The sequence below is a fragment of the Cavia porcellus genome, unplaced genomic scaffold (genome assembly GCF_034190915.1).
Source record: "Cavia porcellus strain 051 isolate PalLab524CR breed Dunkin Hartley unplaced genomic scaffold, mCavPor4.1 scaffold_14, whole genome shotgun sequence".
Taxonomy (NCBI): domain Eukaryota; kingdom Metazoa; phylum Chordata; class Mammalia; order Rodentia; family Caviidae; genus Cavia; species Cavia porcellus.
In genome coordinates this window covers 65,439,214-65,580,967 of record NW_026947497.1, presented here as the reverse complement: position 1 = coordinate 65,580,967, position 141,754 = coordinate 65,439,214, and the positions used below count along the sequence as shown (strand labels likewise).

Sequence of the window (141,754 nt, the reverse complement as noted above, 5' to 3'; positions counted from 1 at the left end):
ATTCACCCCAGAGGTGTTCAGGCCCTAGTGAGCACCTTCCTTCACGTAGTCCCTGCTCAGGGAGTGCCCCAAGCCAACTTTCCCTCCCTCCAGGCAGTCCCCTCCTGGGCTGAGCCTGAAGTTTGCCCTTTTGGCTTGCTCTTCCTCCTATCTCTCTTGGTGGAATGCTGTATCTGCCTTCATTCTGCCCCCAAATTTTTCTATTTTTAGCTTCCAGCTCAGGGACTCTTTGGAGTAAACAGACAGGCACTAGGCCATTTGTGACATTACTAGTCTCCATTATCTTTTCATGAGTTATCGCTTGCTTTACAAAGAAGAAATTAATAGCCTAAAAAAAGTCACCGACTTCCTGATTTAATGATGTTCTACACCATTTGTAGAAAACTTCTGAAAGGGCAGAGGAAGTTTCTTATCACCTACAATCTTCTGATGCAAAATAGCTACAGTTAATACTGTATTTCTGAACTTTAATTTTATATCTGTTAGTAGTATACTTATGTCTACTTATATACACTGCTGCATATCTGAGTTAACATTTACATGCAAAATAAAGTCATGTGACAGTATTTAATAGGTCGCTTTCTCTGGCCTATCTAGATCTGTTGCTTCTTGCCGGTCCTGGTGGCACTGTCTGCAGCTTAGAACCAGCTTCCTGTGAAAGCCACAGTAAAGACTCTGCCCATCGTCTCCCCTTCTGCCCTCTGACTCCTGAGCCAGCCGGGTGGCTCCCCTGTTCCCCTGCAGAGCACAGTGGGACCATGTTTCTTGGGAACTGTGATAACAGACTCTTTTCAAGGGCAGTCTGTTTCAAGGAACTGTGATAACAGACTCTTTTCAAGGGCAGGTTGGCTTCGCCATACCTGAATAATAATAAAATCTACCTTTTCTTACTTTTGTTTCCATGCTGGGGATCAATCAAATTCAGGGCCTCACACATGGTAGGCAAGTGCTCTATCATTGAGATATATCCCCAACCCGAAACCTAGATTTTAAAATAAGGTGTTAAGCTTGACAAGGACTGAGATGGTGGTGGCTGAAACACTGTGAGGATGTAGAGGAGCAGTAGGGCTGCAAATGTAAGTGACAGTGACAGTGGCATGAACTAGTATGGTGTTGTGATTCCCAGTACAGCATGATGATTATGATAATTTGTTGCAATAATAATCTTATAAGCTCAAGGCTTTATTGCTTCTCAGAACACTTTTACAAGTGTTACATAATTTGCTTCTTATAGCACGTACCTTTAGTTATTATTATTCTGTGTGATTACAGAATAGCCCAGGCCTTTGGGTGAGTTCATAGGACCAGAAATAAAATACAGCTCATGAGATCCAATCTCATTATACAATTGAGGAAATAAGCCCCAGAGCCTCTCCTGAGAACCCACTCTATTTCTTTGAGTGTCCACTTGTAAAATTCTCCCTGGTAAAGTTCTGTATGACTCCTTTTGAGGCTTATGTCCTAGAAATTCTTTTTCTGTGATGAAAGTCAGTGAACCTGCCTCCTGCGCTGTGGATGGGGTCAACCGAGGTTCTCCATGTGTGCTTTGGGGACCACCTCAGACCTTCTCAAGTGACAAACCCCTAACTGGGAATCCAAGGACATTCCTGTAGCTGCTGGGAACACTTTGGAATTTGAGAATTCTCCCTTATTTCCTGATAATACTGTCACCTGCTTCTAACCCTTTTATTGGTAAAAAGGGAATCTGTTGTTTAAGAGGTGATGGGCCTGGTTCCCCCACTGGTGAGTGCACCACTCTGGGGATTTTTTTTTTTTTTTTTTTTGGTATCAGGGATTGAACTCACAACTTCACACTTGCCAGGCAGGCATTTACACCACTGAGTGTGCCCTAGGGGGTCTACTTTCTACTGATCAGACCTTTTCTTAGGCCACTGATAGTGCTCTTTGGATGGCAGCAGGGTCTCTGTGCCATCCAGAACCTGCAGACTGTAACTGCCAGGACTCTGGTGAAGAGGCTGTTGGAGCTGCTGCTTCTCCACCACATGAAAATACTTGGGAGTAACTTTGTCAGGATAGTGGCCATTTCCGAGTTGGTGAAAGCATGGGGAAGAAAAGAGCCTTCTGGACCCTCTCACTATGCAGTTAGGCGGATCATGCTGGCCAAAGCATCTAGCTTGCCTTTGCCTCTGCTCTGACTACCTTTGATGGTCTGTGTGCCAATCCAACTCAAGACAGCGAGACAGCGAGGCAGACCCTGTGGCACCTCAAGGCCCTTGAGATTAGGGGCTGGGTTAAAGCAGGAGGGAGTGGGATGGTAAGTGGCAGGGCAGAATAGAAATTTAAAAGTTACATATTCTTCGTTTAGAGACAAGTGGCTTCTCCAAACTTCCTCAGGCCTCGGACATAAACAGCCACTCTCACCTCTCCTCAGCCCAGATTAACGGACAGAAATGCAGATGTCAGCACCAGGCCAGGGTCTTGTTTTATTTCCACAGGGAAGGCAGGGAGAAGTCTGGAGTCAGGAAGGGTTGAAACAAGCCTGAATGAGTCTACTGTCCCCTTGAAGTCCCCTCTCTGACTATTTATTTTTTAATTTTAAAGAGAAAACAACCCAGAAAAATCAAGAAACAGACAAACAAAAAACAAAAGCAAAATGACAACATCAATACCAACAACAAAAACAATGGCTTTCAAAACAAGGATGATAGGATTCAAAACAAGATGACAGGAATTTAACGATGGCTGGTGTATTGCATGCTGTTATCCGCAAAGTAATTGCTCAGGCTACCAGATACAGGCATGCAAGGTTGATCAAACAATGTAATTTCCCTTTGAGCAGTTTCTTTCCCTTTCACTGTATGTAGTATAACTTTTGGACCTTATTTACTCTCCCCCACTACTCTTTGTAAAAGACCCTAACACACCTGTACATGGTGAGATGATGATCTGGATGGTGAGGTCTCCATTTTTTGGAGTAGGCTTTGAATAAATCCTTTTTCTTTTTTTTCTACCCTCCCCAAAGGAAATGAAGCGCAATGGGGGGAAGTGGGTCTGGTTTGGTTTGACCCTTTCTTTCCCACCTCTTTTCATTCATTCTCTGTTAAATGCAACCTGATTAGTAGCCCTCTGGGAACCTGGCAGGAGATATGAAAGAGTCCCATTTGCTGCTGGATTCCAGATCAGCTACTCAGTCTTCCTGCCCTTGAGGTCTGGCCAATATTCCAGGTCCCCCTCAGCTTTGAGGCAGGGCTGAGCAAAAACCCCAGGTTGGATCCTTTTATTTTGTAACACTTTACAATGACATAGCTATCCCAGCCCCCATTAATATAGACAGTGCAATTAGGGGCCATGGGACCACTCACCTACACTCACTGGAACCTGGGCAATACCCTAGGGCCAATGCCTCCCCCACTGGCCTTTGTCCTTAGGCCCATTACCTAGAGGCAGAGATAAAAATAAAAAAGATCTCTGGAAATTTCCAAAATTTCAAACCAGCGGGCAAGAACTGCAGTGACCTTTCTTCACTTGGAGATTCTTAAATTTCATGCCTATGGACTGCATCTCATGGATCCAATTGTATCAAGTGAATTAAAGGAAAGGATATCCACAGTGGATATTACCGACATGACTCAGCACCCTGTCAATCATGTTGTCAGTCCTAAGACCTAAGGGCAGGTGCCCTGGACCTGGTGCACCATTTCACAGTTTTAAACCTAAGGCCTTCAGCACTTGTGCCATTTTCCTTTCTGCTGGCCCAGGATTGCTAACTTGGAGTATACCTTTACCCTTTAGACTTCATTAAACTTAGCTGCTTTTGCCTTCCTGCCACGTCTCATTCTTCGTTGTGCATGAGAACCTGGAAACCTGCCCAGGACCCCATCACCATGGTAACACCCTTGTTATGGAGTTTTGGGGGGCTTGTCCCTTGGTTTCAAAGAACTGCACAAGACAAGCAAAATGGCAGCAAAGTTATTTGAAAAGTGAAGATAAGGGAGAAACGGGCTCTTCAGAGTAGGCTTAGGCTGAAAGGAAGAAGGAAGAAAGTCCACCCTGAGGAATAGAGGCGGGACACAGTGAAGGAAGCCATGATACTGAGCTCTTCCTGGTTCTGTGCACACTTCTTGGAAACATGAAAACTTCTTTCTATACAGGACCTGTGAGGCAGTGCTGCACAGACTCAGCATCATGCCTCTCTGCCCAGTCTAGGCCATTCCCCATCTCCTATCTGACCATGACAGTGACCGAGGTAACTGCCTTCCTGTCCTGGGATCCTAGGCTGGTGTGATAATGGGGATCAAGGTGGTCTGGAGTTTCCACACAAGTACTTACTGTTAGCTATTCTCATTTGATTACCCAGATCAGAGTGGAACTGAACATAAATTAGCACTACGGAAGCCTGAAATATTGATCCGAGTACCTCAAATTGCTTAGGAATGAAATTTGTCTGGAACCTAAAGTTAGGACGAATTGGTAGGTTGGAGGTTGGAGGCAACGTTTAAAACTCTGCAGGGCAGGAATTAAAGCTTGTTTAATATGTACTCGGGTTTTATTTAAGAACCACTTGGGAGCTGAGACATTTGAAGTATATGACTGATGGATCTGACACAGCTCAGAATTAGTTTTCCTTTGAGAGAAAATTTATTTATTTATTTATTTATTTATTTATTTTTGAGACAGGGTCTGTCTATGTAGTTCAACTGGCCTTAAATTCACTAAATAGCTTGGGCTGGCTGGCTGTGATCCTCCTGCTTCAGCCTGCTAGGATTACAGGTGCGCACTACCATGCCCTGAAGGAGATAAAATTTAAAGGTAACAACAAAGCTTGATGGGATAAGTGGAGAAGGGTCAAGTGCAGTCAGAAAAATAGAAGCAGCAAATCTAGAAAGGCTCAAACTGTCTGAGCTGGATTTGGCAGCTTAACTATAGCTGAGACTGACTCACACAGCTCCTGATGCCACCACTGGAAATAAAGCCTAACTGCCTCCCCTGGACTGTCACCTTCACCAGCAAAACACTCTGCTTATGCATACTGAGGGCAGGAATGACTGTCGGTTGCAAGGGTGCTGGTGAGGTGAGACCTCCAGTCTCAAAGTGGCATAAGTGACTAGCAGGGGTGGGGCCAAGGGAGTGGAGGACGATAGAGGAAGCCAAGGCCTGGGTCACAGACAGGTCCAGACAGGCCCTGGTTGAGCTGTAGACAGGAAGATGTTCCGAATCAGTAAACAATCAGAGGGAAGCCAGATTCTCTGGTTTACAAAGAGGTCGTGAGCCAGAGACGTAGAGAGGCAGAAATAGAGGCTGGGGGAGCTGAGATCCAGGAAATCTCTTCAAATTTCCCTGTGAGGAGATCACAGCTCTGTGGCCTGAGACCTGGGGTGGCCCTCATTTTAAGAAGCATTAAGCTAAAACCAGGTGTGATCCCACGGGCCTGGAATCCTAGTAGTCAGGAAGCCAAAGAAAGAGGATCAAAAGTTTGGGCAAATGAGTGATACAGAGACCCTGTCTCAATAAATAAATAAGACTGGGGCTGGGACTAAGTATCGAGGCCTTGGTTTCAATTGTTTCAATCTCCAGAACCACAAAAAAGAAATTTTAAAAACAGTCAAATTGAATCAAATTTTACGTAGCTAAGCCTTTAAGGGACGCAGCCTTCTTCCTTGCTTCCCCTAGGGCCTTGTGGCAGATGACAGCTGTCCTTGGGCAGGGGTGATTCAGTCGAGCCTCTGAGACCTCTGAATTCTCCCACCAGGATCCTCCTTCCCAATTCCTGGGACAGTCTCAGGGGTAGTAGAACAATTTAGAAAGCAGCATGAAGAATTAGCAGAAGCCACCCACAGCTCTACTTGCCAGGACCACCCCTGTGCTGCTTCATCTGTGGAATGGGCCTGACTGTTTTAACAGGATCATTGTACTGGATGAGAGAAGATACTGAGACATTTGGTAGATTCCCTTCGGTCCATTTCATTAAGCATTGAACCCAGGATTGGAATCACAATGAACGCAGAATTTTTATTGCCCCCTAATGTGTCATTACTAATGTAGCCACAAAAATTGTACATGTGTGAAATAAAAATTTATCACAAAACAGATGGTGCCCCGAATTTGGTCTGCAGGTGGCAGCTTTGCTGACTGGGGGAGATCCCTGCCTTGGTGCACAGCAAGCGACAGACAGCCTCTGAGGAAATCATCAACAGCAGTGAAAACCAGGCTGCTGTCCTGCTCTGGGATACAGAGATGCACTAGTCGCATGTCTGTCCACCCGCAACTCTTGACATGGGCCATGCAGGGTGCCAGGGGTAAACAGGCAGAAGGCAAGATTTAAACAGAACTGCCTTTCATTTAGATCTGCTGAGCAGCCTTGACTCTGCGGTTCTCTGGATCAGTACTTAATCCCTAGCACAGCCAGGTAAATCCTCTGAGAGAGGAGAGCTAGGATTTTAACTCCAACTGAGGTTTTCCAGGAAGCCCAGAAGTAGCTAATTTTTGCCTATCCTGGCCCTGTGTCTCATCATTATTTGGTTAAAATACTGCAAAGAACATCTTGGTACTTAAATCTTTCTCTTAAATTTAGACTGTTTTGTGAATATTAGATGGGTGAGAAACTGTTTTAACATTTTATTTTTTTTTGTTTTGTTTTGTTTTAACATTTTAAAAAAAGTTTTTATTTAAGGAGAAAAAGAAAAAAAAACAGAAAAAGGGTACAAGTTATACAGAATTTCAGAAAAAATAAACAGTATGAAATCACTAGTTGATAGATTACATATTGTCATCTTAGAAATAGTTGTTCATGTTACAAAATTAAAGCATATAAAGTAGACATTCAAACAGTGAGACTGCAAACAGTTCTGTTTAATGATCCAACAAAAACTCAGTAATATGGTTATCTATCTTATACATTTAAATATATGTGCAGTTATATCCTTTAGAGCACTTTCTTTTCCTCTCTTTTGTACAATGACAATTACACATTTTGGGTTTTATTACTTCCACAGTTTTTATTACTTTTTTTGAAGAGAGTAAAACCAAATGTGACATAACAAAACAGAGTCAAATCAAAAGGATGGGCATAATACATAATGTAAAAACAAAATACAAGGTGATCAACAATGGTTACCATAATACCTCTTGCTATCTTAAAAAGAATTACTTATATTATCAGTTATAATAAAATTGAACAAAACAGTAAAGAACAAAAGCAATAAAACCAAAACATTGGAGACATTTCAGGACTTCAAAAGAAGATAATAGTCAACCAGAATGGGCATCATAATGAATCTTACTGTCTTCACAGTTGTTGCCTATACTTTCAAACTTGGTACTATCAAGCAAAACAGAATAGAGGAAAATCAGTCAAAACAAGATGGTGAGAGCAATACAGGGTTTCAAATCAAGTTAATAGGAAATCAAAGTGGGTTACTATAATATATCCTGCTATTTTTATTTATTTTTCCCTTAATTAAAAAGATAAAAATAAAAAAGTAAATAATAAAAAAAGGAGATTGAGATAAAAGAGGGCATAACAACAAAACAGCGCAGGTCAAAACATAACCATTTAAGCAATATAGTGTTTCACCACAAGATATCCCAACATAAAAGTAGTTACCATAGTGTCTCTTTCCTTGAAATCTTTGAGTATAACTTTGTGTACTGTAGCATCAAACCTATCAAGACAATGTAAAACCATTCAAGACTGATCCAGCCCGCGGATCGGTCCGTAGGTCTCGCCTGGAGAGGGGACGGAGATGGGGGGCTGGGCAAGAGAAAAGAGAGATGGAGACAGGATGAGATTCCAATCGAGTCTTGTTTATTCAGGAAGTGTACATGGCTTATATAGAATCAAAGGGGACGTGGCCTTACAGGATGGGCCAGCTTGGATCTTCTCATATGCCGTGAGCCTATCAGACTAGCAGGAAGTCATACGTAGGCCCCCAGGTAAGCAGACGTGATGTCAACAAGAGGGGATTATGGGAGATGTAGGCTGAAGCGGGAAGGTGCTTACATCATGCGCATTGTAGGCAAGGGGAGGATCATACAGAGATGCACTGGTTGCATGTCTGTCCACCCACAACTCATGACATGGGCCACACACAAAATGCCCTCAGGTGGGAGGGGCAGGACAGTGGCACCCATTCTGAGCCGCTCCCTACACAAGACAATGACAGGATTACAGGGTATTTAGGATCAACTAACAGAAAATAAACAATGGTTTTTGTATAATCTCCTTGTCTATAAAAGTTTTTGTTTATATTATCACATATAATAAAATCCAATAAGATACAACATGTTAAGACCAATGGAGACAGAAGAGCAAAAGTTTGATGGGACTTCAAAACAAGATGATATTAAATTAGCATTAGCTATTATGATGTCTTGTTTTCTCCAAAATAGCTGTTCCTACCATCCAACCTTCTCTGCCTCATTTCTGTTGAGCTCTTTTTTTGTCATTAGTTGTCAGTTTGTCTTCTTCAATTCGCTTTCTGCTCCATTCATTGTGGCCTCTCTGCCACTGTTTCTGGAATCTTGGTATTTTTCTTTTTTAGAATATCCCTGCAGTATTCTTTGTAGAGTTGAATTGGTGGTTCCAAATTCCCCTAGTTCCTCTTTATCCTTCCTCCAAGGAAGCACCTTGTTTTTCCATCAATTTCTAGGGACAGTTGTGCAGGATATATCAGTCTTGGCTGGAGGTTATTATCTTTCAAAGCTTGAATTATTTCCCCCCATGCTCTTCGAGATTTGATGGTTTATGTCGAGAAGTCTGCTGTAATTCTGATGGGTGTTCCCTTGTAAGTGATCTGTTTCTTGTATCTGATGGCTTTTAATATTCTGTTCTTATATTGGATTTCTGGAATTTTGATTATCATATGCCTGGGTGTAGCTCTGTTTGGGTTGTAGGTGACTGGGGTCCTGTATGCCTCGTACATCTGAGTATCTTTACCTTTTGCTAAATTAGGGAAATTCTCCTGGATTACTTCTCTGAATAGCTTTTGTAGTTCATTTGTTTGTGTCCCTACTTCTTCTTTTACATTCTTAATTCTTAAGTTATAGATACTCTTATCATCTTCTAGCCTTTGTATTATTGCTGTTTGTTTCTTTGTTATTTTTAAGAAGTTTTTCATTTCGTGCTCCCACTTTACAAATCTGTCCTCCAGTTCAGCTAATCTATCCTTAGTTTCTTTCAAGCTGTTATGCCAGCTTTCAATAGAGTTTTTAGTTTCCCGGTAATCTCTTTGAACCTGCTTCACGTATTCTGTGTTTTCTCTATTTTCTCCATCAAATAATTCTCCCCTTTTTTTCTGTTCTTCCATTCTACCATCTGTTTTTTCTTGGGCAGTGCTTAGCATTTCTCTAACTATTCTACTTATATATCTTGCTTTATTTCATTAAATACTTCATTTTTGAACTCGTCTATGAGGCTCCGGAGATACCGCTTTATGTCTATTGGTGCCGTGTCTGATATTGCATGTTTTCTGTCTTCATTCTCTTTTGCATTTACCTTTCCTGGATCAGTGTTCTCAGGATTGGGGACTGAGGACCCTTTCTTGTTGCTCCCTCTTCCCATACTTTTTGTTCCTTCCATACAAGCATATATTGAAGGCCCAGTTTCTTTCTTTGTTGGTTAGAGTTTGTTTGAATCTGCTGGCTAGGTGTTCTCACCCACTACAGTGTACTAGGGAGACACAGACCTGGGCAGCCTCTGCTGGCCCACCCCTCCAGGTCAACCTACTGAAGGCTTCACTGCTAGGGTGTACCACCAGATGCTGGGACCTGGTTTGGGCTAGCCTACTGGGTCTTAGTCCACAGCTTCACCCAGGTCAGGTGCTCCCCACCAATCCCGCTTGAGAGGGGAATATGCGACTAAAGTCACTGCAGCATCCTGTTCTTGGCTAGTCTGCCTGGTCCCAGAATGTCCTCTGTTGGAGCCTCCTACTCTATGGAAGGGTCCCTGTTCCTCTCACTCACCGCAGGTCCATGCAGGGCTCCCCGCCAGTCCTGCTCTCAACTCCGTTAGCTGATTTCCGCTCTCAGAGCTTTTGCGGGTCTCTCTCCCTGCTATGCCGATTCAGATGCAGCAGCAGCAGCAGGAGATTCAAATCGTGGTTTCCAGAGGTGCCGGGTTCCAGCTTCCATGCTGAGATTTTATCTGTTCCAGTTATAGCACTAGGATTGCATTTCCAGTTTGTTTCTCTCACCTTAGTTTGTTCCTAGGTTGGTAGGGTATATCTCCCCTTGCTTAGGACTCCTCACACCACACCATTCCTGGATTCTATGCTGGCTGTCTCAGAGAGCCTCTGTAGCTACTGTTATCTATCCTCCATATTCTCCCAGAAGTCCTCCTGTTTTAACATTTTAACACAGGGCTTTTTTTTTTTTTGAGTACTTTGGAATTATACTTTAGAGTACAATTGGAAGCATTCTGTTTATGTAATATTTATCCTGCTTTTTTCCCTTTAATATTTCATGACTGTTCTCATGGTCACATTTTGTTATACGGATGAATTCAGGGCAGAATCTGAAAGTGTATTTAAAGCTCTTACTACGCATTATCAAATGCGTCTCGGCCTAATGGACATTTGTTTCCCATAAGCCTCCAGTGCTGACCCTAGACTGTGATTAGGGTTTAGTGAGAATTTTTCAGCTGAGAAGGCCCTGAGCAGCTGAGCAGAAGTGCTGGGCCTCTTGCTGTCACCTACTGTCATCTCTGCCAAGGAGAAGACATCAGAGAGGAGGGAATATGGTGAGAGACGGAATTTCCTTTCTTTACTCTAGTTGGTTCACCTAGTGGTCCCAGTCCATGTTTCAATTTTATCCTGATCTCTCTCTCTCTCTTTTTTTTGCTTGTCTTTTATTCATATATATTAAAGCTGCCCTCGAGGTTCTGAAGGACACTAGGCCTGAGACAGATGTGCAAAAATGGAACACACCGAGCTATTAGTTCACTTACCTCAATCTTTTTTTTTTTTTTTTTTTTTTTGTCTTTTTCATTTTTATCAGTACCGGGGATTGAACTCGCGACTGCCTGCTTGCAAGGCAGGTGCTTATGCCACTGAGCTAAATCCCCAGCCCTGTTGACTTAGCTCAAATCCAACATAGTTTTCTCTCTTGAACTAGATCTTCCTATTAACTTGAAGTACTACTCACTAGTAAGCATCCTCTCACTTAAGGATTTAAGAAGAAAGGCAGCAGATCCGGTCTTCAAACTGGTTACTAAAGGCCAACGCATTAGCTAGAGGTGAGAGAGAAAAAACAAATTCTCTTCCAACAATAAATAAATGCATGACCTCCTCTAACACAGAAAGCAGGTCCTTACACTTTTAGCTTCTTTTCAAGAAATAGTTACCGCCTTGCTGAGAGTGGGATGGGTACCCTCCTGCCACCCCCACAGGGGAACGATGCCACCCAAACCATTATTAGTGCTGCTTTTCACCATGTGGCATACAAGGGTTGTGTTGCTGCTTTTACATTTATAGAGCTTACATTGCTTGGCCTATAAAGAGCACTTGTAAGAGTATAGCTGCTGGGGCTGGGGATTTAGCTCAGCGGCATAAGCGCCTGCCTTGCAAGCAGGCAGTCGTGAGTTCGATCCCTGGTACCGATAAAAACGAAAAAGACAAAAAAAAAAAAAAACAGTATAGCTGCTGAATTAAAGAGAATATACAGGAAGGCCCAGGCAGGAGGCTCACAAATTCAAGGCCAGCCTGGACATCTTAGTGATGCCTAATTCCAAAATAAAATGTAAAAAAAGGTCTGGGGATTTAATTTAGTGGCAGGAATACTTGCTCAGTATGTGTAAGGCCCTGGGTTCCATATCCATTAAGCCCTCACTGAATATTTACATGACTCTGCCATGCACACAGAGCTTTTTAATATAAAAAAAAAAATCTCATCACTCAGGAGACTGAGGCAGGAGGCTCACTATGAGTTCGAGGTCAGCCTGGGCTGCAAAGTAAGTTCAAGCCCAGTCTGAACTATATAGTGAAACTTTGTCTCTAAAAGACAAAAACAAAAACAAAAACAAAAACACACACAAAAAAATCGTAGGCAATATAAACCTGACAACCTAAACTTTTTGACCACCTAAACTTATAACCCTAACTAAAATACAAGCAATCAGAGATGCTGTATCTCCTTCTCTAACAAAATTTAGTGGTGTTAAAATATAACAAACTTTTTATAGTTCAGTGATATAAAAATATTACTTTTAAATATGAACTGTCGGGTGGGGTACATGGGTCAGCGGCACAGTGCCTGCCTGGTAAGCCTGAGGTTGTGAGTTTGAGCCCCAGTACCAAAAAAAAAAGTGTATAAAATACTAACTGTCAGTGGGTACATTAATACTTCCACCAAGAAATTAGGAATATACTTAGGGCTGTGAACCACATACAGTGATACTCTAGAGCTAATACAGTGCAGTTGCCTGGCTAACAGGAATGGAGAAGGGACAGATTAGCTCTGCACCGCAGGGTGTACCAGGTGAGCCAGTGTAGCATGACTGCCTGCATACAAGAGTGCTCGCCAGCGCTGCCTGTCACAACAAGACAGACCATGCGGGACTTTAGCCAGTCAAATGTACATAAACGGCAAATTATTTATATAAAGATGCCTGGAGCTCTCTGTGTTCTAAAATCAGCAACCTGGTTCAATCACCTTGAGAGAGCTTCTTGGGTATTCTCTTGAGGATCAGAGACCAAAGCAGCTATGCAGAACTGTAATGCTCCGATAGGTACCTGCCCAGGAGAGTGAGGGAGAGGAATGACTCATTTAAATGTTCATCAGACACTCTACACCGCAGCTGGCTTCTCATTTACAAGGGCAAAGCGAGCACTTTAAACTTTGTTCAGCAAATTTCCTATAGAATAAAAGAGGAGGTAGCCAGGCATGCTGGGGCACATCTATAATCCCAGCATTCCTGGAGGCTGAAGCAGGGTGATCAGAAGTTTGAGCCCAGCCTGGGCAGTTTAGTGACTTTATGAGGTCCTGTCTCAAATAAAATTTTAAAAAAGGGTTAGGGCTGCAGCTCTGTGCAAAAACTCTGAGTTTGATCCTCACTATGGGAAACAAAAAGATAATTATTTTCATGGCCAGTGACTAAGTTTTAAACAATCTCCATATTTCTAAGTTAAGAAATAATGTAAGCGTTTTTAGGTTTTTTTTTTTTCCTTCCATTTTGTCCTTTTTCCTTCCTGGATTGAGTTGTTCTCTCGCCAAACTGGAAGGCAAGGAGTGCCACAGTAAGACTAGAAATTTCTGTACAGTGAGTGTATCTCTATGGCTAGAATTGAAGGATTGATTGAACAAGAAAATATTCTCCTGCTGAATCAGAGAGGGAGGAACGCCAAGAACCATGATCCTCACCATGGAACCGCAGAAACCTGTTCACTTCCAGGTTCTGAGGTGTCCACTGCCTGAAACAGGAATCTGGGAGTAGGCATGCATGGCTTCCCTGCAAATTTTTCATGGTTATTAGGGGCATTCAGCTGCGACCTGCCCTTGGGAGCATATTTTCTTGCTCTAACGTTATTGAGGAGCTGCCAGAGCAGGACTTTTCCCCCTGTGCGGTGGAAACAGTGACGAACTCGAGATTTTCCTCTCCACCTAGTAGCCCAGGATCCTTTCGCTTACTGGAGACTGCAGTGGTGAGGTTACCATGGTTTCTACTGGAGTGACATCTTCTGAAAACTTGATAGGCTGCAGCTGGGGTTGAAATGCAGATCTCCTGAGGACTGGCAGGTGTACTAGTTCCTTTTCAGGCATGATTTTTTTTTCTGGACATGACTCTGAACTTAGACTAGTAAAGGGTCACATTCCCATACAAACAGAGTTTGACATTTCAATGTGAGTGATTTTCTCACAGTCTCTGTGTCTACTTCCTTAGAATTTGCAGGGAAGACAGTATAGACTTCAGCTGACTTTCCTCATCCACGGAAGATGGATACCGTGATACCAGACTAAGCCAAGAATCCATGGAATCCTGAATACGCTGCTCTGGTTTCAAGTCTGACAAACTTGGCAGGGGATCTTTGTGCTCCTGGATTTTTTTTTTTTTTTTTTTTATCGGTACTGGGGGTTGAACTCAGGACCGCCTGCTTGCAAGGCAGGTTCTTATGCCGCTGAGCTAAATCCCCAGCCCCCTGTGCTCCTGGATTTGATCATTATTAGTATTAGTATTATTATTATCCCGAAGCCCCAGGGTCCAGCTCCAATTACTGAAGCCTTGCAGAATACCCAGTCCGTTTTGTGAGGGTGACCATTGCCTTATAGATTGGTTCTTTTTCCTTGCAAGGCTTTGGTTGTTTTGCTTTAGCTTGGTATCCCAACAAAAAGGCCTTGTACTTCTGTAGCTCTGTAGCTTGCCGGTGCTGCATGTCATACGTTATCTGGTTCCCATCAACACCAATGGCTTCCCACAGGGTCACTGTGTTTTTGTAGGCAGACTCAGGGCAGCCGAGAACAGGTAGCTAGCCTTCATCTGTCACCTTGTCCTCCTGGAATCATTTCACATTCAAGGCAGCAGAAGGTTTTTAGGTGCCACTGGCAGGCAACTCTTAGCTTCTGTGCACTCAGCTACAAAATTATCTCATCACATGCTGAGCACCATGGTTTGAGCCGTTCGGCTCAGTGCCCACCACAGTGACTTTTTCCATCCCGACAAAAATAGATGAGGTAGACCAGCAGCTTCTGACACGTGAGCCAGACAAAGCAGAGTGGGCACCAGCATCCACCGTCCACCACCATCCAGGGCCCACTTGAGAGGCAAACACTGCAATTTTACCTTGGTTTCTCTTCATTCCGCACTGTTCACATGTGACTTATGTTATTTCTGGGGACAAAAGTATAATCATTTCTCTTTCAAGTGCTTCTTTCCTCTGCATAGGCTTTGGACACTTGCAATTCTTTTTTTCTCCTCTTCAGTCAAAGATTAACAATACTACCCCTCATTATCACGTGGTGGCAACCAACTTTAAAAAAAGAAAAAAGCCATAAATCCGATACTTATTTCAGGGTTGTTAATAAAAATTTTTTTTCCTCAAAAACAAAACAATGAACAATCTGTTCTCATCTAAGGCTCATGGGGATCCAGAGACACTGCTGTGACCAGCCACAGTCAGCCAGGATCACCTTCTGGCATGGAGTTTCTTTACAAAGGTAGTTGGCTCATTTTGGTGTCCACCTCTGAAGGCATAATAAATAAAGTTGAAAAGCTGTCAAACAGTGGCTGCCCCATCTACCCATTTATTGCCTGGAGCCTTAGTTAGGGAACCTCTGAGGGGTCCTAACCTCTTTTAACCTTGAACTTTTTTTCTGGAAGCAGTGGGCTGGTGTAGATAAGTCACCAGGTTCTGGCATCAGTGACTATTGGGCTCAAATTCCAGTTCTGATCTTACTACCGGAGGCAAGTCAGGCAAGTTCTGTGACCTCAATTTCCATATCTCTGAGATGGGCATGATAATAGGAATATACACAGGATTAGATAAGAGAAACAAGGTGAAGCATAGAGCCTGGTGTAGGCTACATGTTTACAAATGATTGTCCCCTCCTTTTTTTTTTTTTTTTTTTTTTTTGTTACCTGGGGACTAAACTGGCCCTGACGTTCCTATTCAGATGAAGCACTGAGATCACCGTTTTCATGAATGGGGTATGATTTGGGGGAGAGGGATGCCACATTTTTTCCAGGCCTTTGTGTTGTTTCCCAGCCTAGAATGGCAACTCTAACTTTGCCATGTATCGGAATCACTATGCAAATTTGCTAAAACAGATACTGCTGCCGCCCACACCTAGCACTTTTGACTCTAACTCTGGGAAAGAGTCTGAGAATTTGCATTTCTAACAAGTTCTACGTTGATGCTGATGTCCTTGGAACTACATTTGAAGAACCATTTGAAGGCCTAGAATATTTTATCATTTGTTTTCTGTCCTCGTGGCTAGCTCTTACTCATCTTGCGTCTCAGCCTTGATTTCATTTCCTCCAGAAAGTATTCTTAAGCTCAAAGTCCAAATTATGCATTTATCCTCTGTACTTTCAAAGTTCCCTGGACTTGTTTACTCGTATAAGTTCTCACAGCACTCTATAATTATCTTGCTACTCGTCTGTATGCTGCACTAGACAGTTATCTACTTTGGAAAAGGGACCATTATCTGCCCTCCTGACGGCTGTATCTTCAGCCTCTAGCCCGGTGCCTGATACATAGTGGATATTCACTAATTGCTTGCTGAATTAATTGGTGAGCCAGACCTTGGGCAGCTGGGACCTGAGCCTAGAGACTCATGGAGATGGGGTAGGTAAAGGAAGTAATTTTGAGCAATGGCAGTGGCTGGGCATATCTGGGTTTCAGTGCCAGGGACATTAGCAGAAAGTATGAAGAATTTCAAGAGTAAGGAAGGACTCAGACTTCGATGTTGAATCCAGCCTCTGGAAGGACTTGGGTCATGAGAGAAGGGAAGAGACCAGTGTCCTAGGAACTGAGGAGAAAACTGAGACTCGATTTCTGATTAAGATTCTTGACCTCCCAACTCCCAGAAAACCTAGTTTAAAACATTAGTGGGTCCCTTTTTATTTCAGACTTCAATACATGGTCTAATTTGGTGACTATTTCATGTAAACTTGAAGAGGAGATATCTTCTATTTGTGTGATATGGCCTATCAATACCAGTTAGTCAAATTAGTCAATAGATTTCAAATTGTGGATATTCTTAGTGATTTTGTATTTATTGTCAAAATTTGAGTGAAAAGTGTTTATAACTCCAAATGTAATTATGAATTTTTATTTCTCCTTTTAGTTCAATCAGTTTGCTTCATGTATTTTGCAGTTGTGTTATTAGGTACACGTACATTAAGGATTCTATTTTTGATGAGTTAATCACTTTATCATTATGGAATCTTTATCCTTTTCTAATATTCTGAAGTCTCACTCTGATACTAATAGCCATTCCAATTTTTTAAAAAATAAAAGCAATTTTATTAAGATACAGCTTACAAACCAAACAATTCACCCATTTAAATTGTATAATTCTCAGATGGGCATGGCGGTATATACCTGTAATCCCAGTACTTGAAAGGCTGAAACAGGAAGATTGCTCTAAGTTCAAGGCCAGCCTGGACTGTATACATAGCAAGACTGTCTCAAAACAACAACAATGACCACCACACACACACAAACAACAAAAAAAACCTCAAAAAGCTAAAATGTGTAATACAACGGTTTTCAGTATGTTTAGATTGTGCCACAATCATGACTAATTTTAGAACATTTTATGATTCAGCTTTCTCTTGGTCTTGCATATTTTTATCATTTTGTTAAAAATATCTTTATTGAATTAAATGTTACTCCTAACTGGTCCCTATCTTTATACACTATTTAACATGAGTTTATTACATGCAGCACAGTTACATCTTGCTTTTTAATCAAATATGATCTCTGTGTTTTGAGTGTACTGTTAGATCATTTATACTTAATGTAATTTTTGGCTTGGTTGTGTTTTAATCTACCAGTATATCACTGGGTACCCATTTGTTCCATCTGCTTTGTTTATTTTTTTTACCTGACTTCTTTTTGGATTGAGTATTTTATCTCCATAATTGGTTTATTATCTATATTTCTTTCGTCTTCTTAGTGGTTGTTCTAAAACTTACAATAATTAATTTTAGTCTATTTTAAAATAATGTACTGTTCCATATGTAATATAAAGCATTTATCACAGTACGCAGCCATGTGTCACCTAACAAGGACATGTTCTGAGAAATGCAATGTGAGGCAATTCGTCATTGTGCAAACATCAGAGTGAGCTGGGTGTGGTGGCACATGCCTATAATCCTAGTACTTGGGAGACTGAGGCAGGAGGATCACTGTGAGTGCAAGGCCAGCCTGGACTACATAGTGAGACCTTGTCTTAGAACAAACCAAAACCACCTACCATAGAATGCAGTATAATTTATGTGCTATCTTTTTATATGATCAGTAGTTTAGTAGGTTTATTTGTATCTGTATCATCACAAACTTGTGAGTAATGCATTACATTACAACATTTTGATGAGTATGACATCATTAGGCAACAGGATAATTTTCAGCCATTCTAGTCCTTTGGGTTTACTGCCATGTATATGGTCCATCATTGACAGGACTGTAATTAGGTTGTATATAACTGTACTACCTGCTAATCTATTCATTTATTAAAATTCACTCTAGAGTTTTATTATGAAGAATCTTACGGCATTTTGTTATCTCTTGCAATCTATACCTACATTTACTTTTTAAAAAAAATCCATTTTATTCAAACATAAAAAGAAAGGAAAAAAAAGAAGAAGAAAACTACAATAAAATTCAAAGCACATCAATCAGGGAGTAATAACGGTAGACACATTGCACATTGTCATCCCCAAACCATTCACCCTAAATTTACTTTTGTTTATATTCATGTTTTAATTTTTTTCTATGTAGCGAAACAATATGCTTTTAAAAGTAAGAAAAATGTGACCTGAAGGATCTGGAAAGGTAAAAGGAAACATGAAAGGTGGCTCCTTGGCTCAGATTTAGTGAAAATAGGCAGAGAAGTGTGGGTCATCATCCGACTGGTTTCTGTACAATCTTTCCTTTAGGTGAGGACTGGAACATTTTACTCTTCCTGCTACAACTCTGAACCACAGAAGATTCTGTGGTGGATTAACTAACTTATAACACTCAGCTGAAATGAATCAGGGTGGTGCTGGCTGTGGAAGGCCCACCTGAGGACTGCAGAGAACTGGAGGGGAAGATGGTGTGCTATTGATTTTCCTGGAGAAGCTTGTCATGCTAGTTTTCCTGATACAAATTCAGCTGTTCTCATCTTCAGAGGACTCAGGAGATTCATTCCTCTGTTGCAAAGGATGGCTGTGGTTCTTTTCAGGGGAGCTCTGGTGACTTTTGAGTGTCACTTCCTGGCTCCAGTACAGATCCTTCACCCAGCTGTTGCAGACTTTGTAGCTTCCACCACTGGCCTTTGGGCTTTCCGAGCCAGATCATAGATCCTTGATACAGACTTGCATGAGTCACTGTCATGGGCTCTAGGCCTCCAGTTGGACTTGTGGAGGACACTGCAATAGGATCCAGGCCCTCAGTTGGATTCTTTGGGTCTCTAGTGAGTGGATAGATTTCCCACACCCTTTTGCATTTGACTCTTTGGGTGAATATTATAAAATAATCTATAAATTATATGTCCTGTATTAAATCTTTTCCATTGTAAACTATGACTGCAGCAGACTTGCCTAGCCAGGGATGCTTGGTACAATGTAAGTAATTTGCTTGGATTTGCTAAATACAAAATAGTTTCACCTTGATATATTTTTCTTTTATTTTGTTGTCCTAATATCAAATGTCATCATTTTTAATGGTGTTTTTAAATGAGTGGTTGGAAAGTATTGCTGTTTGACTTTTACTTTTAACTGACATGAATTGATTTTACTTCAGGACATAATGGAATAGTAGGAACTGAATTTACCATCCTGTTTCAATAGCTAAAACTCTAGAAAAAAATAACAACTGTTCTTGGAATCTGGGTAGCATGTATAATGAACTGTGATTTCTGAGAGAAGGGAAGCAAATGAGATGAGTTCTACAATGGACCTAACAGACTACCTAGATGGAAACTCCAGGATTCAATGAAGAAATAAGGAACACAGAATCCAGAAATCTGAGTTAAAAACATAAATCAGAACTTAGGGTGATTACTGTAGCTAGGACTTCACAACAGGAAGTTGTGACACAGTAATCTGTGTATCTACAGAGAGCTCTACAGGTCTTTGATTAAGCAATCTGCAGGTAAGTGAGAAGAAACTACCAAGGCAATGGGAAGGATCATCACAAAACAATAAGGTGAATAATGTCCAGAGCTCACACAAGCCTGGGAGAGCTCATCCTCCACAGTCAGAGGGGAAAGATCTCACGAGGAATCTGGTCATCCAGTAGATTTTTCAGAAGAGTATCTCCTTAGTGGTAGGGAGTCATTAACCTACAGAAGATCACTTGCCTGTGTTTCCAAGACAGCTTTGAAACAAACAAATCGGTTCCAAACAAATGCACACCAGAGCAAAATCCAACACTAATTCGTGAAATGTGACAAAATCCAGCATCCAAAAATGTAAAATGAACAACTACAGACATCAAATAAAAAAAATCAGTAGGTATGCAAAAAGGAAAAAAAGGTGGGAAAAAATGACTTACAGCAAGAGAAAAACCAATCAATAGAAACAGACCCCGACATGACAGAAATGATAGAAGACAAAGATGTTAAAACAGCTTCTACAAATACATTCGACATACTCAAAAAGATAAAGGAAAATACAAGGGAGAAACAGAAGACACAAAATAAAATCAAAAGGAACTTTTACAGAACAAAAAATGTGATACATAAAATCCAGCAGTCCTTAATCTTTTTGGCATCAGGGACTGGCTTTGTGGAAGCCAATTTTTCCAAAGACTGGAGTATGTGTGTGTGGGGGGAGTTATTTTAAAAATTTCTGTGTTTTAGTATTTTTCTCACTAAATGTTTGCGATGTCTAATAATTACATTCCCCACCCAAATCATTGGGCCTTAGATTCTCACTAGGAGCACACATCCCAGATCTCTCACATTTGCAGATCACAGTAGGGGTCACGCTCCAGTGAGAATGCAGGGCTGCTACTGATTAGACAGGAGACAGAGTCAGGATACTGGGGCACGGCTAGAAACATAGACGAATCTTTGTGGGCTCACCAGCCACTCACCTCCTGCCGTGCTGCTGGTTGTTGGCCCAGGGCTCAAGACCTCTGTATAAAACGAAAAAAATATACTGGGTAAGCCTGATAGGAGATTAGACAACGCAGCTGAAAAGCCCTGGTGCACTAGCAGACTATTTACAACGAGGCCTAGAGACCTCAATGCTCTGCTAACCAGCCAGCTCTGCTGTCCAGAATGCAGATGCACTGTGTCTGTGGCTGGCCTGGGAGCCGCCGTGGCTCCTTGAACAGGACTGCAGAGCAGATAGAGCCATTGCTTCAGCTGGAATGGAAGGAAATGAGAGTTGATACAAGGGCCTGAAGCAGCTCAGGACAAAGAAGCGCTGGAGACTTGTCCGGGATCCGAGCTTGGAGCCGCCATTGGCAGCCGAGACGCTGGGACCCTTTCGCGCATGCGCAGAAGGAGGACTGGCGTTGGTGGAACAGGACTGGCCTCACCCACTTACGTGGCCTGGTCGCTGTGGGCAAGTAGAGGGTGTCCTGCTCTGCCAGGGCCTCGTATCGGCTGTTGCCCACTACTGGTCTTGGAGGGTCAGTAGTTACAGGTCACGCATCAAACCAGATTGAAAACAAGGTGCATGTTGAAGATCCACTCATGAAGGTGACCCTGAGTACAAATGTGCACGCCTCCCTCCAGTGGAATTGTAGGCCTCAGAATGCAGAAATATATGTGGTATCTGGAGAGACTGCGGTGCCATTTTACAAAGCTAAGGATCCTACTATCGTCTTTTTTTATTTTTTATTTTTATTTTTTGGTACCAGGAATGGAACTCAGGGCCTTGTGCTTGCCAAGCTTGTGCTGGTGAGCTAAATCCCTGGCCCCCTAAAGCTAAGGATTCTACTGATAAACCAATAATTAGAATTTCTACATCTAGGATTGTACTATTTGAAGCTGGACAGTATTTTAGTGAAACACTATGCTTCTGTTTTGAAAAACAAGACTTAATCCCCAAAGAAGTAGATATGCCAGTGTTTTTCTACACTGATCCTTAATTTGCAGAAGATCCAAGAATGAGGAATGTGGATCTTGTCACTTTCTTTGAAGTAAAAGAAGGGCCCAAGATGCCAGTTCCAAATTATAACTGAAGTAACATCCAAGTTGTTTCAGATTTGTGACTTTTGAAAAATCACGGATCTCGAGTTCTCGAAGAAATATTCCACCGTGTGAACTGAAACCTATTGTGAGCGGTTCTCCTTTTTTTTTTTCTCTCTCTCTCTAGTGAATTTACCTCACTCAAAATTGAGAGAACAGATATTGGAATTTAGGTGCTGGGAAAGGAAGCAACCCACTTGCCTCCCTGGTAAGCAGCCATGAGCCTACCCTCCCCTAGGCTGAGAATCAAACATCCCACCCACCACACCACCCACCCCCTTAGCAAATGGGAGCCAGAGGTCTGAGCATCTCTTGGGAGGTTGACAGTATGCAATATAGCAAACAGGGGGGACTTCCTGCTATCATCTCTTTGAAGGCAAATATTGTTATCACTTTTTTGCTCTGTTCTGATTAATTGTATTGGTCTAGTCACTACTCTGTTTTGATAGGTTTTATGATATTCTGTATTAGGTTTGATTTTGCTATACCTGATTGAAAGAACAACTACTGTGAAGATAATGAGATACACCCTGGTACCTATTATTGTTATCCCGGTAACCTTCTGTTAAGTTCTGTACCAATTTCACTGCATTGTCTTAATTGGCTTTGTTCTGTTTTGTTCTGTTGTATTTTACTGCCTTCAAAATAATAAAATCAAAATGGAAAAAATAAATTTACAAATATATAAACACTCAAAAAATAAAAAAATTGAGAGAACAGATTCAGCTTTTATCTTAAGAAACCCGTAAGCCTCTATAAAGTATGTGATTGTCCAATAACATACTTAGGACTTGGATGGTTTGAAAGAAAGCAAATCTGGTGAAAACTGGAAAAAGAAAATGAGGCCCAGAGATAAAATAATACTGAAAATAAATGAACAGACATGTAGTATGATAGGAGTCATTGTAATTGAAGCAAAAAGAGGTGAAGGGATGAAAACAAGGAAACAGTGGCTAAGTTTTTATATATTTGATGAAAACTATAAATTGATACACAGTGAGCCTCAAGTAGAACAAAGGTAAAAAAAAAAAACACACACTTTGGCATGTTATAGTAAAATCATTGAAAACCAGTCATCAAAAGAACAATCCTAAGGCATCTAGAAGAAAAAATGAATACTTTGTTCAGAGGAATAAAAATAAGACTGAAAATAAACTATGCATTAGAAACTATGCAAAGTGATGTCTATGTAAGTACTTTTCAATTTCCTATTGGTTACTCAGTTGCATAAAATATAAGGCATTCCTGACCAGGATGCGGTAGGAAAAAAAAAAAAAAAAAAAAAAAATATATATATATATATATATATATATATATATGGCATAGTTCTTCCCAAGTTAGAAAAACATTGTTGTGTTTTTCATTTGTAATTTATTTTTTATAAATTTCAGCCAATGGTTGATGAATTTTGAAAGTATTTCATAAAATTAAATAATACATCTATAGCTTTAAATTCTATCTTTTTAGCTTTAAGTTTTTTTACATATTTTATTTTGACGTGTTTAATTTTAGCTTATAAAAATAGTTGAAACCTTGATTTAATACACTTACAGTCTTGCTATATAGTTGAGGCTGGCCTTGAACTCACAGTGTATCTCAGGCAGGCCTCAAACTCATGTTCGCTTCCTGCCTCAGCTTCATGAATGCTGGGATTATAGGCATGGGCCACCACACCCTGTTTACACTTGAATTTTTAATTTCTTCTTTTGACATCAATATAAGCATTCCTGGGCTTGTCATTTTTCCTTATATTGCTTTCATTTATGCATGTGATTACTTCAACAAATATTTGTTGGGTCAGATACTGCAGCACTGCTGGGCATGGTGGTGCATACTTGTACTCCTGCACTTGGGAGGCAGAAGCCAGAGGATTGCCATGGTTTCTGGGCCTACCTGGGCTACATAGTGAGATTCTGCCTCAAAAAAAGAAGGTACTGGGATACTGGTACTGGAATTTTAAATCAAATATAGTATATGATTCATTCTTTGCATTCATGTATACCAATGTATGTATCAGCTGGGTCATGACACAAATCGTATTTCTTACTGTGTGTTGTCAGAGATATTTTGAGAGCATTATTTAGTCTGTACACACTTAATTACAAAGAAGTGAACTCCTGAAAAGTGACCTAAGAACTCACAGACCATGCATGGTACAGATCTAATAATGTTGCCACTTGTTGTCCTCCAGAATCTAAAATTTCCCAAGGCCTCCAGGTCACCTTAGGAAAGATTTGATTCCACGTTACAGAGACTCATTTAAACTTGTTTATGCTAAAAAGAGACACACACATATGACAGTGTTTCATAGACTGTAAGGGCGAGACTCAGCCTCAGGAACTGCAAACAGGAGCAGAAAACTCAAAACCGACCCATCTCTCCCTCCTTTATTTCTCTTTGTGGGGCTCCATGGTCTTATTTTTTTTTTTTTCTCTCTCTGAGACTACATCATTCTTTCTGTTTTGTTTATTTGTTTGCTTTTTGTTTTTTAAGGCAAAGTCCTCACTATAGGTTCAGGCTGGCCTTGAATATAATATGTAGCCCAGGATAGCCTCAAATTTGAGGCCTCCGAAGTGCTGGGATTATAGGTGTGCACCACCACTCACAGCTTCACTTCCTTATTTTTAGGAAAGACAGACTTTTTTGGTATCTGTAGGGTTACTGTTATTTTGTGATTTGCATTTTCCTGCCCCCACTTCCTCTCCCTTCCCTTCTTTTCCTTTCCTTTCCCTTCCCTTCCCCTCTTTCTTTCTTTCCCTTCCTTCCTTCCTTCTTTCCTTTCTTTTCCCTCTTTTTTTCTTTGAGACAAAGTCTCACTATATTTTTCAGGCTGTCTTGCCTCAGCTTCCTAAGTAGCTGGGTCCACAGGCATGTTCTGCTATACTCAGCTCTTTGGCCCATTTTTGAACTCGATGTTCATCTTTGTAAAAAAATTGTTTGAACTTTTTCATGTATGAACACTTAGTCTTTGATACATGTTGCAAATGTTCCTGAAAGAGTTTTGGCCCAGACAGGACACTGTAGCTGGTGAAGCCTTAGAGGTGGAACCAAGGAGCTCTATCTCCCCCACCCTTAGGAATTTTCCTGTGACTCCATCTTCCCCACCCCTAGGAATTTTTTTTTTTTTTTTTTTTTTTTTTTTGGTCTTTTTTTCGTTTTTATCGGTACCAGGGATCGAACTCACGACTGCCTGCTTGCAAGGCAGGCGCTTATGCCGCTGAGCTAAATCCCCAGCCCCTCACCCCTAGGAATTTACCTATGGCGCCAAACAAAGACCAATGGGCTACCTGTGCATTCTTAATGTCCCCTCAGGATCCACCCCAAACCGAGGCTACATATGCCTCCACTCCACGTGTTCCAGGGAGAGATCGATGACTGGGCTGGGTGGGGGTGATGCCATGCTCCAGGGGATCAGGGGTGTCTCTTCCCGCATTCTCAAAATAAAGGTCATTTATATTTCATACTTCTTATCTTTTCAGCTGCCGCCAGTCTCTCACAGTTCTATCAGTTCCCACTCTGTCTGAGACCTTTATTCTGTTTATCATGTATGTGTTTGGGTATTCGTGCTGTCAGATTTGCCACGCTCTGTATTGATGACTTTTACTACGTAAGAGGAGCAGTGGACATTTCTTTTCCAATTCAGTTTTAACTTCTATCTTCGTAGGAATTGGGGCAAACCTTTTCTTCCATATTACCAATCCTTTTCCTGGCCACTGTTTAGGATATCTGCCTTCAACTTGGGAAGACCACACAGGTCCAGATGTTAGGAGGGGTGCTGTCTACAAAAATGGGTGGTGGTTATTTTGGGGAGGTGGAGGCAGTGGCTAGGAGGTATCACCAAGCAGACAGATTTAAGTGTCACTATCGTGTGCCTGTCTTATTCTGAGCAAGAATTGGGCTAGCTAAATTTTAAAGTATGAAATAAGCTCAGGTATAGACTTTCATATAATATGCTTGGAAGATAAATTTAGTGTTCAAATGCTTTAATACAAAGTTTGCAAAAATTTCAGCTGGGAGTTGGTGGCATCTCCTTGTAGTCTCAGCACTCTGGGAGGCTAAGACAAGAGGATTCTAAGTCCAAACACAACTTTAGCACCTTGGTAACAGCCAGGGCCTGTCTCAAAAAAAAAAAAAAAAAAAAAAAAAAAAGAAAAGAAAGAGAGAAGAGCAGGAGATGTAGTTCAGTGTGAAAGTTCTGACTTTAAATCCCAATATTAAAAATTTCAAGCATAGCTCAGTAGGTTGGATTATTGTCTCAAGTAGAAAAATCGGATTTTCAGTGTTTTCAGGTGAAATGCAAGGATTTTAAAAAAGTGAAAATTTGGGATTTTTTTCTTTTCTTTTTGCAATTGGTATTTTAGGCAAAAATTCCATTAAGAAGAAAATGTGGTAAAACAAGAAGTATTAAATCAATTTGAATGTAACCAATAGAGGGAACTGGTTTTAGATATTTAAAATATTTTAGTCATTGTAATGTTAATGAATTGTTGAAATTTCATAAGGAAATGAAACTCAGTTGCCTGCTGCTTACAGGTGTTTCTCTATGATTTAGACAACTGTGTCCTGTACCATGGGTGTTAAATGCTTTAATCTAAATATCTTCTTGTGTTACTACTAAATGAAGGGGGGAAATGAAATGCGGAACAGATCATAATTCTGGACAGGAAGCAATAGAAAGGCAAATCTATGTTGTTCTTGACTTGGTCCTTTTGCATTATTACTGTACTTTTACTGGAAATGCTTCACAGAAAATGCCCTTTTAGATCACCACTTAGTTGTTCAGTAAACCAATTGTCTTCTACAGTTCAAGCCCCCTTGGGGACAGAATATGTCTGTTTCCCTGGGGACAGACCCTGTACCTTGAGTTACTTTGCCTATGACTTCAGATGGCTGAGAAGGGGACAGATCTGTGGCTCAGAGCTCAGACTTCTTACCTTGGTGAAGAAGGGTTCCTGTCCTAGCAAACACAGCTGTATACCCTTTAGTGCAGTATCCTTGGGAGAGAATATTAAGGTCACATTTGATATGGAATTCAGGACCAGATCAATTAGAGACAGGGGAACTTTACAAGGCAGCTTTGTTACGCTAGTGGGCTGGTGGGAATCTCAGTTCCAGGTCATCAGTCCCAACAGGAATTTTCCAATCATTTATATGTTTCTCTTGCACAAGGCAGCAGGTAACATAATATCCCATGGTTGGTTACATATCCCTTTGTCATTAATTGCTAGGCAGAATTTATTCTCAAAGAAACAGCAACTAAACGAAGTTACTATGGTACAACATAGAGGGAGAATCCATCATTGTCTGAGACCGGGCAGAGATGTCCTTGCAGTGATCACTCTCTGGGACTTGGAAGCAAGAGAAACATTTCTTCTGGGCTGAAGTACACTTATCTTGCATGGCACCCTGAGTGTGTCATTAAGTTTGTAGTTTTCTAACCATGGGAACAGGCTGTGTCTCCCTGTCTCACCCTTGAACAGTGTTAGAAATATGCTTGGTGTTAGACATGCAAGTTTTATTTTATTTCTATTTGTTTTGGTACCAGGGATCGAACTCACAACATCGTAGACATATAAACTTTAAAATTTCCTCTACATTAAAGCAGCCTCTACATTTACTCTCTTTTGTTTGACATGGAAAACTCATTGCCCTCAGGCTGGTAGGAGGAAGTAGTCTAGGAGAGAGGTTGCTGGTGTATGCCTTTAACTTGTTTAGACTGAAACTGGGTCAGAAATTGAATCATATGTGGGTCTGCAAGCATATTTGTCAGGATGGCCACTGTTGGCCCAAACAATGCTCCTGTCCAAGAAAGACAAAAATCCAGGGAAGAAACTCCTATGTTCCAGCACTTTTAAAGCTGATGGGAGTTTTTTCTCATTGCACCAGTGTGTCCTCTATCATTGGGAGAGAATATTGGGGGAGCTATAACTGATGACAGACTTCCCAAGGTGTCTCTTGGATGACAAGCCAGTAAATGCGACATGGCCCCTTGGATAGCCTGTATTTCTTTGTGAGAAGTGACAATTTCTACGATTGGGGTGTTTTTGAGAAGAATCCCAAGAAAATCAAAAGCTGAGTTCCTGTGAGCCTAACCGAAGCAGAAGTTGGCCTAAAGAGCCAACCCCTGCTGGGTGAAAGAGTTTTGCCCTAGAATGAATCACAGGACGTTATGGTGGTGGAGGGCCAATTGGGGATGTTTACTCTGAGGTCACTTCCTCCTTCCCCTATTACAACTTCCTTGTTCCTTTGCCAGTGTGTGTGAAGAAAATTCCAATCAGCTCCTCGAGGGGCATCAATGCCCGCCCTAAGCACCACTCCTGGTCGAAGGTTACATATACCCACACCCCATATCCCGGCAGAGGAAAAACCCAACCCTCTCTGGGTTACGGGCTCCTCTCCACATCCTTGGAATAAAGGCTACTTTTATTTTTATATTCTGCTCCCTTATTGTGCTAAAAAGACTCATAACAGTCTGGTGCTGAAACCCGGGAGCTGGCAGAGTGCATTGGCTCCTGGGAGTCACTCCCATTTTGAGCTCCCTTGCTGAACTAGGGACCATTTCTAGGACGCATTTCTCGGAATAATTTCTCCTTTCAACAGAAGCTGTTTGTCACCATTAGTCTGCATAAAACACCGGCTTATCTCATTTATCACAGGTGAGCCATTTTCCATCAGTAGTTTTCTGTTTCCATGGGCCCGGCCCATGCCAGATTACCCATTGCCATCCCTGGACAAAGATAGCCATTCTCACGTTCCTTGGACTGTCTAGGGCAGAGCTGTTGCTCTTGTCCTCTGGGATCCTGACTTGTGCTTTTTGGTGACGGCTGATAAGATCTGGTTGGAACCTTTCTTAACACGCTTCCAAAATAGGTGAGGACTTCTTTTGATAAGCGTGATCCAGGAAAACTTTCACATTCCTGGAGGGGGGGGCGGGGAGCTAAAGCTCTTAGATCCTGAAGCAAAGTTGTTCTTTTGGCTCACTTTTAATTCAGTCATGGTGAATACTATTTCCTGTCCCCTGAAAAACACACCTCTGGGGTGCCTGGTTCATAACCTTGGTGCTCTTAGCCTAAAGAAGGCTATAAAAATTTAAAAACTAATCTTCTACTGCCAGGTGGTATGGCCGACCTACAAGCTTAATGGCAGCCCATGGCCTAAAGAGGGCCTGTATTCTTCAAAGTTTATATAACTTTTGTTACACTGAAGGAAAGTTAGCAGAAATCTCATATGTACAGGCCTTCCTTCCATAAGGAAGTGCTCTTCTCTCATTCAGTCATGTACGGCAGCCCAAACATTTCTAGCTAACTCTACATACTAGAACCCTCCCTTCTTCCCCACCAGACCCTTAGATGATGTGCCTCCTGTCTTTACTCCCCCTCCTCCATATCTCCAAGATCAAACCCCTCTTGATCCTTCTTGGCCAAAGGCTCCTGTGCCCCCTGTGCTGTCCTCTCCCCCTTCCTCACCCACAATGGCCTCTAATCCTTTCCTTAGTTTTTCTTCCAGTCTCTAACTTCTCAATCCCCTCCACCTGAGCTACCTATTCTGTTGGATGGCTCTTCTTTGTTCCCTGCCCCTGTGTCATCATTTTCTCTACCAGCTCACCATACTTGATCTAGGGTTCCAAGGTTTGATCTACCTCAGTGTATTCAGTCAGATAATGGTCCAGCCTTTATTTCTCAGATCACTCAACAGGTATCTCAAGCTTACACAACACCTGGTGCCTATACATCCCATACCATCCACAATCCTCAGGGAAAATAGAAAAGGCAAATGGTCTCATAAAAACACACCTTATAAAGCTCATTTTAGAACTACACCAAACTTGGCCTCAACTTCTGCCCCTATCCTTAGCCAAGCTCAGGGTATTTCCCTGGGCTCCTACATTTTTAGGCACTTTGGAACTCATGTGTGGCCACCCATTCCTACTCCACATTTTCCTACCCCCTACCAAAGTCTCCCTCCTCTCGCTGACTACATCCCAATCCTCTCCTTCCTTGGACACCTATTATGACAACATGCTGATCTCTGCCTTCCCAACACTCGGGGCCAAACCAGATTCCCCCATATCCCCAGAAGATCTAATTTATCTCAAATCTTCTAAATCCACAGGACTACACTACAAGGTGGAACGGCCCCTATCTGGTCTTCCTGGAAACCCCAATAGTGGTCAAAGTCACTGGACTGCCATCCTGGCTCCACATCACTCAAGCTAAGCAGTGCCCTCCCAACCCTGAATCTAGCCATCCTGAGTGGCCATCTCATTTTCTGTCTCCTACCCGTCTCCGTCTCACAAGGCCTCACAGGCACACCTCTCAGGCTAAGTCATGTTTTGTTATCCTGTTTGGTTCCTGATCCCTTATATTCTATTATTTAATTTTTCACTATAACTATCTTAGTTCTCTCCACCCTCAGCTGTTTAGTGAAACATGAGATTCCTGTGGGTCTAGGCTCTTAGCTCCCTTATAGTGACACAGCCACAGCACTCCCCACCCCCTACTCTGTAATTTCCCAAACATGATTCAACCATCATGCCTTGTATTTCTTGTGCTTCTTATTCTTTCCAGCTCAACTCCTGGACCAGTCACAAGCCCTACATGCCTACACTTTTAACTCTTTCAGATGGGGGAATAATCTCTCATAACTTCCCACTCCTCCTAACCTACACTTATTTTTCAGATTCTACCTCCCCATGGCCCTGATGAAACTACATATTAGATCAAGGGCACCTTTCCTTCTACCTTGCCTGGATCCTTAAATACTATAGTGACCTGCCTCCTCATAGCACCTTGTCTCTTTGTTTTTCTAACCTAGGATGCAGGCATTCACCAATGATAAAGTTGTCCTGGCTGAAACACCTGGTACCAGCTTCTACATGGGCATCAACCATCATCCCGTCAACCTTCCTGAACCCCAATATGGTGCCCCCCCCTTCAGCAGAAGTAGTAAGAGAGAGACTTTGCCATTTTTCTAACAATACAAAGATGGGAATGAAAGAGTTTTGCCCTAGAACAAACTACAGGACATGGTGGTGGTGGAAGGCCAAATTGGGGATGTTTACCTTGAGATCACTTCCTCCTTCTCCTATTACAACTTCCTTGTTCCTTTCCCAGTGCACTCAAAGAAAATTCCAATCAGCTCCTTGTGTGTCATCAATGCCCACTGTAAGCACCACCCCAGTCAAAGGTTACATATGCCCCACACCCCATATCTAGGCAGAGGAAAATCCAGACCACTACTATGGGCTCCTCTCCATGTCCTTGGAATAAAGGCCACTTTTACTTTTATATTCTGCTCCTTTATTGCTCCAAAAAACTAACACTGGGAAAGCCGGGGCCTCCTCTCTGGCCACAGAAATAGCTCAGAGCTGACTGGCGGGGTTTCACCAATGGTACCCATGCTCACAGTCGTGGGCACCACAACGAGAACCACAGCTGTCCCCTGTGTGGGCATCAGCGGGGTCTCAGGGAGATCACAGGAGAAGCTTTGAATGTTGAGAGGTGGCAGGAAGATGTGTGTTGCTGCAGCTGTACCTTCCTCTCTATTAAATTATTTAAAAATTTTCTTTGATATTTTGATACAGGTTGTCACTATCTAGTTCATATAGCTAAGCGGCCTTAAACTCGCTATTGTAACCCAGCCTGGCCTTGAACTCACAGTGATCTTCCTGCCTCAGCCTCCCACATACTGGGACTACAGGCATGCATTTCCATGCCTAGTTTACTGCATCATGCCTATCTCCTTACGAACTGGCCAGTAATGTGTGAGATATGATCAGAAAACATGATTAATGTTTGAGTTTTTGAACTTCCCACTCCTGTGTCACAGTAAAAGATACATTAATTCCCCTCGAAATATGCCCCTTCACTTAAATAAACTTATTCGTCATTCTTGCCACTTGCTGAAGCAGTTCTGGAATTTCTGTTTTGTTTTGTTTGAGACAGAATCTTGTAATGCGGTTCAGGTTAGTCTCAAACCCACTATGTAGCCCAGGCTGACCTCAGATTCATAGCGATCCTCCTGCTTCAGGCTCTCAAAGTCTTGGAGGGCAGACATGTGCCACCATGCCCACCTGAAAGTCCTCTTGTGAATGTCTTTAGTTGTGCCATGGTGGCTGCTTTCATGTACTGAATTCAAAATGTTTACTTTTCGTGATCCTTTTGGCTTTGGAGTAGAGCCGGAAGACACACAGGGCCAGGGCAGACGGGAAAGATGGGTGGGGTCGCGCAGGATGCTTCTGTGAGCCTGGCTGGGGTAGCACTCAGCAGCTTCCCACCGCCCCGGCTGTAAGGACATTCACGAAAGCGGACTTCCAGAGCCAGGCGTCACACAAGGAGGTGACAGTAGGAAAAAGAAAAAGTTGTTTCCTCCTTGTGTCTCTTTTAATGGAAAGAGGCATGGCCACACAAAACGTTGAGTACACACCCAGGCTCCCCCCATCTCTCACCTTCTTGGACCGAGTTGTACCACGTGCCTGATCCTGAACCAATCATTGCAGGAGGAGAGTAGATCCTCGTGACTGCTGTGAGCCAATCAGAGTTTCCACTGCGGCCAGTGGGAGAGGCTTTTGTTTGCAAGGAAAAGGAGGTGAACCGACTCGGTTGTGTATCTAACATTTTGATCTCACTGTTGATGGAAAATGGAACTGCACAAAGCATCAAACCCCATGAATTTTGTTTGTCTTCATTCCTTGCAGCTCAGCACCCTTAGCTCCCCCTCTGTCTCGCTGGGCTAGATTTCCGGTTTCCTCTTGTCTGGGTTGCATACAGGAGTGGTTTATTAGCGCACATTTGCAGGGTGTGCAGCTTACAGTCACCTTGGGGAGTGGGGTACATGAACATAATGGACACAACGCAGCTTGGTTCTTTGGTTATTCCCTTTCTCCTTCCCTCCTGCCTGCCTCTCCTCCTCTAAATCCCTTTCCCCATTTTCATTCTTGTTGACTTTATTACTCTTATCTCGTATTTCTGACCTGAAATGCTTACACCTATTGAGTTTATTAGGTTCCTGTGCATGGCGTATCTTTGTTTTGTTTCCTACCCACCCATCTCTCGCCCATGTTCTTTTGGACTCTTTCCCATTTGCAAGAGATGCGCCCCCTTCTGTCCTTCCGGTTGTCCTTATTATGCCCTTTGTACTTCGCCTTACTCAAATGAGTGATACAGGAGGGTCTTTAAGCTTGTGTGTCTGGCTTATTTCACTCGGTATTGTATTTTCTAGTGGCACTCGTTTTGCTACAAATATCCTGTTGGAATAACAAGGGGGACAATATTTAAAGTAGTCCACTCTTTAATGGCCGGATTAAGGGCAGCTCCTTCAGGCAGAGGACCTGGGGGTCAGGGCACTTGCCTAATCTGGGCCCCTGAAGACCTCTTGGGACTGAAAATGTCTGGCATACATTCAATCAACAGAAGACTCAAGGTGACTTGGACGGGTCCCTGTGAGCCACAGAAGTGATAACAAATGCCAGGACAGTGCCCTGTGTTGTCACTTCCCTTCTTTCTTCCGCAAGGAAATTCAGATGACAGACAGCAATAGATGACAGGGGCTTATCCCAGTACATGACGGTGGAAAACGTGGACTTCTGGGTCAGAAACATTTATATTTAAACTCTGTCTGTGTCAGTGATTTACCTAATGTTCTTGGGCGAGATGTTTTGCCTTCTGGGAACTTAATCTTCTCTGTAGAATAATCACCTTTGGGAATTTGCTGAGATTTGAGGGTTTTGATACATGGAAATGGCCCCAGTGCAGTGTTGTATGATCTTTAAGGTTGGGCATTTTTGGCTTGTAATTCTACAAAATGTGAAAACACTTCTTTCTTTGGCAAAGTCTGTCATTCCTTTCTCTCTATAAACCTGGGAGTATCTGAGCCTTGTTGAGAAGCCTAGTGGTTTAGAGAAAGAAGTTGATTTCATGTGAAATTGAGTCATGGTTAGATCCAACATGCCTATTTGGGCTGGTTTTGCTGCTCTTAATAGCAAATATCTTAACTCATACAGTATAGAACATAGTGTTTGATACAAAGTGGTCACTGGTATTATTACTACTGCTATCCTGGGTACAGTTCGTGCAGGTCATACCCTAGCCTTGTTGGTGTCATTACTGAATTGGTCAAATGTATGTGTGTGTGTGGGTGTGGGTGTGCGTGTGCATAACCGGGAATTGAAACCAGGGTTTTCACCCTGAATTACATCTCCAGCCCTTTTGTATATTTTATTTTGAGACAGAGTCTGGCCAAGTCTCTAAATTGCCCAGGTGGGACTTTAACTTGTACTTCTCCTGCCTCAGCCTCCCTCAGTGCTGGGATTACCCATGTGTACTATTGTGCTTGACTGTCAAACTGTTAACTAGGTCTTTGCTGCTAGTTCTATCCCTAGAATATTTCTTTCTCTCTCTCTTTTTTTTTTTGTCTTTTTCATTTTTTATTGGTACAAAGGATTGAACTCACGACCACCTGCTTGCAAGGCAGGTGCTTATGCCGCTGAGCTAGCCTCCCAGCCCCCTTTCTTTCTCTCTTATTCATCCATTCCATAGTTCTCAAACCAGGAAAATGAGTGTTTTGTTACTTAATCATCTAATAGCAGATGTGGATTCTTCAGGCTCCCCAGGAAACCTCTATCAGAAGACATCTGGGACCAAAGGACTGAGTCTGGTGGTGGCACTACAGAAGGAGGACATTATAGCCCTGCTGGCCAGACCTTAGGTGGACCATTCCTGTCTGCTGGGCATTTTAAAATCCTGTCGTGTTCCATGTCTTGCCTGACCCTGGCTGACTGTCACAGCAGCCTCCTGGCCACGCTGTTCTCTGCCTGGCTTTAATTACCCTGGAACAGCTGCTGTGTCCTTTCTTGGTGCAGCCCCAGCCCAGGGCTGGCTTCCAGCTGGCTTTGGGAGAGCAGAGACCCAAAAGGCTGCAGATCTCTGCAGAGGGATGTTATCCTTGAGACCATGTCTGCTTTGAGCTGCAGAGTCACTTTTCTGTTGTCTCTGCCAATAGCAGGAGAGTTTTCTGCTATTTGAACTCACAGTTGACAAAGTCAACTGTGGGGCAGGGTAAGGGGAGCAGGACCTCTCACACAAGGAATGTGTCCTTGGGTGCAGATCGCTTTCATCAGGCAGGAAACCAAGAACATCACTCATTCTGCCTCTCCCGAGAACCAGAGGCATGCAGTTACGCATTTCATGGAGAGGCAAGCTAAGCAGCTGCAGTAACCCGCCAGGAAAAATGCCCTGCACCAGCAGCAGGGCAGAGGGCATGCTGGGTCAGTGCTGGCGTGGGTCTGTTCTCAGGGCTCTGCAGCAGCCTTGAGGGTACTGGAGTGCTGGCAGTGCTTCTGTGGTTCCCAGGGAATGGGATCAAGGGGCTACGGAAGAGTGAATGCTCCTGGGATCAGGACTATGGGTTCCTGGTGGCCCTGGAGAGAGTTCTACTTGGAAGCGGGGAGGTTCGCAGTCAAGTCAGCTGGGAGAAGGCTGTTTGCTCAAAGCAGCCGGAGCCCTAGTGGCAAAGGGTGGGGAACCAAAATCATCCCCAAAACAAGCATGTAAGTGGAATGGAATAAAGTCTGAGCAATGCGCCAAGGGCACTGGTTCAAAGCAGAGGCCACTAAGGGCATCTGTGAGGGAACCTGGGGATTACAGAGGCGTGGATGGATGCTGCGAGCAGCCGTCGGAGAGACAGACAAGTTCCTAGGGCTCACAGAAGTGTGGGGGTGACCTTGGTACCAATAGAGCTGGCTTCCCTGGCAGAGGAACTTTGGCTGATATGGTCTGCAGAATGTTTTTTCATTTCAATTATCCATGATTAGGAAATCAGGATGTTTTCCCATGTATGCATCTAGGAAATTTGAAACCGACCGTGTTTTGTAATCTTGCTCCTCAGGTCCCAGAGGGAGGCTTGTATCTTCTGATTTGTTCTAAGACGCAGGCTTGATGGTTGGAACCAATCTCTGTCCCCCGAGTCTGTGTTAGCCATGATACTTGCAGTGGCACAAGCCACAAACTGAGTGGCAAGGATTTTTAAGTGTCTTCCGTCTTTTCTTTGTGGCTGCTCCACGATGTCTTTTTTTAGTTTTAGCTTTTTGGAGTTTTTTTTTGCATATCATCTGATCATTTTGTTCTCTGAAACTCTTAAACGTTTTTAAATTTCATTTTTTTTTTTAAAAAACAGGCAAGTCATAGAGAGCTGTGATAAACTTGAGAAAGATGGTAGAACTCTGACAGAGATCTATCCTTGGCTAGATCTGAAGAATAAAAATATAATGGCCACAAAGGGTCTGGCAGGAAGGAAGCCTGGCCTGTGCCCTTCTGAGTCCCAGTTAACAGCTGATCTCCAAATCCACTGTGCCCCTCCAGGCCTCTTCTGTCTGGTGAGATTGTACTGCTGCAATTGGGACCTCTGTGCAGACCGCCTTGAAGCAGATTCTGAGGCGGGAGGTGGTGGGTAGGTCCCCAGACTCTGCGTCCGGAAGTACCTTGGGGCCTCCTGGGGGTGTGCCCAGCCTGCATCCAAAATACAGGCGCCAAGGTTCTGCCTCCAGAGAAGAGGGTACGATGGTCTGGGATAAAGCCTGGATATATCAGTCTTTCTAGAAAACCTTTTTATTTTTAAAAATTTTATGGAAAAAATAAAATTTCCTAATAAAATTATAGGAGAATAATCATAGCTAACACTTGCGTATTGTTATCTTCAAAGTAGTCACTCAGAGTACAAAGTATGAACCTAAAAATTCTCCGAACGATTTTAGCACAAACCTTTCTCTTCAATTATAGAAGAGAAACTAGCAATATAATGATCTTGTATTTTTTTCTTCCTTTCCCTCTTCTCCACCTGGTTCCTCTTTCCTTTTAAACTATTTCTTCCTATTATTTCTACCTATTGTACATTTGGGTTCCTATTTACTCTTTCAGTTTCTCACACCAGGGAGAAATGCAGTGTTTACATATCAGAGTCTGATTTATTTCAGTTATGAGTATGGTCTCTTGTTGCATCCATTTACCTTGAAATGTCTCATTTATCCTTCTTTATGGCTGAGTAGTACTCCATTGTATAAAAATATCACTTTTTAAAATCCATTTCTTTGTTGATAGGCATTTGGGTTGTATTTAAGATTTCACCATTACAAATTGCTACTGTAAACATAGGAGCACATATATTGCTGTGATATGATGTTTTTAATTCTTCTGGAAGATACTCAGCAAGGGAATAGCTGGGTCAAATGGAACCTTTAGTCCTAGGTTTTTGAGGAATCTCAACACTGATTTCCATGGTGGTTGGACTAGTCTATACTCCTACCAATAGTGGAAAAGGGTTCCTTTTTCCCCACAGCCCCTTCAGCATTTGTTAGTGGTTGATTTTTTGATGATGGTCATTCTTTCTGGAGTGAAATGGAATCTCAGTTGTTTTAATTTGCATCTCTCAAATGACCAATGATATTGAACATTTTTCATATATTTATTTGCCATTTTTATTTTTTTATCTGAGAAGTACATGTTCATTGCAGATGCCCATTTTTGGATTGGGTCTTTGAATTTGTGTGTGGGGCTCTGACTTTTTAAAAATTCTTTATGTGTTGTAGATGTAAGTCCTTTGAGGGACAATTGGCTATAGTTTTTCCCACTCTGTGTGTTGTCTTTTCATTCTGTTGGTAAATTCCTTTGTGGTGCAAAAGCTTTTTAATAAGATGAGATTCTTTGTAGTAATTCCTGTGTGATCTGGGTTTTGTTTATAAAGTCTCTGCCTACATCTATGGGTTCAGGATTTCTACAAATTTTCTCTTGCAACAGATTTAGTGTTTCTGTTTTAATATTTAAATCTCTGATCCATTTTAATTTTAGTTTACTGCACAATGTTAGCTATGGGTCTAATTTTAGTCTTCGGCATGTGGAAAGGCAGTTTTTCTAGCACCATTTATCAAAAAGGCTCTCTTTCTTGCAGTGAACATATTTGGCCCTTTTGTCAAAGATAAAATGGCTGAATGTTGTTGGAATTGTGTCTTCTAATCTGTTCCACTAATCTTCCAGTCTTTTTGTTTGTTTGTTTTTTTGCTAGTACCATGTTAAATTTATCACTTTGTAGTATAATTTCAAGTCAGAGATTGTAATGCCCCTGCCTTGCCTTTGTTATTGAAAATTGTTTTTGCTATTCTAGGTCTCTTCTACTTCCAAAAGTATTTTAGGAATGTTTCCTCTAGTTCTGTGAGATATGCTAATGGTATTTTGATTGGGATTGCATTAAATCTGTGTATCAATTTTGGCAGTATGGTCATTTACTATGTTGGTTCTTCCTATCTATAAGCAAGAGATATATTTCCATTTTTCTGATACCCTCTTCAGTCTCCTTCTATGAATTTTTCACTTTCTTTGTTAGATTGATTCCTAATTTTTTTTTTTTGGATGCTGTTGGGAAGGATGTGGTTTCCTGAATTTTTCTCTCAGTGAGTTCATTGTTTGTGTACAGGAATGTTATTGACTTGGGGGTGGGTACCAGGAATTGAACTCAGGACCTCAGGCTTGCCAGGCAGCCCTTGTGCCACTGAGCTAAATCCATGGCCCTCTGCAACTGATTTCTGAGTGTTGACTTTGTAGCTTAGCTACATTACTGAATTTGGTTATTAAGTCTCCAAGTCTTTTGGTGGAGGATTTGCGGTCTTCTATGTAGAGTGTCATATCCTCTATAAATAATGATAATTTAATTTTATTCTTCCCTATCCTTATTCCTTTCATTTCTTTCTCCTATCTAGTTACTTTGGCTAATGTTTCCGGAACTATATTGAACAAGGTGTGGTGATAGTGGGCATCTTTGTCTTGTTCCTGATTTTAGGGTAACAGTGTATCAGTTTTTGAAGATTTAATATGATGTTAGTTGTTAGCTGTTGGTTTGTCATAGATGGTTTTTATCAGATTGAGATAAAGACCCTGTATTTCAGTTCTCTTTATGGTTTTTATCATGAATGGATATTGAAATTTGTCAAATGCTTTTTCTGCATCTATTGAGATGATCATGTGATTTTTGCTTTGACTCTGTTAATATGGTGTATTACATTTATTGATTTGCTGAGGTTGAACTATCCCTATGCTTCTGGGATGAATCTTACTTAGTCATGGTGTATAATGTTCTAGATGATTTGCTGCATGCTGTTGAAGATTTTTGCATCTATGTTCATTAGGAAGAGTGACCTATAGTTTTCCTTTCTGGTTAGGTTCTTCTCTAATTTGGATATCAGAGTAATACTTGCTTGCAGAAATTATTTTGGAAGTATTGCTTCCCTTTCTATTTCCTTAAAGAGTTTTAGCATTAGTGGCATTAGCTATTCTGTAAATTTCTTGTAAAATTCAACAGTGACCCCATCAGGACCTGGGCTTTTGGGCTTTGTTGGTAAGTTTTAAATTACATTTTTTATGTTATTGACTGATTTTGGGTTATTTAGAATTTTTAAAACCTCTTTTATTCAGTTTTGGCAGTTCATATGTGTCTAGGAATCTGTCCACTAATTCTGTGTTTTCCATCTTATTAGAGTACAGGTTCTTGAAGTAGGTATCGATGATCTGGATTTCTGCAGGCTCTGTTACGATTTTTCTCCTTTTCATTCTTAATAGCTTGAATTTGAGTCTTTTCTTTCCTCTTTTTGATGAGCTTGGCTAGGGGCTTATCAATTTTATTTAATCTTTCAAAGAAAGATTCTTTGAAAATGTGATTCTTTGAAATGTGATTCATTTCTTCTTTGTATTGTTTTCTTAGTTTCAAATGCATTGATTTCTGCTCTTATCTTTATAATTTCTTCTCTCATATGAAATTTAGATTTTATTGTTCTTTTTCTAGAAGTTTGAGGTTTAATACTAGGTTGTTTGAGCTCATTCTGTTTTCCTGATGTGAGAATTCATTGCCAGACATTCCCCTCCTAGGACTGCTTTCATTGCATTCCTTAAGTTTCAGCGTACAAGCACTATTGGTTAATTGTAGATACTGTTTAATTTCTTCTTTGATTTTCTCTGTGACCCATTGGTTGTTCAGGAGAGTTTTGTTTAATTTCCATGTGTTTTGGTAGTTTTTGTGGTTTCTTTTGTTGTTGATTTCTAATTTTATTGCACTATGTTCAGATAATATGCACAAAATGATTTAAATTCCTTCGCATTTACTTAAGCATGTTTTATGGGCTAATATGTGATCTATTTGGGAAAACGTTCTGTGAGCAGCTGAGAAGAATGTGTATTCTGAAGTTGTGGGGTAGAACACTCTGTAGATTTCTGCTAAGTCCATTTGTTCATAGTTTTGGTTTAATTCTGATATTTCTTTGTTGATTTTGTGTCTATTTGATCTATCTAATTGTAACAGTGGGGTATTAAGAACCTCCATTACAATTATGTTAGTGCTTGATTTTTCAGTTTTGTTAATATTTGTTTTATGTAGTTGGGTGCACTGGTTTTGGTGCATATATGTTTATGATCATTATCTCTTTTCTTGGAGTTTTCCTTTAACAAGCATGTAGCCAGCTTCTTTGTCTCTTTTGAGCAGTCTTGGCTTGAAATTTCCATTGTCTAAAAATAGAACGTCTACCTCTGCTTTTTTCTTGGTTTCTGTGGCATGGAGTATCATTTTCCATTCTTTGACTTCTGGTCTATGAATTTCTTTTTCAGTTAAATGTGTTTCTTGAATGCAGCAAATTGTTGGATCTTACTTCTTGATCTATTCTAACAATCTAATTCTTTTGATTGGTGAGTTGAGACCATTTACACTGATGGTTATAACTGATATGTTCTTTTCATGTTATTTTCCTGCTGTTAGTTCTCTTTTTCCTGTTTGTTTGCCTGGCTTAATGGCATCTTTTTATTGGTGTTGTTGCACTTGTGGTCTTTGCTTTCTCTTTCTAATTTATACTTCAGAGCATTCTGAAGCTGATTTGGTGGTCATGAATTTCTTCAGTTGTTCTTTGTCATGGAAGTATCTTATTTCTCCATTGATTTTGAAAGATAGTTTTGTGGGGTACATCAATCTGGTTTGGAGGTTGTTTTCTTTTAGTGCTTGAAATACCTTGCTCTAAGCTCTCCTTGATTTGAAGGTTTGTACTGAGAAGTCTGTTGTAGTCAGATGGGCTTTCCTTTATAGGTGATTTGTTTCTTTTCTCTAACCATTTTTAATATTCTATTCCTGATATCTTTTTTTTAATTTGTGTGTGTGTGTGTGTGTGTGTGTGTGTGTACTGGGAATTCAACTCATGACCTGTGCTTGCCAGGCAGGCACTGTGCTGCTAAGCTCTATCCTTGGCCCTGGGCTGAATTTCTGGAATCTTGATTATTATATGCCTTTGTATAGATTTACCCTGGTTATGGCTATTTGGGTTCTATATGCCTCATTTATTTGCATGTCAAATTCTTTACCCATGTGTCGGAAGTTTTCTGTCATTATTTCTGTGAAGAGGATTTGTATGGCTTTTGCTCTGTCTCCAGCTTTCTCACTGACTCCAATCATCTGACATTGTTCTTGGCTTCGTCTTGTAGCCTTTGGATTGATTTTTTATGGTTTGTTCTATTTTTGAGATATCTTTCTTTTCATGGTCGCTAGCCACAATCCTGTATCCTAGATCTGATATTCCATTCTTGCCTTCATTCAACCTTTGCATATACATTCAAGGGAGTTTTTTACTCTCCTGGATATCTGCTTGAATCTGTTTTATGGATTCTGTTTCCTTCCTGTGTTGGGCATTCATGGCTTCCATCATTTTCCTGAGCTCTTCTATTTTTAAAAAATCTGTTTCTGCTTTAATGTCTTTCTTTCTTTCTTTCTTTCTTTCTTTCTTTTTTTAATGCAGCCGCACTGAGAATGAGGCCCATGTGGTTGGTGCACACTGACGCACGCACTGCCTATGTCCCTATGACAGCTGAATGTCTTTCATTTTGATCACCATTTCTTTTTGCACTTTATAGATTATATTTTCTATAGAATTTTCCATTTGTTCATTCACTTCTGTTGCTCTCATTTCAGAAAGTTCCAGTGGCTGGCTTCTGATTTCTTCCCTCTTGTTGTGCTCTGGACTCGTCTTGGGTGGGCTCAGGTCTGTGGTTGCATTTTCCTTCTTCATCTTGTCATTTTTTATTTTCTACTTTATTTTATTTCATTTTCTATGTTGATGCTTGTAGATTTCTTGTGGCAGATAGCTTTAGCCCTAGGATTGAGCCTTCTCTAGAAAATGTCTATTCCTCAGGGATGTCTTCTAGAGGTAGATGGTTCTTGGTCTTTGAGGATGAGAAGTTGCTATCTGTTTGGCTCAGCACACAGTCTGGCACAATCATAGTGTTGTTATACAATCACAGTGTTGTCACACAAGAAAGACAAACTGATTATAAGAGGTATGACGTCCTGACTGCAGTAGTAGTTAGCAACAGCAATAGTCTCAAGCACAGTCTTGCTACTGACAAACCACGGTAACTATAAACCTGATACTTTTAACCATAGGAACAAATTCTACAGTTACATAACAAAATCCAACATATATGAAGAACTTGTGTGTAATGATTTTCCCCCTATGGGAGTAATTTTACTCTGTTGCAGGCTAGTTGCGGTGGTGTTTAAGAGGAGATAGAGGACAAGATAGAGAGATAAATGAGGTCAAATATAGTAGGAGCAAAAGGGAGGGCAAAGGATGATCACCTAAGTTTTGGGAAATGGAGGACATAGGACGAAAAGAAGTAAAGAGGAAAGCATAAAAAGGAAAGCTAATCAAATGGAGAAAAATAAAAGAAGCAAAATTCCTCTGCTGTCTCCAGTTCTGTGTTAGGTCCAAGTCGGATCCCAGTAATTTGGACTCCAGCCAAGTTTGCAGTGGGGTTTGTGCTGGGTGTGGGGTTGACTTTGGCTTCTGGCTGTCAGGCTGGGACTGGTCTTCTGTCACTGCCTTTTGATGAATAAATGGTGGTCCCACTTGCCCATTCTAATGCACACTGCCGGTTCACCGAATTTACCAGTGCCCGGCTTGGATTCTCACTGCTGCTTCAGACTGCACTGCCCTGGTCGCACCCACCCCAGAGTGTGTATCCCTGCTAGGGCTTTGTTGGGTCTCCTAAAAAAACCTTTAGGGTGAACATTACTGTAATGAGCTCTAGCAGTCTGAAGAAATGAACACATACAATTATATGCACACATGTATACACATACTACACATGTACACATGTGTGAATGTGTATATACATTCCTTTTTTTTCCAGAGGCTGTAGAAAATTAGAATCTGTTCCCTTTCTGGTTCTGATGGTTGAGTAAGGAGAGCAGTAAGGTGGCCAGAGCTTCACAAGCCTGAGATCGACTCTCCAACAGAGAGCTTGGCATGAAAAGGGGGTTGTCAGGCTAAGACCCTGTTTTCAGCCCAAAGTACTTAGCACTGTGACCCAGTGGGGCCAAACCACCTGCCAGTCTGTAGTTTCGGAACTGCAGCTTGGAAAAGCTGAGCACATGTCCATCAGCCACCACCTGCAGTACACGAGGGCGGGGAAGGCTTCTGCTGTTTATTCAGGCCGAAGAAAGAGGTCCTTGTGCCTGGTTTCCACTGCCCCATCCAGGAGACAAGCAGAAGCAAAGAGAGAACGGCTCTTTGACACAGCAGCTGTTTGCTGCTGGGAGGGCGTTTGCAAGGAGGGAGAATGTCGTTAAAGGAAACCAAGGAGGAAGCCATGGTTCTGCTGAAGCAGTACATGGCCAATTTGTGGGCCAAGTCCCTCGAGGCAACCCTTGACGGTTGCCAACGCCTGCAGGGGGGCCTGGGTGACTTGCAAAGGAGGAGCCATGTGGCTCATCTGAAATCATCAGAGTGTGGACCTGGAGTTAGTGGTGACTCAATGTTGGGAGAAGAAAAGAGAGGAGGCACAGACAAAGCTGGGGTGCCCCTGGGCAGGTGGGGTGGGGAGATTCACTGCTCTCGGGGCCCCAAAGTTACCTCCCTCTGAGCTGGTGCAGGGCAGCCCTGTGATGCCGCCCCGCTGTGGCTTAGTGGCTTCTAGGCATCACCAGTGAGAGGGCTGCTGCCATGTGCAAGACACCAAGGCCAAGACCAAAGAGCTGAACCACCCCAAAGGGCTGCGCAGAGTGCTGAAATTAGTGGAAGCCGAGAGTCAGAGCTGAGGAAGCTGAGGACGGGACTTTGTGCCTTCTGCTCTTGCAGGACTCTCAGGGGGAGCCCCGACTTTCCACAGGACACAGGCTTTGAATTGGCATCTTTCTCATGTGGATCCTAAAGAACAGGCCAGGGTTCCCGCAGCGGACCAGAGGGGCACATTTCTGATCAGGCTTATTAAATACAGAAGTGGAGGAAATGATGAATTTTCCTTGTGTCTGCGCACTGACCCATTACCAGTTCACACGTGTTAGGAAGCAGTTGAACACGAGGAGCATAGAGGGAGGCTCGTTTTAACATAAATGAGTGACTTGTAGACCTGCTTCCTGAAAGAACGCTTTACTGGGGAGCTAAGCTCTGCAGGACTCAGCGGCCCCTGGACTGCGTTTCATCAGCGATACGACTTTGGCAAGTAGTCGGAATGCTGACCTTGATACTTGTCCAGGGAGAGGCGGGGCCTCAGTCCCAATCCCATAACTGCTGACTGCTCTCATTTTCCATATCTGAAGTGCTCAGAGCTTGGTGCAGTCACCGGTTTCAGAGTGTTATGAGTTATTTAATAAGTTGCAATCTTGGGAGGTGTTTGATGAGTTTGAATCCTACGCTAAGTCCCTTGGCTGCTGGGGGAATTTTAGGAAACACTGTTTGGTGACTCACCAGGGAAACTGGCTGGCGTGTTTATGAGTGTTGATTTAAAGCATCTGTGATGTAAATGCACGGTGCATTTCTGCACCCGGTGCGTATGGACAAGGGAGGTGGTCATAGGGCCTCAGCAAAGTGGCTCGCTGAGGGGACACATTGGGGTTGGAATCCTGCCCAAATGCCAGTCTCCAAACTGTGCCTTCCACTAGGAAGAAATACCTTCTTCTGGTGCTCTGCTCAGAGGAGCAGCATTCCTAAATTCACGAGGGTGGCGTGAAACCAGGTCATGGAAAGGCCTTAGCAAATGATGCCGCAGGAGGATGGACATTGTCATCCCCTTTTGACTGTCCTGGGATGACCCTCTGTAGGTACCCAGATGGAAGAAGGTCATGGGAAACTTCACTGTGCTTCATTATGAATCCTTCTGGATTCATCAGTGCTCAGTGGCCCTAGGAGAAGTAAACACTTCAGCAGACTTGGTTTTGAACTCAGATGGCAGGCTTCTAGATGCTTCTAGGGTCTGATTTGGCATTTTGGCATGGGCTTGATTTATCAGTGTATTGTACATTCAACGGTAAAAATGTGTTGTCCCATGAGGCAGTCTCAGCATCTTTGGGAGTAATGGAGGTGAGCAGGACAGTAGATTAGAAGCTCTGTGAGGGCCTGGATCTCTCATGCTCAATGCTCTATACCTTGTTGAAGTCAATAAATATAGGGCTATGTACTCAATAAATACTGTTTGAATTGAAATATATGTAAATGGGACCCTAGGGAACAAGATTTTTAAAAATAAAAGGAAGAAAGAAAAGGCAAACTTCATACAGTGGTTGGCCAGGGAGAAAGTCACATTTATTTGGGACACATATAAAAGTTCTTAACAAAGATTTTCAGGGCCTGGGTTAGTGTTACCATGGAACTAAACATCAATAAGATTTTATACAACTGCATGTTTATATGCAAATAAGTGTCTCTATTGATGTTAGAGTGGCTTGAGAAGCACATCTAGGATATTTGCTACTTTCCATATTTTATTGAGCAGCTATTGTGTGCCAGAAACTCTCACTGATGAATACAAATGCTCCAGATACCCAGTGGTTTCTGCTTTCACACTGCACAAAGGTGTCATGGAGAAATGATGACTTGAACAGATATTTCCTGTGTCAAGTGCTCTGACAAAGAATTTCTATGGGACCAGTGAGAAGCAACCTAACCTAGCCTGAATGCAGTGAGGCACTGAATGCAGGCTTCTCGGAGGAAGTGACCTTGAATCTCTCTCAGCAGATCTGCTTTCCCCGGGCTGCGTGGGCTGTGGTTCTCCTAGTCTCTCTGCCTCCCAAGGTGCCATCCCTTTCCAGACTCTTTTCAGCCCTCCACATTCCTGCTTCCATGGAAAGCAGCTCCCGCCTGGGCAGAGCCTATACCTGAAAAAGCTTCACTCCTCCTCCCCCAGAGCCACTCCTTGACCCACCGAGACAAGAATGCAATTTTACTTAAGTCTCTGCCAGGGCAAAGTTCATGCAAAAGAACCACAAGGGGGTAGGAGTGGGGTGCGGGTGCGGGTGGAGTGGGGATGTCTGAATTTAAAACACTCACTGAGATGGTCTAGCTGTGCTGTTTTCTGCTTCTAACCTTGCCATGGCTTCAGGTTACAGAGTCTGATTCCGTGTCACGGACCTTAGAATTTTCCTTTGGAGAATAAAAATTCAAATACTTCATATTCCATTTTTTTGGTGTTCAGTTTTATGAAGAATAATGACAGGTTTTGGGGTTCATCCCCCAAAAGCAGGACTCTCTATCCTGGTTAGGGATAGAGTAATAAATGACAAAAATTCAGTTTGGGTTTAGAAAGTGTTTTATCAACAGAGGACCAGCTGTCTTATTTTAAGTGGAGTTTCGAGTATGTCTGTTGGTATACCCACATCCTCTTCTCACTTAGGATTAATTTTGGAGGAGGGCAGATTTAAATTTATCAGTTACTCACATAAGAGGCTAATAATAGTTTAGATAGCAAGTGGTATTTAAAGTAGTACTTACTGGTTGGTTTATAAATTTATGTATTTGGTTTCTTGAGACAAGGGTCTTCCCCTTTGTAGTTTAGACTGAACTTGAAACTTGACCCTCACTATGTAGCCCAGGCTGGCCTCGAACTTCTGGCCCTCCTGCCTGAGCCTCCTGAGTGCTGGGATCACAGATGGGCACGCCACCACCACACGGTCCTCACTGCTTGATTTATACCAAGCTCAGCAGTGTGAAGAGCTGGGGGTGTCGTCACCCTTAGAAGTAGGAAAGTGAGACATGTGACGTTTTCTTGGTCTGTACCAGAGACTAGGGCGTTTATAAAGAAGATAAATTTATTTCTTCCATTTCTGGAGACTGAGAAATTCGATAGGCAGGGGATGAATCTGACAAGGATCCCCTTGCTGCTGGGGATGTTACATGGCTGACGGGAGCAGAACGGGTTTCTAGTTCTTGTGCACCAGTTGCCCAGACTAGAGATGTGGGCATCTCCTTGATTCCTCTGTTTCATCCCTGCCTTGTCCCTGACCGCCCATGTCTGGTCACTCGCCGAGTCCGGTTGATTCTGCCCTTTACATAGTTCTTACATGGGTTCACTTTTTCTTCTTCCTTGGCCACTTCCCTGTTTCACCTTGCACTTGGCTGGCCGACAGAAAGCAGCGTTCTGGTTTCCTCACCTCCTGTCTTACCTCACTCGGAGCTGTCTTTCTTGTGGCATCCGGAACTGACCTCACGTGTGCATCTGATAGCTCTCTGGACCTGCGCTAAGTCCCCCAGTGTCCCCTCCCCCAGGTTACCGTCCGGTTCTGTGTTCACAAACCCCCTCAGGCACAGAGCCTGGGGACCCCTCCCGCAGAAGCTGTTGCCAGCTGGTAGCTTCCTTCAGTTCTTTGAATGCTAAGTGCTCTCATTTGCCTCTAGGCCCCCCCCCCCAACTTGGGTCCTTTGGTTTAGTGTGTTTGCCAATGTCATACTTGACATTTCAGCTTTCAACTTGGATATGACTTCCGCCAGGAAAGCTTTCCCTGACTGCCTCAAGAAGCTGAGGTCAGGTTTGCTCAGCATAGGAAAACGTCTGGTATGGCCCCTGAGGTCCCTGCTTGCCCAAGTCCTCAGGGTCCCATGAGGCCCTTGAAGGTAGAGCTGGGTTAGTCCAGTGTTATAGCTCCAAAACTACCACATGGCTGCTACTCTAAATGTTTGTCTATAGTTGCTGAGAGGCCAAGGACAGGTTAGGGCTGGGGTTAGACCTCAACCCGGTCCTCAGATTTTTCATTTTCTTCAGAAATATGTGATGGCAACTGGGTGTGGTGGTGCAGTCCTGTAATTCCAGTACTTAGGAGGCTGAGGCAGGAGGATTGTTGTGGTTAGAGACCAGCCTGAGCTACAAAGTGAGCTCAAGGCAGCCTGAATTGCATAGTGAGACCTTGTTTCAAAAAGACACCCACCCACCCACCCACACACACACACACACACAAAAAAAAAAAAAAAAGGAGAAAAAAAAGAGAGAAAGAAAAGAGAAAAAAAGAAATGTATGATGCCAAATGGATAACAAAAATTTTATTTACTTATGTTTTTCTGCTTAAGCAATAAAAGTTTACTGAGAATTCCTGTGATGGTGGTTATCTCTTCCCATCTGGAGGGAGGGAAAAGCACTGCAAGAAATCACGAGAACACAGGGAGGAGAACATCATTTCTTGTTTCAAGATAGAGGTGCAGGGGAGACCATCACAGGGTTTGGGGTGGGGTGGGGGTGTGTTGTTCCACAGGAGGGCAGCCATTTGTTGTCTGGGTGGCATTCTCTCTTGGCTACCAGGCTCCTTTCTGGCCCTTGAGGAGACTGTCACTTCTGCAGGTAAAACTTTCCACCTGGAGCTCAGCACAAGGCTGTCAGCTGTGAGACAGAGGGGATTTCGTGGGAAGCTTGATGTACCCTTGTTTCTTGCTCAGTGCTTCTCTAAGGTGAGCAGGGCGGGGTTCAGACTAAGCCCCAACTCTGACCCATCTTTGCCTCCCCTTGCCAGTCCCCTGGGCCGGCAGAGTCACTCTCGCGCTCACCTGACTTCTGCAGGAGAAGCTGGGTGCAGCAGGGTAGAAGTTTCCAAATGGAATTTCCCACAACCTTATCTCTCTGTCTCTTTTATTTTTTTGTCTTTTTGAGACAGGGTCTCCGTATGCAGTTCAGGCTGGCCTTGAGCTCCTTGTAGCCCAGGCTGCTTTTGAGTTCGTAACAGTCCTTCTGCCTCAGCTTCCTGAGTGCCGGGATTGCAGATATGGGCCACCACACCTGGTTTTTTTCAGTTTTAACTCAAAATGCTGAGATGTTTTGACAATGAATACACATGATACGGTAGCCAGGAAGGATAGAAATAGGTCCAGATCTGGAATTTTCACAATGACCACCATTTGCCGAGGGCTTGCTCTAAACCAGGCTGTTGCATCAGCATATTACGTACATTAACACGGTTAGTCCTCCTAGCAGCTCTGTGCTGTGGGGACTGTTGTATTCATCTGGAAGATGGGGAAGTTGAGGCACAGAGAATCAGATCTTGGTTGAAATCTCTGTCATTTACTTGCTATGTAATTCGGGCATATGCCTTTTCCAACTGAACTTTCGTTTCTTGAACTATAAAGTGATATGCCACGTGCAAATCAGTGACTTCCAGTGTTTCTGTTTTCTTACATGCCACAGGTATTAAACACACGCATTACACACTGACCTTAGGAAGTCAGTTTTGAAGCCACTACTGTGTATTAGTGGGCAAATGGCCCGGGACACAGAGAGTGACGTGGCAGCCTGCCAGCCATGCACACAGCAGGAGTGCTAATACGTTTGATCAGTTATCTAATATTTACTGTACCTTCCCTCCCTCTATGATAAAAATGCATAGAAAACAAAAGACCTGATGACACAAGGAGCTAGAACAACTATTGGGCACTATGCCAACTACTGTTTTCTCTGGTATTTGATTCTGATATTTTCTCAACGGAAAACTTGTGTTTTCTCAACAGAAACCTATTGTCTTACTCTTCTGTGTTTGACTGTGTGTGGCAGGGCTGGGACTCTGCAAATCACTGCCTCCTTGGTGCCTTTCTTCCAGCTGGGCACTGTTAGGAACTGGTGTTCAGGCTAACAGAGAAGAGGCAGCTTCGCGGTGTGTTTCTGGCTGCTTTCTTGTGCTGCCGCCTCTTTAGCTGTAACTTCTCTCCTGCAAGGCAGCTCAGCACAGAGTTAGATCGACCCCCTTTGCAGTTTTACCAGGGTGCAAATAAGCCACCTTCATGGTGCCTTCAGAGAGACACCAGCGTAGCTGGCCGGGACCTTCTCTTAGCGGTCTGTGTCTCAGTCCCATGCTGGGGACTGTCCCCCAGAGGTCTCAGTTTTAAAAATTCCAACTCCTTGCTCTGTCTCCCAGCTCTATGAATTGCTTTCTGACATGATTACCTCTGCAATAGCTGATTAGTGCTCTCTTGTTGCCTTTTCAGCTATTCAGCTGACATTTCTTTACGACCTGAACACTCTGCATTGATTCTCTCTGTTAACGTAACTGATCTGATTTCCAGCTCCTGCTTGGACCTTAACTGACCTAAGTACTATCAACTCAGTTCTAATAAAAACCCTAAGAAACAAATTAATATAAGAATTACTTTTATCCACTTATCACCCAGTATAGGGAGTGGAACCCAGGGCCTTTGCACTGAGCTACACCCCCAGCCTTCTTAATTCTTCATTTTGAGGTAGCATCTCATTAACTCACTATGTTGCCTAAGCTGGGCTTATGTGTGCGATCCTCCTGCCTCAGCCTTCCAGAGTGCTGGGTTTACAGGTGTGTATTACCATCCCTGGCTTATTATTGTTGTTGTTGTTGTTGTTTTTGTTGTTATTTAGAGGCAGGAGATTGAGGGATAGAAAAGTTAAGAGACTTACTAAAGTTTACACAGATGGCAGCAGAGCTTGAACTTGTTCCCTTGGAGGCTAATTTCAGGGATTTTGTTCCTAAACATTGGGCCTAAGTTTTTGTGAGGATCAGGACCACCAGGATAGTTCATTAAAACCGGAGTTCTCAGTTCATATCAGAATTTCTGACTGCATGGGGTCGGGGGAGGGCCTTAGAATCTACATTTCTAATAAATTCTCAGGAGTGGTTCATCCTAAGACCACAATATGGGGATAGCTATGGATTTAACTGTCTATGGATGTCAGAACTTAATGCAAAAAAAACCCTTAATGTAATTAAGACAAATTCAGAAACAAGCAGGCTTGGAGTTGTGACATGTCCATCCTCCACGAACTGCTCACTGGACTTCCACTTGTCAAGTGAGTGTTATAAAGAAAAAAATCACTTCATGGAGGGGTTGTTAGCCCTATGAGGCAGGTACAAACAACATCAGTCCTATCTTACTGAGGTGGAGACAAGGACACACAGGGCTTAGCTAACCTGCCCAAGGTCACAGAGCTGCTCATGACAGAGACTGGCGTGAGCACAGGCAGCCCAACTCTAAGAACATTCTGTGAGCTGCTGTGCTCTCCTGAGAATCTTTGGGGGAAAGCACAGTGCAACCCACAGCAGCAGGGTCTTGCTGGAACAGGTTGTGTCTCCCTCTTGGACCAGTGTCACCAGTAGAGTCCATCAGTGTGACCTCCATGGAGGCCTTCCAGGTAGCCCAAACCTGCACCCTCTGTACAGCGTGCCCATAGCTGGGAGCGCCCATTTGCTGAGTGTTAAGGAAAAGCATTAAGCTGCAGAATAAGAAACCATGATTAAAGATTGTGTCAAAAAAGCCTCCATATAATTTAGGGACCCCCCCCTCCATTACAACTGGCATGTTCCCCATTCTATTTAGATTTGTTCTGTCCAAATGTTGGTCTTAACAGGCTGGAGGCTTTTAGCAGGCAAGGCTAGGGGACAGTATTTATTCTCTTCTGTGTCCCCTACTGTCCAGCATTGTGGCTGGCACACACGCATGCTTGATAAATATTGGTTCAACTTAAATTTTGGGAAAAGGCCTGTTTGAAAGCCCTCTTTGTCGGCATCCTCCCGGACATGGTGGAGACTCAGAACACAGCCAAGCGAGGAAGAGAAAGGGCACCCTGGTGAGAACGGTGTACCTTGTCCAATTTAGACATAGACATGATTTTCCGTTAATGGGTTATTTTGAGAGTTAGACATGATTTACATGTCAATCAGCCAGCAGCCAGAATGGTTCTTATTATGTGTAGAGGGGATTTATGTCTCTGCTCTTCTTTGCGTAGGGTTTGAAACTTTCATTCTTTAATAGTAGCTATTTGTTTAGGGCATCTTGGTGTCAGGTGCAGGGCTAAGGACTTTCCATTGTGATCTGTCTTTTTTTTTTGTCTTTTTGAGACAGGGTCTCACGATGCAGCTCAGGCTGGCTTGGGCTCACTTTGTAGCCCAGGCTGGTCTCCAACTCGTAATGATCCTCCTACCTCAGCCTCTCACCACACTCAGCAGATGCCCTGTCATTTAATAGCAGTGCTATGAGGTGGACTGTCCATTTTATAGATCAAAAACCTGAGAATTCAGAAACTTGAGCAATGTACCCAAGGCCAGACTCTAGTACATGCAGCAAGGGGGAATTAAATCCAGTTCTGCCTGACTCTAGAGCCTGTGCTCTTCCCAAAGGCCTTTTGCTGCTTACTTCCTCAGGCTGGGCCCCCAGGCCCCTAAAATGGGTGCTGGATTCTCCTCTCCCCTCTCCACTTCCTTCTCCTCTCTCTCTAACCAGAACCTGAAGTTCTGGGCTCACTGTCAGAATTTCTGACTGTGTGGGGCTGGGGCAGGATCTCAGAATCTGCATTTCTAACAAATTCTGGGGAGTTGCTCATCCTAAGACCACAATACAAGGATTGTTACAATGGGCTACAAATGTTAGAATTTAATGCAATTAAGAGAAATTCAGAAACAAGTAGGCCTGGAGTTGTGACCCGTCAGCCCCTCCCCTCCCCATCCCTGTCTCTGTTCCTGTCCACACCATGATTCTTTTCCCTGCTACAAACACTCAAAATCCCTCTGAGATCAGGACAGCTAAAAGTTCCAGTCCCCAGTTTTCTTTGACGAATACCCCCTCACCTTCCCACACACCACGTGGAAAGAACAATTTGGGAAGTATCCCTGAGGTATTCAGTTTTTCTTTTAAGCCCCACCTCCTCAACTTTTCTTGCCACATGTGAACCTAGGAGGATTTGTGACACAGTTAACTATGTTACTGGTGTGATGTGTTAGCTATGAGGGCAACTTTTAGTAATGTCTCCTCTTTTCATCTGTGCACCTGCACAATGCAGAGCAGCAGTGCTGTCTATCTAAACTGGGTCTTGTCTAAAAATCCTTCTAAAATGCCTTTGGAATGTATTCAAAGGTTTCTACATGCTTTTTTAAAAAATCACAAAGATCAGAGCTACTGAATTGTATTTATTGTATCAGGTGTATGATAATAAGACTATACAATTTTAATTAGTTCAGGATATCTAAGTAAAGTAGTTGATACTTCCATGGATAAGTTTAAAAACCTATCCATGGAGATATAAAAAGCAGATTTTATTAACCTAAGAAGTTCAGGCCAGGTGTGGTGGAGCATACCTGTAATCCCAGCATTTGAGAGGCTGAGGCAGGAGAACTGCTGTGAGTTCGAGGTCAGCCTGAGCTACACAATGAGTTCAAGGCCAGTCTGAACTACAATAGTGAGACCCTTGTCTCAAAAAACAAGACAAAACAAAGAAAAGAAATAGAGATTTAGCAGCTTGAGATTCAGACAGATCTGGTCACAGTGCTTCACACTGAATGAAGCATCTAGAAGGTGGAAATCCCACCTGGATCTTTCAGAATAAGATTGCTCAGAAGTTCCCATCCCTAAATCCATACCCCCTGTTCTCCCTTGGTCTTATCAGCTCTGCTGACAGGTTCAGGACATTAATTCTCACGCTGTACCTGGAAGTGACGGCTTGTAGGGGATTTGTCTACTCAGTTGGAGCCAAGGCTGAGTCTCTGGGGAGTCAGTGGTGGTGAGCACAGTTAGCAGTGGCACCCAGCGCCCTGTACTAGCAGTGCCAGTGGCCCAGGAGGCAGTGTCTAACACTCAGGGCAATGACAGTGGCCTCCTCACTGGGCCCGAGAGCCCGCTGCTGGAATCTGCTCGAGTCCGATGAGGGTTTCGCGGCAGAGGACTCACAGTGCAAGTGCATGCAAGAGCCTCGAGCAGTGTGTATGGCAGGGAGATTCGGGGGAGGGGCCAGGCCCATTAGGATACCCGACTGGAGAACACACTCCCTCGCTCGAGGGTGTTAAAGGGTTAGGGTTAATCCTGCGGGAGACTGAGTCACTCCGCACTAGGTTCTGCCTCTTAGATATCCCACAGCCTCTGCCGCACTGCTCTGCTGGGGACCAAGCTTCTAGCACAAGCAGGCCAGCCCTGGCTCGGTGGTATCTGGTCCTCATCTCTTTAAATTTCTCAGCCATTTCCGTTTCATCTCCAGGACAAGAGGGGAAAGGAAGTGGTTTATTGGGCTCCTTAGACACCTGCTTTGGGCCCCCACCTATTGCACAGATTTGCTCAGGACACCAAAGTAGAGTTTAAAAGACAGACCGTGTAGACCCTAATGAAAAAGATATTGGGGTCACACTGATAAGGGGCGTGCCCGTTGAGGTCACCATTTCCAGCTATGAGGAGTAGAACGCTCCCTCTCTCTAGGCCCAGGGAGATTTTTATTCTTTTCTTTTTAGACTTGGTCAGACCTCAGAAAACCACCCCCAAGGAGGGGTGCTCTGAGCAGCCCTAGAACCCTCCTGGGAATCCAGGCCCCTCTGACCTTCTTTTGTGTTCCCGAAGGTGCGGGGAGAGACTTTTTGCAATCTTCCCCATCTGCCTGAAGTTCTGGGCACCAAAGAGGACACAACCTCTTTTGGTTCCTTTCCTGAGCTCTCCTTAACTGACCTGATATCCCAAGAAGAGTCGGAAGTCAGTCAACACACCTGGAGAGATGTTTGTCACAGGCCATTGTCTGTCTCATGGAGACAGCTTTACAAACCCTGGCCCATTCTGTGGGCCCAGCAGACTTTGCTTCAGCATGTTGTGCATTCTCTAACCTGATTAAACTCATCTACAAAATATTTATCATTCCCCTGACATTCTTTATGCTCCCCTTTCCCAGAGAAAAAGGGCTGTGAGTTTCTTGAGCGATTTTGGGCTGGTGAGTACTCGTACCCCTGCGACCTCCCACTGCATGGGGATGGCTTCCATATGAATGTGTTTGTGTGCCTGTTCCCCTCGGAAAACTGTCCTTGTCAGTTCACTACAGAGACCCTTCAGAGGATGAAAGGCAAATTCTTCCTGCACCTACAACTCTTATTCAGTGAAAAGAAATATTGTGCATTGTTGAAAAGTTGAAAAAGAAACACAAAAGTACAGAGAATGAAACAAAAGCCACCCTGAGGCTCAGTGTGTGGAAGTAACCACGGTGAAAGTTTTGGTGCGGGAATCCACGGCTCCAACTCCGTGTGCTCACTGACCCTCCTGAGAGTATATCTGGGGTGCAGCCTGTCTTCACGCTCTGTGTGACGGGGCGTAAAGTCATGCTCTGTTCTCCCTGAGTTTTCTATCCCAGCTTTCTCCAGTGCAGAGAGCTGGGCCTGCACCTGTGTGCTTAGAGCCCAGTACATTGTTGAAAATTCCCTTTCCTTTCCTTTCCTTCCCTTCCCTTCCCTTTCCTCTTCCTGTCCCGTCTCGTTCCGTCCTGTCCTGTCCCTCTCTGCCACCCGACCCATCCCAGATCCTGTGATTTTTGACTTTAGGCTGTCACTTACATCCAGCTGCTTGTCCTGTGCCCTGCACTACTTCCCAGCCTGAGCTGCCATTTGGGTCACTGTGATGCAGACCAACAGTTCCTTTTTCTCTCTGACATCTTTGCTGTCCTCTAATGATTGGTTCTCCATGCTGAAACAGATACTTGCTTTCCTTTTTTTTTTTTACCGGTACCAGGGATCGAACTCACGACCACATGCTTGCAAGGCAGGTGCTTATGCCACTGAGCTAAATCCCCAGCCCGATACTTGCTTTTCTTTTCTTTCTTTCTTTGTTTTCTTTTTTTAGTGAAGGTCTCACTATGTAGCATAGGTTGGCCTTGAAGTCACTATGTAGCTCAGGTTGGCCTTGAACTCGAAGTGCTCCTCCTGCCTCAGCCTCCTGAATGCTGAGATTACAGGTGCGCACCATCACATCTGGCTAGATATTTTCATCTTTAAAAGATTTTTAAAAAAATTAACTGATGAAATATTTATGGCATACAAAATGAACTATTATATGCATTACATATATATATATATATTAAAACATATATACTACAGAATGGCTAAATTTCTACAATATTCCCTCATCTTGTCAAAGTCTATAGCTATTTATACTTGAACTGTCTCACAAAATTATCATTATTTCCAGGAATGTAGCTCGGTGGCACATTGCCTGCCTGGCAAGCATGAGGTCATTAATTCAATTTCTGGTACAAAAAAATTATTATTATTAAGAACAGATAAAATCTATTCTTTCAGTTTTCAAGAACATAATACATTGTTATTATAATTGTTATTATAAAGTCACTATGGTTTTTTGGTTTTGTTTGTTTGGTGTTTTTTTTGGTACCGGGGATCAAACTCATGACTTCACGCCTGCCAGGCAGGTGGTTATGCCGCTGAGCTAAATACCTGGCCCCTTACGGTCACTATGTTGTACAATAGGTCTCTTGAACTTATTTCCCCTATTTAACTAAAATATTGTATCCTTTAACCAACATCTTTCCTGATATCCCTAACCCAAAACCCATTGCCTCAGCCCCTGCTTATTTTAGTCTCTGCTTCTAGAAGATCAAATTTTAAGGGGCTGGGATTTAGCTCAGTAGCATCAGCACTTGCCTGGCAAGCTCAAGGTTGCGAGTTCAATCCCCAGTACCAAAAAAAAAAAAAGGTTAAATTTTAAGATTCTCTATATGAGTGAGACCATGCAGTGTTTGTGTTTATTTCTCTTAATATGATGTCCTATAATTTCAATCACATTGTCACAAATGACAGGATTTCCTTCTTTTATAAGGCTGAATAATATTTCATTGTGTAGATATACAACATATTTTCTTTATCTGTTCTAACTTTAAGTTGATAGACACTGAGGTCGATCCCATATCTTGACTTTTGTGAATAGTCTTGCATTGAACATGGGACTGTAGATGTTTCTTCAAAATATTGACTTCATTTTGCTGTGGTTACATATCCAGAAGTGAGTTTGCTGGGTCATACGGTAGTTCTGGTTTTAATTCTTTGAGGACAGTCTGTGCCGTCTCCCACGGTGCTTGTAGTAATTTATTCTCCCCCTCATCTGTGTAAGGGCCCCCTTTTCCCCATGCCCCCAGGGACACTTGTTATCTTTGTCTTTTTGATAACAGTCTTCCTAACAGGGGTAAGTGGTACCTCATTGAGCATTTTCCCTTTTTAGAAATGAGCTTTATTTTTCAATGCCTTTGCATTCAAAAAGTTGACAAACTTACTGTTTCCTCCCTCCAGGTTTACCTTTAAGGCAGGATTTCAAAAACCAAAACAAACCAAACCGCGTAGGACTTGGACCCTGAGCATCAATGTTTCATTTTTACACTGAAACCAGGACTTTAAAAAAAAAAAATCTGCTGGACCAAGGTTTGTTCTTCCTAGATTAAGACTCAGTTGTTCTTCAGCCTTGAAATCATCTGCCTGAAAAGCCAATTCAGAAATCTACTCTGCGGAACATGGTGCCAATATCACACATCAGTTATACCACCACTCTCATCTGAGCACTGTATGTTGAATGGCCCCAAAGTTTACTGAGTTTTTTTTTTTTTTGTCTTTTTCCTTTTTATTGGTACCGTGGATCGAACTCATGACTGTCTGCTTGCAAGGCAGGTGCTTATGCAGCTGAGCTAAATCCCCAGCCCCCCCCCAAAGTTAACTTTACTGTCAAACGGGTCCAAGCCAGAGCATGTTTTCTCTTGACTTCCCGTCTGCCACTGGCAACTGGTTCCATGATCCTCTTCGGCAGAAATCAGTAGTAGTTCACCGAAGCCCGTGACAATGACCTGCTCCTTAAAGTCCTGTGGGAGGCCTCAGCCATGGGAAGGGGCCAGGCAGACCCACTACTGGGATGGGGAAGAATCCAGGAGCAGTCGCAGGGGCTGGACAAGAACCCCTTCCCACTCAGGGAGCAGCACTGAACTCTGGTTGTTTGGACATGCTGTCTGACAGAGCTCACTACTAATTTAACAACCGACCTTTCTGCTCAGGTCCTTAGATTAAAGTGATTTTTTAAAAACTGGGTGTGGTGGTGCATGCCTATAATCCCAACACTCTGGAGGCTAAAACAGGGGGATCACTGTGAGTTTGAGACCAGCCTGGGCTACAATGTGAGTTCAAGGCCAGCCTGAACTGCATAGTAAGACCCAGACTCAAAAAAAAAAAGAGTAAAAAAATCTGAACCATCTGAACTGAAAGGAGGTTTGCTAAAAATCAACCAAGAGATGTCCAGAGCCAGGCTTCTTGAGAAAGCTTAGCAGAGGAAGGGCGTCACTCCGATGGGGAGCTCCGTTGGGTTCTTTCATCCGTGGTTGAAGTCAGTTCATAACTCTGTGAAGGCCTCATGAAACCCCCTGAGTAAGTAACATGCTGGCTCAGAGACCCAAGTGAACCTGGCTGCCAACAACCATGTGGCTGGGAAAGCATGTATGTCTTGGTGAGCGTTTTTCCACCCATTGTGACGCTGGGGTTTCTGGGAAGGTCTCTGGCAGTCATCAGGAAGGGAGCATGGCAGATTCCACATCCTGGAAGGTGAGGCGCAGATATTCCATCTGCAGGCGTCTGTTCAGGCAGAGCATCACGATGGGATCCACAGGGTGATGGAGATTCAGTAGCTGAGGCTCACAAGAATCCTCAGAGATTGTCCCCTGTGTGGGTGCTGCTGGTTGGAAGTCCCATGGAAGTTTCCAGGTGCTCAGTGTCCTGATCAAAGAACTGGTCAAGACCCAGAGGAGGCAGCCAGGGTGCACACTAAAGGTGGGGAAGAGGTGGCTTCTCAGGGAGAGAGAGAGACTGGCCAGTGAAAAGGCTCCTGGTGGCTCAAACATAAGGCCAAAGGGCCTTGTGTATCAGAATTCCTCAGGTGAATAAGGTATTGGGCTGTTTGTCCTATCAAAAACTCCTTGACCTCACAGTAGACGTAAACTATCCTCCTGAAAAATTCACTTGGCTTCTTCTAGCCTGTAAATGACAGATCAGGAACGTGTCTTGATTGGCTGTGCCCACATGTAAATGAAGACTTGAAAATAGCATCTTCTGATTGGTTCTGTGAACAGAGCCAGGTTCACTTTTCTGACTGGTCTGTGGCATTCTGGACTTGCAAGTGTGATATTTTAGGCCGTGTGTTCTGTGCACATCTACGCTTCACTTGTTAGCTGTGGGCTGTTATGGCCTTTGACACATTCCGCCCAGTTAACTGTCCGGTTTGCCCCAGCCCTAATCTCCTGCCTCTGAGGTGCTCTGTACACTATCATCTATGTTGTTTTTAAACTGCCTTTCTATTTTGTGTTTCTTTGGGAACGGTCTCCTGGATAGACAAATTCCTTTACGAATTGTTACGACCCTGGATAGAATATTTCTCATACAAAGGGTGGGGCGATGGGAAAGTTTACTTCCCGGGGGAGGTGGCCCATGCACCCTTCAACCCTGAGTATGTGGAGATGATCCAGGATGACGTGGGAGCAGCAGGCAGCCTGTTGATTCTGGCGCAGGTCATTGTACTGAAGGAGTTTCGGTCTGAGGCCAGCAGCCAGGATCGGAATAAACGCACACTGCTGTTCTCCGGAAAGGTCTGAATAAGAGGAGCAAACGCTTACAGCATGCCTTATGTACGCAGACATTGCTGTAGAGGCTTCACGTGTGGGAACTCATGTCATCCTTTTCACAACTCACTGAGGTGGCTACTAATGTTACCTTTAATTTATAGGCAAAGAAATGGAGACACTGACCTGGTTTTAAAAAAATGTTATTAATACACACTTGCAGAATGTTTGTTTCCATTCCTTGTGTGGGGTTGGTGCAGGTAACACAGCACAGGTCCTCTTTCATCGCCTTTCCTGCTCTTTCTTCCCTCTCCCTCAATCTTTGGGTCCCCTTCCCATTCTAGAAAGATCTCTCTCTCTCTACTTCCTATTCTCTGTATTTTATTTTGCTCTTTATTTATACCTGGGGTTTTTTTGGTAAGAGTTTTGTCCTTCTTTATGATAGAATATTCTATTATGTATAAATACCATGTTATCTTTATCTGTTCAACTGTTTCTGGGCAAACAGACCACTTCCAAGGTTTAGCTGTTATGAATTGAGCTGCTCTAAACATGAGTGTGCATATGTCACTGAAACACTTGTTTAACTCTTTTGGGAAGATCCCTAGAAGGTGAATATCAGGGCCAAGTGGAATTTCTAGTTTCAGTTTTTTGTTTTTTTTTTTTTTGTCTTTTTCCTTTTTATCGGTACCGGGGATCAAACTCACGACTGCCTACTTGCAAGGCAGGTGCTTATGCCGCTGAGCTAAATCCCCAGCCCCTAATTTCAGTTTTTTGGGGGATTCTTCATACTGATTGCCACATTGTACTAGTTTCCATTCTCACCAATGATGAAGAAAGGTTCTTTTTGTTTTGTTTTGTTTTTTTGGAAAGAGTATCTCACTATGTAGCCCAGGCTGGCCTCAAATTTGTGCCTCAGCCTCCTGAGTGCCAAGATGACAGGCACACACCAGCATCCGTGGCTTCTATAAGGGTTCCTTTTTCCTCTGCAGCCCCATCAGCATTTGTTATTACTTGATTTTTTTAATGATGGCCATTCTTTCTGGGGTGAGATAGAATCTCGGTATTGCTTTAATTTGTGTATCTCTGATGGTCAGAGGTGTTGAGCATATTGTTATGTATTTATTGTCATTTGTACTACTTCTGCAAAGTGACAATTCATTTCAGTTGTCCATTTTTTGATTTGGTCTTTTTATTTTTGAAGGTCTAGTTTTATTTATTTATTATTTATTTATTGGAGACTTGAACTGGACATGAACTCACTATGTAGTCCAGGCTGGCCTCAAACTCATGGCAATCCTCCTGCTTCAGCCTCCCAAGTTCAGGGATTACAGGTGTATGCCATCATGCCTGGTAATTTTATTTTACAGTTTCTTTATATATTCTATTTTTTTGTGCTAGTCCATTTACTCTTTAATGTGTTAGACATTCTCCAAAGTAAAAGTTAAACTATAAAAAAGGTAAATGGGTGCTGAGGCTGGTGGTGGCACAAATCTGTAATCCCAGCACTTGGGAGGCTGAGGCAGGAGGATCTTTGCACATTCACGGTCAGCTTGGGCTACATAGTGAGTTCAAGACCGGTAAGAACTATCTGGTGAGACCTTGTCTCCAAAAAAGAGGTAAAATAGAATATACAAATACAATAGTGGTGTGTTTAAAGAGTAGTATTGCTACCTTCATTTTTGTGCACATAATATATATATATATAATGAAAGTGACAGCTAGACAGAGCATGAGCTAGTGTCGTGGTTTAGCACAGTGGATCTCATGCTCTAGGGTCTATTAGGTCTCCCTGGAAGACTTGTTCAACACAGATTGCTAGGACCTATTTTCACAGAGCTCTGACATGGAGTTGGAGGTGAAGCCTGGGAATCTGCATTTCTAACACATTCCTAGGTGTCACCGACATTGCTTACCCGAAGGTCATGTTTTGAGAATTAGAATTATTAGGGTGAGAATTTGGCTTACAGTGACAGACAAATCCAAGTACATATTCTGGTTTTGGTGCACTGAGGAGTTATTTTGTGGGCTCCTGGAAAGTCACTTCTGCCGTTTCAGTTTCTTCATCTGTCAAGTGAGCATAATCCTTTCTTTTAGGGTGGTCATGTGATTCAGTGGAATGATGAAGGGGTACCACTTGGCACAGAGCCCCGGGATTTATTGGCCATTTGTATTTCTACTCATGCCTGAAATAAAATAAAATCTCAAAGTTGTTTAAATTTACATTTTTTTTTTTTGAGACAGGGTCTCACTCTGCAGTCCAGGCTGGGCTTGACCTCACTTTGTAGCCCAGGCTGTTCTTGAACTCACAGTGATCCTCCTGCCTCAGCCTCCCAAGTGCTGGGATTACAGGAGGGCACCACCATGCTGGGCTAAATTTACATTTCTGTAGTGAGTGAAGATGAACATTTTTTTGCAAGTCTTCATTGGCCCCTTGCAGTTCTTCTTTGTTGAAATATCTAATAAGTTCATGTCTCCACTTTGTAAGGGGGCCGTTTGTTTTGGGGGTTGATTGTTTATGAGTCATTTGTATATTCTTCTTAGCAGTTCAGCGTCAGAAGAGAAGCTGGCAGAACACTTTTCCCAGGTAGTAGGCTGTGTCTTCGCACTGGCGACTGTTTCCGTTGCTGTGCAGAAGCTGTGGACGTGGATGCAATCCCATCTGTGGGTTCTTGGGCTTACCTTTCGCGCTGCTGGAATTCTTTTCCGGAAGTCTTGGCCTGGAGCTGGTTTCAAGCATTTCCCTTATGCTATCTTCCATCCATTTCAAAGTTTGTCTTTTTTATGTCTAGGATTTTGATCTGTTTCGGTTTGATTTTAGTGGGAGAGATGAGTCCAGTTTGCTCTTCTGCGTGTAGAGGACCAGTTTGTCCAGCATTGTTTGTGTCTGAACGTGTGTGGGGTTGCTGCTGCATCTTCTATTCCATTGGCCTCCATGTCTGGGGCTTTAGGTAAGGTGTGGGCCCCGCAGGACCCTGACCTCTTCTCCACTGTCCATCTTGCATCTGGGTTTTCCCAGGTACGCACGCCTGATGGTGGCCCCTGGTTTTCTTGAACGCAGCTCATCGTGTGACTTCTGGAAGCCGGTCTTGGCCCCTCTGCCAAATCTCTCTTTAAATTTGAAACTATTATCCTTGAAAGGGCTGAGAAGGGAAAGGAAGCTCAGACCACAAAGATAAAAATCTTCCCTGCCATTTGTCAGTACAGGAAAACACATATAACATAAAAAAAAAAAGACACATACACAAAATGCAATGAAAAAAAAGCAATTTCTCCAAACAATTGCATTCAACTATAAACTGGGATAAGGATGTCCTTCTATGAGTGATTGCTGCTTGTACTCATGACGAAACCTCGTTTTCTAAAAACCATGGAATATCAGAAACTTTGCATGTGAAGAATGAGAACTAGACTTAAGCAGAGGATCTAAGCCACTTCTACACTACACGGAGAAGCACTTTTGATTTCCAGCTCAGCATGGATCTCCAGATAAGGGGTCCTGCCTCCAACATTCCACATTAATTTATCATTGTAGTTTTAAAGGAGAAAAGACTCTAGGTTCACTGTGAGATCTACACCTGATGCTTTTCCCTTTACACATAGTGCTGGGCTAGGCTCATTTGAGCCAATCCTGATACTGTGCATTTAAATTTAACCTAAAATGTAATCCCAGCACTCAGGAGGCTGAGGCAGGATGAGTGCCATGAGTTCAAGGCCAGTTTGTACTACACAGTGAGTTCAAGGACAGTCGAGTTACATAGCAAGACCTTGTCTCAAAAAACCAACCCCCCACATTAATAATAATAGTAAAATAAATAAATAAATTTAACCTAAACTCAAATTTTCTTACAATTTTTTTTAGCCTATAAATCCTGTTTTTTTGGTACAAGGGATTGAACTTCCAAACTTATACTTGCCAGCCAGGTGCTTGTGCCACTGAGCTAAACCCCTGGCCCTAGCCTATAAATGCATTTGGAAAGAAATGCACTTTTTCTTTCAATATCTTCCCATATCGGCAATCCTGATTCACGTATTCAAGTTTTCTATTAAATCTCTTAATAAAGTTTGCTAATTTCCTTTACATTAAGATTATTCCCAGCCATTTGCATGTTTTATTATCATTGTGAATGGCATTATAATTCCATTACATTTCCTCGTAGACTGTTGCTAATATACTAGAAAACTGTTAATTTGTATTTTTATCTTGTATCCAGTCACTTTATATATACTTTATATACTCTGAAGAATTGATATCTTTTTGCTCCCTCATCCAGACTGTGGATAAGGAAAGAGCCTTCCATGTAGGGAGTAAATGATTTCTTTTGGCCACTCCATACACATTAACCCCTTATGCAGAGGTAGCTCTCATACAGCATCACGGAAAGGCAAAAACTCAGAGATTCTGTGAGCTGAGCCTTTGGCGCCTCTCTGCTAATGTCACAAAGGAGCGGGTAAACCACCCTTTCTGGGAGACAGTAGCAGAGGCGCTGGTGGCACTTGTGTCAGTGTGGCCTTGGAAAATGACAGGCAGGAGCCCAGAGGTACAGCAGAGCCTGCTTGTGATGTCTGCTGCCTCTGCAGCTGTGTGCATCTGTGTCCCTCAAAGGTGAGCGTGGTCTTGGGGGGCTTTGTGAACCCACAGTGTCAGTGATGGGTTTGGCCCTTGCACATCGGAGTGAGGCAGCAGAGAAGAACCAGGATGGGCTGGACATTGGCTGTGTTGACTGAGGAGACCTTTAAGTCTAGGAGGGTCTGAATCCCCTGACTGTGATGGAACATGGTCCTAGGTACTTTGAAATATGTCCAGGAAAGCTTTTGCTTGGGATTGGGATTCCATTAATGTCTGTAGGGAGCAGTGGAAAGTAGAACACATGGACTTTATGATTTTTCTAGACTTGAATTCAAATCTTAGCCCTACCACTTAGTTTCTATGTGCCTTATTTTTTCCAAAGCAGAATGTAAGTCAATTAGTTGAGTACACATAATTTATTTGGGAAGCACAGTGCCAGGGTGGGAAAATGCAATGAAACCAGGGGAAGGAAGCCCTTCAAGGACGAGTAAGTTACATTACAGACAATTAGAGTTCAGTACTTTGGGGGTCTGAACTCATTTAATATGAATATCATACAGCTGATTAACCTAGCAAGATATTAGATTATTTTCTCAGGAGTTTTCTTAACTACTTTTCTTTTTGCTGGGACAAAATACCCACCATGCACAAGTTGAAGGAGGAAAGGTCTATTTTAGCTCAGTTTGTGGAAGTCTCAGTTCGTAGTTGACTGGCTTCAAGGCCGCATGGCACTGCAGAGGAGAAACAGCTGCTGGCATGGAAGTGGAAAGCAAAGAGCGATCAAGGGAAGAGGAGGGCTCACCGGGCTTCCACTCACATCACACCCAGCAAACCATCAGTGAACCAATCCGGTGATGAGGATCAGACTCCCATGCCCCAGTTACCTCTCAGAAGCCTCACCTGCGAGCATTTGGAGTTTTGGAGCTGCATTTAGGCCCCAGCCCACAACAGTGGTAAAGCCTTGGCAATGGTTTGTGTACTTTGTTGCCTTATAGGAAAATAAAGCTTCTACAGGACAGATCTATACAGAATATTTATTCAGCTCAGGCTAAGTCTCAGAACATAGCTGTGTTGACAGATGCCGAACTGATGGTGGATTTTTTAAAAAAAAACTTTAATCTAATCATAGATATTTTTATTACTGGCTTTAGGGTTTTGAAGAAACTTTGTCCAGGTTCTTGGTGTTGCAAACAAAGCATTGGACAAGACACACACAGAAGAGGAAGTGGAGATTGACACTTACTAAAGGAGGAGGAGAGGAATATGTCTGGAGTGTGAAGGTGGCTGGGTGAAAGGTTCACAGTACCCTCAGGACCATGGAGGGTTCTTCAGTATCCTCGGCCCTTGAGTGCATCTCTCGTGTGTAAATAAGGCACGTGGGATGGCTGTTTTATCAGAAGCCCCCTGGCCTGGCGTCACATTTTAGGGGTCCTATGGAAGGCTCACTTGATTCCGTGCCATATGTAAATGAAAAGTTAAAGATGATACTTTTCTGCCAGGTCCCATGACAATATTCAGAAATTGCAGCCATCTGAGGTCCTGGGTCCTGTGCATGTGCCCTGGGTCTCTGCTGATGGCTATGTCCACTTGCTTGAGTGCCTTTGCCCCACCTTAATCCATCTCACCATCACGCCTGTGGTCTCAGTCTGTGTGTCCTTACCTGCTAGAAAAATGGAGAGGGGGCAACCGATAACTGCTCAGATTGGTGGGTTAGCAGGTCAGAGAGTATGAAAAATCATAAGGCAATGTGGTGAAAGGATCTGTCACATGTGAGGCATTGAGCTGGAGTCTTGGTTATGTTTTATGGAGCGAAGAGCGCTGACTTTGGCCAGGGCTGCTGAATATTTGAGTGGCTCCTGGAGGGAGGGTGACAGGAGAGGAACTGACTTCCGTGTTGTCTTCAGCTACAGGAGGTTAGTTAGAGTCATGCAGGTAAGAGGTGGGATAGAGGAAACAGAAACGAGGCAGAAAGGAAACAAAGAAAATCATACTTTTTATTTTGGGGGGGGGCATCGGGAATTGAACTCATGACCTCATGCTTGCCAGGCAGGTGCTTGTGCCGCTGAGCTTGTACCCCGGACCCCCAATCATATTTTTAAAAATGAAAACTCCAGCTTTAGGACACAAGCACACTTTGTTTTGTTTTATATTGTATTTTTTCTTTTTCTTCTCCCAGAAAATAATAAGCCTGGGTAATTCTCTTTCACCTACAAATAGGTTCAGTTACTCTTTTTTTCCATTTGCAAATGGGCCTCTTTCACCATGAATAGACCACTTTCCCACCTGTAAATTAGGATTTCCTGGATGAATGGAAATCCTAATAAATTAGGATTTCCTGTGGATGGACCGTCCTCTCTCATGCACTAGATAGGACTACAGTATATTATCAAATTTTGCCAATTTTTGCCACCCAAGAGACACAAAGATCCCCAGTTCCCAGTATCAAGTGTCTTGCTTCTCTTGAGTGTGACTTAAATCCCCTGCCTAATAAACCCTTTCTGTACCTCTCACGGATGTATCCTGAGAATTCTTTTTCTATGATGGGAGTCAACCTTCCTTTTTCTCTTCTTTTCTTTTCTCACTTGCTCTCTTTTAATTTGTTCCCTTTATCTAATACTATTAGCTCCCTTTTATTCCTTAATTAGGAACCTTTATTTTACTTTTATCTATGTCTCATTTTCCATCAGTTTTTCAAATTCTGTTTTTTCAGGTTTCCATTCCCTGCAACCTCTATCCCTACTAGTATAATTATTGAACTTTATGAATTTATTGATAGTCTACTACATCTTACCAAGGTTGAACACTTTCCTATTGTTAAGTTGTTCCACTGAGTAGATATTTATAATAAGTCAATATTTGCTTTGTCTTGGTGTTTATACTCTCATCACAGATCTCTTTTCTATGGTTAATAGTGGTGCTTTATTGGTTTTAGTGTTGGTCAGTATTTCATTTGTATTTGGTGCTATCATTACTGATTTTAGTACCAGAGCCAAGGTTATACAGTTGGTGCAGTTTGCCAGTGTCTGGGTTGCATGAGGGTCCTAAACAATACGGTGGCCTCTTCCTAAAGAACTGAATTCTGCACCAAATAAACTGCCACCCCTAATAAACGGAGGCGGTTGGATCTTGGGACAAAGGCAAAGGCCAGTTGGTAGCCACTCTCTCTGAAAAGTAGATGTTGGCTAAAGATATCTCCAGGCTGGCAATAGTGCTATTCACTGTAATGAACCTGGAAGCCTCAGCAAAGAATACAAAGAAACAAAATAGAAACATGAGAAGACAAGGTGACAAACTGCCTCCAAACACCCCTACCTCCCTAAACCCATCCCGGGTGGGGTGAGGGGAAGGAAATCAAAAGCTACATAGTTGAAATATCTGAAAGGACAGCAGTGGAAGTAACAAAATAGATCAGTAAGGTGCTTGGTGAACTTAAAGTATAGCTAAACAGATAATGATCCAAAGAAAAACCCCACAGAAATTAGTCAAATGTATGGAAGTTAACACATTATTGAATAATCAATAGGATATAGAACAAATTAAGGAAGAAAGAAGAAATTTCATAAAAATAAATGGTAACACTGAAACAACATACTGAAACTTCTGGGACATAATGAAGGCAGTCCTAGCAAACAAGTTTATAGTTGCTAATGTCCACATCGCAAAAACAGAGCCAGCCCAAATAAATGACCTAGTGGTGCACCTTGAGGTCACAGAAAAACAAGAACAATCCAAATCCAGAACTTGTGCAAGGGAGGAAAATGTAAAATTCAGAGAAGAAATCGATGAAATGGACACTACCAGTATACATAACCTCATCATGGCAGTGCAGGTCTGTAATTCCAGCTCCATGTTACTGGCTGTGGTGGATTAACTAATGGTCAGCTTGTAACACCAGCTGACCTGATCAGCGTGGTGCTGGGTGTGGAAGGCCCACCTGAGGATTGCTGCCAACAGCCTAAAAGGAGAACTGGAGGGGAGGATGGTGCTGTTGATTCCCCTGGAGAAGCTTGTCCTGCTGGCTTTCCTGATAATGAACTTACTGTTCTCAATGTCAGAGGAGCTCAGGTCCCTGCTGTTACTGAGTGTGGTTGCTATTCTCTTTGGAGGAACTCTGGACCTTACCTTGAGCATTGCTTCCTGGCTCCAGGGCAGATTCCTCAGCCTGCTGGAACAGATCCTTCACCCAGCTGGGCTTCTTTCTACACATTACTGACTTTTGGGCCTTCCCAGTGCAGATCCTTGATACAAACTTGTATGAGGCATTGCCATGGGCTCTCAGCTGGCCTCATGCAGGACATTGCTGTAGGATCCAGGCCCTCAGCTGGATTCTTTGGGTCTCCAGTGTGTGGACAGATCTCCCACACTCTTTTTGCATTTGACTCTTTCAGTGAATATTATAAAATAATCCTATAAATTATGTGTCCTGTATTAAATCTTTTCCCTTATAAATCCTGACAATACTAGCCATTAAAAATGCAAATTAAAATAACATCGAGATACCATCTTACTCCAGAAAGAATGGCTATCATCAATAAATCAAATAATAACCAGTGCTGATGAGGTTGTAGGGGAAAAGGAGCCCTACATTGTTGGTGGGAATGTGAACTAGTACAACCATCATAGAAATCAGTGTAAAAATTCCTCACAAAACTAAAAATACAGACTCCATTTGACTCAGCTATTGTTTCCTTGTATCTGCCTAAAAATGTTAAAGTTGAGCATCTCCCAAGATCCTCGCCGTGGTGGAACTTAGGCAACAAAGGAACCTGTTTACCTCCCTAGTAAGCAGCCGTGAGCCTACCAGCGTACAGGTTGAGAATCAAACATCTCATCCCACATCCCCACCCCATCCCACTAGCAAATGGGAGCCAGAGGTCTGAGCATCTCTTGGGAGTTTGACCGTATGTAATGTAGCAAATATGGGGGATTTCCTGCTACCATATTTTTAAAGGCAAATATTGTTATCACTGTTTTGCTTTGTTCTGATTAATTGCATTGCTCTATTCAATGTTTTGTTTTGATAAGTTCTATTATGTTCTGTATTTGGTTTGACTTTGCTATACCTGATTGAATGGACAACTATTGTGAAGATAACAAGATATACTATGGTACCTATTACTGTTATCCCCGTAACCTGCTGTGACATCTGTACCAATTTCACTGCATTGTCTTGATTGGCTTTGTTCTGTCTTGTTCTGATGTATTTTACTACCTTCAAAATAATAAAAAAAAATCTCCAAAAAAGAAGTGTTAAAGCCATCTTATTACAGTGGTACACACATACCGCAGCTGCAACTTACAGCAGCTAAACCTTAGAAACAGTCTACATGTGCATATTAGTTATATCCAGCACCCACAAGCTCAGGTAGAAAAGGTTTATTTAGCTCATAGTTTGTAGAAGTTTCAGTCCATAATTGGCTGGCTCCAAGATAGGGTGACAATCATAGTGGACAGAAGGTAGCAAGGTGACAAGGAACCATAACAGTGTCTTTTTGTCCCTTTTATCTTATCCAAACTATTTAAGGCAGGCAGCACTCACACCCTTAACCCTAGTGCCCTTGCCCTTAACCCTAGTGCACTGTACCATGAATCAGTTCCAGTGTCACACACTCTAGATCCAATCACCTCTGAAAAAAACCCCTCCTATGACTGCATGAGGCTTAGGGGAACATCTAGATACAGCCATAACAATGCCTATCACAGATGAATGGGTAAGGGAAATGTGGTATAGAGTACAACTCTGCCCTTAAGGAGGATAAACTTGAGGCGTTCACAGATGAGCCTTGGGACCATAATAGTATCAAGTGAAATAAATCAGAGACACAAACTTAAATATCATATGTGTTTACTTGTATCAGAAACACAAAGTATAAAGAGCAAAATAAGACAGTAAGAAGTAGGGAGATCTTTCCTAACTCAAAGGGGAATAAGAGACAGAGGGGTATAGAGGAGGGAGAGACTGTGGGAAATAATTGAAGGAAAAATTGGAATAGAGTTTTTGATAATAGGAAGATGACCAAGAATTGGAAGAAGCAAGGAGGGATGAGAGGGGTAAAAGATGAAAAATAATGGAGATGGGTCGTGCATATGAAGCAACTCTCCACAGTAAATGCAGTCATGATGTACCACAAAGATGTGCTAGTTAAAATATACCAGGTTCTATAGGTTCTCTGGGGTATGGTGGCACTTCAGATAATGGAAAATACTTCATCCATCATCAGATGCACAGCCAGTAGGTGGTGGGTAAGATCTGGCTATTTTGAGCCTTGCTAGGGCAATCAAGGGTTGATCCATCCTGATTGGTCTTTTAAGACAAAAGCCCTGGGGAGGGAATTTCTGGAAACTATTTCCCTTCTTCTCCAGACATATCCAAAAAAATAGATTTGTGTTGGGGGATGCATTCGTGCATGTGTTGACATTGTTTTCTCATGAGTAGGGAAGGAGACAAGGACAGAAGATGTGCACAGGAGCGGAATGAGAATGTCAGGGATAAGAGGGGTTTCAGGGTTCCCAAGTGACAGGTGGGGCTCCTGATGGGTCTCAGAGTCTAGAAGGAGGGAGCAGGAGGGCTGTGGATGCTCCCTGCCCATCCCATCAGGGATGCCTGGGATTCGCGAAGCCCCAGGAATGCAAATGTAATAACCAGAACCAGAGGCTTCCTGCTCACGGATGTAAGGTGGGAGATGGACCAAAATAACCCCACGGCCCTGGAGAAGCTGTGCCATCTAGCACGGAGGCCCCTCCTACACACCCACACTAAGTCACTTCTAACGTGGTGAAAATTCACAGAAAGAAGAATAGGTCTCGCCAGTGTTTGTAGTAACAGGATGAGAGAGTGCGAGACTTCCTGTTATGTGTGTGTGTGACAGCGGGTGATAAGTGAGAGGGCCCTGACAGGAAATCCTCTCAGCTTCTGCAATGTGACCTGCCCAAGACTCGAGAGCTCCTTCAGTCTGGGAGTTGATGGCAGGACAAAGAGGCGCCTGGACCATGGACGAGGGCGTGGTAGAGAAGAGTTTGGAAGGGCCCCTGGCACCCGCCACGGAGGAGCCCCCCCAGAAGAGGGGAGACATGGTGGAAATCTTAAATGAGGAGAAGGTGAAATTCGATGATGCGGAACTCTCCTTGATTCTTCAGAATGGCCTGGAGACCCTCCGAGTGGAAAATGCGCTGACAGATGTCACTCTGTGTGTGGACATCCAGGAATTCTCCTGCCACCGCGTGGTGCTTGCCGCGGCCAGCAACTATTTCAGGTTAGCAGGTCTAGAACCAGAGTCAAATGGGGTGCAAGTTGCAAGTCCAATCTGTGCCCAATCCAAGTAGTTTGCTGCTCCATTTATGTTGATGTAGTTTTCAACAAAGGCTTGTATGTCCACTTAAGAGACAAGAAAGGCGACTGTGACACTACAGATTTTCCTGTTTAAGTCACCTCGTAGCAGAGATCAATTAGCAACATTTAAAAAGCAATGTTTGTATATGGCGGTAAACCTTTGTACGTGTACGTCCTTGGTTCTGAGGGATGGAAAATTGCTTAAATCACGGGGAATTTTTTCCTCTTTCCTTAGTCTGATGAATGTGTTGGAAACACACTGCCGTCTTGGTTTGCCAACAGAGGTAGAGAAAAAGGATGTGGATGGGGCTTTTGTTTTGGAGTTAGCAAAGGGCTCGCTGCAAATGAGGGGCATGTGTGCATGAGTGTGTGAGTGTGTGCTTGTGTGTGTGTGTGTGTGTGTGTGTGTGTGTGTGTGTGTGTGGTGGGGGAGAAAAGCAATTACAAAAGAGTTTTAGATGTAAAAATTCCCCTTATGACAATAAACTCGTGGGGGTTTGGGTCTCATCCCACTTGGTCTCTTCTTGACCATGAGACTTCAGCCAAGTCTCACAGTGCTCTGAGGACCCATGTGGTCACCTGCAAGATGGGGACCATGGTGATCATCTGTTCACATGGTTGTGATGGTCAAACACAAGAGCAAAAAGGACCTTACTCAGTGCCCAGGGTATAGTAGATAATTGATTCTGTTGAAATTCGTCATCTGATTCTGCTTTGTTCAGCTAAGAACCATTATTACGCTGAATGCATATCATTAGCAAATCCCCGGGGTGGGAATGAGGGAGAATCACAAGCCCAGTGAACTTGGCTGGATCTAGCATTGCCCTTACCAGTATGGGCACAGTGAGAGACCAGTATATAAGGGCCGCATGAATCAAGAAGGCATTTGGAGAACTTGAAAAAAAAATACCTTTGTAATGTTTCAGAGTCAGAGTCTTCTTAACTGGAAGTTCAGGTTCAGAAAATGAAGAAGGAAAATTCTATGCTGTTTTGAGGCATCTAGGAAGATCTTTCCTTGGAATTCAAAGAGCATGGTGGGCACTGCTGTGGGGCTGCTTGCTCCCACATGCTGGCACGGCCAGAGGGTTTCTGCATGTGAGGGGATCATGCCTGCTGTGCACCTGTGGACAAAGCTATCTTTTTTTTTTTATTTTGCAAGAGTGTGATGAAGGTGGCTGATATTCCCTTTTGCAGAAGTAGAGCTCAATATGACCTATCTGGGGAAATCTTTGCATTTACTGGAGTCCAAGCCCAAGGGGGTTTTGGGGGTTTCCTGGCCAAGGAAATGAATGAACATAAGCATAGGCAGAGCTGAAAAACAGTTGGCATAAACCGATAGCTTACTCTAGCAGTAGTGGTCACTTGCCTCACAGTTGATCACCCCCCTCTTGGGAGTGAATGAAGGCCAAGTTATCAATGCCCTAGGCACCTGTTTTAAGTTGGCTCTTTCTGTTTGGAATTGCTGGAAGATGGCCATCGTATCCTTGGTTAGTAATTTGGCTGTGAGTTGGTTTACCTATGGGACGGACTGCTGGCTGTGAGCTCCTGACACTATCCTGCTCTTCTCCTTTTCTTTATATTTATCCTCCTAAACATAGAGCATCTGGGCTCTGTCCTTCCAACCTGCTGCTGGCCTAGGGCACATAGGGCAGGTCTCCGTCAGTCCCTAGAGCAGGCTGCAGCAATGAGAGGCTGCAGGCACGTGAGGGTGGTCTATGTGTTTGTGGCTCTGAAGCGTCTTCCAAACTTCCTGGTCATGAAGGGAAATTCCTCCTGTTATTTTCTTCAAAAGCCTGCCTTTAGATCTGTATCCAGGCATTTTCAGCACAGGTTTCCTTCCATAAGGAAGTCAGTCTCTGAGACACAATGCTTTTTCTTGGGTGCTGCTACTAGCAATGGCTTGTTTGTTGAGCGTGTACATGGGTCATGGCCAGTGCCACCTGCGTCACCTACCAGCCACTCAATGCATGCAGTGATCCTGCAGGGTGGGGATTTTATCTCATGTTGCAGATGAGCAGCTGAAGTCCCAGGTGTCACAGTTCATATCAAAGTAGCCAAGCTGGGCTTTGCACTGAGGACTGGCGTGAATTGCCAGTCTGGAATTGCCCCACTGCTTTCTTGCTTTGTAGCTAAGATTTTGAAAGGGTTGGGAGCCAAGTTCCTCTTCTGCTCAGACTTCACAAGGCCAGGGAGTCTGCGAGCTTCTCTGTGCTTTGTAGTGTCTGGCAGCCTAAATTATGTAGGTTTTTTTTTTCCTTCTTATTCATTGAGAAAATAAGTACTTCCTGCAAAGTGACTGACCATGGTTTATTTAAACAGTCTAGTGGACAGACAATGCGATCGTTTCTGATCTGTCATTATTACAGACGACATTGTAAGGAGCAACCTCGTGATAAATCATTTTGGAGGAGCGTGTGGCAATCAATGCACTTCTGGAAGAGTTTTGCTGAGTCAAATGCATCTGCAGTCTTAGTAGTATGACCAGCTTCTCCTGAAGGAGATGGAATCACTGTGCATTCCCCAGGGTTTAGGAAAAGACGGAAGTGTGTAATAGTTGAATTTTAAAAATAATATTGACAGCATATAGCTGTGTGTATTTACACGGTACAAGAGATGTTGCAATGTTTGGATATAATGAGAAATGACCAAATCAAGCCAACCAGCCCATCCATCCCTCACACTTTGACATCTGCAGTGACGAGAGTGTCCCAGAGCCACTCTCTCAGTGGCGTTGGAATGGGCAGGACTGTGCAGCGCCTCTCAGGACAAAAATAGAAAATCAAAATCAAAAGCCAAACCTGCTTCTCCCATCTAGCCTGTACTTTTTGGTTATCTGCTCTCTTTTCCCCACCCTGCCTCTGGTCATCATTCCTTTCTGCTTCTGTGATTGTAATTGTTTTAGATTTCACATAAGTGAGAACTTTATAAGTGAGAACTTTTCATGTTTGTCTCTCTGGAAACTGTTGAATTTTTTTTTTTGTACCATGGATCGAACTCACAACCTATCACTTGCCAGGCAGGCACTTACGCCACTGAGCTAAATTCTGGCCAAATTGTTGAATTTTTATCTGTCTGACAGATGAGAAAGAATATCTCCATTCGGTTTTAATTTGCATAGGTCTTAGTTTAGTAAGGTTGAACTTCTTTTCATATGTTTGATGGCCATATGAGGTTCTTTTTCTGTGAACTGTCCTTTCTGAGTTTCACGTGTACGTTTTTAAAATTCAAATTTAGTTTTTTTCAAAATGAGACATGTAAATAACATGAGTAAAACAGTATTATGAAAAGCAAAAATCCCTCTTTACCTCCGCGACCCTTCAGTCCTGTTCACTAAAGGCCATTTCTGGTATCGTTTCTATATTTCTATAAAGTATAATTATATTGCTCTTTCTCAGTTTCTCAGTGTTGGATACCATTTATTTATTTCAGATAAAATATTTAACACATATAACTGCCTCGCTTATCATGTACCACACATATCTTTTGTCTCTCAACAGAATTTTTCCATATTTTTGTAAGAGGGTCTTGTGGACCTTGAACTCACCACATTGCCCAGGCTGGCCTTGAATTTGTGGCAGTTTTCTTGCCTGAATCTTCAAAACGCTGGGGTTACAGATGTGTGCCACCATGCCCAGCACATGCCTATAATCTCAGAACCCTGGGAACTGACACAGGAGAGTTGTAAATTCAAGCCCAGGCTGGCGAACTAAGAAACTTAATAAGACTCTGACGCAAAATTTAAAAAAATAAAAGATTTTTTAAAGGACCGGAGACACAGCACAGTGTAGAGGGCTAGGTTCAATCTTATCTTAAAAAGAAAAAAAAAAACGAATTTTCAACCTTACATTCATGAAAAGTGTTCTCTACTGAGCCAAATAACATACCATTATAATATATTCTCCCTGAAATAGTTCTTTCCCAAAATTAATAAAAATTAATTAAAATTTTAGTTAATTAATTAATTAAATTAATTAATCACTCTAGGCTGAGGATGTAGCTCAGAGTAAGAGTGTTTCCCTAGCATATGCAAGATCCTGGGCTCTATCTCTGGCACCACTGCATAAATAGGGACATAATTAAATACATTCGCTTGATTTCTGGAGTGACTGGGTCACAGCTGCTCACAGTGATCTTTCCTGTGCTTTAACAGCCCTGGGATTTTCCTCTCCTCACTTCCGCTAACCTGAATGTGTTCCCCAGGTTTTCAGTCCATTACCATCCAACTCCTCACCCTTCCCAGGAGTCCCTTATCACCAGGGGCTTTCTCCTTTCATCTCTTCCTTTCTTAGGCTGTATTAGAAGTCTGATACTTTTCTGATTTCTTTTTGTCTGTTTCTATTTTATTTATTTATTTTTTCTATTTTATTTTTATCCTTCTGATTTCCAATGCTTTGTCTATAGTCCCTTTCTCTAGAAATTTTTAGGATTTTCTTTTAACATTTTGAAGTTTCATGGTAATATACAATGTATGTGTGTATTTTATTCCAGGTATTGAATATTTGAATAATTTAGTACTAAGACATTTTTCTTGTGTTATTTTTCTGGTAATTACATGTCCACTTTTTTTCTGGTCCTCCACTTGTAGGTCATTTGCTAAGTGGATATGACTTTGAAAATAATTCTCTTCCTTTCTTATTTTCTCTATCTTGTTCATCTTATCTTTTTGCTCTATTTTCTGGATGCTTTTTCTCTGTTTTTTCTCTCAATCTGTTGGGACCTCAGTTTTTTTAATTTCCAAGGCGTTTTATTGTTTTATGTGTGTTCCTTTTGATAACATTCTGTTCTTATATATCTATACACTTCAAGGAGATTAAGAAGTGCAATCTATACATAAGCTTTTTGTGTTAATTTCTTGTAGTGTTTGTGTTCTCTGTGCATTTCCTTTTCTCCTTGTTTTGGTTTCTGGCTTTTATTTGAGGGGCTATCCTGAATATTGGGTAGTCTTTATGTATCTACTCATATGTAAGAGTAAAGTGCTAAAAAGCCGGTGAAAGTGAGGACTTCGCTCTGGAGTCGTCAGCGACTAAACTTTTCCCCAGTGTTTGAGGATGTTTGCCCTGGTAACAATCATTTAAAAGAAACACTCTCCCTTCTCAGGCCTAACTGTGTGCTTTCTGAGAAAGGAAAAAGCCAAGAACATTACTCCTGGGTTTTCAGATTTATATTTAATTCTTCGGTTTCTGATTCACCTTCCTGCCCCAAGCCTGGCATCTATGAAGAAGCTTGAATTTCTCCAGAACAGGTCGTGTTTCCTGTGAGTGGCTGCAGTGCTGTTTTGACAGGCAGGGTGGGGATGTGGACCTGCCTTTTTATAGCCTCTCAACCAGTGCTTCTGTTTGCAGTTCTGTGTGGCTCCTCCCTCTCCCTACTTTTGTGTTTTAAGGGGATCACAGTTCGCTGTTTTTCTGGGGTTCCCCAAAGAGGACTAGTTCAGGATCTGTCTTTAGTCCTTCGATTTCAGCTTTCTTCATATGGACCTTGCTTGTTTGAAACTTTCCCAGTTCATAGGAGGAATTCTGTAATGGCGAGAAGTGGAGTTCTGATCATGTATGGTCTTCAGTGATTTTCAGACATAATGGGATAGTCACAGAACTGCTTAAGAAATTAGCCACTATTCTCTCTTTTCTAACGTGTGTGTGTGTAAGATACTGCACCTAAGAGCTTTATATATGCTATTTAATTCTTATAATACTTTATTTATTTATTTTGGTGGTACTGGGTATCAAACTCTGGACCTCACGCTTGCCAAACAGGCGCTTATGCCACTGAGCTAAATCTCCAGCCCCCTAATTCTTCTAATACTTTAAAATGTTACCATCTGCACTCTACAGAAGCTGAGATCTGAAAGGTTACGTAACTTGCCCAAGGTTACAAAGCTAGTGGGAGGTAAAGGATTTCCTTGGGTCCAGTTTTCTTCTTGCCCTCTTGACTGCGATAACCCCTGGATTTGCAAATCCCAGCTCCACCTAAAGAACCAGGCAAAATGTAGGCGTCTATGGCGATACCTGCTATAATACTGCATTGGGATTTCTGTTAGCTGGAGAGGTAATGAAACCAAAGCCTTGTGTCATGTGTGTGAGGGAGAAAACTGTCTGGCCATCAATTATTCTGCCCCCAAGCCCCAACTGTACTGTAAAAATACAGTTTCAAGAATTTATTTATGGTGGCAGAGGCCCATAGGATGGGAATGTGTCAGCCAAACAGCACTATATTAGTAACTCAATGTATTTCCCTTTGGGGCCTATTTAAAAGTCTTGAGAGGAATGAGGAAGTTGGGGGGAGAATGTATAGTTAACAAGAAAAGGGCAAGGGAGAATAAAACTTAAAAATTATCATATAACACGTGTGTAAATGTCCAACTAAATGTCAAGGTGTTCAGATATTTTCATAGCAGAAAAATTGAGGGGAAAGCCTAGACTTAATATTCACAATAATTTCTTTTATGAGACCAATAGTTCCCTGTACAAATTCACTAACTTGCTGTTTGTGTTAGGGTAACCCACTGAGCAGGTCCCCAAATTAGAGTCATGGAAGGGGCTGTGTGTGTTGTGCTCTGAGCTCTACCGTACGAGGGATTGGCTTTGAAACCACTGGTTCTCGGCACCTGGGGGGCTCAGCTCATCGTAAAATATGACATACTGTATAAATGACCCAGGAGGGCAGTCACCCTGGGATTCCTAGAGGAAAGGGAGTCATTGTGGTGAGGGGTTGAGATAGAAGAACGAAACTCAGTGGCTTCCTAGAGGGGGTTGGCGTGGTGGCTCCTGGCTTCCTCAAAGTGAGCCATACCTATTTAGAATATCAATACTTGGGGTGTGGTTGCATTTGTTTTGCCTTCTGTTGAGATTTGGCCAATAGCAGGGGGTGTCTGTTTCCTCCAAGTTTACCAGACGTCTGGTCCCCTGTGCGGACTCCCTCCAGGGCCTAGCCCTGTCTGCCTGCCTATGATAGTATAGTTCTGTCTAACTCAGCTGCCTCTAACAGGGTGATGTTGCCAGGCTTCCTTTAGTCCTGTCAATGACTCACCCTTGCCCTGTGCTGGCAGAGTTGTCTAAGGCTGAGTCAGCGGCCAGGTCCTTTGTTTTTATTTATTTATTTATTTATTTTTAGAGAGGAAAAGCAAAACAGAAAAAAAGGTAGAAATAATACAGAATTTCAAAAAAAAATAACAGTAAGGAATCATTAGCTGGTAAATTACATATTGTTCTCTTAGAGTAGTTGTTCAAGTTACAAAATCAAAGTATAAAAAATGGATAATCAAACAATTACAGTGCAAACCATTCTGTTTGATGAACTAACAAAAATTTGGTAGCATGGTTTTCTATCCTGCACACTTAAACATACAGCTATATCCTTTAGAGCACTTTCTCTCCCTTTCATTATTATAATATCTATTATACATTTTGGATCTTATTACTCTTTCAGTTTTTTATTATTTTTATACTAGAGACACAATATAATATTTACAGATGTGGGTCTAATTTATTTCACTTATGAGGATAGTCTCAAGCTGCCTCCATTTACCTATAAAAGCCTTAAGATCATCCTTTTTAATAGCTGAGTGTTATTCCATTGTACACAAATACTACATCTTTCCCATCCATTGTGTGCATTTTGGGTGTTTCTAAGATTTAGCTATTTCAGATTGCTCTGTTATAAACGTGGGTGCATAACTATCCTGTGACTTGACATTTTCAGTTTTTCTGAGATAACACCCAGGAGAGGAATAGCCGGATTGAGTGGAATTTCCATTCCTAGTGTTTTTTTTTTTTTTTTTTTTTTTTTTTTAGGAATCTCCACACTGATTTCCACAGTCGCAGTCAGCTCCTTTGCTGCCCAGGCCTGAAATCTTTGCCTGGGTCCTTATCCCTTCCTTGTGCCTCAGTCTATGGGTCTGATTCTCTGAGGTTATGTTGAGGAGACTCTCCCCCTCAACTACAAAAATCAAGCCTGGAGCTAGGAATGGGAAGGGTATCATGGTGGGGACCTGTGCATTTATGAGTCATTTTTACAGATTTCCCAGGTACTGGAAGGCAGAAAGTGGGGCAAAAGGCTATTCTTAGATGAGGTTTAGCTGTTCTAATTCTTAGCTTATCCTCCATAATGATGTGCGATGGAGCCAGAGTACAAAGGAAAACAAAAACAAGTTAAGGCTGCCTAGATCTGGGTTTAAAAACATGGCTAATGGTGAAAATATTACAGATTGCTTTTGCCACCATGGCCACATTTGCTGGAGTCCAGTGAAGCTGATCACTACACTATCTGGGTCAAACACTGTGTTTTCCATTTTTAGTATTTTCCAATCCTGTAGCTAGAACCAACATGATGATTAATATTGAAGTATGATAGAGCTACAATTCCTTTTCTGCAATTCTGAAATTCTTGGGCTGCACTCATGTGGTGGGTGCCCCTGTGCTGAATGGAGGTGAGGCTACTTGGGGTCTTTCTTTATTCTACCTCTGGAGACTCTTCAAGTATCTGCTGCTGAACTCCAGATGCACTGGTTTACAGAGTGCTGGGGTCCTGTGTAATAGTCAAGATACACCAATATCCAGCAGTTTTGAGTGCCAAATTGGCTATGAATATGGCTATACAATTTTTGGGTAAGGGATTTTGATAAAGTTAACAGGGCTCATTTGGTGTTTTTGATCTATCTCTTTTCACACTTATTTTTACATACTTGTAAAATATAGTTTACATAATTTTGTTTCTCACTTTGCCCCCTCTTTTCATGAAATCTTTTGCCTGTGGCAGCCTACAGATTTCATAATTATAGAATTCATTTATTTTGCTGCCAGTTTTTTAACAGATGCATACTATGAAATCATTCTGTCTCTCTGGAAATGTTTCAATTGTTTCCAATATTTTGTGTTTATACATGATGTGGTAATCTTTATATTAAGGTGTTTTTATTTTTTTGCAGTTTAGAGAGACCAGCATTTTTCAAATACTTACTACATGTCAGGCACTTTGCCAGAGTCTCTTTATTTCAGTAGTCATATAGCAGCCATGGAGCAGTGTCTCCATTTCACTCTTAATGGAAAAAGTTGAGATCCAAGCTGGAAACATGGCTCTGAGATGTGCCCTTGAGATCCCTTCCTATGTGGGAACTTCAGGTTCCCGCCTCCTATCATGTGCTAGTGTGGGTTCCATACTCTGAACACGAGGAGGAAATGTGACATACACGTGCACAGGTAGGACATGTCCATACTGGTGTGTACCTGGGGGCTGAACACACAGGCCCTAGGATACCTGCGTAGCTCAAGGGGTTAAAAGCAAGCAACAGGCAGGTCTGGGCCTGTAATGTATGTGAATGTATTTGCTTAAAAGTACTTTATGTACTGCAATAAGCCAGGTTTCTTAGTTTCAGCGTACAGAATTCGCAGTGACTTGTGTGAGACAGGAATTTATGTAAATGAAAATAGGCACTCCGAAAAATCCCCTCAGAAGTCTGGAGAGCCACAGGCAGAGAGAACAGACAGCTGCAAAGGAGGGCCGGCAGCAGCACCTGTGAGGGGAGGGCGCCCCAGCTGCTCAGTCCTGGGGGTCACAGCTGCGATGCGGGGGCACCCACTGGCACTGCCACACTGTCTCCAACTGAAGGACGCTGCTGCTTCTGCAGCCTGCTCTCCATCAGGCCGGCTTCTGATCTATCTTCTTTTCCTCACTTGCCCCAATTCAAAGCCTGGCATCGGTTTATCTGATCCATCAAGGTTGAGTTAAACATGGCAATGTCCTTGCTGGAACAGGAGCTAGGAAAGTGAGGGTCACATCTTTGCAGCCACTCTGTGTCCTTCAGGGAGCGTTTGCTATACCCAGGGAGGGCTCAGATGCAGGGCAACCAAAAAATGACAAGTGTCAGTTATATGTACTTAATATGGGGCCAGGCACATGCAAGGTGCTGCACACTTTGTTTTGCATTTCTAAAATCATTTCTAGCTGGGCATGGTGGTACACACCCGTAATCCCTGGCCTAGGGAGGCTGATGCAGGAGGACTGCTATGAGTTTGAAGCCAGCATGGGGTATTTAGTGACTTTAAGGTCAGCCTGAGCTGCAGAGTGAGACACACAAAAAACAAAACAAACAAAAAATCATTTCTAGTAATTACTCAAACATGAAGTTGAAAATTCCACAAAAGTCCTTGTCATATTAGGTTAGTTTACATTGTCTTTATGAATTACATAGTCATTCATTTAAACATTTCAATATTTTGCTGTAGTTTTTTGTTGTTATTTGTCTTTTTGAGGTGGGATCTCACTGTGCAGTTCAGCCTGGCCTTGTTTGAGCTCACTTTGTGGACCAGGCTGGTTTCCAGTTTGCAGTGATCTTCTTGCCTCAGTCTCCTGAGTTCTGGGATTGCAGGAGTGTGCCACCTTACTTGGCTTCAGAGTTTTAAATATCTTGAGAAATATAAATGAAAAAGATCCCCAAATCCCCTTTGTTACGCCGGGTGTGGTGGTGCATACCTGTAATCCCAGCACGCCTGTTATTCTAGCACTTGGGAAGCTGCAGCTGCGAGGATTGCTGCGGGTTTGAGGCTGGTGTGGGCCACGTAGTGACTTCGGGACCAGCCTGAGCTGCATGGCAGGACCCTGTCTCAAAAAACAAAACAAAACAAAAACTCCTTAAAATCAGTGAAAAGAACACACGTATTCCTCTAGCTCAGGTGGAAAAACCTATCCACGAGACCCTGAAATGAAAGGTGATTCTAGCAGGCTGCGTGTGTTATATGTCCAGGCTTATTTTACCAATATAACAGTTTTATGAGCTGAAATGATACAAGGGTCTGATGTCAGTAGGGAGCAGTGTCCAGTGGGAAAGCCATGTTAAAGGAAAACAGAAACCTGGATATGACTTTCATTTCTTATGGGCATTTGGCCTGATATAGATGCAACTTAATCTTAACCTCCAAATAACAAGATCAGTTGGTCAATATTCAAAAGAGTAAAGCCACTACACACAAATTAGGAAGGGAAACCCAAGCTGGAGTCATACGGATATACCAACAAGCAGGCCCATCTAGTTCTGCATTTTTTAACTCAGAAGTTTTTTTTTTTACATAAAAACAGCAAAAGCAACACCTTGGATTTTAAGCCTGAAAGCTAGTCTCTTAAACTTCTAGGTTTAGAGAAAGGACAAACACTTGTAAATGGTGTTGAGTACACATCCGGGAACTGCTATATCACTTGGAATGTGTTATCACTATATAATAAGTATTCAGATACCAGTTAACCACTGTCCTAAGTAAATCATATAACTGATTCCTACTGTGATGATCCCTGCTCTGAAGAGAACAGTGACTTGTTTACTTTCTTACACAGTAGTTGAAATGTTTGTTGAAGCTCTAACCTTGAACTCCAGCATATGCTGTGACGCCATACGACTCATGTTCTTATGGAAGGGAGGATTTGCAGATGAGACTAAGGAAGACAGTGCCAGGTGGATGTGAAGATGACCACTTATAAGCCAAGAAGAGAGGCTTGGAAGAGATCTTAGCCTCACAGCCCGCAGGAGGAGTTCACTACCGCCGCTTCCATTTCATATTTCTACCCTCTGGAGCTAGAAGTCAAATTTCTGTGGTTTAAATTTCTGTGGCACAGCAACACATGTGCACCTATGTTTACAGCAGCACAGTTTGTAGCAGCCAGATCTTGGAAACAACCTAAATGCCCACCGACTGAGAAATGGGTAAAAAAGATGTGGTACTTTTATACAATGGAGTAGTAACCATAACGAAGGATAAACTGGACTTTTATAGGTAAATGGATGCAATTTGAGACCATACTCATTGGAGAAATAAATAAGACACACATGAATAAACATCATATTGTTTCATTAGTGTGAGAAGCTGAAAGAAAAAACATACATGTATGGGTATTTATATGAGGAAGTACTTAAGATCGTTACACTACTGATTTTTCTGAGTTCACTGAAGTGAAAGATTTGTGCTAGTATTGTTCGGACAATTGAACGCAGATGTCTTGTGCTCTGGGTGAATGATTTGGGGATGACAATGTGCAATGTATATACCACTGTTGCCCCTTGATTGAAGTGTTTTGAATTTTGTTGTAGTTTTCTTCCTCTTCTTCTCCTCCTCCTCTTCCTTCTCCTTCTTCTTCTTCTCTTCTTCCTCCTCCTCCTTTTCCTGCTCCTCCTCCTTCTTTCTCTTTTTTTTCTTTGCTTTTATCCTTGAAATAAAATGGACTTGGAAAAAATATCTAAATAAATTTCTGTGGCAAACCAACATAGTCTCAGAGAGCAAGACCTCTTGTTACTGAGCACAGATCTTTATTAACATACACAACCTCCAGTGCAGACTGCCGTGCAAGGAGAGCTCTTCAGCTCACCCTCAGATTCCATTCAGATCAAGTGTTTCCATGCGGAATCACATCGTGTCTGAACTGATGGGTACTGCACAAACCCCAGACTTTCCCCTAATTTCCATGAAATGTATTATCTCCTCCTAAAAAGCAAGTGAATTACAGTGGGAGGAAAAATCCAAAATGCTTAGGATGTGGATTTGAGGTCATTTCTGTGACCATCTAGACACAGATGTCCCAGGGCCTCTGCAGTAATCCTCGTCTCATTTTTGCAGTGGGAGGTGGAGGTGGAGAGATCATATCCAGAGTGGAAGGACGATTATGTCTTCTCATCTTGTAATAAAAGTTAGAGAAAAAGCAGTTCAAGAAGGTTCCTGGACCGAGTGGTGTTGGGAAGGGTGAGGAGGATATTGGTTAGAAGAGGCAGCTGCCGGGAGGAGGGGAGCGTGGGACATGTCAAAGGGAAGTGTGTCCAGGGAGGTGGCGTGCAGCCCGAGCCCAGGAGCGGCCTGGAGAGCAGTAGGAACGAAGCAGAGGAGGCCTGTGGGCCAGTAAGGCTGCACGAGAAGCAGGTCTGACCTTGGAAGGTTCAGTCAAGTGATACTGAGCACTGAATATGTCTTAGAGGCAGGGGAGGCCCTGGGACAGGATTTGAGCAGAAAGACAGCACAACCCAACATCTCTGTTACAGTAACCTTGTGGGCTATGAGCAGGGAGCGCTTAGCAGTCTGGCAGGACCTTCTTGTGGTCCCAGGAAACACAGTGAGGGGTGAGAGGGGTCAGATAGGAGGCAGAGGCTGTGGTGATGGTGCTGTGGGCTCAAATGACATTCAGTTTTCCCTGAAGGCCCTGGGTGCTCCTGAACCAGAGTGCCCTGGGGGAGGCAGCACCACCAATGGGAAAGAGAGAAGAACTGGTGGTTAGGGGCTGGGAAGACTTGGAAACTTGACTCTTCCTTTTCCTGAGGGCCAGCTAACTCCCCAGCTTCAAGGCTGGACAGAGAAAGGGAAGGCAGGTGACTACCAGTCCTTCACCTGCCCCTGCAGCTCTTTCCAGCAGAGCCCAGAAACGAGTAATTTCAACATAACTCAAGTTCTCAATCTGCAGTTTCTAAACACGGCAAAGGTGGATGCCCCACAGCTATTGTTAAAATCGGTTCCCCTCTTTTACCCACATCTCTGCTGCAGACCACTGCCAGCTGCTGGCTTTTAGGGTGCTTCCCTTTGAATTTTTAGAAGCAGTCTCTGGCTGGGGCCCCTTTCTCCGGGGGCTACCACAGTCCTCATTAGAGGCAAAGCTCTGCCAGGGTGTAGGGCTGGCTCATTGCTGAGCTCAGCCCCAGCCCTGGTATCCCTGGGGCCCCTGTACCTCTGCGCTGTGCTGGTTTGCTCCGCCTTGGTCTCCCGCAGCAGCGCCGGTCTTCCTCCCCCTTCCTCTTGGCTTCTGTACTGTGAACAGCTGAAGGACAGACCTGCCTCTCTAGATCCTGTCATGGCAGCTGGCAGAGGGACCCCAGTATTGGAAAACCTGGTGGTGGGAGTTGGGGAAGATTTGGGCTGGTGTTGGTTTGTAAGTTTCCCAATGAATAGAACCAGGGAATGCTCAGAAAAGTCCCTGAGAAGAGCCTGCCTTGACCACTGGGTAATGACATGGTGGCCACAGGGAAGCCAGCATGGGGTCCAGCATGGGAGGATCCGGGCTGGAAATGTTGACAACAGGCTGATGTGGAACCTCCAGGGCCGAAGCTTGCCCAGCTTGTGGCAGTGGACAGCAGGCACAAACGCTGGCTCTGATCCGGCCCCATGGAGAAGTGAGAATCCCAGCAGACCTCACAGCAGGGTTGAGAGGGAAGTGGCGCTTGGTTAGGGGAAGCCAGCTTTGTCTTATGCGAGGAGGAAGAAGCAGAGCCAAATCAAAAGCAGTTTGAAGCAAAGTCATGACCATGTTGCATAGTAGGAAATCTCAGGGGGACCGCGTCGGATAAAGGCCAGTGAAGACTGCCAGGCAGTGCAGGTCTCCTCAATGCTGTGTGCAAGGACACTAGGAGCTCTTTTTTAAAAAACAAGTTCTAGAAGTTAGAAGGGAAGCGGGATCTGGAGTGTGGGGGAGTACAGGCTGCTCGATCTGGGCTACTTGACTCTTGGGAATACGCTGATGCCTAGGTTCCTTCCTAGCCGCCTGCACATCCATCCATCAGTCTGTCCATCCAACGAGTGACTTAGTAAGTGTCTCAAAAGGACACATAGAAAGGGCTGAAGCTATAGCTCAGGGAGAAAGCTCTGGGTTTAGTTCTAAGTGCCACCAAAAATAAAAAACAAAATAAATATAAGAGCCACAAAACCAAAACTGTCTACTGTGGGCCATAAATAAGAATGGAGAGAAATAAACTCTCCTTCTCCCCGACTGCTTACAAATCTGATAGAGAAGACACATTAACACTGACCTGCTTGCTAGAGTCTGCCTTGGAGCACTGATTTGGAAACTGCTGGTCACTGGGTGTCACTGCATCACAGGTTAGGGATGGAGGGACACAGGCCACGCTGTGGAGGGACTTGTGTGCCAATGCGGTTCCTGCTTTCCGGGCACCTGTACTGTAATCTTCTGGAATGTGGGCCCATTTGCTTTTGGAGATTTCTCTTGCCCAGTTGGATTGCTCCGGGCTCTGCATTGTAAGAAATGGATACTCAGCTCAAACTGGCTCAAGAATAGGGAACAAAAAGAAAGCATTGTTGCTTCGAGGCATAGTTGAACTCTTGTGCTCTGTCTCATGTCATCAGGACTCAGTTTCTCTTTCATCTCTGTTCTGTTTTCTCCTCTGTGTTGGTCTCTCTCACATCGGTCTTCTCACATAGAGACCAGGAGGTCACCAGCATTCTCAAACTGTCATTTCTACCAGCTCAGTAATCTCAATGAGAAGAGTTTTCTTTTTCAGTAATTCCAGAGAAGGTTCTGGAGTCCATCCCTACTCAGTCACTGCGGCTTGGAGGTTGAGGCACAGGATTTGGACTGTGCTCACCCTCAGTCTAAGAGGTAAGGCTGGCTCCGTGGAAAGCCCTTTCCTGTCCTTGTCATGGTCTGGGGAGTTTATATTTGTCAGCCCATGGGAAAGGTACTGGAATTCTAGTGAATTAATTCCAATCTACCACTTCCAATGCCACCCATGGCAAGAATAACGACATTAACACATAGTTGTAATAATGGGGAGCCAGCCAGGATGAAAGTTCATTGGAACAAAGGCTTCAACCCCTGGCCTAAGTCAGATTTTATTAATTTGTGAAGAAGGGAGTGGCTTGAAGCCCAGTGACTGGGAGGATGGAAGAGATGCCTGAGTACTGAGCTGGGCTAGCTAGGAGCCCTGCAGTATGCAGACAGAAGGGTATGCAGAAAGACCAATCTGCATAACACAACTGAGGTAGCATTTGATGTTCAGGGGCAGTGCTTCAGCTCGATGTGCAAAACTTTCTGCCCTGGGAAGTCCTGACCTCACCACATCTTATCTCCAGGCTGAAACCCAGTTGACAGCCCTGGAGCGATGACTCTGCCTCCCGCTGGGCTCAGCCATGTTTGGAGGGGATTCAGTGACTGTCACCTGGTTTCAGAGAGCTCACATCAGCTCCTCAGCCAGCCTGGTTTGTATCACTCAGAGCTAACCGAAGGGAAAAGGAAGTGGCCCAGCCAGCTCTGTACACATCAGTACATGGAGACAGGCTGGGTTTAGCCAAAGTGGAGATGATTGCTCTCTGCTTGAGGAGAGCTGTTCAGGGGGTCCCCCATGTGGCTCCGTCCAGACCCTGCAGACTGATGTGGAAGGAAGAGTAGCTCCCAAAGGCAACCCCTAAAAAGGACAGGAGTCATGCTGCAGGCAGCCCCAGAACTGTCCATTCGACCTTTGTGACTCAGTCATCATTAAAGCCGGGTCGCAGGGATTCATCATGATTTATGTTCTACCCAACCTGATTCTGCAGGAGGGAACAGCCCTTCTCTCTGTTGTAAATCCATGTGGGCTCCGTTGCTGGCATGCAGTGACACCAGCAGTGGTCCAGTGGGGCTTGACTGGCTCTGGTTCCATGGTAACATAGCCAAGCTCTCAGGGATCATTGGCAGTGTCTTTGAGAAGTGGTAAACTTGGACAGCAAGTTGGACGGACAGCTGTTCTTTCAAAGCCTGGTGATGCTTAGAATCCATGGCAGGTTGGGGCATTCTGGTTTCCAGCTCTGCTATCAGTGTGGTACGGTGTCAGCCAGTGGCTGGGGATTCAAAGGAGTCACTCCAGGCCCCAAAGAAAAAGGTAGGGAGCAGCTCATCCTACTTCTGTAACAGGAAGGGAGATGGCCATGAACTTCCAAATACTTCTCTGAAGGTATCTTTGTCAGTTTTCTGTTACTATAGCAAAATACCTAAAGTTGGGTACTTTAGGGGCTGGGGATTTAGCTCAGCGGCATAAGCACCTGCCTTGTAAGCAGGTGGACGTGAGTTCGATCCCTGGTACCGGTAAAAATGAAAAAGACAAAAAAAAAAAAAAAAAAAAAATAAAGTTGGGTACTTTAAAAACAAAAGAGATTTACTTGGCTCATCGTTCTGGAGGTGTGTGGGAACTGCATGTGCACAGCAGACAAGAACAAAGTTGCCTTCTGTTTACTATTCCTAGGGCTTTGGTGCTCAGCCCCTCTTCAGAACTCCTAGTTCCAGGGGACTTTGGTACTTGAATATAAGCTTGTGGGGCCCTTTCTGTGCATCTCAGCCAGAGAAAGACCTCAGAGGCCAGGACAAGGGCTGCTTTTATCTGAGCTCATAGGCTGGGAAGAAGAGGAGGCTGCTCACCCCTCTTCCGTTTGAGAGGAAGCTCTAGGCCTGGTGGAATTCTAGGAAACCTGGATCCTAGATGAGAGGGAGGAGCGATCAAAGGAGGGGCTTTCCAGGTGCAGGTCCGCCGTGGCAGTTGTCCAGTTGTTTCCTTGGCCTTGACACTTGTTCAGTTTCCTTCTCAACCGTGAGCAAAGGGGGCCAGTGTTAGGGAGTAGAGGTGGCTTCTCTCTAGGGCCCTGGTTCTTAAAGGAATTTCAGATAAGAAAAAGGAGAACCTAATAAGATGGATCTCCCCAACTCAATGCCCTGCTATTGTAATTCAGTGGTTCTAGGGTTGGTAGAGCTCAGGATTCTGCCTCCTTGGGAGGCATCCAGAGGAGAGCTGGTTTGTGTTTTCCTTCCTGAGGCCTTTCCTGTAGCCAGAGGCTGCTTACACCCTCAGTAAGCAGGACTCCAGTGTGAAGCCAGGGTCTCCATGATAGCACTCTGGGGACAGCTCGAGGCCAGGAACCGGGCTGCACTGAATGTGCTTCCTTTGTTTAGGGTTGGCTAGGGAAGTAGCAGGTGGAATGTCTTGGCACCTTGAGCCGAGAATGGACAGGGAGGAGAGAGAGGATGTCACTCACACCAGGCCGGGTTACACTTGCATCTCCTGACCTCCTGCTTTCTTTGCAGCCAAAACTCCTTTGCTTGGCTACATTGTTTTTATATTGATACTTTAGTCTTTCCTTAACAATAGTGTCCATTGTACAGCTCTTGGTGACTAGTTTAAAAACACTATGCACTGGAGACGGTATAGTCTTGAGCAGAATTATACTCAGTTTGCAACTGATGTTAAAGCCAGTCTGCCACAGACTGTCTCAGTGAGGCAGAGGAATCAGTTGTCGATATACATGTGGGTGATGAAGGGTTGGGGAAGAATAGAGTGGGGGAAGAAAGGAATGAAGTGCTGTAAGATAGTTGAGCTGATGATTTATTTGTTTATAGGGGTGTCACTGGTGTTAGGATCATAATGCTCAGAGGAAGGAAATCTAGTAGATGGAGAAGGAGGTGGTAAAATCTGGGGAGCCATAGGATAGTTGGGTTGGATGTAAAATTCTGATTCCGTTAAGAAACTACAGAAACCTGAACTCATCAAAACAATAAGTAGAAATGTTGAGTGACAGCATATCCTCCTCAGGTTCCTGGCCCTGAGTTGAGCATGGTGGTGCACATCTGTAGTCCGAGTACTCAGGAGGCTGAATCAGGAAGATCACCCAAAGTTTAAGGCCAGCACAGGCTACATAGTGAGCCCAAGGCCAGCCTGAACTACATAGCGAGAGCTTGTCTAAAAAAAAAAAAAAAAAAGCTTCAAGCCCTGGAATTGGGTGTGTGATGGGAGCTCCTGAGTGGGGGTCGAGGGCACATGGGACAAGACTCCCCAGCTTCACCCTCCAGGGGAGATTTGAGAACTCTTAGAGAGGTGGATTCTGGACAAAAGCAGATGCAGAGGGTTTAGGAAGGAGAAGTTGGCTCATTGGGTCATTCCTCTATTCACTGAAGCACTCGTGTTCTTTAAGGACTGAATCTTTACCGGATTCAGGGCTCAGTTCTAGCCCCGGGAATCCAGTATTGAACATGGCACAAGCCCTACCCTTGCTCAGCTCACCCTCTAATAGGGGGACCTTTATCACACTGGTGAACAAGTGGACCCATAATGTAATTCAAAGCTACAAAGAAAAACAGAGGAAGTAAAGGAGGTCAGGCATGACCGTTTTAGATCAAGGACAAAGCAGGGAGAGGCCCTCTGAAGAGGTGACATTTGAGAGCAGAGACCTGACGTGAAGAGTGAGCCTGGTGGAGGTCGGAGGAGCTGGGGCCTGACTTCACCCAGGAGACTCCAGCTTGGGTATTCTCACGGCTGCTGTGGGAGACACATTGCCGAGCCGGGCTGGGCTCGTCCCTGTGTTCGGCCACCGACTGGCCGCTGTGAAACGAGGATCTTAACAGCTGGCTTTATTTCCGCAAGGATCTCATGAGAATTGGTCGGCGTCTTTCTGGAAAGATTCGATTACACAGGTGGTGCACCTGAATGGTAGAAATCAGTGAACACATCTCAGCGGAGGGGCTGAGGAAAGAACCAAGGTGTGTTACACTTGCGTGCCAGCTCCTCACCATGAATGTAGTCATTGTGTACTACAAACCTGTGTGAATACAAATAAAAATTAAACCCCGCACACGCAGCAGAGAGCCCTGGAGAGGGACCCTGCTGGCTGGATGCTTTCTCTCTCTGTCTGGGCATGGTTCCAGGCCCAGCCCTTCCCGCCCACTGGAGGGGTGGTAGGCAGCATGCCGCAGCTCCGGCAGCAGTCTCCTGGTACAGATCAGGCCAACTGCAGGTGAATGGAGGGTTGTGAGCCAAGGTGGTGCCCATCTACCAGCCCGCTCTGATTCCTCTGCCCTGTCTGAAGTGCCTTCCTTGGGTGCTTACCAAACGCTAACCACTTGATTCCAAACAGCTGCAGAGGTAGGGGTGACTATTATGATGCTTAACAGGTGAGCAAACCAAGGTTCCCACTCACACTATGACACTCCTGTGCTTGACGACCATTAGCTATGGACCGCTCCAGGGCCTAGCATTTACCTGCTCCCGCACTGGCCCATAGCTGAGCTGGACAGGATGTGGGTGTCATCTACGGAGTGTGATTCCAAGGCAGAGCCCGGAAGCTGTGCTCTAGCAGTGACAGCTCAACAAAGAGTTCAAATAATCCGGACAGACCAATGCAGTGATGTGCTGACTGATGTCCACTGACTTCATTTAAGGGTCATTCAGTGTGCACGGCATTGAGTTAGAACATTTACATATGTATCCCAGTTAAATCAGGACATCTCTCCATTAGGAGCTTCCAGTTTTCATTGAATGTGAAAGACCACAGATGGGCCCTGATTTAACTGTACTTTGGTTTGTGATTTTTTTTTTACTTTTTGATAGTGTGGAAATCGTAGATTCTTAGTAGAAACTTCTCAACTTATGCTAGGTTTATCAGGACACAACTCATTGTAAGTTGAGAGGCATCTGTATATTGCTTCAACAAAATTCACCTTTACTAATCTTAAGATTGCATTTTAGATGACAAAACACTTTTAAATTTGATGTCAGTGGGTCTCCAGAGTCCCTGTGTGAAGCTTCTTTGACCTTATGATCACTGCCCCACTGCTGCGAAAGTCCCATTGTCCACATTCTCATGTGTAGGACGTTAGTGTGGGTGACATTTACCCCTGAGAGGGCTGCAGATCTGGGTGAGCCCCGTGCTGGGTGCAGGATGCTGCTGTGGAACTGCAACTACACAGCAGCTGTCAACTACCTGCGGCCACCACCAGCGGAGTGAAGAGACAGCCCACAATGGGGGAGGAAATGTTTGTCGGCTGCCCCTCAGATAAAGGATTACTATGGAGAATGTATACAGAACTCAAAAAATCAGTCCTCCCAGATTTAAAGACCCAATCCAAAACTGAGGTGAGCACACACTTCTCAGATGAAGAAGTACAAACAGAAAAAAACACATGAAAAAAAATGTTCAACAGCACTGGCCATTCGAGAGATCAAATTAAAGCAACACTGAGATTCCAACTCACCCCAGAAAGAATGGCTAGTATTAAGAAATCAGCCAATAACAAATACTGGAGGGGCTGTGGGGGAAAAGAAAGCTTTTGCTGTTGGTGGGAATACATTGGAAATCACTGTGGAGAGTCCTCAAAAAACTAGGACTGGAGGTTTCATTTGACCCAGCTATTACTCTTTTGGATATCTTCCTAAAAGCATTAAAAACATCATACCACAGCAAAATATAGGCACCCATGTTTATAGCAGTACAGTTTATAATAGCCAGATCTTGGAAATAACCTAAGTGTCCATCGACTAAGGAAAGGATAAAAAAGATGTGGTATTTCTATACAATGGAATACTACTCAGCCATAAAGAATGATAAACTGGACACTTTTATAGGTAAATGGATGCACCTTGAGAGCATACCTATTAATGAAATAAATAAGACACATGTGTAAACATCACATTATTTCATTAGTGTGACAAGCTAAAAGAAAAACATGTATACATGTACGTATATTTGTGTAAAAATAGTTAAGATAGTTAAAAAAAGAAGCGTAATGGCCTCCTTTGTCTTCCACGTGGCCCGTTCAGAAGCAAATTCAATGCCTCCCTTCCCTGAACACCTCTGTGGTTCCACCTTTTCTTCTGCACCTCATCCCAGCCTCTTTGTCCCAGAGAGAATGACCTCAGCCAAAGCAACGACTCAGGTCACACCTGCCTTTACTTTAACTAATCCACTGTGAGCCATTTCGAGTTGATTTTTTGGGTGTCTTAAGAAATTTCTGACATGCTATAAGGTTTGGGTTTTTGCATGTGGACATCCAGTCATTCCAGTGCATTTACTGAGGGTACAATCCTTCCTCCACTTAATTGCTTTTGCACCTTTGTCAGAAATCAATGGTCTGTTATGTGGGCATCTATGCTGGAACTTCATCTTGGTACCTTGGTGGCTTGTCTGTCTTGAAATCAGTGCCGTTTTGTCATGATTGGTGTAGCTTTGTGGTAAGTCGTGGGATTGGGAGGGCTGGAGCTCTGATTTTGTTCCTTTATCAAAGTTGTTTAGACTACTCTGAGTCTTTTCTATTCAGAAATGTAAGAATCAAACTTAATTTTCATGAAAAATGATGTTGGCATTTTGATAAGGGATTGTGTTTTCTGATCTTTATTACTGTCTTCCATTTATTTTGGTTTTATTCTGTCTTTATTTCTAATTTTTTAAGGGAAGATATGTGGATATTTTATAACTTTCTTCATTTCTAATAAATGTACTTGAAAAAGAAAAAACCTACACATGGCCACCGGGAACTTGAACTGTGGCTCATCTCCGAGCTGTCCATCAGGGATGAGATATACCAGAGGGGCTTGTACAGACTTAGCACAAATAATGTAAATTATCTTACTATCACTTAGAAATATAACTTCTCTGATGTTGAAATGGTAATATTGTAGGTATGGAGGTAAGTGAAATACATTATTAAAATTGATTTCCACCTGTTTCTTTTTATTTTTTGAAAACTGCTGTGGCTTGAAAATGGGAGCTTACATACAAAGCTGTCATTCTACAGATATCGGGCAGCACCCTAGGACTCCAGCAAAGGGGCACCCATGGTGGGAACCAGCCCAGCTCCTCCCAGAGGGGTGTCGAGCTGAGAAAAAGTTGTTTGGTTGCTATAAGGCAGGGTTTTTTTTGTACCAGAAATGGAACTCATGACCTTGCACTTGCCAGTCAGGTGCGTATGCCCCTAAGCTAAATCGCTGGTCCCTGAGGCAGGGTTCTTTATAAAATCAGAAGGCAGCCAGGCAAGACACACAAGACATCATTTTAAAGGGTGTAACTGTGATCCTGAAGATGGCTCCATGCTGATGGTCATGAATTTGTGGCCGAAGAAAGTAGCTTGGAAATTGGTCTCCTGCTCAAATGACATCATTGCTCATCTGGTTTTAGGCTAGGATTAGTGAGGTTAAAGGTTCCTATACTCACATTTACCTAGCTTTCCTTGTTGTCATAGTCTTGTGAGGAGAAAGATGCCAGTAGAGGGAAGAGAGGGAAAAAAAATGTAGAAGATGTGAGGAGAAAGGAGCAGGGCTTAGGGGCGTAATCCTCTCTGGCTGGGGATGGATATCTACATTCAGGGGATTATATTCCATCACCGGGGTGCCACCCTGGTCCCTTCCCCTTTCAGTGACTTGGCTGGGGGAGACCTGGTCTCTGAGCCGGGTTCATGGGGCTGCTGCCTAGCAAGTCCACTGACAGCTTGTTGAAGAAGTTCTGTAGCAGGGACCTCTATTCCAGCAGGAACTGTAAGTAGGAGACTGTGCGAACCTGGCTACTAGGTCAGCGAGTGGGACAAGGCCCAGAAAAAGCCTCCCAGTGCTACTCGGGTGCATGTAGTTCCTGACACCACTGGTACCCATCACCAGTAAAATGCAGTGAGGCTGCGCCTGTTACCGTGTTCTCTTGGAGTCCCTGCCTCTGCTCATGAAGCTTCAGCAGTTCCCCACTGTCACTGAACACTGTCACTGTCACTGTCACTGTCACTGTCACCTAGTGCCGCGGCCTGACTCATGCAGTGCACCCCACAGTCAGGACCTGGAAGACCTTTCTGGAACACTGTCCAGTTCCCTCCCTTGTCCCAGTACCTGTGTCCCGGCTGGATGGCACACAGAAGCTCCAGCCTGGTGTGGCTGGCTGGGGTCAGCATTGTGAGAGAATGTTATTCTGCACTTCTGTGGGCCAGGAGAAGATCAAAATTCAAAATGGTTACTTCACAGCATGCTGTAGATGTTTCATGGCCCTCGTAGATTATTTTCTCTTTCTCTCTTTTTCACTATTTCATGCTCCTGAGGATTGAACCCATGGCTTCGTGCAGGCTAGGCAAGCATGCTACAATTGAGCCACATCTCTAGCCCATTAGACTATTATTTGTGCACAGATATCCCTGCTGGATTGTGAATTTCTAGGGGCTGGAGTAGAGATTGTCAGCATCAGTCAGCTCGGGCTACTATAATGAAATATCATGGACCCTGTGGCTTAAACATGGAAATCCATTTTCTCATAGTTTGGAAATCTCATAGGTTAGAGTCTGGAAATCTGATCTTCAGCATGGTTTTGTTTTTGGTAAGGCGTCTCTTCCTGGCTTGCAAATGGCCACCTTCTTACTATCCACTTTTTGCAGATGGCCTTCACATGACTTTTCCTTGGTTTATAAACTAGGAGAGAGAGAGACAGAGACAGAGACAGAGACAGAGACAGAGACAGAGAGAGACTCTTCCCATTCTATCAGTGTGGGATCTCACCCTTAAGACCCTATTTAACCTTAATTACCTCCTAAAGGTCGCACCTCCAAATGCAGTTGTAATTCCACAGGCTGATTTTAAGAGGAATGATTCAGCCTGTGGGCCCCTGCATTTGGCCCCTTAAAGTCAGCCTTCTCGTGTGCCACATATGAGAAGGACTACATCTCAATAGCTCCAAAGTTCAGCAACACCTTGAAAGTCCAAAGTCTCATCTAAATCAGACTTGGGTGAGACTTGAAGTACGATTTGTCTGGAAGCAAAATCCCTTTCCAACCGTGAGCCTGTGAAACCTGATGAGTTCTGTGCTTCCAGACATACTAGGGTGATAGGATAGACATTCTCACTCAGAAAGGGAGAAGCAGGAAAGGAGGAAGAAGTGTTGGTTCCCAGGGAAGCCCAAGCCCAGTAAGGGAAATCCCATTAGATTTCTGATACTGAGAATCCAACTCAAGACCTTGTGCTTGCCAGGCAGGTGCTGTGCTTCTAAGCTACACTCCCTGTCTCCCCCTTATTGTAAGGCTTGGGAATGAGCCTCTTTGGTCTCATGCTCTGCCCTCCAGCTCCAGTAAGGCAGCATCATGCCAGGTCTGCACTCAGGACTCTTGTCTCACGGCTGCCGGCAAGAGCCGCCTGATTGTCTTCCTGGTAATATTTTCCTCTTCTGCCAGGCTTCCCTCACGTGTCCTGTCTCTGCCCTTTCAGCTCCAGCTGGCCATGTCTTGGCTCATGCTGTCAAGTGACAGATCACACACCCACCCTCTTGGACGCTTCAGAGGACGCTTTCTCATTTTCTGTAGTATGGGTGGCCTGAGAATTTTGCAAGTCTAATTCCTTTTTTTTTTTTTTTTTTTTGGTCTTTTAAAAAAAATTTTATTTAAAGAAAGACTAAACAAAACAGAAAATGGGTAGAAATAATACATATTTTCAGAGAAAAAATAAACAGTAAGAAATCACTAGTTGATGTTTACATACTGTCCTTTTACAAATAGTTGTTCAAGATACAAAAGTGGAACATATAAAGTGGGAATTCAAACAGCGAGACTGCAAACAGTTCTGTTCAACTATCCAACAAAAACTTAGTAATATGGTTGTCAATACACTTAAACATACATGCAGTTATCCATATCTTCATGTATGTTGGGATTAAACAAACTAAAGCAGGCTAAAGTCATTCTGAACAAAGAATAATACTATTGCTGGGTTTCACATTATGACACTTCAGGATCAGCACTGGGTACTTTAGTGTCTCTTTTTCTTCAAAATATCTGTTCATTTCATCATATTTCATAACATCAGTTCTCATAAACTGTTTATAGATTCTACACATGTGTGAGTCTTAACATGTATTTCTAACCTTTCTATATTAGAGGGAGAGACAAAACCCAGCAAGACAAAATAAAACATATTCCTATAAACACATGAAACAAAAAAGACATATAAGATGGTTGTTGTACAAAGAGTTCTACCATAGTTCCTGTGTTGTCTCTTGTTATCTTCAGTAGAACTGGCTATATCATCAGACATATAATTGAATATATCAGTATATAACAGTATTAATAAAAACACAACTTTGTATATAGTATAAAACTTCAAAAATAGGCAATTATCAAACCACAATGTGTATTGCAGAGTCTTGTCATCCTAAGTATAGTTGCCTATACTCTCAGACTTGATACTATCAATCATATCAGTTTTGAATAAAATCTGTCGATACCAAACAGCAATTAAACAAACCAGATTTAACTACGATCAGTCATGATAAAACAGTATAAATCATACAGGGTTCCAGATTAAGATAACAGGAAATTAAAGATGATTACTGTGCTATATCCTGATGTTTTTTGGGATAGCTGTCTGTGCCCTTAACTCTAATGCAAGCAGACAAACTGGGACAGAATTAAATCTATCTAAGCAGAGTGGTGAGAGTAATGTGGGTTTTAAATCCTGATACTATTAACAATATCTTCTGCCATCTTTTTAAAGACTCTCCCTCTGCTTTCACTTCCCCAGGGTACACTGTGTATTTCTGGGTCTGACCAAGACCCTTGGTTTTAAATTGGGGAGGGGGCAACCTACTATTTACCTAAGTGGTTCCAAACCGTCTCTCTCCTGGACTTGATCTCTAATTGTATTCCTTTACCTATTAAAGCCTGGCTTTCCAACCTATCCACAAATGCTGGTCTAGTTGCTCCAATTACTCTCTGGTTCTCTATCACATAGAGCATTGTTTTCTAATATTTGATTTTCAGCCTGTGTATTCTTTTTCTTGTTAATTATATTTCCTATAAATAGCATCTTGGTGGACTCTACCTCCTGATCTACTTCATGTGTGGTTCTTTTTTTAAAATTTAGTGTATCAAGGCCATCTATATTAAAGATTATAACCAACTTTCTCTGCCTCATTTCTGTTATGCTCTTTTTTTTGCCATCAGTTGTCTGCTTATCTGCTTCATTCTGTTTTCTGCTCCATTCATTGAGGCCTCTCTGCCACTGTTCCTGGAATCCTAGTACTTTTCTCTCTCTCTAGAATGCCTGGCAGTATTCTCTGCAGAGTTAGATTGGTGGTTGTGAATTTCCCAAGTTCCTCTTTGTCTTGGAAGCATCTCGTTTCTCCATTAATTTCTAGAGACAGTTTAGCAGGGTGTATCAATCTGGGCTGGGGTTATTTTCTTTCAGGGCTTGGAATATTTCGCTCCAGCCTCTTCTTGACTTGATGGTTTGTGTCGAGAAGTCTGCTGTGATTCTGATGGGGCTTCCTTTCTACGTTATCTGTTTCCTGTCTCTAACAGCTTTTAATATTCTGTTCTTATATTGAATTTCTGGGATCTTGATTATTCTATGCCTGGGTGTAGCTCTGTTTTGGTTGTAGGTGGCTGGAGTTCTGTATGCCTCACACATCTGAATATCATTTCCTTTTCCTATGCTTGGGAAGTTTTCCTTAATTATTTCTATGAATAGCCTTTGTAGTTCCTTTGTTTGTACCCCTGCTTCTTCCTTCACATTCTTTATTCTCAAATTATAGATCCTCTTGTCATCTTCTAGCCTTTATATTGTTATTGCTTGTTTCCTTGTTATTTTTAAAAGTTTTTCCTTTCATAATCCCACATTGCAAAACTGTCCTCCAGTTTGGATAATCTATCCTTAGTTTCTTTCAAGCAGATTTTCCATCTTTCCATAGAGTTTTTAATTTCCAGGTAATCTCTTTGAATCTGTTTCATGTATTCAATATTTTCTCTATATTCTTTATATTCTTCATCAAATGGTTCTCTCCTTTGTTTGAGTTCCTCTCTTCTGTCTGTGTCTTCTTGAGGGGTGCTTAGCATCTCTTTTATTAATCTTCTTATATCTTGCTTTACTTTTGAACTCATCTATGAAGTCTTGAATATATCTCTTTATGGCCACTGGTGCCATGTCTGATATTGAATGTTTGCTGTTCTCATTCTCCTTTGTATTTACCTGTCCTGGGTCAATGTTCTCAGGGTTGGGGCCTGGGGACTTTTTCTTGTTGCTTCCTCTTCCCATCTTTTCTGTTTCTTTCGGGAGGCCCCAGTTTCTGTCTTTGTCGGTTACAATTCTTCTGAAGCACACTGGCTAGGTGACCCTTCCCACTGCAGTGTGCTAGTGAGTTACAAACAGGGGCAGCGTAAGCTGGTCCCTCTCCTCAGGATCAGTCAAGCTGCTGAGGCCTGCACTGTATTACTGTTTGTCACCTCCCCTCCAGGTCAGTTAACCTTCTGAAACTACACTGCATTAGTGTGTACCGCCGCCATAGGGAATTGACTTCAGGTAACCTATTAGGTCTCAGCCAGGTTGCATGACCCAGGCCTAGCTCACTCTACCAATCCCATTCGGGGAGGGAACAACTGACTGAAGTCATTGCTACCCCTTGTACTTGCCAGTCCTGCCCGGTCCCAGAATGTCATCCACCAGAGGCCCCCTTTCTGTGGAATGGCTCCACTCCCATCACTCACCATAGGTCGATGCAGGCTCCCTGCCAGTTCAGCTCTCCGTTAGGCTCGCCAATCTCAGTGTGACTGCACCTCCAGTGAGTCAAAGCGGCGGGAACTTGGCTGGCTTGGCAAGTCACCCGATGCGGCAGAAGCACTGATCCTTCAGCTGTTCCAATAATAGCACCAGGACTGTATGTTTGATTGCTTCTTCTCACCTTAGTTTCTTCTTAGGACAAGAGAATTCATCTCCCTCTGTTCAGGGCTGCCCACACTGTATTATGGTGAATTCTAAGTTGACTATCTCTGGGAGCCTCTGTAGCCTACTGTTATCTATCCACCATCTTTGCTCGAATCCCCATAGCTTTTTTGGTCTTTTTGAGACAGGTTCTCACTATGCAGTTCAGACTGGCCTTGAGCTCACTTTGTAGCCCAGGCTGGTCTTGAACTTCCTATGATCCTTCTGCCTCAGCCTCCCGAGTGCTGGAATTACAGGCATGTGCCACCACACCCAGGTAAAATAATTCCATTTTCTACTGATCTCGTTTTTGCCTTTTACTTAAATCAAGCTGCTTCCTCCCACTTGACTGGATAGCTAAATATCTAATTGCATCTCTCAAAAGTTCTACTTTCCACAAAATACTAGAACATAGTTCAGTTGAGTTTTTTGATACTTTATGACAAGGATCACCATTTTTTCAGTTTCTAGTAACATTTTCTTCATTCCCATTTGAGACCTTCCAGAATGACCTTCAGTGCCCACATTCCTACCTACATTCTGCCCATGACCATCTAGCCTTTTTTCTGGCATTAATCTTGAAACTCCTTCAGCGGCAACCCATTTCCCAGCCCTGAATCAGCTTTCCCATTGTTACTTATTTGCTGCAGACCAAACTCTGCTGTGTTCAGGTCAGGTGACTGTAACAAAAGACCATGAACTGGGTAGGTTAACGAGCAGAAATGTCCTATCTCACAGTTCTAGAGGCCAAAAGTATGAGATCAGGATGGTGGCACAGCTGGGTTCTGGGGAGGGCCCTCTTCCTGGCTGCCCATGGCCATCTTTTTGCTGTGTGTTCATATGGCAGAGAGGAAGATAATTCAGGTCTCTTTTCTTGTAAGGATCTCCTTTTGGTCAGGTTAGGCCCTCTGCCTCATGGTCTCAGTTAACTGCCATTACTGCCTACTGGCCCAGCTACAAAGACAGCCTTAGAACATGACTCTGACGGTGGGATGGGGGCAGTTAGAGCCCTGTCCAGTATTTCTAACTCTCTTCCAGTATCCTAGGGAATGGTGCTCTGTAAATGCAGGGGGAATTGAAAGAAATTGGATCTTCAAGCTGCCAAAGCATTGTTTTTATTAGCTGTGCCCTCCTGTGGATTTTTAGGGTTTCACACCCGCTGGGAGGGAAGAGAAGGTGAGCAGGCTTTTGTAGGAATGGGGCTGAAGGAATTGCCTTGGCTACCGCTATTAAAGACCAGCCTGTGGGCTAAGAATGTTACAAGGCTGGTGTTCACCCCAAGAGAAATCCCAGCTGCTTCTTATGCTAAGAGGAGTTTTCACTCTTTTGAGCATGTGAACTTGTGTGTGAGAGAGATATAAGACGAGGATTGTGACTGTCACTCTGGGGAGTGTTTCTAGCCACATTCAGAAAGTACCTTCATCTCCTCCCTCATGCTTTTCTATCCTCTCCTCCTACTTCCAATTTGTAGAATCGTGCCATATTTTTTAGTACCTTTTAAGTCTCTAGAAATCTTCCCAGAAGCATGGTAAGGCTTAAATGCATTTTTAAAAATAAATAAAATAGCTCACACATTCTCCAAGAAGAACTTAAAATTCAAATCTCAAAGTCAAAGAAAGGAAGAATTCACATATGCATCCGGCATGGGGTGGAAAAGAATCTCTGTATCTCTGCTTACCTGTTAGTTACTGAGCAATCTTTACCATAAGCCTTAGAAAGAGCTATTGATATCTTCATTACACACGAGGAAACTGGAGCTCATGGAGACCGAGATTCTGGTCCCTCTGATCTAAAACCCACATCCTTTCCAAAAAGCTCCCCTGCCTCCACGACAGAGGCCAAATACCTGAAGTCCAGTCCTGAGGAAGAAGGAAGATAGGCGTAAACCAGAGAAGAGGCTTGAGGGTTCTGTCCTGTGTCGGGGTACTCAGGGCTTCCAGCTGCAACTGGGAATCTAGCCTAAGGCATGGGAGGTAGTTTTAGGAGCCGCTCGCTCTGCTGGATGGAATCTGGGTGCTGGGAGACAGGCAAGTGTGTGAGGCCAGGCTCAGGCCTGAGAAAAGTTGTACAAGAACTGGAAGTTGAGTCAGAAACTCTGGTGCTAGACACTGAGAAAGCTCAGTTGAGGCCTGGTAATCCTACAGGGTCCTCAGTATGTGGAGCCATAAGATAGATCTGGACCTGGCCTGGCCACCACAGTTGGCTCATGCAAAGCAGGACAGTTTAGTTGAGCACACAAGGACTGAATGTCTGATGTGTGCTATGTGCTAAGGAAACAAAGCCATCAGTCTTGGGCCTGACTCGAGGACACCCACATTTCAGGAGGACAGAAGAATGGGAAAGGGGTCCCTTGCTTCTAGTCTGAACTAAGGATCCCAGTGGGATTCACACTCATACATCTCTCCTCCAGGGCCATGTTCTGCAATGACCTAAAGGAAAAGTATGAGAAGAGGATCGTTATTAAAGGGGTGGACGCCGAGACCATGCACACTCTGCTGGACTACACGTACACCAGCAAGGCGCTCATCACCAAGCAGAACGTGCAGCGTGTCCTGGAAGCTGCCAACCTCTTTCAGGTGCGTGAACAGGCAGGCCTGGTGCTCTCCTCCAAATAGGTGTGAGCAAGCGTCCCCGGAGACCTGCCTGGCCGGGCTCCCAGCCGTGGGCCCGGGAGGCCCGAGGAACCTTAGCTGGGCCTGCACTTTTGTGTGAGTCAGAGGGGCGCGTTGAGAGGCGGCGAGGTGAGGGCTGACTCCTTCATTAGATGAAACCAGGGGAGGTTGCTGCCTAGAATCTGCCCTTGGTCCCTGTTTCCTGGTACAGTTACTGCAGCCTGCAGCACCTAACCGGAGCCCACGGCTGCAGTGAGCATTGCATGTGCAAAAAGCTTCCAATTCTCAGCATAGCGGGGGAGGCGATTATGGGTGGGGAAGCAAAGCCAATAACTAACAAGGCTGTGATTTGAACTCAGGGCTTTCTGAGTCCAGGCTCCACATGTGTGCCACTCAGGTCCTCAGATAGCACTATCTAAATTCTGGGGAACCAAGGTCTGCACTTTGTGGTGACCAAGAGAAGAGCACGAGAAGTAAGGGGAATTAGAGAAGATGAGTAGCAGAGATCCTCTCTCCTCTCTTCTCCTCTCTCCTCCCCTCCCTTCCTCTCCTCTCCCCTCCCTACATATGTATTCTTTTTTTTTGTTGTGCTTGCCAAGCAGGAGTTTATGCCACTAAGCTAAATCCCTGGCCCCTCTTTTTTGTCTTTTTGAGGCAACTCACTATGCAGTTCAGGCTGGCCCTGAACTCACTTTGTGGCCCAGGCTCGCCTCAAACTTGCAACAATCCTCCTGCTTCAGCCTTCCAAGTGTGGGAATCACAGGCATGTGCCACTACACCCAGCTCAGAAATTCTATTTTAGTATAACATTTATTGTTTCATGTCAATAACATTTGTCTGGTTATAAAAATTAGCTTGGCTCCATAAAAATTATTAGACCCATAGATGCTGCCAGTTGCATCCACGATTATAAGAAAGGACCCCACTATCTTTGCCCAGGTTGCAGATTATGCCATGGAACTTGATTCCCCTGGGTTCAGGTAGTGACTGTCTCATTACCCGGTGTTGAGACTTAGGAAAAACAAGAGTCCAGGGACAGGAAGAGGTCACTTGGAGGGACCATGGCCAAGCATCGGCTGTTGGGCATGGTTTGGTGCTTTGGAAGGTGGTGGCCCCCTCACGGGACAGCTAGCAGCTTGGAGGAACAGAACCTTGAAGTGCAGGGAAGGTGAGGAATGAGGGGTCAGGAGCCAAAGACCTTGGCTGATGGGAGCTGATTTGTTGAGCTGCAGTCCAGGCAGTATTTATGAGGCCTGGCAAAGTGGGGGAAGAGGTGGGAAATCAGCCCGGAAGCTGCTCTGGTGAGCTCTAAGTGGGAGGCTGCTGCAGCTCTAGCCACTATCCTGGACCCAGCTTCCTCAGGGCATTGTAAAGGGACAGAGCCAGTGACCTCTAGAGGGCTGGGCTCGCCTTCCCCGGTGCTGTCTGAAAGTCAGCTCACACGCACAGGCCCATCCTCTTACCCCTTCCACGCTCACTGCCCTACCGCAGACCCTGTTTCGGGAAGAGCTTTCCTGTGTCACCGTGGTGTCCATCTCCTTCAGCTTTGACATTTTGCCCTGAACTTTTTCTAAAAGACAAATATCCCGCTCTCCATTGCTTCCCCCAAAATAAAACACAGAGCAGAATCAGCCCGTTCACCATTATTCGGTCAAGCCCCAGCTGCTGTGGTAATGGTTTGTCATCCCCTGCAGTAAGTCATGACGGAATTCACTGATTTAATGATCGTGTCGAACACAAAACAGCTGCTCGGTGAAGGCAGATTTTAACTGAGTACTTGCCACGTGTCTTGAGTGACAAAACTAGGTCTCTTGTTTTTCTTGCTAGCTGAAAGCAGGTCTTATAAAATAGATTAAGAAGACCTATATTGTCTTTCAAACTGAATTTTTAGTATTTTAATAATAATAGCATTATGAACTCATTACAGAAAGATCAGAAATACATACAAAGAAAAAGAATGTAAAAACTATTGACAGTGCCCTCCTCCCGCTCAGAGGCAATGTGGCAGCTTCCTTTAAATATATATAAAGGGAGGGCCAGAGATTTAGCTCAGTGGTGTAAGCACCTGCCTGGCAAGCATGAGGTTGTGAGTTCGATCCCCATACCAAAAAAAAAAAAAAAAAAAAAAAAGACAAAATAAATATTATAAAAGGAAACACGAGCACAGAGACAGAGGAGGCTAATGGGGTGGTTTAATGGTAAATTTTGGAGCCAAACTGCCAGGGTTTAAATCCCAGGCCCACCGCTTAGCAGCTATGTGGCATGCTTCAGAATTTTTTCTCGCTTGTTTCCTTTGTGGGAAAACAAGGCTCATGATCTGGCCTATTGCACACAGTTGCTGCAATATTTGTAAAACAAGTAGAGGGTTAGTGGGTGCATGACGAATGCCACACACGTAGGTCTCTAACGCCCTTCTCTATTATGCATGCATCTTAAGAGGACAGTGTCTTATTGATCACACGATTTTAAAACTGCGCACAAGTATTTTACCCATATTGTAACCATCTTTCCATGGCATGTGTGCTTTTGCCATAACACTTAAAATAGCTGAATGGAATTCAAGAACATCCTAATTTAGAGGGTCGATCCCTCTGGCTGAGAACCAAGGTTATTTTCCTTTACCTGGAGAGTCAAAGTAATGCTGTCAGAAACATTCTTTTACTTTGTTTCATTTTAGATGAGATGAATCTTTTAGAAAAAATAAAATGAACTAACTGTGGCACACAGGACAGGCAATTTATAAAAGAGAAAGACTAAATGATCAGCGACCATATTTTAAACAACGAGCTTTTCTAGTAACCCAAAAGGCAAATGGAGTCAACCATAAAATGACGTCCGTGGGTTTTGCTGGTGGAAGCGTACAGAAACCTCTTTCTGGATCTCATTTCAGAAACAGATACGAAAAACTGAAGAGATAATTGTAGACTTTCAAAGTAGTTCTTCTAATAGCTCTGTAGTAGACTAGAGTGCATTCCCTAGAAAGCTATGTCCGAGTCCTAACCCCTGGGGTACTGCCAATGTGATCCCATTTGGAAATGGGCTCTTTGCAGATGTCACGAAGTTAAGGACCTTGAGATGAGGTCATGATGGGTTTAGGATGAGCCCGAACTCTAATAAGTGCTGTCCTTCTAAGAGAAAGGAGAGGGTGATTTAACACAAAGAAACAGAGAAAGGATGCAGGCAGGAAGATGCAGCCAGGTCAGAAGAGGGGCCAGGAGAGAGGCACCGAATGGATTCCCCATCAGAGCCTCCGGGATGAACCAACCTGCTGGCGCCTTGATCATGGACCTCTGGTTTTCAGAACTGTGAGAAAATTAATTTACAATTTGTTTAAGCTGCCGAGTTTGTGTTAATTTGATACAGCAGAACTAGGAAAAGAATACAAGTTTAAAAAGCCAATGACGGCTGGAAGTCGCAAAGCAGCAGCCTCTTACGCTCTTCCCTCCTTCGGCCCGCTCTCCTGTTTAAATGCCTTTTCTCTTGTTTGCCTCCATGTTTCCGAGGGATTTGTGTACACCGGATCCCCTGAGGGGTCAGTTTTGGGACTTCTTTCCCCTTTCCCGCTGCTGTCCTCTGAGCCCAGGTCACCCAGCTTTTGTTCTCAGACTTCTTTTCACTGCCATCCTAGGAATCTCTTTTCTCACTTTTTACAGAGATTTTCTGTTCTCGGATCCCACATGTAATGGACTATTTGTGCCTCCCTCGATTCCTAGGTTGGAATTCTGATTTCTGGTGTGATCGTATGGGGTGGGGGTCTGGAGGTGACCGGGCGCTGAGTGGGCAGAATGAATCTCTTATTCAAGAGAGCCCAGAGAGAGCATGTACCTTCTTTCTGAAAAATGTGGCTCCAAGAAAAGTCCACTGGGGCCAGGGATATAGTTCAGTGCCACAAGTGCCTCTGCCTGGCAAGTGCAAGGTCCTGAATTCAATTTCTGACATGAAAAACAAACAAATAAATAAACGAGAAAAGTCAGCCATTGGAACCCTGGAGGATGATCTCACTAGAGCCTAGCTGTCCAAGCACACTGTGCTCAGATTCACCAGGTGTGCTTCAAACACCTGCTGTTTATAAGTCACCTGGCAATGGTACATGGTTGTAGAAGTGTAAATTCAGTCACCATTTTCTCCTTCATTGAATGGATCGATACGTTTAATTGCTTACCACGAAAGGATACATACAGGACGATGATGTTTTGGGGACTTAAATGTCTGAAAATGTTTTGTATTCTACTTTCATACTTGATGAATAATTTGGGCATAAAATCCCAGGCTGGAAATAATTTTCTCTTGGCATTTGAAAGCATTGTCCCCTATTGAGTATTTTATAAAAATGGGCTCCTGACACATAGTTTTTCATCAACTATTTCATCTATTTATTTTTCTGTGTTGTATTTTCATGCCAATAGATACATTTCTGCAGTAGCTCTGGGTTCTTTTTAGTTCATCATCTTGAATCCAGTAGGTTTTTCTGATTCAAAGACTCATGTTTGAACTAAGTTTTGCTTAGTTTGGTGCTGGGGATCAAACTCACAACCTGCGCTTGCCAGGCCGGTGCTTACACCACTGAACTAATTCCCCAACCCTGGGAAGTTTTCTTTCACGAGTGTTATCTCTTTGATTCCTTCCTTCCTATTCTTTCATCTGGAATGAGGTGTTGGATAGATTTATTTTTATTTTTTATTTTTTTGCTTTTTTGTCCTCCTGACCACCTCTAGCTTTTTGATTCTACTTTCTGGGTGATTTCCTGAGCTAAATCTTTAAACTCTCATGTGAAGCTTTCATTTCAGCCATTGTGTCCTTAGTTTCTAAGTGTGCTTGTTATTCAGCTAGCAGATTCCTCGTCTCACTGCTTGCAGCTCTGAGGCTATTCTGGGGTATTCGGAGTGTTTGTCTGCCCTCCCTCTTTCCTTGGGACTCCTTTCTGCTCCTGGTTTCATCTTAGACTACATCTGTTTTCCAGGGCTGCCAGTAGCAAGTTACCAATAGCAAGGGTGGCTAACACACAAGAAATTCGTTCTCATGAAGTTCTGCAGGCCCGAAGTCCTAAGGAAGGCACCGGGATGGAAGCACCCCTCCTGGAGTCCCCAAGGAAGAATCTTTTCTTTGCCCTTCTGGTTTTCAGTGGGTACTGGCCTTCTTCTGTTATGGCCACAAAGCCTTCCTCTCTACCACCCAAATCAAGTTGCCTCTTCTCCATCTGTGTATCTTCTCCTTGGTGTGTCTGCATTTTATAAAGGTTCATGTGAGTACATTCAGGGTCCACCCAAATAATCCTGGGTAAGCTCTTCCTTTTAAGTGCCTTACCTTAATTGTACTTACAAAGAGCTCTCTCTGTCTCTGTCTCTGTCTCTGTCTCTCTCTCTCTCTCTCTCTCCCTCTCTCTCTTGACAGGGTCTCACCATGCAGTTCAGGCTTCCCTTGGGCTCACTTTGTAGCCCAGGCTGATCTCGAATTTGCAATGATCCTCCTGCCTCAGCCTCTGGAGTGCTGGGATTATAGGAGTGCACCTCCATGCCCAACTTTAAGAGATGTTTATTCTCTTGCCATGCAAGATATTATTTTTAGGTCTTAGGGATTATGACATGAACATATATTTTTGTGAACCACAACCATTTAACTCACCAAAGAGATTTTTTTCCCCAAATACCCTTTTGATAATTTGACCCTTGCTGTCCTGTGGAAGCTGGAGGCCTTACTCTGCTGATTTGAACCAGGATGAGTGAGAGACTGCTCATCTGGAATGTTTCTCCAGGGTTACCAGCAGCCTCCTGTTTTTCTTTTTATTGGGGATTCCCACGTGTCAGTATCTGTTGAGATTTTCCTAGGATTGTTCAGTTTCTCCAGGTGAGAAAATCTTCAGTCTCTTGCACAGCGTTTATAAACCCGCTGTATGTGCTAGGGTTTGGGGACGTGAGTGCAAAACCCCTTTTTGAACCCCCTTACTTTCCATATGAGGTGAACGTGACTTGCTCAGTTTCTGGTATCCCTGAAACAAGAACCTCTCTGATGTGGTTTCTCTAGAGAATAAATCTTCTTTTCTAATGGGAATGGAGTAGGGATTATTGCACTACAAGAGGTGGATGGAGCTAGAGGAAGACGGGGGACTTGAGTTCCTTAAACAAAGTCCCAGTCCCCCCTGCCCTCTGTCTCCCTGGCCCCTGGAGGCCTTGCTATTGCTGCTCTTGGGCTCGGAGGGACAGACTTGTCCCCCTCACGCGCTTGGTCTAACCATTCTTCTTGCACTTGCAGGTCTTTGGATCCCGCAGTTTGAGGTTACGATGCCTCCTGGTTTTATTTAGAACAGTGCTCAGCTTTCTGTTTTTCATTCCCCTTTCAGTTTTGGGTGGTTTTTCAAGAGAGATATATAAACTTTTATTTTTTTTTAGATATAAAAGACTGTAATGTTTTGCAATGTATTTAAAAACATTTTTTATTGATCATTTGACTCATGCATTTTAATTATAGCTTTTTGTCGTGTACAAAATCAGTCATCTGTTAGTCATCCCTTTGGTGTTTTTGTTTTTGCCGCACATATTTAGAAAGGCCTTCCACTGCTTCTTTGTGTAGTTATTCATTCATAGTTTCATTTAGTCCTATTTTATTTGCAGCTTGGATACTTAATCTTCAATAGATCTGCAATTATCTCGTCACAAAGTCTTTCCTCCTCCTCCGTCTCCTCCATGTGATGTGCTTCAGTGGAGCTCGGGTTTTATGACAGAGGTGGGAGCCGACGGACAGGGAAGACACAGGGCAAGCTCTGTGTGTGGCTGATTTCCCTTTTCTGATAATCCCACATTTCAAAATGTTCCAAACCTCTTTCAGTTTCTAGGCCAAAAGCAGTAAATCTCTCTCTGAAGTTGTTGTGCTTCGTGTTTCCTGTACGGGTTAATGCTGATAACAAGAAAAGCCTGTGCTGTGGGCTTTGGGATGCTACTCACCCTCTCTCCGCTTGGTCTCTGAACTACTTGCTGTGAAGTCTCAGGCATAGAAAAAAGGGACTTTTTTTGTACATGAAGGTACCATCAGGAAGAGAAGTTTGCACATTGTTGAAACCACCCTTGTTCCCAGTTCAGGATCACAAAAGGGAAGACAATGACCTTTGGCCACTGTCATTGTCATTGTAAACTGTTTTTCATCGCTCTGTGACAACACTTGAAATTCAGGGTTGATACCTCCTGCTTTGCTCTTGTTCAGAATTAACCTTGCTATGGGGAGTCTCTTTTGGATATTAGGATAATTGTCTCTTGTTCTGTGAGGAACTTTTTTTTTTTTTTTTTTTTTTGGTATTTTGATTGGGATTGCATTAAATTTGTGCATTAGTTTTGAAAGTATGGCTGTTTTGACTCCATTGGTTCTGTTTATCCAGGAACATGAGCTATCTTTCCTCTTAATAATGCTCTCTTTGATGTGATTTTTCAGAGTATTTTAGCTTTTCTCCAGAGCAGTAGTGTCGAACCTGTGTGCCACAGGGGGTTGTTTGTATAACTGAAAGCTCTAAAAGAGTCACCATCCCTGCTTTAGAAGTTTTTTACTTCCTTGGTTAGCTTAATTCTTTGATGTTTTATTTTCTTAAGATATTGCTAATAGTATTGTTTTCCTAATTTCTTTCTTGTTGGATTCACTATTGGTATACACCAACACTATTGATTTTGGGGTGTGGATTTTGTGTCTTGCTACACTGCTGTATTTGTCTTTTAGTCCTAAGAGCATTTTGGTGGATTTTTTGGTTCTTCTATGTAGAGGATTATGTTATCTCTGAATAAGGATGGTTCAACTTCTTCCTTTCCTATACATACCCCTTATTTCTTTCTCTTGCCTGAATGCTCTGGCTAAAGTTTCAAGTAGTATTTGAATAAGATTAGTGATGGAGTCATCCTTGTCTTATTCCTGATTTTAAAGGAAAAATTTTCAATTTTCCCCCATAATATGATGCTGGCAGTGGTTTGTCATAAATGGCTTTTATCAGATTGATATGAGGTCCTTCCCTGCATAGTTCTTTTGTTTGTTTTTTACAGTTCTTATCATGAATGGATGTTGGATTTTGTGTGGCTTTTTCTGCATCTCCTAAGATGATTATGTATTTTTTGTCCTTGTTTCCGGGTACATGAAGTATTGCATTTGTTGATGTGTGTGTGTTAAACAAACCATCCTTGCATTCCTGGGTTGAAGCCTACTTGGTCATGATGTATGATATTTCTGGTGATTTTTTATATTCTCTTAGCCAGTATCTCACTGAGGATACATTCAGAATGTTTGCATCTATGTTTAGTAATGAGCCTGGCCTATGGTTTTCTTTTTCAGTTGAGTCCTTCTCTGATTTTGGAATCAAGGTAATGCTAGCTTCTGTCAATGATATTAGCAGTTGCTCCTTTCTTCTCAGTCTCCTTAAGGAGTAGAGGACTTGAAGCTTCTCTGAAATTCTTGTGGAATTCAATGATGAATCTATCAGGTCCTGTGATTTTGTTAGTTGGTAGAAACTACTTTTTTATGACTTTTAATTTCATTGCCTATTATTGGACTATTCAGAGTTTTTATATCTTCTTGATTCACTTTGGTAATTCATATATATCTAATAACCTATACATTTCTTTTGAATTCTCCAATTATTGGCATACAGGTTTTCAAAGTGGTTGCTAATCTGGATTTCAGCAGTATGCATTGTGATTTTTTTCCTTTTTCATTTATAATTGCATTTATATGAATCTTTTCTTTCCAGAAAAGAATAATTCATTGATCAGCCATCCTGACTGTCACAGCTTGGGCTGGACAGCTTTCTGAGCTGCAGGCCACTTCACAGATGTAAAGTGTTGGGTGAAGGGTTCACTGACCAACTGGCTATGGCACAGCATGGAAGAGTTTTCATAGGGAAACCTTGGGGCAGCAGGTACTCACTCACCTGCCTATTTGAGAAATTTTGCAATAACCTGCCCATAATGTACTGGACAATTATGGACAGACACAGATTTTTTTCCAGGCAGTTTTTGACAAGGTAAGGAAAAGGCCTAAGGGACCTGTCCTCATATGACATGGAGTCTCTGAGATGGCTGCCCCCTGTAGGGGCTCTGGAGAAGCAAAGGGTCCTCCCTCGCCTTAACTGAGCCTCTGGCTTCTGAGTTCCAGGTAAGCAAGCCAGTTAAAGCTATAGACCTGGGCCAATAACTGTAAGAAGTTGCAAGAGTTTTTGATCTTGGGAAACTTCACTGTGCTTGTTATTTTCATTTTTATTCTTTTTAAAGTTTATTGTGTCATAAAGAAAGTTTCATGAAAGAGTAAAGGGACAGGGGAGATTATTTGCAGGGCAGTGAGGAGATGGGAGGCCAGGGAGACCATATTCATCTTGTTGTTAGTGTGGAAACAGAAGGATTTCTAAAAGCCAGAGCAGCTGGTCAGAAGCAGCAGCTTAGGAGAAAGAACCAAGACTTGAACAACAACAGCAAAAAAAACACAAAACTCCCAATCTGTTCTCTGTGGCTGACAGGCAGGAAGCAAAGCGGGTGCTGCACTGGGGGACTAGAAATCCTCCTGCCTGAGCAGAGCCCAAGTGGCTTCTCCATGGTACCCTTGGAGCAATGGTAGAACTTGTTCAGTGAACATTGAATCCCAGTGTTCCTTATTTTCCTATTATTTCTCTGGCTTATGTCATGCTGAATGGTCTTGAGACCTGTGTGGTCAACCACATGGCCTCACCAATGCCTGGAGAATAGTAGGTACTCTGTAGATATTGACTGAACAAGTGAATGTGTGGATAGATGTATGAATGAGTTGATTACTGAGTATGATGACTTCCAAACAAACTGCTCAAAACTCCAAAAGAAATTGGTGGTGCTGCTCTTAGAAATGTCATGGATGAGTAGAGAAAGAATTATTTTATGGGCTAATATCAACAATTTCTTATTTTTTTTTTGTTTTATTTTGTTGGTATCAGGGATCAAACTCATGACCTCACACTTGCCAGGCAGACACTTATGCCACTGAGCTAACTATCTAGCCTCTAACAATTACTTAATTTTTAAGTGCCTACTAGTACAGGGCATCTGGTAAGAAACAGGTTCTGTGACTGCCACATACAGTCTATGTTTGCTGTCATGACAGGGACCTGAAGTTCATGTCACTTCAACCCCAGGGTAGCCAGTCACTTTCGGCAAATAAATATATGAAAAAATGCTTGACATGACTGATTATTGGAGAGATGCAAATTAAAACAACACAGATCCCATCATATTCCAGAAAGAATGGCTATTATCAAGAAATCAACAAATAACAGATGCTGGAGGGGCTGTAGGGAAAAAGGAACCCTTTCCCACTCTGTGGAAGTGTAGACTGGTGCAACCACCATGGAAATCCGCATAGAGATGCCTCAAAAAACTAGGATTAAAGGTACCATTTGAGCTAGCTATTCCCCTTTTGGGTATCTTCCCAAAAGAATTAAAAACATCATACCACAGAGATATATACGCACTCATGTTTATAGCAACACGGTTTGTAATAGCTAAACCTTGGAAATAACCTAAATGCCCATTAACCAAGGAATGGATAAAAAAGATGTAGTCCTTTTCTACAATGGAGAACTACTCAGCCATACAGAAGGATAAACTGGAGGCATTTCCGGGTAAATGGATGCAACTTGAAATCAGACGCACATATGAATATTTCATCGAATCTCTGGTGTGAGAACCAAAAATTAAATAAGTTGCAAAATGTACAATAGATATTATGAACTGGAAAGAAATTGTTCAAAAGGAAAGAGGAACTAGAGAAGGGGGAGGGAGACAGGAAGGGAAAAGGAAAAGATTTTTTTTAAAAAGCATAAAATGGAAACAAAGCTTTGTAAACAGGAGTAGGAAGAGGGGTTGAAGGGAGGAGGGAAATTGGGAAAAAAGGAAGCAAAAGATACCAAATTCCCAGTGATGAATCTGATCACTATGTATATCTAAAAAGGTACCAGCCCCTGATCTCCCTGGCAGGGTGTTCTCATGGCAGGGTACCCGGTGGAAAGTTCTGGAAGCCAGCAGTATTACCATAGGAGTTGTCAGAAGGCAGGGCTGGGCCCAGCTGCCACCCCTGTGGCCCAGCACCTTCTGGGGAGCCCTAAACCCTCGGGGCCAGCATTGCCTCGTATGAGTCTCTGCCACCCCACGACACTTTTATTTCACATTTCTCAGAGTTGCACCTCAACTGCTCTTTAAAAGGTTTTCAGACTTATGTTGAATTTGGCAAAGTGCACACGCAGTAAGCTTGATGGTTTACAGCACACAATGCCCCACACTGACTGAGATTTAGAACATTCCTGGCATCTCACAACTCCTCCCTGGGCCATATCTCCTAGAAGAAAACTACTACGGTAGCATCTGTCACCACGGATCCCAATTTGCCTGTTTCTGAATTTCACATAGTTGTTTTTGAGTTCTAACTGATACAAGGAATTAGATCTCGGCCTAGAAACTTAGGTGCAAAGTATGATTTAACCTGTTGTTTTTCTATCATTGAACTTAATCTCTGTCCCTTTCTTCTAATTCTAATGGGGACGGAAATCAGTCAAGTTAGTGACAGCTCACTTTAGCCATGATGGTTGATAAAACTGCTGAATTGGACTAAATGAGGGCTTGTGCAGTGGATTTGTGGGGCCCCCCAGGGACATGTGAAATCACACAGAGAAGTTCCCAGGGACCCTAGATTTTGGAGCCCATTATGGGGAGGAAAGGAGGAGCAGGAGAAGTGAGGAGCAGGGAGCCCTCTACTCTTGGTAACATTTATTAACTGTGCATGTTAGTGGGCTCTACAGTGCTTTTTCCATACGAGCACGTGCTGTGGTGATCGAAGCTGACCTCCCTGTCCTGTGACCCCGACTTCCCAGTCTCTCACGCTCACTATTGGATTCTACTTTCAGATCTCCACATGTGAAGGAGAACACGCTGTACTTGTCTTTCTGGGTTAGCTGGGTTATGTCACTGAACGTATCTTGTACCTCCATTAACTTTGCTGCAATGACAGAATTTCATTCTTCTTCACAGCTGAATAATACTCTGTTGTGTATCAGTTCCACCTTTTCTTTATCCATTCATCTGTCAGTGGACCCTAGGTTGATTCTATACCGTGGCCATTGGGATAATACTTTGATAAACATGAACATGTGAGTAGCTTCCTGGCATACTGATTCTATTTCTTTTAGATTTGCACCCAGAAGTGCGATAGTTAGACCTATTTTTAGGGTTTTTTTAAGGGAGAGCAAAAATAGGAAAATGGAATTATACTAAACTAAAAAACTTTTGCACAGCAAAGCACAGACTGAAGTCACAGATGGTAGAAAATATTTGCAACTATTCCTTTGACAGCAGGTGAATGTCTGGAACGCACGAGGAACTCAAAAAGCCAAAACCAAATGCTCCAGTGGAAAAGCAGACAAATGATCTGAGTAAACACTTCACAAAAGAAGAAATGCATCTGCCCCTGTGAGACAAGCTTCTCGTGGGAACTGCAGCCGTGGTGCCTGGCTCGGTTGTATATTTTTATTCTCTGAACTGAGTCAGGTGCCGGCTGTCCCCCAAACAGGAAGCTGGCTCTCTGCTGTCATTATCTGTCATCTCAGCACTAACAAGCAAGTTCATGTTTCGTTGGGACAGGCTGAGACAGAAACTGTTGAAAAATCCTACATGTGGAGAAGGAGAAAAATTTTAAAACCGCCACAAAACCTGCTAATTTCTTGTTCCCACAATTGCCCTGTAAATCAGTGGATTCTAATCCGTTGGTCCTAATTATGGGAACTTGCCTTTCCCTTCTCATTGTTAAAAGTACTGAAGCACTGAGGAGTCTTGAGCATCCTCTCCACCAGCGTGGGCAGCACCCTTCATCCTGAAGTCTTTATTTCCTCCCCTGTGTGCATTGTCATATTAACACCTTGCTTTTTTTATTGGTTAAAAATGATTAGTTAAGCCAGGCATGGTGGCTCATGTCTGTAATCCCAGTACTTAGGAGGCTGAGGCAGGAGGATCCTTGCGAGTCTGAGACCAGCCTGGGCTACAAAGTGAGCTCAAGGCCAGCCTGAACTGCATAGCGAGACCCCATCTCAAAAAGACAAAAAAAAAAAAAAAAAAAAAAGAAAAAAAAAGATTACTTAAAAAAATAAAATGTATTCATTAAATGAAATGATGGACGGAAAAGGGTCCAGGCTCAGCTCTCCGCTCTCACTAGGCGTTTGGTAAATATCTCCTCCTCCCATCTCTCTTTCAGTCCTTTCTCTTTTGCCAGGCTTTGTGTCCGATGTCCCAGTAAATAAAAACCCAAGTGTGACCTAGAACCTGCCCCTGCGATACTTATCTCCCCTGACCACAGCACAAGGCAGAAAGGCTACGGCTGCTTCAGGACGAGGCAAGGGAGTTGCCCAGTGGGCATAGGGAGGAGGAAGAATTGACCTCATGTGGGGGACCTGGAGAGCTATCGGAGAGGCTTTGAGGGGGAAAAAACAATACCTCATGGATAGAAAGAATGTTTCTGTTTTTCGATTCCTCCATTTCTACTTCCCTCCTTTCTTCCTACACCATTATAGACCCAGGATTTCAAAGTCTAGAGGTGGGGACATTTCCAAGCCCAGTCTGGCCAGGACTCTGCTTTGTTTATCCCTGGTTTTCCCGATGTGACTCTGTCTCTCCCTTGTGTTGCTTTGTCCTCAGCAGAATGGATGCCAGAAAGTAACACAGTAGCCCCTGCAAGCTCGATTCTCAGAGGAAAAGCCACAGCGTGCAAGCAGAGGTTTGAACACACTTGCTGGGGCTCACGGACTCTCTGGAGACCCATCATGGGTCCCAGATTTAATAACTGGGTGAAGAAAACAGCCCTAGGTAGATACAGTATGGCAATCACTCCTCCTGTCTCGGGCAGATTGTAAGGGGACTTTGCAGTTGAAAACGGGATGTGCTACCCCCAGTCATTCCTTAAACAGATGGACTCTGGCACATCAGGGAGTGTGTGGAGAAGAGGGGGCAGCGCTGCTTGTGGCGGGGGCTCTGTGAGGGAGGCTCGGGGCTGACTGAGCTGACCACGGGTGGCTTTTGTGCTGGGACTGGGATGACTTTGCTTTCAGGCTGTGGAATCTCTGGCCTGTGGTGCATAGCATTGGTCACAGTTATGTCTTACACTCTCTGCGCGATGATTTGGTTAGCGGCTACCTCCCCGCTGGTTGGTCAGCTCTGGTGTCCAGGTGCTGTGTCCTCTGTCTACCCCTGGGCTCCTGCACCTGTGGACAGTCTCCAATTAATGGATGTTCGTGATGTATTGTACATGGATGGATGGACGAATGGACGATCAACAATATCTGAGTGGAGAGACCAAGTGGATGAACGAATGTGGATTTCAGTCCTGGCTTTGATTTTTCTCTGTGGGTTCCTTCTTATTCGCTAGGTAGCGGCATCTTGCTGGCCAGACCGTCTGGTATCTGGGTGGATCTGGTACTGAGCTCACAAGGGCAGCATCCGCCCTCCATTTCCTGACACTATCTGACCTGAAGCAACTTGAAATATTGTGAAAAACACACATTTTTAGGGTCAGAGGAGGCTAGTTCAGATTTGAGCTCTATCTCTTATTAGCTGTAAGTCTCTGGGGGGAAATTACTGCTCAGAGTCTGGTGTCCTCATCTGTGACAGAGGAATGATCATAAATATCTTCTTCCTTATGGTGAGATGACTGATTCTGTAGTATAAGGAATGTGGCACATAACACGTGTCCTTTGTTCTATTTTGTATTTAATTTTATTGTCTCTAAGAAAATATTTGTTTTTTCTGTTTTCCAGATTTTAAAATATTCATGTTCAGTATAGAAAACTTTGCCTATTTGACAGTCTTAAAAAATTATTTATAGCAGCCGGGATATAGCTCAGCAGCGTAAGTGCCTGCCTGGCAAGTACAAGGTCATGAGTTCAATTCCTGGTGCAAAAAATATATATATATTTATAACCATTATTAGCATTTTGTGTGTTACCTTCCCGTATGTTCTTTATTCCTGAGAAAACTCATCTGTTTTTAAAAAGGTAATTCCTACACACAGTGGGAGAGGGTAGGAAAGGGTAAACATGAACAGTAACCCTCTCTTTTACCCTAACCCAGTCACCGGTTGCCTTTCCTAGAGCAACCACTGCTACCAAGTCTCGAGCAGCTGCTGGAGAAAGAAAAGGTATTAAAAATACCCAGGCAGCATTCATCCCATCTCCTCCCACCAAGCTAGCACGGTGGGTGTGGCTTTGCAGAGAGACAGGGTTTTTTTTTTTTTTTTTTTTTTATTTAAGAGGAAAAAGAGAAAAACACAAAACAAACCAAAGCGGCGTAAGGGTACACGCAATACAGAACTACAAAACAAAACAAAACAAAACAAAAAAACATAACAGTAAGAAATTACCTGCTAGTAGATTACACACTATCTTCTTGAAAATAGTTCCTCAAATCACAGTATCAAAGAACACAAGATGGACATTCAAACAGGGAGACTGCAAACAGCTGTGTTCAATGTTCCAAAAACATTGATAAAGTCAGCTATTTAACACCCCCAAACACACTTGCTGTTATATCCGTTAGAGCTCTTTTTCTTTTTTTTTTTTCCCTCTCTTTTTTACAACAAAATTTACACATCTTGGATTTTATTACTCCTTAGTGCTTATTACTTTCTTTGGGGGGGGGGGAAGAATACAGTCAAATATGGCAAAACAAAGCTGTCAGTCAATACCAAGGATAGACATAGCACATGGTGTAGAACAGAGTACAAGTTTATCAACAATGGTTATCAACGTTGTCCCTTGTTTCCTTAAAAAGAATTGTCTATCTTATTAGATATTATAAAGTTGGACAAAACAGTAGAGAACAAGACCAATAAAACTTAGGCATTGTAAACATTACAGGACTTCCAAAGAAGACAATAGTCAAACCAGAATGGGTATCTTAGTGAATCTTATTGTCTTCAAAGTAGTTGCCTGTGTCTTCAAACTTGATACTATCATATAGAATGAAACAGAGTCTAATCAGTCAAAACAAGATCGTGGGAGTACTACAGGACTTCAAAACAAGTTAATAGGAAATCGAAAAGAGTTACTATTTATATATCCTAATTTTTTTGAATTTTTTCTTTAATTAAGACAAACATAAGAAATGACTAAATAATTTTTTTTTGAAACAATAAGGGGGAGATTGAGATAAAACAGGACATAACAATATAACAATAGAGGTCACAGCATGACTGTTTCAACAACCTAGTACTTCACCACCTTATAACCTGACTTAATAGTAGTTACCATAGTGTCTTTTTCCTTGAAATATTTGGATAAAACTTCATATACTCTAGCTTCAAATATTTTCATATCAAGAAGCCCAGAATAAAGCCTTTCTAATTAATGAGTGAAAACTTTATAAGGCTTTAAGGCCACCTAATGGGGAATCATGATTACCACATATTTTTATATATTTGAATCATTACTTACATTAGGGAAACTATTCGGTATTCATACATGCGAGATTGATTTATTTCACTTATGAGTATGGTCTCAAGTTGCGCCCATTTATTGATAAATATCTCAATGTGATCCTTCTTTATAGCTGAATAATACTCCATTGTATAGAAATACCACAACTTTTTTATCCATTCCTCAGTTGATGGGCACTTGGGTTGTTTCCAAGATCTGGCGATTACAAATTGTGCTGCTATAAACATAGGTGCACATATATCACTGTGGTATGATGCTTTCAGTTCTTCTGGGAATATGCCTAGAAGTGGAATAGCTGGAATAAATGGGATTTCCAGTCCCAACTTTTTGAGAAATCTCCAGACAGATCTCCACAAAGGCTGTACCAGTCTACACTCACACCAGCAGTGCAGGAGAGTTCCTTTTTCCCCACAGCCTCTCCAGCATTTGCTGTCGGTTTTCTTGATCCTGGCCATTCTTTCAGGAGTGAGATGGTATCTCAGTGTGGTTTTAATTTGCATTTCTCTAATGACCAATGATGATGAGCATTTTTTCATGTATTTATTTGCCATTTGCATTTCTTCATCTGAGAATTGCATATTCATCTCAGATGCCCATTTTTGGATTGGATCTTTGAATTTCGGAGGTCTGAGTTTCTTTAATTCTTTATATGTTTTAGACAAGAGGCCCTTGTCTGAGAGAGAGTTCACTAAAATCTTTTCCCAGTTTGTGGGTTTTCTTTTCACTATGCTGGAGATTTCTTTTGACATGCAGAAACTTTTTAATAAGAAGTGGTCCCAGTTATTGATTCTGGGAAGTATTTCCCGTGCGGTTTGAGTCCTGTTCATGAATTCTTTACCTACTCCTATGGAGAGACAGGGTTTGATCGATGTCTTCCCCAAAGGCCAGAGAGGACTCTGGAGACAGCTTCTGAGGGCTCAGTGACGCCTGGCCTCGGTTGTATATTTTTATTCTCTGAACTGAAAATCTGCAAACAACTCCACAGGTGTCAGGGTTCTCACTTTCAACCGTCTGCACAGTTGCTGAAGCGAGGAGCCGGGCTGCAGGTGGTTAGAGCTGCAGACAAGGAGGACCTGAGGTTGAAGCCAGGCTTGCTCCATTTTAGCACTGACCCCGGGGAATGTGTCCTAAGGGACGGGGAGAAGGCAGCTGTGCACTGACGTGAGAAGATCCTATTTCACGGTGGGGATCGATGCAGAAAGCTTGCATTGTGTGCCTGTAGGATGCTTTGGAGCGAAGGCTGAGCCCCAGTCAGCTTGATCCAGTCCAAGACCAGTCCTGCCTGTCACCTTCCCCCTTAGGTTCCCTGTGTCCTCACCTCCTGTCACCAGAGCCTCTCTTCTGCCTACTGTCTCACCCATCCTGTCGCCAAAATCAGAAGTTGTTATCTCTCTGTGTACCAGCATCCTAGGACATGTCTTGTCCTTTGCATTCCAGGTCCTCTGTGGACATGGACAGGGACAGTGTTGCCCCAGGAACATTGCCCTTAAGAAACCGGCCTGCAGCACCAGGGCCGTCTCTTCAGCCTCCCCCTTCCTCTGACCAATGCAAGCACACTGAGCCCTGGACCCTGCGGGGCCTGGTGCAGAAGGAGAGGAGACAGGAGACGGGGCTTCTCCAGCGCTGAGCTCTGGGGGCAACAGTGTGAACGAACGATGCTGTGCCTGAGATGCCGCCTCTGGAGAGTGGCTTTGACTAACACAGTGGACCTGAAAGTGCTCTGTAATCTGCAAAATGCTCTCTGAGCACAAGGGATGCAAACGCTTATGAGCGTGACAATAATATAAAAGTGGGTTGTGGGAGCTGATCGATTACTTTAGAAATTAATTTTTTAACTCCAAAAGTGATGCTAATCCAGTTTAGAGGCTTCATAAATAAATGAAGTACATAAATTAGTAAAGATGGAAGAACGCTTAGGATCTAACTGGAGAGTGTGGCGCTGTGTATTACCACGTGTATATAGTGAATTCCCTTCCATTTCCGTGGGACCATTTTCTGTGCAAAGACGGTGGTTCCTTTGGTGACAGATTTTGCCATATGATTCACTCTGGCTGGTTAAGGGTGAAAGGCAGTGACAAGGAGCCACCTCTGAAACTTTCAGGTCCTGTGTGTGGCACTTCTGTCTTCCATCCCCTCTGCCACAAGGCCGGGACATCTCAGGTTAGGGCTTTTCCTTCCTTCTGGGTCCAGGAATGCGGAGTCCACGAAGGACACGGAATGTGAGTGTGGATGTGTGTTCTCTGCTGTGAGCCCCTGTGATGCAGAGGTCGTTTCTGACTGCAGAGAGATCTGCCCTAAGGTGCTGAGATAGCGACTGTTCACATTTTGGTACATACCCTTCCACCTTTTCTTCAGTGTATTTTTTTCTTCATAAAAATAGGCTTGTAGTGTACATTTGACTTTCCTCGTTTCATCTGTAACCATTTCAGTGTACATATTTAAAAGGTAAGAATTCTCCTTAAATGTAACAATATCATTAATGACACCTAAAATTAATGATAACTCTCCATATCACTGAATAAGACCATTATAAACATTTTTCTGACATTTTGTTGTTTAAATCAGGGCTCCAAATAAGGGCCATTTTCCATATTTTGCAGTAGGTTGATAATGTCTCTTTACTCCCTGTCTCTGTCTCTTGTTTGTATGTTGCTGACATCGAAACCTAAGACCTGGCACAGGCCATCCAAGTGCTGTACCCCTGAGCTCTACCCCAGTCCTTTGAGCTCATCTTTAGGCTCTTTTCCTTCTGCCTCTATTTTTCCCTTGGAATGCATTTATTGAAGACAGTAAATCAGTTGTCCTGTGACAGTTTCTCACAGTCTGGATTTTGCAGGTTGTATTTTTAAAGAGTCATTTAATTAACGTGCTCCAATTTTCCTTGTTTTTCCTCGAAGCTGCTGAGCAAATCTACAAGCTTGAGCTGGGAGCGTGGATCCCTGGTAGCTCACTTGCCTGGCACGTTCAGTGTCCTGGGTTCAATCTTTATCCCGTAGAATAAAAAATAAATAAACCCAGAGGCTGAGTCAGATTCAGCGCAGAGATTTTTGAAAGCTCAATACCTTATGAACATTTTCCACATTATTCTTCTTCTATAGCATGCTTTTTTCCCCCTGATTTTAGAACTGCCAACTGCATGAATGTATCATTTATTTCACGAGTGCTGGGCATTCAGATTGTTTCTGGTTTTACACGACTACGCACAGCTCAGTGACAAACGTCACTGTGGTCTCATCACTCTCGGGCCTGATTTGCCTCTGTTCTTTCCTTCTAGTTCCTGCGGATGGTGGACGCATGTGCCAGCTTCCTCACGGAAGCCTTGAACCCGGAAAACTGCGTGGGCATCCTCAGGCTGGCGGACACGCACTCCCTGGACTCCCTCAAGAAGCAGGTTCAGAGCTACATCATTCAGAACTTTGTGCAGATCCTGAACTCTGAGGAGTTCCTCGAGCTGCCCGTGGACACCCTCTACCACATCCTGAAGAGTGATGACCTGTATGTGACGGAGGAGGCTCAGGTGTTCGAGACAGTGATGAGCTGGGTGAGGCACAGACAGTCGGAACGGCTCTGCCTGCTCCCCTGCGTCCTGGAGAACGTGCGCCTGCCGCTGCTGGACCAGTGGTACTTTGTGGACACGGTGGAGGCTGATCCTCTCATCAGGCAGTGCCCCGAGGTCTTCTCGCTGCTCCAGGAAGCCAGGCTGTACCACCTTTCTGGCAATGAGGTGGGTCAGCAGGGTGAAGGGTCAGCCAGGGACTCTCAGGGATGCATGGGAAGCTGGTTCATGCATCCGTGGGGAGTTTAGTGGATGGGGCTACCCTGTTCAGACCAGGAGTCGGGCAGTTTCAGAGCCCTGGGTTCCTGGTGTGGAAAGTGGGGGTGACACCACATCCTCGGCAGATGCTGAGAGGCTTTGGTGAGCTACAGAAAGTGCCCAGCACCGTGCCTGGCACATTCTACCTCTTCCCAATTGTGTGAGGATAGGAGATCAGTAAGGGACAACGCTGTACCTACGGGGCTGTGTCCTGTCTGGTCACCATCCCACAGGGTCCTGCTTCCTTTGTTCACTGTTCTGCTGAAACCTCCTGTCGCTTAGGTGCTCTGACAGCATCTTGGTCCAGACTCCTATTATGTCCTTCCTGGTTCAAAACCCTCTCCTGCTCTCAGGCTGGGTTCCCCCAATTCATTCATAGGAGGATGATCTGAAACTCAGGTGTGAGCATTTGCCCCTCCCCCATGCTCTCCTTCTTCCCTGCCCTCCCTCCCTGCCTGAGCTCCCCCAGCCTGGCCTCCTGGTGGTTTACCTCCTGCCCACTTCCCCCAGAGTCACCTCCTGTATAGGACTTGCTCTTCCAGCTTCCAGGCCACTCGAATGCTTCTTTCTGCTTCCTCCAGCTAACTTCCACTCCTGCTTCAAAACCTGGTTCAAGTGGAAGCCGAGGACGCTGATCCGAGCCCCCCCCCCCATTGGCATCAGTGTTACAAACTTCTCCCTAAAGATATTGAAATACATTGTGCTTTTGTTTTCGGAAAGAAATACCCAACTCGGACTGTGCAGCAGATATGATGCTAGCCAGCCTGGCTTAGTTCGTTTTGTGTTACAATAACAAAATACCAGAGGCCGAGTAATTTAGAAAGGGTGGGTAACTTATAAAGAGGTTTATTTGACTCATGACTCTGGTGTCCAGAGAGCCAAAGACCTTCTGACTATGTCATGACATAGCAGAGAAGCAGAAAAGGAAATTGGCTGTGTGCGGAGGGGCCAAGTCTGTGTGTGTGGGGGGTGTAGGTGTGTGGGTGTAGGTGTGTGGATGTGGTGCTTTACAATTCTAACCCACAAACTCAAACCATATTCAAAGCGTAGCACACTATGGGAGCCCTCTCTGTTTTACTTGATTTTAGTGTTTCACAGACAATGGGCTGCTAAGTGGTGCATGCTGGGTAGGCAGCTCACTCGGCACTGGGTACCAGAGCCTGCAGACCACGGCACACAGGTCTCTGTCCCTGCAGCAGCTCCTGCTGCAGAATGCAGGGCACACAGTACAAGACACAGACCGGGAGCACTGGTACTTCAACACCGCGAGCGTGCTGGCTGTATTTACTTCTGCTTCCTGTGTTCTAAGTCCCTGAGAGGCAGGTGACAAAGGCTTTCCTTTGACATGGAAAGTCCCTGCTCTGTCTTCTGCAAAATTCCTGCAGTAAAATGTCTTTTACATTTTCAAGACTTTAATCTTGCTCAGCCTCCTCTGTGACTGACAGAACCATTTGGGAATCAGATAAGGTAATGGGGAAATGTGTGAGAAACAGCGTCTGGTACATGACACGCACCCCTCAAGCGGACATTGGTATGGTTCTCGCCCAGTTCTTTTGGAGTCTCTTGGTCTCCCACCACTGAACACATTCTTTCCTTGGGACTAAAATCTTCTCCCCGCTCGGATGACAGTGGGTTTCTTCTTGATGAAGTAGCCTGGGTGGAGAGGGTGCTCCGCAAATGTCCTTTCCTCCTCAACCTTCTCCTGTGCTAACCCTTAGCTCTCCTTGTCCAACCTCGCCTCTTTACCCATGTCCCGTCCTCCAAACTGGTGAGAAACTTGAGAATTTTAAAAACAAATGTCAGGCTGCGTTGGGCGTAGGAATGGAAGCTGGATCTTCATTGGAAGAGGTCTTTTGGGGGTGGTGATAGGGGGGCTTTATTTAATCCAGCCCAAGATTCCAGGGACTGACTTGGTCTGGAAGAAAGGCACTTTGACAAGTGTGGTGTGGGGCGATGGGGCAGAGGAGATGGGGTGGCTTTGCTGAAGTGATACAGTCACTTCCGTTTAGTCCCCAATACAGACGCGGTAGACACTGGACAGTTAGAAAGGTGCCACTGCCCACTCAGAATTTCACAAGCTGAAAATGAATGGGCTAGACCTGATTGTCACTTGCAAAGTGTTGGCAAACGCTTCTGTATGTGTGAAACATTTCTGACTTCCAGTTGGTGTTTGTCGTGCCTCTGGGGTTGCCACCGTGCCAGGTGTGGCTGGATTTATACTACAGTAATCACGCCACCACTCAACAGGATTAGGTTTCAAGCTGAGTTACCTGACCATTCTTAGTATCCTAACCAATGCCCTCCGCTGGATGATCATGCTAGTTATGAATCACTGTGTAACAAGCTGACCCACAATGAACAACATTGGGGGGGGGGTGAAGCTCCAGGGTATTGTGCTTGCCTAGCACGCACAAGGCCCCAGGTTCAATTCCCAGCCACACACACACGCACCTGCATACACAGAGGCACACACAGAGGCCAAACAAACATTTACATGTTTCGAGTGTCAGAAATCTGGGTGTGCTCAGAGGATGATTCTGGCTCAAGGGCTCTTCTCAAGCTGCAGCAGCCTTGAAGTTTAAAGGAGGTTGAAGGACCCACTTTAAGCTCACCCATAGGATTGTCCTCAAACATCTGCTCCTCGATAGCTATTGGTCAGATGCCTGGGTCTCATGCCACATGGGCATCACCATAGCAACTGGCTTCCCCCAGAGCAAGTGATCTACAGATGAGAGAGCAACCAAGATGGGAGCTGGGGTGATTTTTTGTTTGTTTGTTTGTACCAAGGATCAGACTGACAAGCTTATGCTTTCCAGGCAGGCGCTGTACCACTGAGCTCTATCCCTAGCCTCCATGCAACATTCTTTTACTGAGAGTGCATTAGAGAAAAAGGGCTGCCCCTGCCATCAGGTACTGGCTAGTAAATTACAAGGCTGTATGACGAGTCCAGATAGGCAAATTCAGTTACAGGAACATGCGTGGAAAGTCAGGAATGGCTTCCTGAGACAGGACAGAATTCATAGTGGCTTAGAGTGTGAGACACATGGGAAATGGAAGATGGGGGTTCAGGCAGCAGGCAGGAACCAGGAACTCCCGGGGGCAGCGGAATATTTGGCAGGCAGGACCATGGAACAAACGGCAGCCCTGGTGTTGAGAGGTCAGATTGTGGCTGGTCCTGGCCGCTCTTATCCTCGTTGCCCAGCCAGCCATCGGGGCAGGGAACAGGCATAGTGAGGAAGCGGGGGCCGCAGAGAGGAGACCGAGGCCTGGACCAGCCAAGTGAGGGTCACAGCACAAGGGCACCGGTTCTGGAAGGTTGGTTGCTGTCCTCTAAGTACAGGCCTGCAGCACCTCAGTCCCCTCTGAGAGGGGACCAGATCGGTGCTGCCGATTGTACCATAGTAGTGGGGGGAAGGAGTTTGAGGGACAGGGCCCGATGACAGCAGAGTGGCGAAGTTGTCTTTGGCATCAGCTCGTTGCTCAGGTGCCCGTTCTGCCAGCATGGTGCTATCTAGCATCTCCGAGTTCCCCAGGTCACCCCCGTCATGCTCAGCCCTCATGGCCTTTCTGCCGCTGGTGGCCCCAGGCTCAGCCCATTGTTGTTGTGGCCTTCTGGTCACAGACTGGCTGGTGGTGGTGATGGGATACCTGTGATCCTGGCATTTTGGGAGGCTGAGGCAGGAGGATTGAGAGTTTGAGCCCCATCAGTTTCACTGGTAGGGGTTGTGCTGAGGTGTCCCCCAAAGCCTCATGCAGTTGTGGGTGGGGAGTTTTCAGAGGTGGCTGGATCTAGAGTGTGTGATGCTGGGGTCCAGGGTGTGTGGTTACTGAATTAGTCCACTGACTGGTTTGGCATAGTTCTGGGTAGGATTAAGGATGCCCACCCTGGCCTGAGTATTACACACCCTCAGGGCGGGATAAAATGTAAGGGACAGAAAGAGGCTTGCTTGTTGCTTTTGCCTGCCTATTCTTCGATCCCCCTCTGCCTTGCCTCCCTGCCTGGAGCCAGCCAACTATGAACTGAAACCTCTACCAACAGACTGTGATCTACCCTAGACCTTTCCTCCTTCAACTTTGGGTACTGGGTATTTTGTCACAGAAACAAGAAAAGTAACAGAGACATTGAGCATCGGTATGAGGTCAGCCTAGCTCTGCAGGAAGAATGTGGTGCTCTGGCAAACTGGGAGGTGGGCTCTGCCTCTCTATCCCCATCGGCACCTGCAGAGCCCTCCCTATACTGCCCCAGTGATGGGCAGAACCAGGGGTGGCAGCTCTTTCTTTTCTAGCCCCCACTCCTGCTCTGCCCAGGTCTGTCTGGCGTAGGGGTGTCCCTATGCCTGGTGTCCCCCTCATGACCTAACAAACGCTCACAGTGATCAGATGACATGGACACCATGACAGCGTTTCACAGAGGCCATGGAACGCTGGCACGTCTGGCTTCTAAGCCTCTGCCCTCTGCCCTCTGAGCTCCATTCTAACGGTGTAGATTTCTTCAGTTGTTCAAGGTCCCACAGGGTCACAGACGGTGCTGAGTTCAGTCCCCAGCTGCACCCTGATTCCTTCTGGTTCTTTTAAGTTTCCAAAGACTCTGTGTGGTCACTCTCATGAGTTTTTCTTTCAGAAGAAGGTTGATGAGCAGCACAGTCTGAGATATCAGGAAGAAACTGGAACCAGGGGGAGAAATAGCCCAGAGTGAAATTCCAGGATGTAAGGCTTCAGTCCTGGGTGGGAGGGAAGAGACAGGAAGTGCATCCCCACACCTCGTCTTCTGGATAAAAACAGCAGACAACATTCACTGAGGGCTTGCCATACACCGGGCCCTAGGCCAAGCACACTGCTTATGTTGTTCCATTTAATCCTCACCCCAAACCTATGAAGTATTAATACAAACCCCGAATTATACACATGGGGAAACTGACACTCTGGGACGCGAAGCCCCCATGGCTGTCCTGTGGCAGATTTGCTCTGCGGGCTCCCTAGGCCGAGCTCTGCACCCTCAGGTCACCATGGCTCCATGTCCCCGCCCCCCCGTTGATTTCCAGATCATTTCAGAGCGCACCAAGCCCAGGATGCACGAGTTCCAGTCCGAGGTGTTCATGATCATCGGCGGCTGCACTAAGGACGAACGATTTGTGGCAGAGGTAACCTGCCTGGACCCCCTGCGGCGCAGCCGCCTGGAGGTGGCCAAGCTCCCCCTGACCGAGCATGAGCTGGACAGTGAGAATAAGAAGTGGGTGGAGTTTGCATGCGTGACATTAAAAAATGAGGTCTACATCTCAGGTAAGCAGGAGTCGTGGGAAGGCGAAGCCAGTCCCCCAGGGGGGCACCACACGTTTTCCCGAGCCAGGTAGTGGAACAGACTGTGAGATGGCAGTGTCCCAGCCTTGACCGTGTCAGATGTGATCTGACCCCCACCACACACACACACTTGGATGAATCTCTGATAACTTTTCACTGTTTGTACTCCCACCAGCTCTATGAGGCGGGGTATTTTTAAGGCAGGAGAACACTGAGGCTCAGAGAGGTTCTAGAACATAGCAAGGGTCACTCTCTGGTGGGCAATGGGCAGAGTCTAACCCAGATAGGAGCCTAAATCTCAGGCTCCGCCCTCATCTCCAAAGCCACCTGGCTCTTTCTGGAACCCCAGACAGGAGGCAGCACCCCTTCCCCACTCCTGGAGGCTTCCACCAATCAGAACTCGCCACCTGGGCAGTCTTGTAGAAATATTTGTAATTCTGATAGAAGAGTTAACAACAAGAGAGAATAGAACATAAAATGTGGCAGTTTCTCTGCATTATACATCAGTGTTTTAATTCTTTATGAAATAGTTTTGTTTTAGGGCAAGTATGCCGTAACTAACAAATACTCTTGGCGATTCAACAGAGCGGTATGGGGCTGGGGCTGGCGTAGAGGGTCCCTCTGCTTCAGCAAAGCTTTCAGGGACCCTAATCCTCAAGTCTAGGGACACTGCCATTTCCCACATGTGGCCTGCCTTTAGGGAAGAGACAGAAACCGAGCAAGTCGAGAGGCGATTTCAGCTCATAAAAGCTGTTTGTGGGGTGCACTGGTGCATACCTATAATCCTAGCACTGGGGAGGCTGAGGCAGGAGGATCACCACAAGTTCAAGGCCAGTCTGGGCTCCATAGATAGTGGGACCCTGTCAGGAAAAGAAAAAAAAAAAAAAGGAAAAACAAAACCAGAAACTAAACAAACAAAAACCCTCAGCCTGGAAAGGCTGCACTGACCTTGTTCACAAAGAGTGGCAGAAACCAGCCACCCACCCGTCCCCTCCCCGCATACAGGTAGGTCAGGAAATGGGGTTCACCTGGGCACTCAGGAGGGAAAGCAGTTTGTGATCATGTTTGGTCTTTGCCACATAAGTAGCACGTGGGACTCTACAACTCATTCTTCCCCTTTTAAATTTATCATTCAGGTTTTTTTTAGTGGTATAAACAGTGCATAAAAAGCATGCTTGCCACGCGCAATTAAATCAAGAGAATCTTGTACTTCAGTTAACAGAGTAATTTGGGGCTCATTCTATGTTGGTGCAATGGACATAGGCACGAAGTGATATACTGCACGGCCACAGTTTAATGTCCCTCTTTCCCAGCACGACCGCTCCTTTTTATCAGCTCTCAGGCATCCTGGTGAAGAGTGAGCAGAGGTACTTTTTCCTTTTTTATTCCCTTGAAATCAAATTATGGAACAAGCCATTCTTACGCCCTCCTGCTTTGTGTACTTGTGCCACTCTTTGGAAAGGTGCTGGGTGTGGTCGTAAGGTAGGGGAATTGGGAATTTTTATATATATTGCCAAATTGTCCCCCAAAACAATTGTACCAATTTACAGTTCTACCTGGCATGAATGACAGTGCTATTATTTTTTTCCTTTTTTTTAATTTTGAAGAGGGAAAAAACCCAGAAAAGTCAAGAAACAAAACAAACGTAAAAAACAACAACAAAAACAAAACAACAACAACAATGGCTATATGGGTTCTGAAAATAAGATGATGGGAATTTAACAATGGTTGTATAACTGCACATTGTTATCTTCAAAATAGTTGCTCAGGTTCCCAGACACAGGAATAAAACAAAACAGTAAAATGGAACAAAACTTTGGATTTCGAAAGCAAGGTAGGAGATCCCCCACCGTCGGCACAGTGCACACTTCCATCCTCCAAACAGAAGCCCAGACCACCAGCCCCAGGCTGCAGAGTCAATCAAACAGCACAAGCACCAGCTATTCCTTCACCTCAGCTGCTATCATCTCACCCGAGTCCTCTGCACCAGCCAGTTGCTTTGGAGTGGGGTGGAGGCGGGGACGCCCTCTGGTTCCCGGCCGCGCACCAGCTGGCTCACAGGCAGGAGCGGTCCATCTTGTTGCTGTGTCTCTTCTGGATTCCCGTGGCGGAGCCTGGCTCATGGGAAGGTGTGGTTTGTCCAACAATGCTATTATTATTTACATTTTAAAAATTATTTTCTACTGGTGCTGTATATGTGTGCAGTACACAAGGTTCACCTTCCTCGTGGGGAATTTCTGCAGGCACAGAACACATCTGTTCCTTCTCCCTCTGGCCACACAAGGAGTGTAACTATGAGGGACCTCAAACATGTACAGAAAAAGGAAAGGGCCATTTAAATTTGTAATAGGCTAAGCGTTTACATTTACACCACCAGGTCCTCAGTGAGGCTGAGCATAGTTTCATATGATAACTAGATAATTGTATTTTTTTAAATGACCTGTTCCTACCCTTGGGCTACTTCTCTGGTGTTTGTTTCTTCAGATTTTTTTTAGAGCTTTTGTTATATGTCCTTTGCTTTTTATGTTGCAAATGCTTTTTCTCTCAGATTCTGGTTGTATTTTAACTTTGACTTATATTTCTATTGGCATTTTCTTTCCTATATGATTCTGAGTTTCATGTCACGCTTTGAAAATCACTTACCTCCCCATGGTCATGAAGGTTGTGACCGATCTATTGTTCAGTAAATTTTATAGCACCTACATTTGGATTTTATTCTAAATGTAATGTGAAAAAGCACCTAATTCAGTTTTCCCCAAGTGAATAGCAATTGTTCTAAATAACATGTATTTAATGGTTGCTTTGTATTTTAATCTATCTCTATAATCTTAATGTTTTAACTGATCAATTTGCCTAATCTTATGCACATACCATACTGTTTCATTATAATAGCTCTTTGGCTCATTTTAATATTGAATACAGAAAGCCTACTTCTTCATTCTTGGTTTTGGAAACTTTCTTAGTTTCCAAATAAGCATATACCACTGTTTCCCCTGAGCATATACCACTTTCTAGTATGTGCAGACTTGGGTTTGATATACCACACACACATATACACACAAACACAAGGCAAACAATTTTTTGAAAGGCAGCCTTTAAATTGGTTTTCAGGGAGCTAATTATAGTAACTATCTTTGGTTTTGTTTTTTGTTTTCTGTCCTTTGGAGACAGGGTCTTGCTGTGCAGTTCAGGCTGGCCTTAAGCTCACTTTGTAGCCCAGGCTGGCCTCGAACTTGCAGTGATACTTCTGCTTCCGCCTCCCAAATGCAAGGATTATGGGTGTGCACCACCACACCTGGTGGGGATGGTAACTATTTTGATCTAGGGGTGTAGTTCAGGGTTAGACCGCTTGCCTAGTGTGCATGAGACCCTAGCTAGGTTCCATCTCAGCGCTGCTAAATAAGATAGTAAATAAATGTTTTTCCAGATGTACTTGTCCCAGTAGGACTTCTCTTGTCAAGGCCCCCAAAAAGGCCCTGGAGGCCTCGTGTATAGGTTACCTGAAGGACGGGGGCTTTGCCCAACACCCTCTAACCTCTGCATGTGATACCCTTTCCCCATCAATCAGGCCATATTTTTTTTTTTAGTCCTGAAATAAAATCTCGGAGTTATTTGCTTTTTCTCTTTTTAAATAAAGGCTGAATACATTTATTTGAAGTTGATACATTTTATAGTAATTTTTAACATCATCTAAACGGGATCAATAGCACAGTGGGTTTTTAAAAAGAATTATCACAGTGTTTTGAATAAAGACCTCTAAAAGCCACATGCCCAGAGGAAAATGTCAGAGTATGTGAACGAGAACTTCAAAAAAGCAACAACAACAGCAAAATAAACTGAGCTTCCATTATAGTTTGGGAAAGTCAAACTGTCATACTGCTTTTCTGCATCAGGAGAAAGAAGAGGAGGTGGGGAGAGACAGCAAGCACTTCAAGTCTGTGAAAATCCACATTCCTGTTTGTAAGGCACAAGTCACGGCCGCTAAGCTGTGGAAATAGGCTTGGTGAATGAATAGAGAAAAATGGGAGATACGTGCCCGTCTACATGTGGTGGAGTATTATTCACCCACAAAGGAGAACGGCATTGTGCCACTTGCAGGAAAATAGATGGAACTAGAGACCATCAGATGAAGTAAAATAAACCAAATTCCTTTAAAAATTGCATGTTTCTTCTTATATAAGAAATCAAATAAGAGATGGCAGGAAACTAGGAACAGACTTTTGGAGACAGGGAAAGGCATCAGCAATGGCGAGGGGCAGAAAGGTGGACACGGGGATAAGAAAAGAAAAGGTGCGTTAAACATGTGGACCCCTTTACTGGAACGAATCTTACCATTCTGTGTTACCGACAAGTACTTTTTAAAAAAAACCGGTGTGCGCAAGCCTCTGAGCTAGAAATCCCAGTGCTGGGCTTCTCGCTAGAGGAACTCCTTCCTGCCTGTGCCACGGGACCTTGTCAGTGATACCCTGTGCCCCTAGAGCACATGGTAACTCTGAAAACTGCCATCAATCTTTGCATCCAGTGGTTGGTGGTGGGTGCTGATGGGAACATGGAAACACAAAGTATTTACCACATTTTATTAAATTGCCCATAAAAAGGCAGCTTCTCTTTGTCTTGGTTTCTCTGCCTAACTGCTGACTTCTTTTTTCTGTTTATTTAGAGAGCTTTCTTGCAGGGAATATTGACCAATCATTCTTTAAATGATCTACTCAGGAGGCTGAGGCAGGAGGACAGCAAACTTGAGGCCAACTTGGACCACTTAACCAGATTCCCATCTCAAAATAAAAAAGGGCTGGAGATGTACTTAGCTCAGTGGCAGATGCTTCTGAGATCTATTCCCAGTACCGCAAAAACTAAACAAGACAGAATGCCAAAAACCAAACAAAATAAAAACCTCAATGTCTCATAAAAATGAACTTTAAAATAGAATTAGTCCTGTTTATATTTGATAAGATCCAAGAAAATTTTGTAAGATATCTTGGCGATTTCTAGGACCTGTTTTTGTCATTTATTTGTCTGCTTGTTTAAATAATTATACATAAGCAGCTTTCTGATTTGCTGGGCGGCCAAGGCCCTGCCTGGCTGGACTCCCTGCTCCATGTGGGCTCCAGCCCTGTGTGCAGGTGCTGCCCTGGCCAATGGTGCCCACCACCCTGAAGCCTGCTCCGGCATGGTACCCCAGCCCTCCTCTCCTCTCCCTGCTCCTGCCTCGGCCTTGTCCCCCCTCAGATTATACATAACTTGGGGTTCCTGTTCTCTTCCCAGAGGGTGGCTCTGGGCTGGGGTCCTGTGCTTCTGGAATTGTGAGAAATGATGGTAAAGGCCATCTTTGGGGCACACTGGTGGCCCCTTCAATGCTTTGTATCTCACCTAGGTGGCAAAGAAACCCAGCACGATGTGTGGAAATACAATTCTTCGATTAACAAGTGGATTCAGATCGAATATCTGAACATAGGCCGCTGGAGGCACAAGATGGTGGTGCTGGGGGGCAAGGTCTACGTCATCGGGGGGTTTGACGGCATGCAGAGGATCAACAACGTGGAGACCTACGACCCCTTCCACAACTGCTGGTCGGAGGTAGCTTGGGTGGTGTCTCTGGGGGACGTGGTCGAGAGAGAGGTGGGGGCCACATTCGAGGCCACTTTCACTGAGGGCGGGTCTGAGCTCCCTGGGGACCTAGGGCTCTAGCTTTGCTGCACAGGTCACACAGCAGTGTCCTTCCCATTGGAGAGGCCCTGTGGGCGCTGCCTGTCCTGGCGTGGCCAGACTTGGGGGAAGACAGACGGGCGTTGAACAGGCAGATGCCTGGGTCCTATGTCTTTGTCCAGAGTCCACCATCTCAGACACCTTCTGTCCTGTCATCCTCCACACCACACACCCGGGGACCCCTTCGTACACAGCATGCAAGCCTAGTCACACTTGGTCGAGCTTAAAAGTCAGCCCTTCTTTGTTTCCCATTAACCATGAGCGATTTGAATGGCTCAGTACAAGTCTTTAGCAATGCGACCTCAGGGCAAACAAAGTGATGTCATCTGTATTTCTAGGTTATCCTGGAGTTCATGATGTCAGGTCTGACCCTGGGGCACATGTCCTGCAGCCAGGGCAGCACACTGACAGCTCCTGTGTCCTGTCCTCCGCAGGTTGCTCCCCTCCTCGTCCATGTCAGTTCGTTCGCGGCCACCAGTCACAAGAAGAAGCTCTACGTGATAGGGGGTGGGCCCAACGGGAAGCTGGCCACAGACAAGACGCAGTGCTACGATCCTCTGACAAATAAGTGGACTTTGAAGTCGCCCATGCCAGTGGAGGCAAAATGCATCAATGCAGTGAGCTTCCGGGACCGCATCTATGTTGTTGGTGAGTGGCTGATGGCCTCATCTCTGACTGAGGTTCTTCCCCGCCCCCCAGCAGCCAGGCTGGATATCAGAAAGGTGCCCTCCCTCGGGAATCCTGGGTGGTGTGGGAGGGGCTGGTGCAGGCCTGGGTGGAATTTCCCTCGCAGTCCCAGAGGCGGAATAAAACCAAGACAGAAGGTAGAGGCTGTGGCCACAGGAGGAAGCTAGAAGTCAGGACAAAGGTGTGTCACACACATTAGCAATCGTACAGAAGCTGGAACATGCCCAGCAGAGTACATGTGCATTGTTTCTGAGAGGGAATTCACTGCTCTTGGCTTGCTGCAGGTACTCTGAAAAGTTGCATATTAATTAGAGAAGACATTGGAGGCAAAACACAGGAAAGGGTTCAGAAGAAAACACTTCTCTCCCTTCCTTTTGTTTTCTTGTGTTTGTGCACGGCCAGCCTCCTCCGGGCCGCTTTGAAGGCTGATTTCAAATGGGTAACTCTGGCTGAGGTCTGAGACCTTGCTTCATCTACAGAGTCACCACCCCAGTGACAGCCAGGGACAAATGGCTTCTGGTGATGTTGGTGCTCAGGGTCACAGATCACCACAGAGGTGGGATCGTGGGCCACGTCTACCAGAAGCACCTGCTGAGGCTTCTGGTAGACCTGGCCCCGAATCTAGAGGCAGCTCAGGTGCATTTTGACAGGTGGTGATGGTAGGTGTGCCTAGGAGCCCCATGCATGCCCGGTTGCAGAACGCAGAGGAAGTATCTCCATGCTGGCAGCTCCAGCTGGTTTCCTGCAGAGGACGCTGCCCCTCTACAGGACAGGTAGACCTGTCTAGACCGGAAGTGGAATTCTCATGTGTTAGTGGGAAAGATGGCCTGAAAACTGCTGTGATGCTTATCATCTGTGCTCTTCCTCCTCAGGCGGGGCCATGAGGGCGCTGTACGCCTACAGCCCCCTCGAGGACAGCTGGAGCCTCGTGACCCAGCTCAGCCACGAGCGTGCCAGCTGCGGCATCGCGCCCTGCAACAACCGCCTGTACATCACTGGCGGGCGGGACGAGAAGAATGAGGTCATTGCCACGGTGCTGTGCTGGGACCCCGAGAGCCAGAAGCTGACGGAGGAGTGTGTCCTCCCCCGGGGTGTGTCGCATCACGGCAGTGTCACCATCAGGAAGTCGTACACACACATCCGGAGGATCGTGCCAGGAGCAGTGTCTGTGTGACAGCCAAGGCACCCGGAGGGGAACCCCACGCACTGTATCTTGTGTTGTGTCCTGTTGTGTCGGAGCTGCCTGCCCTGAGGTCACAGCTCTGGGACCCTTGAGAGCAGCCAGGAGTGTGTGCTCACCTACCTCACGAGGGAGAGCATGGAGATGAGTATGGATGACATCCAGGACGCACCTGCTCATGCCAGGTCCCATGCTTGGCATGTTCTTACATCCCTTTATTCAACCCCAGTGACCATCTGGTCCTGACACAGTCACTCCTGACTGCAGATGGGAAGTAGAGTATGGGGAGGCTACGTGACTCTCCAGCAGGTGCCAAGCCAGAGGTCCCCATCCGGGTCTTCCCCTTACGGTCAGCATCCTGCCTTCCATACTGCCCAGCTCGGAGCTGGAAAACCAAAACCCAAGCCCAAAGCCAGCTCAGGTCTTACTCTTTAAGACTGCAAGGCATGACGGTGTTTCTTCTTCCCTCCTTTCTTTTACCCCTGTTTGTAAACTGTATGCAATCCATAGTGTCAGCCTTCAGGCTCCCCACCTAGGACACCTCATAGAGTCGTCCTTGGCAGGTCCACACGGACAGTTCTGGAAGAGATGAAAGATTCTTGTTCTGCTCTCTGCCTTTTCTGATCACAGAATGGCCTGCTTTGAACTGGATCAGTCCTTACCAGACAAAAAATCACCTTCACCACAGCCTGGGGCCCTGGTCTCCTTAGGTCCAGCTGTTGTTCTGTGTTATAGAATCAAGATTTCCAGAGGCCTCAGCTGCTGTTTTCTGAAGAATGCAGACATCTGCACAGTGCCGGCCACTGCAGGAATACAGATTCTTCTTGACAGTATTTTTTCTGTCTTTTAGACAATGACTTGGGTCTGTGTTTCTGGCACAGACCAGAACCTCCTAGAACCTTTGTTTTCAGGATCTTTTGAAGCTCTTCTCCTTGGGTTTTGGATCAGTGTGGCTTGATTTTGATCCAAAGGACAGAGTCTGCCCTTCACCCTTGAAGAGAAGGGCTTTCTCGTGAGCTCACTGGAAACGCATTCTAACCCCTGGTGGGGAAACTGGGTAAGAGATCTTGTTTCGTGTGCTGTAGTTGAAAACATAGCAATGGCATTATTGAAGGTACTTTATTTTTGTCATATGATTTCAGTTCTCTTTTTAGAGCTCTATTCATGCCACAAGGGCGTGTATTTTGCATGTACTTCTCAACAGTTCGGCAAGCCATGAGGGATGTTAGGGGTGATCTCAGACTTAGTTTTCATTGAAAAAATTAGGATCAGAAGGACCTGATGTTTGAAACAGATTTTTTAAAAACTTGGAAAATGACGGTTTATGTCTGGATAAATACAAATGTGTGTTAATGTGTCATAGTCTTAACATCGGTGGAACAGGTCAGTTCCCTGCTGTGGAAATGAAGCTGTGACAATAAAAATGCATTTGTAAACATTCAGAACACCTTGTGCCTTGCACACAAGCAGTGAGAACTAATAAGCTCTGAAATGCCCTCACTGAAACAATTTAATTCAGTTTAATCTGGCAATTTCATCTCATTCGATTCCTGTATGTCAAACTGTGGGGATAGAGACAAACACCAAATTCTCATGTAGGGACACTCAGTAAATGGGTATGGAGGCCACCAGTCAGTGTTCTAGTTTTTTTCTTCAGCATACACATAGTTGCAGTGAGATGCATAGGAATTTAGGCTCTGTCCAAGCCCCGAGTGCCTGGGGGCGGGGGCGGGCAGTCTCCTCTGAAAGCAGTGTTCCTAGGTCAGTCAGGCGCAGACGCTTCCACCTGTGTCTCTTTGGGATCCTTTTTGGGAGCTATTGTGAGTCACAGGAAAAATCAGTCTTAGTCCAAAGGCTATTTCAGGAAAGAGCTTCCAAAGAAGAAAGCCAGGGATGACATTACCGGCCTAGATGAAGAACCTTCACTCAGAAAGAGAGCCTTTCCTCTCTGGAAGGGGATGGGTGTCTCTTGGTAAGAACAGCAAATTCTGATCTCCATGGAATACCAGGAAGATGAGGATTTAGGATCTCTGGGTTGTAAACCTGGTTCTAAATGCACTTCTCAGGTTTCAGGATTAGCTCAGAATACCTAAGTACAGAGGAAGGGCTCTGAAGTTTATGCCACCAGATAAGCAGGTGAATTGTGTTAAAACCACAGGTGCCCACACCCAATAAATGGGAGCCTCATGACCTGGAAGAGGGCAGATAGTCCTATACAGAAGATACAGAGTTCTGTATTCAAAGCTGCCAGTCTGTAGCTTTCAGGAAAGGGGGAAAAAAGTTACTGAAGTCATTTTGAGGCAAGTTTGTTAGGTATTGTCATCAGGGGTCAATCTTCTAGGCCTTAGGGTGAGAGCTCTTAGAAGTCTAATTTCCGTTCCCAAATCATCATCATGATGGTTTTCCCAAACTGCACCTGTTCTAATTCACCCCACAGGTGTGGGGAGAGCCCTGGTGGGACTAACCCAGCGATAAGGATCCCTAGGCGCCCTGACAGCAGGCTGTGTGCTGGGCAGGCCCGTGAGTGGACAGAACACCCTTGGCCAACGAGGAGAGGAAGAGGTCAGAGGAGGACATGGCGATCACTTCTGGGATGAGGGCCTGAAAATTGTTATCACGGGACCTGGAGTTTGTGAGCAGGACTCTTGTCCCATACAGGAGAATAGGAAAGAAGGAACCTTTTCCTTAAGGTGCAGGCACCAGTTAGAGCAGCACCAGCAGGTGGGCCAGTTTTCCTTGGGGCCTCTGAGCGGCCCAGCTGGGTCTCCTCTCCTCATGGACCCAGAGACAACAAGGCTGAGTCTCTGATGGGGCCAAGGACTCCAGTTACCAAGGCTGGTATCAAATGGGCAGTTAGGCTCACCAAAATACCAACAGATACATGTTCTCTTCCTAGCTTTCATGCACTCTGGTCTCAGTGCCTTCAGGACACACACACACACACACACACACACACACACACACACACACACACACACACACACACACACTCAGTGTCCTGGAGCTCAAAGCAAACCACGCTCTAAGGGAATACAATTTTCATTGTGAAAGTAGAGCTTTGCTATTTATAAATGTCCTGAGTTGTTATTGTTTAATTATCCTGGTTGATTTTTAAAAGTGAAAATACTCCACGGAATCTTTACGATAAGTAGATGCTACTGTATTTTTTTTTATACAAAGCCCTAAGTTTTTCCACGTAGTATTAGATATCATAATTTGAAGATGGTGAAGGAAAGACCTTCACGGGAATCTACATATGTCTCTAAGCATCTTGATTACATGAGTTTATATGTTTTTAAGTGCTCAAAGAAAGGATATCATTTATAAGTTTAAAAAGCTTTTATTTATTCAATAAAATATCTGAAATGGATATGAATGTGTTATATGGTGACTAGGTGACTTTGGCTTCTTTTGGTTGATATGAATACATAGTATCCAAGCAGAAACTCATGGGGGAAGTAGAAATGTAAAACATTTCAGTTGATTCAAGAGGGTTTAGATTAATTCCTAAGGCAAACTTCTTCAGGTTGGTTCAGTAACAGCTCAGTAACCAAATGCTTCAGGTTTGGTCCAGAAGAGTAAATAGTACACAGCTGTTCTTCCCTACAGCACCCTGCCTCTTGAGCAAGATTTATCAACCCATTTGCACACTGTGTGACTTCCATCCAGCCTGGCCTCATCCTGTCTTGCCTGTTGTCCCCTTTTAGGTTTTTGATTCCTGACCTGACCTGTAAGCCCTGGCTCACCCATCTTTTGCATGGTCTCTAAGGCCCTCATCGACCTTGTGTCTAAAGATGGGCTTCCTGGGGGCTGGGGATTTAGCTCAGCGGCATAAGCGCCTGCCTTGCAAGCAGGCAGTCGTGAGTTCGATCCCTGGTACCGATAAAAACGAAAAAGACAAAAAAAAAAAAAAAAAAAGATGGGCTTCCTGGAACTGGGGTATGAAGTGGAACGCTACAGTCCCAGGCCATGCAAACTTTGTCATCAACGCGGGGGATTGTAATGCACGCATTTGAGGCCCCGTGTGTTTGATCTTTTTTTGATTTCTTTGAGACAGGGTCTCACTATGCAGTTCAGGCTGGTCTCAGACTTGCAGCAATTCTCCGCCTCAGCCTCCCGAGTGCTGGGATTACAGGCAAGTGCCACCACACCCATTTGGCCACAGCAGTGTTTCGAACTTTAAAAATCACGAGTCACTATTAAAAACACTGCTATTTCCTATTCTACTTTTCCTTAAAATGTTGTTCACAGTTCCAAGTAACTTCATTACCCAGCGAGGGGCTGTAAGTTGCAAGCCACGTCTGAAAAACACAAGGCTGAAGGCTGCTGACTGGGGCAAAGACAAAGGGGTGAAGGGAGAGGGGGCACCTACCCCCAGTGTCGCATATCTAGGAGCACTGAAAAACCAGAGGGACAAACCCAGCTGCACAGAGAAGTCTGTGAGTCTGACCTTAAATGGACAAGATTTGTGGGCGAAATTCTATTCTTTCCTAATAAAAGTGTAGTAATAGGAACATCTATTGAGTAATTTCTCAGAAACACGAGACAGAGCCAGGAAATAGTCGAAGAGGTCAGGCCTGTGAAAAAACTAGGCTAGGTGAAAATGCTGCCGTTTTTCACTGTCAAAGGGCATGTTGGTAGAATGCTCCACTTACATGGCCACATTTTGTTTGCTTTTGTTAAACGTCGCTCTGAGTCTTAAATGGACCTTAGTGAAAGGAGTAACTGGCTGAGTTTGTGATAGGATAAAACACACATTTACTGAGCACGTACTATGGGCCACCCACAATTTTAGGCACAAGGGCTCTATTTGTGAACAAAACCGAGCTAATATGAGAGAGACACAGACAGACAAACCATCAAACAAGTGCATCACATAATGTGAAGTGATGGTAAATAGCAGGAGAGCAGTATAGTGGAGTGAGATTACACATGCTACTTTAAGTATGGTAGAGACCCTCTCTGATGAAGACACCCTTCAGTGAGCCATGAGGAGAGAAAGGGCAAAGCCCGAGGCTGTCTTGGGAAGCTTGCTGCAGGCAGTGCAGACACCAAGGCAAAGAGCCAGACTAGACGCTCAGCAAGGCTTTTCGGAGCTGTGGTGAAGTCAAAGCTGTAATCAGGAGCCTCAAAGGCCTCTGAGAACACGTTGAGTGTAATCTGGAGTAAGAAGATAGTAAACAAAAACCTCAGAAATGCTGAAGATTCGCACGTGTTGCACACCCAGGCTGAGGCTTGCAAACTGAAGCCGCTGCCCTCACAGGTGATAAGGAGTTGTTGTCCAGAACCCGCGGCTCCTGTGAGCCAGCAACCTCTGAGCGTGGTCTTTCTGATCTTGTCCTGGGAGGCTGGGGCTGTTACTCCAGACTTTTGGGGTCTGTGCCTAGATTCCCAGCCCCCAAAATGGGTGCAGAGTGAAAGCTCAAAGGAATGAGACACACTGCAGGGTCTTTAGGGCTGCAGGAGAAGTGAGATCCTCAGCAAAGCTGGTAACTGCTAACCCGCTGGCCAACTGACCCTGGGCAGCCAGGATTTAATCAGAACAAGCAAGGAGCTGAGTGGACAATGGAGGAAACCTGAGCCGGATCTTGGGAGGGGTTCAAGGACCCCCTCAGAGCAACAGATGATGCTAACTAAGAAAAACTACCCAGAAAGTCTCCAGGTGGCCTCAGCTGTGGCCTATCTCGCTCCCTGAGGCATCTCCTCGTTCTCAGTTCAATCAGGCCGGGCCAGGTCACAGCCCTGCATGTAGTTCAGCCTCAACATTCTCCAACACCACACTAGTTGGTCGCTCTCCCCTAGGAGCCAGGGATCGCCCCAATAAGTCAGACCTCTGCTCATTTCTCAGGTACAGAGAGTCAGCAGCACCCTGATCACACAGATCACTTGCTCATTTGTTCAGCATCCTGCTGTTAGAAGAGAAACCACCCAAGGTGAAAGAAATGAAAACCCAAACTTAACATCAGGAAGCTTCAGGAAGCCTAATTTTTGGAAGCACCTTTTTGGTGGCCTCAAATGATGAGGACTGGATTCAGCAGGTTAAAGCAGTAGTCGCATTTGTAGTTCTCCATCCATGGACTCCACCAACCACTAATGGAAAATACTTTGGGGGGAAAAATCCCTGCATCTATGCTGGACACGTGTAGACCTTTTTCTTGTCACTTCTCTCTAAACAATGCAGCACAGTGACTGTTTCCATGGCATCCACATTGTATTAGGCATTGTAAGTAACCTAGAGATGATTTAAATGACATGAGACCTTCATAGTTTATTTGCAAATCCTACAGCATCTTTGGGAGGGGCTGGAGCATCTTTGGGTCATATGTGAGCCGAGCCCAGCCCAATCCACACAGATTACAAAAGCACAGCTGTAATAAAACTCCCCAGTGGCTCAGACCAACAAACCATCAGGGGGAGAAATAATGGAAAACAATTCTGATGCAGGCTAGAAATTAGGTGCTAAGAATGTTATTTCTA

General features: G+C 44.0%; 1 protein-coding gene across 1 annotated transcript; it reads left to right on the top strand.

The window, feature by feature from the left end:
* Positions 1 to 70,860: 70,860 nt before the first annotated feature.
* On the top strand, positions 70,861 to 138,647 carry Klhl6 (kelch like family member 6). The gene is made up of 7 exons (XM_063261117.1): positions 70,861 to 71,246; positions 101,932 to 102,097; positions 121,867 to 122,316; positions 127,449 to 127,686; positions 133,079 to 133,281; positions 133,845 to 134,058; positions 134,970 to 138,647. Exons 1-7 carry the CDS (start codon positions 70,957 to 70,959, stop codon positions 135,269 to 135,271), a joined length of 1,863 nt encoding a protein of 620 aa, XP_063117187.1. The 5' UTR covers positions 70,861 to 70,956; the 3' UTR covers positions 135,272 to 138,647.
* Positions 138,648 to 141,754: the final 3,107 nt, after the last annotated feature.

Bases quoted from the DNA above. Each gene is read 5' to 3' on its own strand.
- Klhl6 (XM_063261117.1), top strand. From the start codon at position 70,957: ATGGCAGGACAAAGAGGCGCCTGGACCATGGACGAGGGCGTGGTAGAG. The intron at 102,098-121,866 runs GTGCGTGAACAG...CTTTCCTTCTAG, and splicing joins AAGCTGCCAACCTCTTTCAG to TTCCTGCGGATGGTGGACGC. The intron at 127,687-133,078 runs GTAAGCAGGAGT...TATCTCACCTAG, and splicing joins AAATGAGGTCTACATCTCAG to GTGGCAAAGAAACCCAGCAC.